The sequence below is a fragment of the Conger conger genome, chromosome 2 (genome assembly GCF_963514075.1).
Source record: "Conger conger chromosome 2, fConCon1.1, whole genome shotgun sequence".
Lineage (NCBI taxonomy): Eukaryota > Metazoa > Chordata > Actinopteri > Anguilliformes > Congridae > Conger > Conger conger.
The window spans coordinates 42,089,720-42,203,843 of record NC_083761.1 but is presented as its reverse complement, the minus strand read 5'-3'; the positions used below and the strand labels follow the sequence as shown (position 1 = coordinate 42,203,843).

The 114,124-nt window shown below is 41.1% G+C and overlaps 2 protein-coding genes across 7 annotated transcripts; both read right to left on the bottom strand.

Annotated features, from left to right (window-relative positions):
* Positions 1 to 9,763: 9,763 nt before the first annotated feature.
* On the bottom strand, positions 9,764 to 65,330 carry LOC133122021 (rho GTPase-activating protein 27-like). 5 transcript variants are annotated; one of them, XM_061231675.1, is made up of 19 exons: positions 65,114 to 65,330; positions 53,655 to 54,564; positions 29,462 to 29,914; positions 27,434 to 27,640; positions 26,286 to 26,366; positions 25,767 to 25,889; positions 25,009 to 25,089; positions 24,795 to 24,857; positions 23,389 to 23,456; positions 23,086 to 23,173; positions 22,578 to 22,679; positions 22,236 to 22,334; positions 21,439 to 21,517; positions 19,593 to 19,721; positions 19,399 to 19,497; positions 16,299 to 16,376; positions 12,391 to 12,522; positions 11,732 to 11,837; positions 9,764 to 11,137 (listed from the first exon to the last, which is right to left on the bottom strand). In XM_061231675.1, the coding sequence occupies exons 2-19, from the start codon at positions 54,504 to 54,506 to the stop codon at positions 10,960 to 10,962; spliced, it is 3,018 nt and encodes a 1,005-aa protein (XP_061087659.1). In that variant the 5' UTR covers positions 54,507 to 54,564; positions 65,114 to 65,330; the 3' UTR covers positions 9,764 to 10,959. The 5 variants fall into 5 exon arrangements, with proteins under 5 accessions (XP_061087659.1, XP_061087660.1, XP_061087662.1 ...); XM_061231676.1 differs by having other exon boundaries at positions 25,009 to 25,086; XM_061231678.1 differs by lacking the exon at positions 24,795 to 24,857.
* A 19,946-nt stretch (positions 65,331 to 85,276) lies between these two features.
* plekhm1 (pleckstrin homology domain containing, family M (with RUN domain) member 1) lies at positions 85,277 to 106,178 on the bottom strand. Of its 2 annotated transcripts, XM_061232147.1 has the most exons (12): positions 105,889 to 106,178; positions 102,285 to 102,372; positions 101,068 to 101,315; positions 99,960 to 100,595; positions 97,358 to 98,096; positions 96,554 to 96,728; positions 91,831 to 92,757; positions 91,309 to 91,454; positions 90,434 to 90,627; positions 89,668 to 89,731; positions 89,321 to 89,478; positions 85,277 to 88,881 (listed from the first exon to the last, which is right to left on the bottom strand). In XM_061232147.1, the coding sequence occupies exons 2-12, from the start codon at positions 102,336 to 102,338 to the stop codon at positions 88,773 to 88,775; spliced, it is 3,450 nt and encodes a 1,149-aa protein (XP_061088131.1). In that variant the 5' UTR covers positions 102,339 to 102,372; positions 105,889 to 106,178; the 3' UTR covers positions 85,277 to 88,772. The 2 variants fall into 2 exon arrangements, 1 of the variants encoding a protein (XP_061088131.1); XR_009708082.1 differs by lacking the exon at positions 85,277 to 88,881 and having other exon boundaries at positions 89,339 to 89,478; positions 89,668 to 90,627; positions 97,358 to 98,093.
* Positions 106,179 to 114,124: the final 7,946 nt, after the last annotated feature.

Genomic DNA, 114,124 nt, shown 5'->3' with positions numbered 1-114,124 from the left:
CCCCACACTAGAAACACAGCAACAATTGCTCGGAACAGGATTTCGCAGAAAGGACTGTAGAATATTAAAGATATGGGTCCAGCTAACAAATATATATCCCCTTTCATTTTGAAACAATTTATAGTTTTTGAGTTATGAGCTATGCAAATGAGCTGGGTGGCAATTGACAGTCTATGGCAACGTATGGCCTCCCCACACTAGAAACACAGCAACAATTGCTCGGAACAGGATTTTGCAGAAAGGACTGTAGAATATTAAAGATATGGGTCCAACTAACAAATGTATACCCCCTTTCATTTAGAAACAATTTATAGTTTTTGAGTTATGAGCTATGCAAATGAGCTGGGTGGCAATTGACAGTCTATGGCAACGTATGGCCACCCCACACTAGAAACACAGCAACAATTGCTCGGAACAGGATTTCACAGAAAGGACTATAGAATATTAAAGATATGGGTCCAGCTAACAAATGTATACCCCCTTTCATTTTGAAACAATTTCTAGTTTTTGAGTTATGAGCTATGCAAATGAGCTGGGTGGCAATTGACAGTCTATGGCAACGTATGGCCTCCCCACACTAGAAACACAGCAACAATTGCTCGGAACAGGATTTCACAGAAAGGACAGTAGAATATTAAAGATAAGGGTCCAGCTAACAAATGTATACCCCCTTTCATTTTGAAACAATTTATAGTTTTTGAGTTATCAGCTATGCAAATGAGCTGCTTGTGAATTGACAGTCAATAGCAACGTATGGCCACCCCACACTAGAAACACAGCAACAATTGCTCGGAACAGGATTTCACAGAAAGGACTGTTAGTCCTTGGGCCAAACCCCAAAATTGGACGATTTGGTACCATCTGGGTGGGCAAATTCTAGATGTGATTTTTTTAGTCCTATACATCCCTAGATTATGTTTTGATATGATAGACCTTTTGGTTTGGCAGCTTATTAGTGGTTATCACCTCCTAAAGGTATGGACTGCTTTTGTTCAAAACCGGAGTTTTGCCAAAAAAAGTCCCCTGCCATATTTTGCTCCCCTTCGCATGATTCGCTTGTAGGTCGGGCTGTGGTCTGAGTCTCCTGAATATGTAGAGATCAACCCCGAGTCGATCAGACCTTCCTAGGCTGAGCTTTTGGTCACTTTTCCGCACCTACCCCCTACCGGTGAATGCCTCATTTTTGCGGTTTTCCAGAGGTATTGTGCGGTAGGTGCGGGAAAGTTACCATAGCTCAGCGTAGGAAGCTCTGATCGACTCGGGGTTGGTCTCTACGTGTTCAGGAGACTCAGTCGCATAAAGAACATGTCTCTATCAACCACAGCCCAACCACAGCCCGAGCTACGAGCAAATAACGCGAAGGGGAGCAAAATATAGCAGGGGACTTTTTTTGGCTCCACCAGAAAAGTTAAAAAGGGTAAAACATTTTACCTAATAGATATCACCATGAAACTTCCTCAGTTGGTTACTTACATAAAGACTATTATTTTTTGTATTAAAAGTTTTCTGAATTTTTATATTTAAATATGCAAATGATGCATTATCTACTTAAAATATGTGTTAATTTGCATATCTTTCCAGAATAGAAATCTAAAAAAAAAAATCTAAAAGTAATCTAAGCAAGCCCCCCTGTACAAACCTTTAGAATATGGATAATAACACATACAATACATAAACCCTTTTTGAAGGTTTTGTTTATGTCCAGGTTTCAGTTCAGTGAGTGAGTCTAGTGGCTGGTGACCATAGGCAGATGCCTTGCCTTGTTGGTAAGTAATTTGTTTAAAGTACTTAAAACAAATAAAGTGTGTGTTTACCCCCTCAAATGAATTAATTTATCTCCAGCCAGATCCATATTTAGAGGTAAGTTACCTTAGGTAACTTTAGCTAGCAAGCTAGTTTAGAGTTAGCGGTAATGTATAGCTAGCTAGTTAGCTGGCTAGTTCATAACGGGGTCATTCCTATGTTCCCCGGGTCCTATGTTCCCCTGTTTCCCGAAAAAGGGTCCTATGTTCCCTGGTTTCCTGAAAAAGGGTCCTATGTTCCCCTGTTTCCCCGGGAAAGACTGCCATCCTAGGTTTGGGAAATTTGCACGCAGCTGAACCGCTGGATTTCCTAATCCTAGGATGGCAGGGGAAAGACTGCCGCCGTGGACTACCATGTATGTCGTGATAAAATCATCCAGTCTGATAAAGTTCTTGGTTGAGGAATGGAAAGGACCCAATCACAGAAATAAACTACAAGACAAGACCCTATATGTTACCTGTGAAGAAGTCTGCTTCAAAATCAGCAAGACCCAGTGGAAGGAGGTAACACAGCTCAAATCCTCTCAGGAAGAAGCTCACACCCGCATGCAATTGCATGCTCTCCATGCAGCAGAGTCTGGCTACAAGGCGGTGATCATCACGGCTGACGACACAGATGTTCTGGTGTTGACTCTGGGTTTGAGCAAGGACATCCCATGCAGAGTGTACCAAAAATGTGGCACACAGAACAGGACAAAATTCCTGGACATCACAAAACTATGCCAATCGCTTGGCGATAGTGTTGCTGGTGCCTTGATTGGCATGCACGCATTCACTGGCTGTGACACTGTCAGCGCGTTTGCAGGACGTGGGAAAGTGGGCACCCTCAAACAGTTGAAGTCAGACAGGACATACCAAGACGCCTTCTTCGGTACCAACTTTTCTGCACCAGACGTGGAGAGGTCGAGTCCAGCCAGCTTCCACCTTGTGAGGATCAACATGTAGAGATCAACCCTGAGTCGATCAGACCTTCCTAGGCCGAGCTATGGTCACTTTTCCGCACCTACCCCCTACCGGTGAATGCCTCATTTTTGCGGTTTTCCGGAGGTATTGTGCGGTAGGTGCGGGAAAGTTACCATAGCTCAGCGTACTTACATAAAGACTTTTTTTTTTTTTTTATTAAAAGTTTTCTGAATTTTTATGTTTAAATATGCAAATGATGCATTATCTATCAGACTGGATGATTTTATCACGACATACATGGTAGTCCACGGCGGCAGTCTTTCCCCTGCCATCCTAGGATTAGGAAATCCAGCGGTTCAGCTGCGTGCAAATTTCCCAAACCTAGGATGGCAGTCTTTCCCGGGGAAACAGGGGAACATAGGACCCTTTTTCAGGAAACCAGGGAACATAGGACCCTTTTTCGGGAAACAGGGGAACATAGGACCCGGGGAACATAGGAATGACCCCGTTATGAACTAGCCAGCTAACTAGCTAGCTATACATTACCGCTAACTCTAAACTAGCTTGCTAGCTAAAGTTACCTAAGGTAACTTACCTCTAAATATGGATCTGGCTGGAGATAAATTAATTCATTTGAGGGGGTAAACACACACTTTATTTGTTTTAAGTACTTTGAACAAATTACTTACCAACAAGGCAAGGCATCTGCCTATGGTCACCAGCCACTAGACTCACTCACTGAACTGAAACCTGGACATAAACAAAACCTTCAAAAAGGGTTTATGTATTGTATGTGTTATTATCCATATTCTAAAGGTTTGTACAGGGGGGCTTGCTTAGATTACTTTTAGATTTTTTTTTTTTAGATTTCTATTCTGGAAAGATATGCAAATTAACACATATTTTAAGTAGATAATGCATCATTTGCATATTTAAATATAAAAATTCAGAAAACTTTGAATACAGAAAATAATAGTCTTTATGTAAGTAACCAACTGAGGAAGTTTCATGGTGATATCTATTAGGTAAAATGTTTTACCCTTTTTAACTTTTCTGGTGGACCCAAAAAAAGTCCCCTGCTATATTTTGCTCCCCTTCGCGTTATTTGCTCGTAGCTCGGGCTGTGATTGGGCTGTGGTTAATAGAGACATGTTCTTTATGCGACTGAGTCTCCTGAACACGTAGAGACCAACCCCGAGTCGGGAACTTTCCCGCACCTACCGCACAATACCTCTGGAAAACCGCAAAAATGAGGCATTCACCGGTAGGGGGTAGGTGCGGAAAAGTGACCAAAAGCTCGGCCTAGGAAGGTCTGATCGACTCGGGGTTGATCTCTACATATTCAGGAGACTCAGGCACATAACAATAACCACAGGCTCAAGTCTCTAGCACCCCCACAGCCCGACCTACAAGCGAATCATGCGAGGGGAGCAAAATATGGCAGGGGACTTTTTTTGGCAAAACTCCGGTTTTGAACAAAAGCAGTCCATACCTTTAGGAGGTGATAACCACTAATAAGCTGCCAAACCAAAAGGTCTATCACATCAAAACATAATCTAGGGATGTATAGGACTAAAAAAATCACATCTAGAATTTGCCCACCCAGATGGTACTGAAAAATGGTTTAGCCCAAGGACTATGTAGAATATTAAAGATATGGGTATATAGAGTAAATATATAACCCCTTTCATTTGGTAACAATTTATAGTTTTTGAGTTATGTGTACCGATTACGAGACTGCCTTCTCCCTCGGTACTGCGCTTTGGTTTTTTGACTACGCTCTCTGGATTTCCCCTGAATAAAGCCCTGATGGGACTTAACTACATCATTGTTTCTGAGTCGTGCATTTTGGGTCCAAACCAAATAATGTTTGTTCGGAAAAGTGAGTTCACTTAGCCAGCTACAACTGTTCTACTGCCTAGATAACTGCCTAGCTATACAGCTCGATAGCTAGCCTAGCTTCTGACTGTAATTCAGTCTTGTTAGCTGGCTTACGAGCTATATAGCTAATTCAGCCCAAAAACTATGTGTAAGGGCCATTATGCATGTGATAGGCAACAGTGTTAAAATACGTATGGTTCTCTTTTCTTTTTAAATTGTAAAATACAAATTATATTCGTCATTAATAGTTATCATAGATATCATTGGTCAGGGCAACCACTGTAGATCTAGACTAGATTACCTTCCTGTAAACAAAATCTGGACATTTTTAACTTTTCCAGAATTCCAGTTAGCATTACATTAGCTAGCTAGACCACATCGTATAAATCATATAAATAAAACAATTTTCAGTTTTCACAAATGATTGATATATTCCAACATTGACTTTACATGTTTAATGTTACCATGGTTAAATGACATGGAAAAAAAACACCGCCATTCACATTCCTCAATGTCAGTAGGCAGCAGAGCCGCTAAATTATTTGCTGTTGTGACTTTATATTTCCGTGTGTCGCATGGCTTGCAGTTGCATCATGTCTTACATTATAGAGTCACTGGTTAACAGACCGACTAACTTTTCACTGTTCATTTTCAATGATGCCTTGTTTCTGAAAATATCAATTTTAATAACAACCATAGCATATGAAAACCCACTTTTTGGAAAAGGCACTCGTCCTTTAAAAGTAGGATGTGTTCTAATTAGGTGAGAAACTGTACACTGCTGTAAAGTTTGTAGAATAGCAAAAAAAAGTCTTAGGAAAATGCAAAAAATTGTCACTAATCTTTTTTATAAAAACAATCAGATTTTAATAACATTTTCAGGATTCATTTGAATAGCGTGTTTGCTTTACCAAAATTTTTTGTGAATATTGGTCCCAGAATGACGAAACGACAAGACTGGTGATTTTTGTGACATACTCTGGAAAGGGGACACTGTCTCCAGTTATATAGATAAACATTGAGCACTTTATTAGGCATTTATTAGACTTATTATGATGCGTTGTGTGTTCAGAGATGCTCTTCTGCATACCACATAATGTGTGGTTATTTGCGTTACTGTCACATTCCTGTCAGCTTTGACCAGTCTGGCCATTCACCTCACCTCATTTTTTCAGCATTCTTTGTAAAAGAGACTAGAGACTAGTGTGTGTGAGAAAATCCCAGGAGATCAGCAGTTTCTGAGATACTCAAACCACCCTGTCTGCCACCAACAATCCCTCCACAGTTAAAGTCACTTAGATCACATTTTTTCCCAATTCTGATGGTTGATGTGAACATTAACTGAAGCTCCTGGCCCGTATCTACATGATTGTATGCATTGCCCTTATGCCACACAATTGGCTGATTAGATATTCACATGAATAAGCAGTAAAAATGTTCCTAATAAAGTGCTTGGTGAGTGTATATCTCGATGGGTGCATCCATAGGGAGGTAATTGGAAGTCCCGCTGAATGGCATTTCCGGTATACTGCTAACTAGTATGCTAGCGGATTTCATCATAGACGGCAACAACAACAACTTCATATAAGCAAGTGAAACATTAAATCGTTCTACAAACTACAAACACAAAATTACAAGGCCCAGATCATGCGCAAAAAAATAATAGTAGTTACAAGTGTACGGTCAGATGTGTGTAACAAAGATTACGTTATCTATCCTGGGATGACCAGTCTGACGGGATGTACCAACACATTCGCGGCCATGGTTTTTTCCCCCCAATTGCGCTTGACTTCGGTTGCAGGTTGGCATCGATAGGCTACTGATTACACAAATGTATCCTATGTGTAATCAAGTTTATGCGTCAAGTTTAATCGAGACGATAAATGAATACAGACACACCTGAGAGTGGCATTAGGATGGCACAATTGTGGAAATTATGAAAGGGAAGCATAATGGGAACATGACTTTTTAAACTAAAATCCCATCTTATTCTGTATCCAGACTTCAATGTTACATTATGATGTTTACTTATATTTAACTTTTGCTCTATTTCATAGGGAGCGGTACAGTCCCGGCCAAAAGTTTTGTCGCATGAGTGGACAAAAGTGACAATTGCTAATTACCCAACTCTTAATTAGCTAATAAAGTTAGGAAACAACACAAATTAATCATAAGTGTCTAAAGTTTATTCGAAGCTAGCAAAATGACATTTCAAAATTGTTACTAAATGTTACGGCTTGATAATGATCAACAGGCCAGTTTTGGCCGGACAAAAGTCTTGTCGCAATGGCCAACCTAAGGGGCTTGATTAGTTAGCTGTAGGTAACTTTGAGTTATAAAAGCAGAAATTTGACACTTTAAGCCATCAAGTTCATGCTCAACATTGCTTCTGTCAACATGCCCAATATCAAACCAGAAACCAAAGTGCTGATCATCAAGAATCTCAAATCCAAGTCTCCTGCTGAAGTTGCAGACATCTTCAATGTGTCTAAACGGCAGGTGGAGAGGATTCGCAAGCGCTGCCAAGAGACTGGCGACGTCCATGAAAGACCCAGGTCGGGCAGACCGTGCAAGACAACTGCTTGAGACGACAGCTTGCTGGTCCGACTGTCAAAAGCCAGCCCCATGTCAACCGCCTCACAGCTCCAGGAGGAGTGGATGCCAGCAACACCTGTTTTGTCAAGAACTGTACGTCGGATTCTTGCTCTCAATGGTCTCCACGGTCGTATTGCTGCCCAGAAACCAGCGCTAAACAAGAGACAGCTAAGAAACCGTGTTGCGTACGCCATGGCCCACAGCCTGACGGAAGGTTGGACAGCAGAAAAGTGGCGAAAAATGGATTTTTCAGATGAATCGTCAGTTGAGCTCCATCCCAAGCACCGCCAATATTGTCGACGACCCTCTGGGGCCCGTCTGGACCCACGGTTCACCCAGAAGACAGTCAAATTTGGAGGTGGAAAGATTATGGTTTGGGGTTACATCCAATACGGAGGTGCCAGGGAGATCTGTAAGGTGGATGGTAACATTGAGAGTTCCAAATATCAACAGATTCTTGCCTCCCAGTACATTCCCAACTACAAGAGGTGTCAGATTTGTCAACAGGATGGAGCTCCTTGCCATACCTCAGGGGGGAAGAAGATCAAGGTCCTTCAGGGATGGCCAGCACAGTCTCCAGATATGAATATTATTGAGCATATCTGGGGAAGAACTTGGAGGAATCTTGGAGGACCAAGCCGAAGAACTTGGAGGAGCTTTGGGATGCCTGCAAGGTGGCGTTCCATGCCATCCCTGATGACTTGATCAACAAGCTCTACGACTCTCTGCCAAACCGGATGGCAACTGTTCTGCAGGCCAAAGGAACCCATAAAAGATATTAATTTCTTAACTTATAGTCCATGATGAAATACTAGACTGATTTTTCATTTGGTATTTTATTTACTTTTTGAGAAAGATAAAATGTATTGATTATAATTTGATTTGCGACAAGACTTTGTCCAGGTTGAAACTGGCTTGTTCATCATTATCAAGCAATAAACCTTATAAGCATCTATGAAATTTTAGTTTTGCTAGTATCTAAATAAACTTTAGACACTTATGATTAATTGTGTTGTTTCCTAACTGTATTAGCTAATTAAGAGTTGGGTAATTAGCAATTGTCACTTTTGTTCACTCATGCGACAAAACTTTTGGCTGGGATTGTATACCGGAATTATCGTTCCCAATACATCTGCTTTACCTCCCTATTGGGACACACCCTGACCATTTACCCGTAATTGACAAAATACGTCATCATAAAATTGTTTTTGCCAAATGACATGGTGAGTTAAATATCTCAAAATGTTATTTTGAAATACAATGCTCATTCTGAATGTTGCTCAACCAAATAAGCCTCTTGTGCACCATGCATTTGAAGTACCCCCTTAGCCGTCTGCCTCTTGCATAGTATGTATTGAATTCTGGGTTCTAAGTCTGTGTTTCATGGTTTAAATGCATAGCTATATGCTGAATACAATGCGTTTTCAATTCGTAAAAACTAATTCACTATGCTTTCCCTTTCATAGTGACAAAATTGCCAAAATTGGACTAATGCCACCAACAGTGGTGTCTGTATCCATTTATCGTCCAGTCTCATGCAATGTAAAAATCCAACTTAACCGGCATGATTTTATCTTATACACTTGATTACAATTAGGATACATTTGTGTAATAACAGGGTGGCCTGGGGTGGCCTGTAGCGTAGTGGTTAAGGTAATTGACTGGGACACGCAAGGTCGGTGGTTCTAATCCTGGTGTAGCCACAATAAGATCTGTACGGCTGTTGGGCTCTTAACCCTGCATTGCTTCAGGGGAGGATTATCTCCTGCTTAGTCTAATCAACTGTACATTGCTCTGGATTAGAGTGTCTGCCAAATGCCAATAATGGCTGTGTGGAACTTATTGTGGCTACACAGGGGATCGAACCACCGACCTTGCATGTCCCAGTCATTGACCTTAACCACTACACTACGGCCCACCTCATGGACAGCAACCACTGCAGAAGGAATATTTCAATGAGATTGCCTTTTGATCCACAGCATAGACCTCTCCCAAGCCAAAGTCATTCAGGGAGTGTGCTAAGTCCTTTGCTGATGATACGGAGCCATCTAATTTTTTTGGTTGTAGAATGATTTCATGCTTAATTTGTTTATTTATATTGATGTTAAAACATGTTGCCAATGTTATTAGTTTGCTGGTTAGGGCAATTTATTTCTGAAAGTTATTTTCTCTGCAAAAAAGATATTTGGGAAAATGTAAACAATACCAAGAAATGTGAAAACATTCGGAAATATTCCATTTACTGACTGACCAATGTAGCTAGATGTAAGCACAGTTAACCAGTGGTATATTTCTGCTGTGGTATATTTCTAGTGTACTAGGCTGCTGAAAATAAACAACTACTTGTGATATTTGAAGATGCCGAAGTAAACGTTAGTGAGAACAAATTACACTGGGTTAAGATTTAAATATAAAAACATATAACCAATTCCAATATTGTTTTGACTAAATAATTCACAAAGTAATTTAGAGGTTGGCTGATTAAATAAAAGTAGCACATACGGATGAGCACTGCTTTGCAAGCTTGAGGTGACAATTTGACAGTAATATCCCTAGGAAAGCAATATACAAGCCCAATAATATCAAATTAAGTTATTTTATTAAAAGGAAAAATGCATTCTTTGTAATTTACAAACTAAATTGTGCTCTTTTGTGCAATAGCAAAACCCACACATTGAATTCCATTCTTGACACATGCTTACAGTATTGGTCTTGACTTTTTTCCATGAAAAATAATAATGCTAATAAAGTAATACAAAACAACTGTACAGCTGTATTTCCTTAATATTTCCTAAGTATGTTATATAGTATATGGACCATATCTTACAACCAAGACGTGTAACAGTCTAAAACCGTGCCAATAACACACATAGCCTTGTTACTGTAATTCTTACTTTTTAAAACTCTATAGGCAATTCTCTTTCATATGGCTATGTTGGTATTATTTCATTTGTACATCCCTTTCTCTGGTAAGTTTGCAGAAGTGAAACAAAGTATCATTACAGTATATCAACATTATACACACTGTACAAAAACTATACAGAAGCCTTCAATTCAGAAATCATTCATTTTTTCTTTAAATTGTAATGTCTTGTTATGTAAAGATCACATAACCCAAAACACATTAAGAAAAGAAAACCTCAAGAAAAGTTGAATAATAAGGTTAAGCATCAGTGAGACTCACCAGTCTCATATCATCTGCCTTTAGCAAGGTGGCCCTAAAATGGCAATTCTAATGTCATTTATTATTTATGACTAATGGTTTGCTACATATATAGCCACATAAGTCTCCCAAACTAACACAATATGGACATCCTATTCAGAATTGCACAGCCCAAGCAAGTTTGGAACAGAGTTAAGGGTTAGTTGATATGTACTGAGTGGAGACAGCAAATGATAATTGTGCACTATGGTGACCGACTACTGAATGTTCTTTTAATTCAGCAAGAATCCCCCCTCTGTGGTGTGAAAGGTATCTCAGAGAGTTACAAATGGAAAAAAGAGGTTGTTTTCATTAACACAACATTGTTTGCTTGTACTTTTGAAATTTGTGAAGCTCATTCCTTCCCCCAAAAAAGAGAGATAGTGAGGTAGGGGCTGCAGCAATTGACTGTACTGCTCACAATGGTAGGAAATTTAGTCTAAAAATTAAATAAAAGGTGAATATTTTGTATGGGAGAGCCCAAGCATCACTTTTCCTTTGCTTTGAAACCAGCTACAGTGCATGGTGTTTGATTTGTTCAGACAGTCAGTGTAGCCCTGGTGAAAGGCTACTGGTTCAGCTGCCATGGAATATCTTCTCATACTCGTTTAGGATGAACTCGACGATCTGGTTTTGGAAGACCATGTGCATGGTAATGTTGCCGGTCTCCATCTCGGGCCTCAGCAATGTGGGGCCAAAGACAATGGCCACATTCTGCACCGACATGCGATTGCTCTCACCGCACGCAATCACCCTAAGGGAAGAGACAGGAGGGGCATGAGTGTCAGAATTAGCAACAAAAATTCAACTGGGGAGTAGGGTTACATTAACATCAAGGGAGTCTATGAAACTATATCCAAAAAGGAATCGGGTAAGAGAATGCGGATATTTTCACATCAGTCTCAGAGGAGTGTTGAAATGATTTTCCACAGCTTCATGACCCGTATCTTGTACTGCACTCCTTTTTACAGTAGTTGTTGTGGGATAAAATCTGCTGACTAAAACCCTCCCTCCCTGTGCATCACAACACAGGATTCCAGGCCAAAGTTGACAATGGCACAGTCAGGACTTGATTGTCAGAGGTAGAAAATTCAGCCGGGATGTAGAACTAATTGAAATCAGTTGGCTGAGCTCATGCGTGAGAGAAACACAGGGCTTTTACTTTCTGACCAATGGACTTTCCACCTCTGTTCATTGTCTTTGAGCTGAGGGTGACTTTGAGCTTGACAACTGGCAAGCCTGATATTTGTTTATATGAAGAGATTTGGGATGATGATCAATACAAAACAACTTCCACATTGAGTGATTGTAATTGTACCATATAGAATAGAATAGAAGTACAACTGACTTGCGCAAATGTCTAAAGAGGAGTTCCATGGTGTCATGGTTGGGTTGAGGGATCGCCTTCACCAGCTTACGCATTTGGTTCACCTTAATTGTGACATCAGGGATTTCTAGGAAAGAAAGAAGGAAATCGACAGAAATGAAAGTCATGATCATGATCTGTGACCTGCTTGGGTGCCAGCCAGTCAAAAACATGATGGGTTCTGATGCGGAGTTTCTGCACAGGTCACATGGCAGTCAGAGGAGTACAGAGGAGTACAGAGAGTACGTATATACATTAATATATGTTTTTATGTGGTGTCTCGGTGGCGCAGCCTGTAGAGCACTGACCGCATGCTCATTGCGAGCCGCGACGTCGGCGGTTCGAATCCGACCGCCCGACATTTGTCGCATGTCTTCCCCTCTCTCTCGCTCCCATTCTTCCTGTCTCTCTATACTATATACTGTCCAATAAAGCTGAAAAAGGCCTAAAAAATATCTTTAAAAAAAAAATATATATATATATATGCTTTTATGTTTGGCTATATGTATTTTTCATTACCGGATATAACTGTATTGTGATTTCATGTTGACACGTATTGCTCCAAAATGCAATAAAACAACTAAAAAGAACACAAGCTCATAGGAGCATTAATGATGGAATGAGGAGGGGGGGGTACACACTGATGGCTGCAAGGAAGCTGTTGAAGTGACTGAAGGGGAAGAGCGGCTCAGGAAGCTCTCTGAAGAAGAGCTTGAGAGCTCCGGTGATGACGTGAATGTCCTCCCACTGTCCGTCCTCTAGGTCCAGTTCATCTGAGGAACAGAAGGACACTCAGTACAGTGGTGGTGTAACTGGCCCATGTCCCCTTTCGTACATACCCATTTCTCTTGAAGTACAAAAACTAGCAGTCCTGTCCAGCCATTTCAGCCAACACTGTGCTATTCAGTGTTCTCCCAGGCCCATACAGCAGTAGGTCTAGCTGCAGGTCTATTTTATTCAACCCCAAGGAGAGGCTCATACAGGTCCAACAACAGATGAGGCAGCCTGTGTTGAAACTGATCCAGGAGGTAGAGACACACTGGAAAAATAGCCAGTAGCAATAGCATTTCTTCACACTGATGTTCCCCCACTAACGGCTGAGGAGTATAAGAGCATTGTTGAGTGTCTGGATGTATTACAACCGTTAAATTCTCAGTGGAGAAGAGAGTTTCCAGCTTCCAAGTTATATGAAAATGACAGACCTGAAAATGATAGACCACTCAGTGTGTGAGGACATCAGTAGCAAAACAGTGCAACACAGTGATGGCAGGCCAACTGGGCCAAAATCATATTTGTCTGCTTTGAGAAAAACTGTCTCAGCCCTAATAAAGCAAATTAAGCCATAAAACTCACTCACATCTGAGTGTGCAAATATCATAAAGGCATCAGATCCCTCAGCATCATCATCATCATCATCATCATCATCATCATCATCATCACAACCACAGCCGTCAACTTCAGAAGCGGATTTTTCTTAATTCTTTTGTTCAACAATATTTTGTTGACGTAATTATTACATCCACTAACAAAACCTGTAAATGTCTCCTAGGTAACCTTTGCCGCCATTTAGATGCAAATGTGTTACAGACCTGGAGGACACAAAATGTAACTGCAGACACCATGGTGGAGATACATAGCATAGCAGTAGTACATAGCAGAGCCAAAGCTCCCAAGATCAGAGGACCCGCTTCAGTACTGGTCAAGACACAAAACTGTGCATCCAAATTTGTATCAGCTGGCATTGAGGTTCTTGTGTACCCCCGCCTCATCAATTCCCTGTGAGCATATATTTTCAAAGGCGGGAGAGATTCTTTCAAAGAAAAGGAACCGACTCAGCCCTCATACAGTTGAGCAGCTCCTTTTTCAAAATAAAAATCAATAATAAGATTTACCCAGTTACACGAGCACATGCAGTCAACCAACTACCTAACTAGCACAACTGATGCTATCATGATCTGCTATATCATATGGATGGGATTCGAATCTACTACCCCATGCAACACTGCCAAAAACCACACACCTGCTGGATTAACAAGGGTGGAGTTGAATATTTGTATGTCACTACTGAACTGCAATCAGCTACACTCTCTAAATCCAATTGTAGATTTATATGGGATTAAATATATGTCTGCAATCATTTATTATAATTTGTGTTCTTAACACTATTGCCTGAGTAACTCACTGCCACACAAACCATAATAAGATTCACACCTCAGGGGTGCGTCATTATGACAGCCTTGATTCCTTTAAATTATTTTCACCAGCAGATGGCTCTAGCGGGTAAAAATAGTAAATGATTGGCATTTATATAGCGCCTTCATCCAAAGCGCTGTACAATTGATGCTTCTCCTTCACCCATTCACCCATTAATAGTAATTGGTGCCATGCAAGGCACCAACCAGCTTGTCAGAAGCATTCATGGGTGAGGTGTCTTGCTCAGGGACACTTTGACACACCCAAGGTGGGATCGAACCGGCAACCCTCTGATTGCCAGACGACTGCTCTTACCGCCTGAGCCAATGTCGCCCCTAATTGGGTAATTGAAACTTTGAGAAATGAATCCATTTCCAACGCATTGGCTGGAAAGCTTCAACAGTTCATCATCTCGCCATCACTAGTACTCAGACCCTAAATTTTGTACTTTGTAGAAGCCCCATCAGCAATTGCAGCTTTGAGTCTTCTTGGGTAAGCCTCCTGAAATTCAGCACACCTGAATTTTGGCAGTTTATCCCATTCTTCCTGGCAGATCCTCACAAGCTGTGTAAGATTGGATGGGAAGCATCTGTGAACTACCATCTTCAGGTCTCTCCACAGATATTCTAAGGGGTCTAAGTCTGGGCTTTGGCTGGGCCACTCAAGGACAGTCAGAGACTTGTCCTGAAGCCACTCCATTGTTGTCTTGGCTGTAAGCTTTGGGTTCTTATCGTGCTGAAAGGTGAACCATCACCCCAGTCTGAGGTTGTATGCTCTCTGGAGCAGGTTCTCTTCAAGGACGTCTCTGTATCTGGCTTCATTCTTCCTTCCCTCAAATCTGACCCAATCTCAGTCTCCCTGTCTCTAAGACGCACCCCCATTACCATAGGGCTGGTATTAGCCAGGTGATGAGTAGTGTTCACCAGATATAGTGCTTTGAGTTCTGCCCAAATAGTCAAATGTTTGTTCATCAGACCAGAGAATCTTTTTCCTCATGCGGTCAGAATCCTTTAAATTCTGTTTGGCAAACTCCAAGCAGGCGGTCATATGCTTTTTACTCAGGAGTGGCTTCTACCTAGCCACTCCACCATAAAGGCATAATTGATGGAGTGCTGCTGACATGGTCGTCCTTCCATCTCTGCAGAGGATTTCCAAAGCACTGTTAGTTCTTGGTAACCTCCCTGACCAAAGCCCTTCTTGCCTGGTTACTCAGTTTGGCCAGGTGGCCAGCTCTTGGAAGAGTCCTGGTGGTTCCAAACTACTTCCATTTCACAATTATTGAGGCCACTGTGCTCCTGTGAACACCCCAAGCTTTAGAAATTATTTTGTCCTGACATGCAGTGTGAATTGTGGGACCTTATATACACAGGTGCGTGCCTTTCTAAACTATGTCAAATCAATTAAATTAGTCACAGGTGGACTCCAGGTTCTAGACACATCTGAAGGATAATTAAAGCAAACAGGATGCATGTAGCAAATTAAACACTTGGACCCTGAAAAGGGACTAATCCTCAAGTATGCAGATTGTCAATTAGTCTCATTAAAAATACACACTGAATACATACACGTGCTATAATATGTTGATTTTGTTTTTGGCATTATCATAATATGAATAAAAAATGTCATTGAGGAAACTAAATTAAAGGTACAATAGGTAAGTTGTGTTAAAACATTGTTACAAGACCATTGTAAATCCCTTCCTATCATTTACAAAGGCTCACTGACGTGATGACTCACCCTCTGTCAGTGTTTATAGTCCTGAAATTCAGGATTCAAAATATACAGTTGATGGCCCGACACTCTGTACCAAAACATTGTATAACTGTACAATAATTCAAGCTCATTGGTAGAAAATTGGTTCTAATTGCCACAGCGTTTCAACGTCAGCGCGTTTACAGAGAACGGGGAGGGATAAACAGTGTTGTGGTTTGAAGGGGTTTGTTGCTGCTATTCCTCTCTTGACCGTTAGAGGTCCGAAATTACGTATTGTACCTTTAAAGTAATTATTTGAAAAATGATACATATGTATCACCGCAACAAAACTATTGTAGACACAAATTAATAGGTTCATGATTAAATGTGAAAACTGAACTTTAAAACGAACAAAATATGTTTCCACTTTGCCTTTGTAGCATTCGCATACTTGCAATATAAGAAATGGCAGTACGTCCTCTTTAGTTAAGCTGGAGGGAAGGCCTCAGGACGTATTACTTATATAACAGTATAATGTTCTGCATTTGGTAGAACATTATGGGTACGTCAACAATTCACAGATTACAGGCTGTGTCAGCAAAAGAAGTGAAGTTCAGCTGGGAGGAGCAACATTAAAATCTGCTGAAGAGGGAGACACCCTTACCTTGGTCTGCCTTGAAGCGCAGTTTCTGAATGACTGCAAGGTTCCCACTAACTCTGTAGATCCCATCAATATCCACACCTGTTTTAAAAAATAAATTGCTTAATAAAAATGCACTTGCATAGACAGTTTTAAAAAAAACATTTTTAGGGATTTGGATTGTCTGCCTTTTGATTGGTGGGTGCAGAAGAGCGCTCACTCTCCTCTAAGCTCATTCAGCTAACTACTACTTCTTTTCACATGAAGAAGTATGCTGAGGGTCCAGAACATTCCCCCTCTTTCTCCTCACTCTTCTATCACTCTGGCAAAGGTTTATCTTTGTCTCATCTGTCCTTAAGACATGTTTCTAAACCCATCCAACTGATCTTTTGTATTTTTTTTAGCAAATTCAATTTATTCCTTGATTTTCCCAACCCCTAAACTTAATCTCCTGCCAGAAGTGGTTCCTGCTGACACATATTCTAACTATTTTCCATACTGCAGATGCACCACTAGTTGTTAGTTTCTTATTTAGGACATTTCATACTATACTTAAACAAGCATTACGCAGTAGCCATAATAATTTTTTTTCTTCATCCACCCAATAACTTTCATGGTTATCATATACAGTTATTTAGCCCTCATCTTCAGTTTTCTTGTCTTGCATGTTCTAGCTTATAAAGTAGATTCCAAAGTTGTACCAAGGCTTCCAAAGGATATAACCCATGCCCTGACAGCTTTCCACATATAATTCATAAGAGTAATATGGTAAACCTGTGAAATTTGACAGTTGATAGTTAAAATTGCCCCAATACTTCTGGTGACTTTGAATATGGGGACTTGACTCTTTGAATGACATTGGTGTATTATATTTCAATGTCTGCTTTTGAAAAACCACATGAAATAGCATTTGCAGCCATTGTGAATTTTGACTGATAGGCATTATTTGATTTGAATTCCAAATTTGATAAGCACAGAGAAAACAACCGATTTGAACTGTCCCAGTACTTGTATTTAACCCTACTAATATTAAAATAATGACCCATCTTCTCTACAATAGAGTTTTATGATAACTTGGGTCAAATGTTCCAGATAGCCTTCCACAAGCTTCCACAAGAAGTGGCTGGAATTTTCCATTCCTCCTGACTTAACTGGTGTAACTGAGTCAGGTTTGTAGGCCTCCTTGCTTGCACATGCCTTTTCAGTTCTGCCCACAAATCTTTGATTGGATTGAGGTCAGGACTTTGTGATGGCCACTCCAATACCTTGACTTTGCTGTCCTTAAGCCATTTTGCCACAACTTTGGAAGTATGCTTTGGGTCATTGTCTATTTGGAAAGCCATTTGCGTCGAATCTTTAACTTCCGGCCTATATCTTGAGATGTTGCTTCAATATATCCACACAATTTCCTTCCTCATGATGCCATCTATTTTATGAGGTGCACCAGTCTCTCCTGCAGCAAAGTACCCCCACAACATCATGCTGCCACCCCTGTGCTTCATGGTTGAGATGGTGTTCTTTGGCTTGTACGCATCATCCTTTTTCCTCCAAACATAATGATGGTCATTACGGCCAAACAGTGCAATTTGTGTTTCATCAGACCAGAGGATATTTCTATAAAAAGTAAGATCTTTGTCCCCATGTGCAGTTGCAGACTGTATTTGGCGTAGTACTGGCTTCTTCTTTGCTGAGCCACCTTTCAGGTTATGTTGATATAGGACTTGTTTTACTGTGGATATAGAAACTTTTGTATCTGTTCCCTCCAGCATCTCCACAAAGTCCTTTGCTGTTGTTCTGGGGTTGATTTGCACGTTTTGCACCAAAGCACGTTCATCAGAACATGTCTCCTTCCTGAGCGGTATGACAGCTGCGTGGTCCCGTGGTGTTTATACTTGTATGCTATTGTTTCTACAGATGAACCTGGTACCTTCAGGCATTTGAAAATTGCTCCCATGGATGAACCAAGGAAGACTTGTGGAGGACTGATTTCTTTTGATTTTCCCATGACGTCAAGCAAAGAGGCACTGAGACCTTAAAATACATCCACAGGTACACCTCCAACTGACTCAAATAATGTCAATTAGCCCATCAGAAGTTTTTTAAACCATGACATAATTTTCTGGAATTTTCCAAGCTATTTAAAGGCACAGTCAACTTAGTGTATGTAGACTTCTGACCCAGAGGAATTGTGAATGAAAAGTGAAATAATCTGTCTGTAAACAATTATTGGAAAAATTACATGTTTGTCATGTACAAATTAGATTTGCCAACACTATAGTTTGCTAAAATGAAATCTGTAAAATTCTGACTTCAACTGTATTTGTATTTTCTTTTTGTTGAGCATGTCTACAACAGTATGTAACCTGGTAGAGACAGTGCTAATCTGGGTGGCAGGTTTGCGTAGTGCTATAACTGCTGACTAGCAGATGACTGAAGATACAGTGCATGTATGAAGGGGTAATATACACTCATATACACTCATATACTTCATTACACCTAACACCTACTTATTAATGCGGTTATCTAATCAGTCAATTGTGTGGCAGCAGTGCAATCCATACAATCATGTGGATACGGGTCAGGAGCTTCAGTTAATGTTGACACCAACCATCAGAACGGGGAAAAAATATGATCTAAGTGACTTTGACCGTGGAATGATTGTTGGTGGCAGACAGAATGGTTTGCGTATATCAGAAACTGCTGATCTGGGATTTTCACGCATATTAGTCTCTAGAGTTTGCAAAGGATGGTACAAAAAAATCCAGGAGCAGCAGTTCTGCAGACAGAAACGCCTTTTTCATGAGAAACATCAGAGGAGAGACTGGTCACAGCTGACAGGAAGCTGACAGTAACGCAAATAACCACACAAGTGGTATGCAGAAGAGCATCTCTGAACACACGCATCATAACTCTAAGTGGATAGGCTACAGCAGTAGAAGTAAAAAAAAAAAGTCTAATAAATACCAAGTAAAGTGCTCGGTGAGTGTATATATGTGTGTATCTAGGAGTAATACAGAGTCCTCCCCACACAAAAGTACTAAATTGTCTGTGGTATGTACATCGGTACAGTTCTTTCAAGCGCAGCATGCAATAGCGATAGTGCTGTAAGCAGTAAGCCGTGTACCTCTTCTCTCCACGGCTCTGATGCACTTCTCTACAAAGCCGGGGACGTTAGTCTTCTCCTGGGCGCACAGTGTGGTCAAGTGACAACCGAACACATTGTCTGAGGAGATGAACAATACACCATTAGACAGAGTCATGTAATAAGAGCATGCAGAGCAGAAAGCAGAAAGCTCTGGAGTAGGGAGGTGGGCCTACCTCGGATGTAGCCCTTCTCCTTGAGGGACTGCAGAGTGGGCCGCTTCTGAAGGAACTTCTGGAGAAACTTGGTGCGTACCTTCTTCTGTTCCAAGTCTGCGCTGGAGCCTGATGCACTCTGCTTGACGGCTGGGGGCGATAGAGACAGGGGATTGGAGGTGATTAAACCTGTGGGCCATCCTCTATAGGGATGGGCAACTCCAGTTCTGGAGGGCAGGTGTGTGTGTGGGAGTTTGCTGATACCAGCTACCCTGGCTCAGTCAGCTAATAAGCCAAATGCACCATGACCGATTCACTCGTAAATTATACCACAATTAAATGCTACAAGACAAGAACATTCATCAGCTTCTGTTTATATTACGGGATGTGGCTAAAAATGATAGATCATGTAAATGGTTGGACTAAATAAATAATTATTGGAGTTGGTCTGAAATCCAGAACAGATACAACCCTCCTTGCTCCTCCCTGATCTAGAGCATGTCTAGAGGCTAGAGACCCACCATTGCTCTTTTACCATTGAGGTAAAGAAAATAGTAATATTATATTAAGATGAATATTTCCAGATCAGTGTCACAAAACATATTGGTGCTATAGATAAGTATAATCACTCATTTTTTCATGTTAACATTGACTGCAGTAAAATGTTATTTTATTGGGTACTGTTTTATTTCTCCATCAGATTTTACATGTTCTAAAATGTATTTACACAACAAACAAAAACAAAGTATTGATTCTTCACTTAGAATGTGAAACAATAGCTATACATAGTTAGTTACATCTGGACATAGTTACATATGCAAAGAAAATATTCCACATTGGTCATCATATCCACAAATGCATATGTTGTTCTATAAATATAAAGTTCACTCGCCTGTCATTTATTTTAAAAGATCCCTGATCTAGAGGGCAGTACAAGCACAGAACAGTGTGGTGCACTAGTGGGTAGTGCTCTAGTCATGTGACTAGAAAGTTATCCCATGCAAGGTGGCTGCGGCACAGCCCAGTCACAATCAACAAGTTTCTGATCTGCCCATCAACTGCCAATCAAGCAACACCTTGTGAGGTTGCACTCAACACAACAACGTATTATGGTTCCGAAATTGTAAAACAGAACATTGTGAATTAATCTTGGAGTACTAGTGAGCTGTTTTCTGAGTGAGATAGTCACAGATGACACAGCACACAAGTTTCATGCTGTGTCACTATATCAGGACTTGGGAACGATTTAGGAGCTATACAGTGTTATCTGTCATGCACTGATGTTACCCAATAATATAATACAAGTATTCTACACATAGTTACCAATTGTTTCTTTAGTATTGCTCTGCCATCTCATTCCACTTATACTTCTATCAATTGTATGGGAAGCAGTTTGTTGACAGAGCACATCTCAATAACTGCCACAACTCAATAACTTCCTCAAGTTCTGCCTCGTATGTATTTTCTGAATTTCTCTTTCTGCTTTTTGCTGAGATTCAATTGAAAAAAAAAAGCTTACAGAACTAAGTGGTTCCTTGTTGCCACATCATTTAAAAATGGTTCCGTTTCATTGACTGTTGGCACAAAATGATGACTGCTGATTTTCACTGAGAATCACACAATAATCATAACAAAACACACAAGGATAGTTAATGAACTGAGGTCAAGTCTGAATTTGTGATATGTTTGCTAGACATACTTGCTATGATATGTAATCTCAGTGAACAGGATTTCACTCTGCATGCCTACTTATCTAGAGTCTCTTCCTGCCTGTATTCCTAATAGAAACTAATGGACTCAAAGCAGTCACAGACAGACTCCATACAGTACTGTATTATTTCAGGCCCAAGCTGCTAACAGTACTTACAGATCCTCTTTTTGTCCTCAGTGCCCAGTGACTTTTCACTGCCCTCTCCATCCTCCTCCTCAGAGTGGTGTTCCAGCTCCTGAGATAGGTACACGGGCCATGACATTAGCCAATCAAAGCCCTGAATGAGCAAACTAAATCACATAATAATAATAATAATAATAATAATAATAATAGAAATGAAATAGTAATAGTAATGGTAATGGTAATAATAATATGCTGTTGATGATGGTGATGATGATGATGATGATTATTACTATTATTATTATTATTATTATTATTATTATTATTACTGTTACTAATATTATTATATTCTACTTCTACCTCAATTAATACTACAGCATTATTGCCAGAACTATTCATTTGTAGCATACACCATAACATAAGTGTGACTTCAACTGCATGACAATTACAACACGGAAGTGAACAAAATCAAGAACACTATTAATTGTACTAAAGGACCAATATACAACATGCTACAAGAAAGTCACAATTTTTATTTTAAACTTGCAAACAGACATTGAAATCTGGTGTGTGAAACCCTCCATCTTCAGCACAAAAGCCCTGATACGGCACATTGTGCCCCTACGTCATGGCACATAATGGGCCACTTAGATTAATTGGCCTTTCCATTGAATATTTAACAAGTGATAAAGTGAATGGTACAGAAAAAGCAGTCGGTACCCGTGCCAAAACCTGTTCTACTGTGTAATTGTATTGTTGAAGAAATAATGACATTCACAAAGGCCAAACCAGGAACTATCCAGAATGCTGTACCCCTTGTTCCCATAGCTCACCAGCTGTCGTATGGTATCCACAATCACTTTGTGCCAGTCGGTGATGATGCTTTCAGTGTCATATTGTATCAGGAATTCAGCTCCACTTCGTGTTTTCAACTGAAAACAGATAGAAAACAAGTCAAATTTAAGGGCACAATATAATGCAAAATTATAAAAAACACTTCAGTTAAAAACAACTGGTTCACAACGTAACAATGGGCTATTAATTACAAATGAGCTCAGCTGATGCCTTCTTTTCCAATGCATATCTTTGAAGGAATAAATTGATACCAGCAACCATGTCATTTGGCATTCATATTTCACCAGAGGCTGACAATACAGAAGACAAGGACCTCATACCTCTAGAACATTCTTCTTGCTGGATTTATCTTTGGAGGCCCAGCCAATGACTGCCCCCCGTAGCTCAAGTGTGAATTCTGGGACAATCTGATTAGTCTTGTTCTGTGGACGTAAAGACTGCCTTTCAAACAACTGACCACACAAATTTCCGCATATTCCAAAAGCCAGAAAAAAGTTTAAGTATGGTTTAATGTTCTCCCAAAGATTTTTTACTATATATGTGTTAGTTTTGTGAGTGGAAATGTGAGTCACATTCATGAGCTTCATTAAAACATAACATTCTTTTTTACACATACATTAACAGATGTGAGACTGACAGGCCTTCAGGGTGTCAACCCGAGTTAGCACAGGAATGAAGAAATGCATTCCGAGACCAAGAGTGATGCAATGCCTGAGAATGTGAGCAAGGCTACTCTAGCAAGGTAGATTTCCCACACTGCACAGTCCCACCAAGCATGAGCCACCGTAGTTATTTAGGACATGTTTATCAGGTGTGTTCAGTTCTTACCGAGTTTCCTGCTGGTGCAGACTTTGGATCTTTGTGAAATATCAGAACTCCACCATGGAGCACTGTCCACGACTGGGCCCAATTTTTCCTACATTAAAAAATGTAGGAAAGGAAAGAGTGTATATGAAAGGTCTGTCTAAAAGCAGACACTGAAATTCACTTCTTCCTAATTTTATAGAATATCATGAAGATTGTATGATTTAGTTTGGCTTTTATTGGTCAAACTTTCCAGGAAGGATTTCCTTCTAACCAGAATAGCTCTATACATTTAAGCAGCATTGCCACTTGAATAGTCACAAGTACCTGACTCTTTTCCCATTCTCACAGATCTTCGTTTTGTTTAGAATTCCGGCTTTTTCTAAAGTCTGAGTCTGAAAGAAAAAATCAGATGTGGAGATGGTTTCTATGTGCTCCATTTAGATACATTTTTTTTAGTTTAGCATGCACTGAAAAAAGAAAAAGAAAGACAGGAAGAAAGAAAGAAAAAGTAGAGACTTCATGCACCTGAACAGTTCTATGTTAATTTAAGACAGTCAGGCAAAGCAATCGTTAATCTCAAAACAATTTGACTCAATTGGTTAGAATTTATCCATAGTGCTTCTGGCTGTCTCACTCACACTTTTAGCTCTCCAGGTAATCCCACAATAATGGTTTATCAGAATAGTGGTATTTACAGAATAGTATATCAGCAGTCTGCTTTGTATGCATTCAGTTTAAGAACAAGGACTGCAATTTGCATAGGCGGACACAAGGGTGTAGTACAGAGCATGTTTCAGGAGTTGCAACTGCTGCACTCTGTCTCATTTATGTCTTTTGATTGACACTACAGCTTCAAAACAATGATAACAAATTATTAACGACATTAAAACAAACCACAAGCTCTTAAATCCTAAAGCTGCCATCGTGAAAAAACTGCAATTAGAGTTGTGTGCTCAGCTGCATTCTACTTCCTCCTTCTAGTATGCTGTCTATGAGTTGTAGTGAAGTGCTCTGGTTGTAGGGCGCTGGGCTGGGAGTTGTCAGATAACAGTGGAGTTAGTTTCTACTCTCTGTGTGCAGTCAGTCACGTGACTAACATAGTTCTGTTTGTTTAGCCTGAATAACACTGCCTGAATAACACTATACCATATTTACACATATCCTGAATAACACTAAATATACCATATTTACACATACACATAGCCTGAATAACACTGAATAGACCATATTTACACATACACATAGCCTGAATAACACTGAATATACCATATTTACACATACACATAGCCTGAATAACACAGAATATACCGTATTTACACATACACATAGCCTGAATAGCACTGCATATACCATATTTACATATAGCCTGAATATCACTGCATATATCATAATTATGTATAGCCTGAATATCATAGCATATACTGTATTTACACATAGCCTGGATATCAATGCATATAACGTATTTAACATGTTAATTGAATCAAATTGCACAAATTAAGAGAGGGTTAAAACAAGGATGGACAAGCTAAAGAACAAGGAAGCGCCAAACCCTCTAAACACCTAGCAGCCAGTAATCATTGCAAAGTGTGACCAGATTCATCAAGACTGGGTGACATCATTTGGGTTAGTAAACAAGTCACTTGTAGGCATAGCTTGAATGCAAAATGAAATAGCAAGAGCCCATATTTTCCTGGTACACAGCTATTAGACCCAAGACCTCTAAGACCCACATTGTGGTGCTGAGACTCTGAGCTCTGATTGGAGGGGTTCCTTTGGCGTTTGAACCGATCTGCCTTCAAGGGAGAAACAAAAAAACAAACAGAGCGGTGTCATTTTGTACTCTGTGCAATTTCAGAGACACGATTGGCCCAAGTTCACAGATATGAACATTTTGGTATCTGACATTGTGTGTACCTGTGTCTTGCAGGATAGAAATGGACTTACTTGGTGTTGCAGCTCGGGAGAGCTGGATGCATCACTGCCATAGTCCGAGAAGTTCCTCCTGTGAGTTGGGAGAAACCTCTGCTAAAAAATGGAAATGCAGGAATTGTAACATCTTTACCAAAAAGACAATAAAAGTGCTGAAAAAAGCCACTGGAGTGTGAGCAGAATCCAGTATTGTGTTAAGTCTTACACGTTTGCATGTCACCTGTGGCTTATTTGCATGGGTATGCTGGGTTTAATAAAGAGAGGTGAATGAAGCCAGAAACATAATACCATCAGAGAGACTTCACAGAATACAATATAATTTGTATTACCCTTAAAAATGTACACAGTGTGTCCTGCACATACTACGTAAGGACAGATGACAGTTCAGTATGATTAATAGCATAATTTGAGCAGAAATTGTGTATTGTGTTCGGTCTTACACATTTGCATGTTACCCCCACGGCTCCTTTGCATATGTGATCTAATAATAAATTGCACAGGTGTTTCCTGTTCAGGAAAAGTTGCCATCAGCCCTGGAGGTGAGAGGGGGTGTCAGTGTGCAGTGGGGCTCAGCTGTTCACACTGAGCACTCTGGTCCACACTGATTAATGCAGTGGAATGTAAGCTCTAGTGACATGAGGCCGATGGTCTTTAAAGACTGTACATGGTGTTCACCGCACAGCTCAGACGCAAAGCCTGGCTCTCCTTCCTTCCTTCATGTCATTTCAGAGGAAATTTGGGGAAACCCCTCGTAAGTTGCTGTGGATACTCACTGCTTCGTCTTGGCACGCGGTTATCTGCGTTGGGCCCATGGTATGCCTCCAATTCTTGATAACTGATGCTCCATCTGGTTCAACTCCATTCCCTACCCTTGGCTGGCTTGAAGTTACAGAAATCTGAAGATGTACAATAATAAATGAATACATTTACGCCAAAATCAGGCTTTAGGCCCTTTAGCTTTTGAATAGAGATCCACCTTTGAACAGGAACAAGCTGTGCTATTTCTCCCAATTGCCTCACTGAGCACCATGTGGAGTAGTAGAAACATTATAAACATTTACACAGTAGACATTAAGTAGTTGAGATCACACTCAATGGCTCTGTCACTAGCGTAGACCACTTAATCCCAAATAACTTTTCATTGACACTTAATTATTAATGTAAGATTACTCTTCTTCAGTAAGTTTTTTTGTCACACACTGTATTTCAAATACTTTGCATACATTTGTCACAAGTCAAATAGCCAGTTCCCTATTCCCCTGACTACACAAGCACGGAAGACTCGACTCTACCTCAGGTAAGGTCCACTGGGATCTGGATCCATCTCTCAAATAATAGTAAGCCTGTCCCCTTTCATCCAGAGATTTGATCCACTGACGCAATATGCAAAAAGGGATGAGAGTTACATATACTGTATGTACAATTTAAGGGGCAAATTGTTTGTAGTCTAATGGATTTACCTGGAGAGCATGAAACATTAGAAAAATTAGAAACAACTATTCACAGAAATCACATTAATAATAATAAGCCTTCAAAATGACAATGATTTTTATTGTGAACATATAAACTGGAATTGAAATTGAAGTTTTACAACAGACAATGAGGCAATGTGAATTTTCAAACTTAATTTAACCTTTCAGAAGAAAAAATCCTGAGGGAAGTTAATCATTAAACTGAAATGAGATTTTGAATACCTCTTTTTCTCAGTACTGGAATGAATGCTAAATGCATCTGTTGTGCACATTATCACATCACAAAAGACCACACACATATTCTGAAAGGTAAATGTCAAAACATCAAATATACTTACTCCACAGTTGATGGAACACATCTCAAAGCAGGTAAAACCAGACCTGGGTCAAATATGTAATTGTTTTCGACTGAAATACTTTTCTACGCTTTACTGAGCTTGTCCGGTGTATTGGAACCTATGAAATACTCCCAGAAAGTGTACACCCTGCCTTCTGATCCTCTTGTTGTGTTTAGACTGATTTGCTCTTGTGTATTAGGGTCCGTGATGTCACAGTTTCATGTCATCTCCCACCTCCTCCCCTCACTCCTCCCACCGTTTTCACAAGAATTGTATTTTACCAATTTACACGGAAACCTTAAGGACGGCGTTTTCAAATAATTCCACTCTGGAACCCGTTTTCAAAAGTTTACGTTTTCAGCCCTCCAAAACACGGTGTCATGTAAACGAAAGGCCAAAACGCAACAAAAGTGTGCCGTTCTCGGCAGGCACCGTTGTCGTGTAAACGGGGCCTTAGTTGGCTTAATTGCACCAGGTAAGGTCAATCGAGCACAGAAACCTATTTGAATCCAAAACAATGACATATTTGACCTAGGTCTGGATAAAACTGAGAGACTACCAAGACTGAAGATACAGGTGCTTGCTATTAACAGGTTAAATTCATTCACATTTGCTGGATGGTTGCTTTACCTGCTCCTGTGTGCTCTCGCATGTGTACACCCACTGGCCATCCAGATCAACCGAACGCGTCCATCCTGCCGGAGCGCTGGTGTCTAAGCTGGCCCGAGGGATCGCTGTCCGTTTCAGATGGGAGAACGAGTAGTCTTTTTGGAAGGTTGGCAAAGTCCCAGGCTCCTCTTGGCTGTCAGAGGGGTAGTCCTCCTCAGGGAGGGGGGGCTGTTTAAGCAATAGGAAGCACAGTGCATATTAATGAGGTTCCTCTGAATCTACAGAGACAACAGTTCAGTTAAAATAAGGTTGCATTTCATCAAAGATGTTCCACTGCAACACAAGGCAATCACTCTCCTGTGTTTACAGATATAGCTGATGGAGTGTATTACCATTTTAATAAAGAGTATTGGGTGAAGCCAGAAACTTTGTACCATCAGTGAGACTTTATAGAATGCAACAGAATAGAAAATATTTTTATTACCCTTAGAAAAATGACAGATGGCAATTCAGTATGATTAATTGCATAACATAGCACTACCAACATTACAGCATGTGATATCAAATTTATTTTTTATTTTTTAAGATTGCCTTTAAGTGGATATTCAAAGCTGTTAAGAAACATCAAATAGCAGTGATCAGAGTGAATGGCAGTGGTCTAATGGACATGGGTGTAAGGTTTGAAAAAAATATAACCGAGACCATAATGCTATGACTGATAGTTCTATGTAGTTTGTTTTGGTTCTGAACAGAATTACTACTTATACACTTATACATTGGTCTGAGCAAATAGTTGCTGTCTGAATGCTTAGTAGAAACTAAGTTGCTGCTGGAAGTGGTGTCGGTGGGCCATTAGGTGGTGATCTTCCCTCTGATCAAATAAATCGCAATGCCGCAGGGCAGTGGTGGGGACACTGTGCTGTGGGAGACGCCATCTTTCGGATGAGACGTTAAAACGAGGCGCTGACTTGCTGTGCTCATTAAAGATTCCATGACACACTTCGCAAGAGCACGGGATTCCCTATTGTCCTGGATACATTCCCAACCTGGCTCTTTCAACCTGCCACCTAATCATCCCCTGATTTAATTGTCTAAAAAAAGTCAAATATTTCTTTTTACAAATCTGTGTTTTAAGTCATTGAATGCCTCCCCATGTGCCGATTTTCTAATTTCTTGTGTTAATTGGACAATACAGCAATACTTTGTGGACGAATCAGGGACAGATTACGTCACTCTCACACGCTTAGTGGAGGAGCCACATCAGCTTCCTTACTGTGCGGTCTCTGGCTTCATATCGTACAACATGGCAGTGCCGGTAAACTGAACTTCCCGGGCTTCAAAACTGAGCCATTTGTATTACGTGTGTGTCTTTGTGAATCCAGTCTGCGCTTTCATGCATTCACTTGTTATGGTTTAATTGCATTTTCATGTTTCTCACCTGATGTATATTTGTTAGATCCTCCTCACTCCTAAGCCTAGTTTGTCTTATCCTTCAATGCATTGAAACCCCTTTCTCAGTTGTTTTCTTGTCAGAACGTTGATCTATATTTCAGAGCCGATTATTTGTAAGCCTGTCATACTACAGATTCCTGAGACGCCTTTTTGCCTGATTCTGAGATTGCCTTACCCCTTCTGTTTTATTTGCCTTTCTGATCTTTGGTTTTTTTTTTCTCCCTTTTTGACTACGCCCTTGCCCTGCCCTTTTTGTACCTTGCATTTCTGACCATCTGGATTTTTGACCTGGACTGTTTACTCACTATTTTTTTCCATCTCGATTTTGGCATTGTTTGTTCTGGATTACTGGCTTTGATATTGGACTGAAAATAAACCATGATTTCTGATTATCCCCTGGTCTGCGTTTGGGTCTCCTGAACATACATAACAGGTCATCAAGGGTCCAAGGTTACAAATGAGCCTGCACTTCGACCACATATGAATGGTTTGATTACAAACAGAGAAAATAAAATATGAAATCAGAAAAAGCTGAAGAAAAACATGGCGACCCAAACTTTTGAACGGTAGTGTACATATTTAATCTTGGTCTCTTACCGGACCATCGCCCGGGGGGGTCTGCAGGCCCATCGACTCCATGCAAGCAGGGGGGGAGTAGAGCTGCTCTGGAGCGTCCCAGGACGTCTCCCCTGACACTGAGTTGTAGAAGTAGTGCAGCCCACTGGTTTCATCCAATAACTGCTCCCAGTCGGAGCTCCCGACAGCACTCGTTGGCGGTGACGGGGCAGGGGGCCGCACGGGTAAGGGAGAAGGTGGCGTCTCCTGGGGCACCTCGCAGTCCAGAAGGGCTTCGAAAGGGTTGTCCCAGGTTGTCTGTCCTGTGTCAGGGTGATAGTAAAACTCCTGCCCGCTCTCTTGGTCAGTGTGAACCTCCCATCCCTCATCTGAGGGTAGGCGGCAGGACGTCCGCGGGGAGGGAGACTGGCCGATGCTCCTCCGCAGCTCAGCTACGTTTACATAGACCGCGGTGGCGGAGCTCTCACACTCAACCTGCAGATTACCAGAAGAGAGACAGCCAATCAGGGAAAGGCTCCAAAGCCCAGGTGTCCAAAGCCCAGGCACAAATCACAGACAGTATCATTATCGTCATCACCAAACAGACAGCTTATTGATCAGACCTTCCTGACCTAAAAATGGCCTTTAAACCATGAGCAGGCCATGCACACAGGGATAACCTATATGAGTAATTAAATTATGAATCAATGTGGTGTCTCACTGCTGAGATAAATAGATTTGTTGATATTTAGCTTAATACATTCTTAGGAAAGCAATCGGAATGCCAAAATAGCAGCACTTAGAAGAGTAAACAGAAGTAGATGCTATTATCTAACAAAAAAAGCTTGCATCTCTTGTGTTGCTCAAGTTGGCTGAAAAACCACAGAAGCAACTAGGGAGTGTCTCTCTCAATGGCTGCAACTGAAACCCAAAAATAACTGTTGTCAATTTCAACCCTAGCTTCCGCCGCATATTACCGCTTAATCTAATATGTTGTAGAGCTCAGTGAAAGAGCAAAGGAATCCTATCATTCGAGGAATTGCATCTTTTCTGCTGGAGTCCTCTGAAAGGTAACCATGACCATCAGTATATTGCATGAATATTTTAATTTTATAGAAATATACTGGATGTTAATCTTCAAAATGATTATAAGATTTACAACAGTAAGATACATTAGCCTGCTCAATTATGTAGATATAAACTAACACATATTAATCACAAAACATTTTTAGGTGAAAAGACAGGAAATGAAATTCATCAGCCCTAACCAGCCTGCTCTTCGACAACAAAGTATCAGATCTTTGACAACAGCTACAGCCCTGTATACAATGCAGTCCGCAAGTATTTGGACAGTGACAATTTTTTTAGTTTTGTTCACTCTGTACTCCAGCTATTTGTTTTGTTTTATTCACTCTGTACTTTCAGCTTAAATTTGAGTTTTTTGGGCGAACCATTTAATTGCAAATCCTTTGCAATCAATGACTGCATGAAGTCTACGACCCATTGACATCACCAGAGGCTGGGTATCTTCCCTAGTGATGCTCTGCCTGGCCTGTACTGCAGCCCTCTTCAGCTCCTGCTTGTTTCAGGGGCTATTTGCCAAAATACTTTCTGACCAAAAAAACTGTTTTGGATCATTGTCCTGCAGCTTGCATCTTATGGTGAACACTTTTGAGGCAGTGGCCACAGCTAGTTAGGATGGGCCGGTGCAATATTTTTTTATGGGCCCTTCCTCCGATTAAAAATGCTAACCAAGATGCAGGCACGCGCATGCAAACGCATATAACCTATGCACACACACACACACACACACACACACACACACACACACACACACACAGCACCATTAGACAGATATTTGACATTTTATTTGACAGAATACTTTTATTTGGCTCATGAGTAAATTTGGTTATTGGGACACAGGCTACATCGTTTGCGATACTTAAGAACAATCAATCAAGTCAGAACCATGGACCAAGGAGGATGGTCATAGAATCAAATAAACAAGTCAACAAATCAACTAACAATAGTTGGGATGTTTACATAACTAAAGCTTAGGCCTATGCTACTCATGTGTCAGTATCAGAATAAAAGCACAACACAATAAATTCAGTGAATGTATTGTTCCCTGTGTTCTTACGCCTAATTCACTGAATGCATTTTTTACAATAAAATATGAATGAATGTATGAAAATCAGTTACTTTCTTAGCTTTTGTTTAATCTTTTATTATAAAAAAAAAAGTACAGTATATTTCTATTTATTGCAGGTACATATTCTTATTATGAACATAACTCCTCCAGTTGATAAAACTAAATGGACCTATTTGGTCGCTTCCTCTTTGTTAAGTGATACAATCTATACTTTCTATGTCATAAGGTTTTTAAAAACAGCCCCCTGACTTAACATTGGTGGAACACTCAGTTCATAGCAGAAAACCAGTCCAGCAATTGAACAAACAAATGTAATTCACAGTAACTGCTGAGAGATTTAGCAGCTTCCTTGGCTAATTCAATGCGAGTGAAGTACATTTACAGACTTTGATTAATGTTAATGAATGATTACCAGATTGAGCAATGTAAGAATGAAGTTAGCTCACATTAACGTTACTGCGTTGAGCAAAACTGGAATCTAGATGTCTAGGGGTGGCAATATAGGTTGAGAGACGTTTTGACATACAGACGGACTAGGTTAACCCCAATACAGCTCAGGGTTTACCTGGATATAGCATGGCTATGACCTAGTTCACTTTTTTGCCAAATTTTCTCCTGAAAAAGTACAGTAGGCTAACGTTATCTCGAGCTTGCTATTCTACCTGCAAGGTTTCGCCACCATCAGGTGCAGTGATTGCAATGGGCACCTGCTACTGGGAACAGGGTAGCAGTTCAGCGATTATTTTTCCAAAAAATCGTCCAGTTTAGGTAGTTTTGCTACCTTTTCCTCCTGGTCCTTTTTATTCTTTCTTTTCTGCAACCCACTTTTGTGCTTCAAAGGCATTTTCACAGCAGGCAGCTAAATGGCGCTCACTATTTACGCATTAGACTAGCTAATATCAACACATGATCAAGGCAGTTCACAGTGGAAAACAGAAAACATATTTCCTGGCAGCACTCTTGGCATATCAGAAAATAACACCAACACCAAATGAAGCCTAATATAAAGATTAGAAAAAAAAAAACGGACGTACTGATATAAGACATGGAGAGACATGCGCCCCCCTAAACCAGGGGCCCCGTTGCCCATGGGCCCTCCAAAACCAAGGGCCCCGGGGCCGCTGAACCGCCTATATGACCGCCACTGCTCTGAGGTTATGCTGGCGTAGTGACCTCGTGATGACCATCTTTGACACATCTACATCCTGGAGCGTGTTTTGATCTTTTGAACAGTTAGAAAAAATTTTTACTTCATCATTCAAAGGATTCTTCTGTCATCCACTACACTAGTTTTACGTGGTCTACCAGGTCAGTTTCCACTACTGAGCTCACCAGTGCTTTCTTGCTTCTAAACAATGTACCAAACAGTAAATTTTCACGTGCCATTTTTTGGCTATGCCACAGATTTATTCTGATTTGTTACTTTTACTCTTTTATGCATGAAACTAACATAAAACTGTCCAAGAAACATTTGAGTAGCCAATTGTCCAATTAACTATGTATAACAAAGTATACAATTCCTATACCCAATATGCATGTAAAAACATAAAGCTAAAAGTCTGCACTTTAGCCATATAGTAATTATGTTTAAATTGTTTGTTTTTCTGGAGAACAGAGCAGTCTAAAAAATTCAACATCAGCGCTTTCACAGAGAAGGGGGGGGGATAAACAATGTTGTGGATTGAGGGTGTTTGTTGCTGCAATTCCTCTCTTGACTGTTAGAAGTCCAAAATGACCTATTGTACCTTTAAGCTGAAAAACCACTACACCCTATAGCTTTCCAAGAGGGCAAGTGTGAATATGCGTTTGATGATTCACTTTAGCTCAATGAGTGCAAATTTTCTGGGTTTTATTATCAATCCTGCTGAGTGGTGTGATACCCACCCACTTGATACAACCATACTCTTTAAAAACCTTTGTGAGAAGTTAAGAAATTAAATTTAAGGTACAACAGGTAAAGAGAGGGATAGCAGCAACAACCACCTTAAAACCACAACACTGTTTATCCCTCCCGTAAACACACTGATGTTGAAACGGCATTGGCTGTGGCAAATAGAACCAATTTTCAACCAATGAGCTTTAATTATTGTACAGCTATACAACGTTTTGGTACAGAGTGTCGGCCCATCAACAGTATATTTTGAAACCCTAATTTAAAGACTATAAACACTGGCAGAGGGTGAGTCAACATGTCAGTGAGCCTTTTTCAATGATAGGAAGGGACACAAATCTTACCTATTGTACCTTTAATGTAAAGTAACAGAGGTATTATAATAGGGTCAGAATTGGTCTTCCTGTGCTCAGCCTGTTCAGGAAGTAGACGTCAGAGCAGAAAGCTCCAAACCACAACAGAGCTTTTAACAGATCTTAAAACAACTGCCTCACAAATGCTGCAGTGGCCACACTTCACACAGTGGTAACCATGCTCAGGACCAGCACACACACACACCTGCACGCACACGTGCATACTGCATATATACAGACACACACACACACATTACCGCACCATCAGTTCATTTGGAAACGGGGGAATTTTCTTGTTCCCTGGCCTTTCAAAACCACAAAATCAGAGAACGGGTTTTGCACACATGCACCAACTGTGAAGAAGTGAGCAGGACATAACAGTGGAGGAGGAGAGGCAGTAGAGCTGACTTTAGTAAGCCCTGTTTATATATTGCCACAAGCATAGACATAGTGTCACTGTATTCACTCGAGGCCACATTTCCTCCACATAGTGGCACATGAGGAACATGTATGTACATGAGGAAATGTATCTTCAGAAAATACAGTATATCCTCTGATGACAACAATATACAACAGAAAACAAGCAACATATGCACTTCACACTATATTACTAACTAATGTGTATTTCCTGTAAAATAATTGCTCTAATATATTTGCCAATATAAAAATAATTATGGAAGTGCCAACTAAAATACTTTTGTATGCTTTTGTACCTTATACTGTAACCTAGAGAATAGCACATTTCTTGCATTGCTAATATTGAATAATAGTTTATCCCATTCCCATTCAGTGATGGAAGCAGAAGCAGAAATCCAAGTTGACAACAATCACAATACTTTCATTCAATGGCAATCCCACAGCTGCAATGGTGTTAGGGTATTCAAAGATCAGGAAGAGATGCATCCTCATGTAGGTTAACCTAACCCTCAGAAACAAAATACGGGTAACAGGGTAACTACACTCTCACGTCCATCACAACAAAGTATTTTAGAGATGGTCAGCAAAGTCAGCGTGGAGGAACCATCCAGGTGTGACCATCAAGCATTTCCTGGAGCCATGAGCGAACCACGAGATATGTCTGCCCTCACTCTGCACGTTACCCCTCTCTTGCTCACCTCACCTGACGACTGCTCTATATTTACGACCGCTCTCTTCTCATCTCCTCTGCCAGCCAGGCTATTTGAAGACATAACAGTGCATTTCTACGCAGGCACAGCCAGGCAACTGAAACCAAAACCACCAAGAAACGGTTAAAGTTCTGAGAAGGTGACATTCAGGACCGCGGTAATGGGCTGACAACATAGCCCATTGTTCTCCCGGGGAAAACAAAGAGGCGATTTGCCTCAAATAATCTACGCACGGCTGGTTGTTATGCTCTGATAAGGATCCCATGGAACTTCAGAAACCTCTAGGTCCTCCATTGTTATTTGTTTGTCATTCATCATAGATTTTCTTAAGATGATTAGCTTTAATCAGAAGTCATAGTCAATACAGTCTAAAGATCACATTCATCCAAAAATAAAGCAAACAAACTGTGTCTTGTGGTTCTGTTTCTGGCCTTTTATGATATAGTGGAAATGAGGAATATACCCTGTCAGGACATATCTCCAGTGATGCACATTTATTTTCTGCCGTGAAAGACAGTGTAGCTCAGTACATAAGGATTCTGCATTAAGCAGCATGGAGCCTTCACTCAACTAGCCACATTCGTTAGCAAAGAAAGGAGAAAGTTCTTCCCAATCTGCACAAATTGGAAAACTACAATTCACAGTGTAGCCTGCAGGCCAGCCATGATTGTTGTCACTCATTTTTGAGTTCCCAGCAGGTCAATTTCTTAGTGACAGAAACAGAACAGGAAGCAAACATAAAATGTGTTGCTGTTCATGAGAAAACAGATTGTTTTGAACAGGATATGTGTAATGCAGCTGATGATCTGAACAATACATAAAGACAGTTGTACACAAACTGATGAATAGCAGTACAGACTAGCTCAGGCACGAGCAGATAATTCACAACTGTTCAGACAATACACAAACAAGGTACAACAGATGCCTGCATACCAACCAGCCTCTTTATACTGACAGTGTATTATATAACTAAGGGGCCAAATATCCCTGAGATGGAAAATAAATCTTGAGAGAGAGAAATTGAGAGGGAGAAACAGAAACAGAAAGAGGGAAGGAAAGGAAGAGAGAGAAATGAGGTTTAGACTTACTTCGGTAGGCACCGGGAGGGTCAGTGCTTCGGGCCTGAAGCCCCGGCGAGTTTTACAGATCACATCGACCATAGTGGGACAGTTCCAGAGAGTCCCAGTCAGATGCAGAGCAAGCAGTACCACCCCAGCACACAGGCACTGGCTGAGCTTACTAACTGTGAGACACACACATACACTCACACACACACACACCCAATCAGCCGTGCCTGTTCTGCGACCAATCACAGCATACGCTTGCATAAACAGAAAAAGAGAACTGTCTACTCTGAGAGCAGAGAGGGGAGAGAAAGACAGAGAGAAAGAGAGAGAGGACATTTCAACTACACATACTTCCTGCTAGCTTTAAAAAAGGAAGTGTTGGCATGGAAACCACTCTTTATAGGGTGCACATTCTATTAACCCATTAATTCCATATTAGAAGCAGGACACTAATATAAAAACTTTAAAAAAAAACTTTTTGCCATCTACTTCAGTAAAAGTATACATCAGATACCAACTATGCACTGGCCCAGGGCTGTTGCAATTTGATAATAGTCAAAAGCTACTTTTCTTTTAATTTGTAACACAAGCTTCCTTTTGACATTGTCCTCGGGGGTTTCTCAGGGAGTGGAGCAAACATTTGAGGCGATACTGATCCATACTATTTTCCTTATCGAATGAGTCAGCAATACAAACAACCTCAGTGATGTCAGGCCCAGTCATAAAACTTAAAAAGATGGAGAGATTTATAATAAGGAACTACTATGCCATATCCTTATAAAACGAAATAGTTTGTTGTTCACTTTAGAGTCTTTATCAGTCAGGAGAGGAGAAGCCAAATAGTTTCACTGGTTGAAGGGAGAATTATTCACCTGTCACTTATTTTCATTAGGTGTGATGTTGAATGTGCAATGAAGTAGCACATAGAAGCAAATAGAAATGCATGCCTAGTGACACACTCATCCTCAGACACACAAGTTCTCCTGCATAACCATTTCAATACACCTTTTTCTAGGGCTTGGCGTTCTAAAAAGGGACTAGGACAGTACAATGGGCCTCATTTATCGAACGTGAGCCAAACAAAATTGACCGTAAATCCTTGGAAATGCATTTACACAAATAATGTGGGATTTATCAAAATTCTAAACGAGTGATCTCGTTAAGTGATCAATATTATTTGAATGAGCCAAATTATAATAATTACTATAATATAAAAAGGCAACAGGATTCAGCATTCAAATGGGTGACGCTTCATTCCGGTAATCCTGATTAATTAATGCTTAAGAGGAGTTCAATATAAATTCCATAAAATATGTAGATACAGTTAGCTATGAATAGGGCATAAATCATAGCATAGACCTTTGTGTCTATGGCTGACCCCTCTTTACATTACATTTACATTTATTGCTTTATTAATAAGATTTGTTGCATGGCGTAGCCTACTTTGGAAAGAGCGCATATTCAAAGGCCGAGTCTATTTCTGTGGTGACACCACCAGTCGGTTCTGACCATACACTGTATAAAAATGGTTCCGATTGCTCAGACACCTCCTTCTGAGTTTGTGCAACACACTGGAGCCAGAACTCCACAAAGAAAATCCACACGCCGTTCCTGTCCAATTCCACACCGTGTTCAGGTGCTCATTCAAGACCACGTTTCCGTCCTCAGCTTCTTAGGGACTGGCACAAGACAGTGAAAACTTATCTCTGTCTCCCTCCTGGTTAATTCCAGACAACATCTCTCCTCAAATTTCATATCCTTGCCTCCAGTTTAATGTCAAACTCTTTTTGTTTTACCGGTTCCATAGTACATGGAACTCGAGACAGAGCAATATCCTCCCAGGCTTTAGTCTTCCCTGACCCTCACGTTCCACTGCTAACCCCCTATTTACTCTGGAATGTGTAGCTATCTAGGACACCGCACAACATTTTACACTGTGGCACATACGTAGTGTAGTCTATGTAGCCTTTATAAACAAAATTAGGCTAATTAGCAACCAACTATGTTTACATGTTAATTTGGCACATTAGTTTGCCACATCTCTGGTGTTTCTAGACCAGGACAATTAGCTTTTCCCCATCCATTTTTTAACAGAATAAACAATGAAAAAAATGCAAGAAGTTCAAGTTCAATTTACACCTGCAAACATCATGCCATAGAAGTGGCATGGTATGTGGTCGATGCGCTGCCTTTGTTTACAAGTTTTCTTTTTTGCCTCTCTTCATCTCTCTAACATGGAAACTGTCTTTATGTATCGTTCAGATCATCAGCTGCATGACACATATCACATGTCTGTTTTCTCATGAACTGCAACACATTTTATGTTTGCTTCCTGTTCCTGTACCTGTCACTAAGAAATTGAACTGCTGGGAACTCAATAATGAGTGAAAACAATCATGGCTGGCCTGCAGGCTACACTGTGAATTGTACTTTTCTGAGTTGTGCAGATTGGGAAGAACTTTCTCAGTTCTTTGCTAACAAATGTGGCCAGTTGAGTGAAGGTGGCGCAACAGGTTAAGATGCACCGGACTTGCGGTTGCAGTTCATTGCACAGTTTGATTCCCGGTCCTGCCAAAAGTCAAGTTTGGCCGGCTCTCGTGGAATGGCATAATTAGCTCGCTGCTCCAGAGGGAGGGACTTCGCAGGGCTAGTGGATCGCTGCGCACAACAGCACCCCGGGCGCCTCGGAATCATGGTCACGAGCATGAGACAAGAAGAAGGCGTGTTGCTCTCCTTCGGGCCGCAGAGGGACGGGGTATGGCCGGTGTATCCCCCAGCTAACACTAATTGGATTAGACGGGGTACAATTGGCTACCAAATTAGGAGGAAAAGGGAAAAATCTATGAAAATAAATGAAAATAAAAAAGATCCGCTGCACCTAAATCACAAAAATATACTATTTTTTTTGCTTAGCATAAAGCCTATTGGAGTCAGTAGCCTTCCTCCTTCAAAGTGAAGAAATACACCTTACAGAAACTCTGAAGCTCTTATTTACACAAGGTATCATGTGTATTTGAAATATAAGTGTGGGAAAAAAACTGTACAAACTAGAGACTGTTGTTTTCTGGGACGTTCTACCTTTTAAAACTACCTTCAGAAAGTGCGCAGTTCACCGAGCTCAACCAGTGGAAGATGGAAGAGGATACATGTGTATTCAGCAACAGTATTCCAAGTCTAACTTCTCCGAAAACAACGTCTGTGCATTTCAAATACACATGATAAGACAGCTTCAGACTAGCTGTAAGGTGTATGGCTTTAGGCTTCAAGTCTTAATGCTAACCTAACATGTTTTGCTATCATGGAAATTGAGTCTGGGTAAGTTGGAAAAAAGGTATATTTCCCAAAATGTTGGTGTTTTCCTAAAAGCTACCATCATAGAAAAATCTGTTCTGCAAACGAATTGATGTCAAAATATGATGCCAATATTATGGATAGGGCAAATGATCTCTGAAAGTTATTTTCTCTGCACAAAACTTATTTGGGAAAATGTAAAAACTAGCAAAAACATGTTTGCAGCCAATATAGCTAGACCGGAAGCAGATTTAACGAGTTGTATTTTCTGCGGTTGGGTCAGTGCATGTTGTTATACACTTGCCACATAAACACCACTAGTTTTTCATGGTCAGTCATGTCCTTTGTTTACGTTACGAGTCGTGCACCTGGAAAAATTGAAGGGTCGAAAGTTGGACATTTCAACTGGGAAATTCCGACCTCCGACTGCGAATTGAACACATTAGGCATTAGGCTTCATTGCTATGGCTGACCTCTCTTTACATTGGCAATGGTAATGGTAATGGCACATTACATTGCATTATTAGAAGATTTGGCATATGGCCACGTAACCACTTGTTTGAGGCTTGTGACACCTCCTTCTGGCTCTGTGGCAAGGACAGGGAAAACGTAGCTATAGGCTATTGCCAACACCCTCCGGTGGGATTCCAGGCAGTGACGTCTCTCCAATAATTTGGCCAATGCATTCCTCCAGACCAAGATACTTTCCTTCCTTTAGTGAAGCCTGGAAGCAGCAGCTTGTAGAACTAGTAAACTAATCACGATGGATTTAGCAAACTAACTAGCTCAGTAACATAGATACATACAGATACATAAAAATACATACAGAAAAGCTGCCTGTGAAGCAATATGTACACATAATGTGTACATGGGGGATGCTTTGACTTGTGGTAGAACCTATGCACTTGTAAATCGCTTTGGATTAAAAGCGTCTGCCAAATGACGAAAATGTAAATGTAATGTAATAATCTGTGGTTGGCAGAGCTGAACCTACTAGGGAAGGAAAGTACCACATTTTTCGCTTCCCGTTTGATATCAAACCATTTTATTTTTACCTGTTGCAAAGTGTGTGGAACTTTTAGAGTTTACAACAGCTAGGCTATACCTTGCCAGGCTTTAGTCATCCCCAGCTCTGACAATTGACTGCTGATACTACAGAATAAAATATGTTTTTGGCTTGCACTTCCATTAACAGAACTTCAATCTCCACTTTCAGCTATCTCTTTAAATAGCTGAAATTGCAAGCTCCTTATATGGTATTTTGGGGGTGTTAATGTATGCTAATCACAAATTTTGTGAATGAGCCTTTGATGTATGATTACTTGGTATTTACCAACATACACAAATGTGCATACAAAAAAAGCTGTGTGTAGTCATGTTTGATAAATTCGCCAGAAATTGGTTCGGTTCCGACACAGATTTCCACATTTTTTAAATAAATGAGGCCCAATGTGTTCACCCTTTGTAACTAGAGTGCCACCAAAAGTAAGCATGCCAATTACAGGAGGCACTGTCAACACATAAATGTACTGTGGCTGCAATGTTACAGACAGGTCAGACTATCGCTTGCAGTCATTAGCTCTGCGAAATGACTAGAGCAAAGGTGGCTACAAGGACGTTTCCGCACTATGGTGGAGAGAGGCCCAGGCAACGTGAGTTCCTGAACATCAGAAAGACACCATCTTTATTCAGCACCCACCAATAAGGCAATTTTTGTTATTCGAGTATTCTTTCTTTCACCTGGCAAATGGGCAATTGCCGAATCACAAGAACATAATGGCTGACTGACAGCGTACGTCACCGCGCCATCACATTCTGACGGCTTTAACACATTAAGTAATATCGATTTATGAATGTGGCGTGCAGATGGTGGGAGCCACAGAAAACATTTGAGGAAACACAGCCTTCTATCAGTGTCTATTTAAAAAATCAGTGAAGGTTAACCACTTAAGAATGGAGGATGGTTCAAAAACAGAGGTAGCAGCCTCGCTATCATTGAAATCACTTCTTACTTGCCTGCTGAGAGAATCAGGCACACTAAAAATTTATGTCAGCTAGTTACATATCCATGAACTTCATCTGACCTCATCGAATGTGAGTTTCATCTGCTCCAGTTTTTTTTTTTGATTTTCTGACTGTATCCTAATTCTCCCAGTTGAGAGCAAGCTGAAGCATTGACCAAAAGAAGGAAAGACTGTCAGGAAATGTTTTCACTTGAAATGAGACTGCAACCGGAGAGGGAAACTATTCTACTAAGCACCAAATAGCGACCTACAATGGGAAGTGAAGATGTACACATGATATGCATTTTAAAATAGATGTGCTAGCCAGACATTGATTCATTCGTTTTATCCAGGGTTTCTCTTCGCCCATTCAAAAAAGCATTGCAGCAAAACTGTTGGCAGTTTGCTCCTGGTTTTTGGGTAAGCTGGGTGCCTAATTACGTAACTGTATTAGCAACCACCCAATCAAACAATGGCAGAACTACTTGGGGCCCAAATCACGCCACGGAGTGGATAGTCAGCCCTTTGAATGGTCTTAAGACCGCCTCGTATTACATCATCCCCCATGGCTCAGAATCCTGGATTACCTCATGGAATGCTGATTGTCAAGAACCCTACTTTTCCCATCTGCAAAACTTTTTTGCCTCTGGCTAATTTTGTACATGCTGTTTAATTGACTCTTCCCTCCGTCGTGTGATCTCTGCCAGCAGAGAGAGACCAGGAGAAAACTATGAACTTTACATGACCCAAAAACTCTTCTTCGTAAAAATGTCATCTCTGTCCTCCCAACACATAAAACATACAGGCCTTGTGTCTGCACACATCTATGTGCTATTTTATGTTATATCAGTGACCACATGTAGCACGCATCAGTCAACAATTTTAGAGCAGCAAAACACTTCCCAAAACACCACAGTGGGCGAGAGCTGTGCAGAAGCTGTTACCGCACACTTCCACACACTGCCATTACAAAGCACATGTATTCTTTTCTTTGCACTCATTCTTTTATTTGGCTAGGAATTTTTTATTTATTTATTTTTACATAATTTGGCAAGTTAATTGTCACATTTGCATTATTTGGCTGATGTCAAATTTAGTACAAATGAGCGCCATTGACTCACTGGAGCCTTTGTGTTTGCAAGTGAACTCACATTACTTTCTTGCACTGATCATGTTAGAATAGATATGCAACATCTTGTGTCAAAAGGTGAAGACTACCCACTAATACAGAAAGGGAACAATCATACACAGTACTATACAGAAGTTTTAGGCACCCTAGACTTTATTATATTTTTGTGTGTGTTAGTATAAAAGAACACATTTGAGATTTTCCAAAAGATTTAATTTTTAAAAGTAACATATTACTGTAAGCAATTGACTACTTTTTACATAAAAACTTGATCAAGGCTGTCTGAGATCAGAAGCAAGGAGCCAATCAAAGTCTGCAAAAGAACTGTGGCAAGTTCTCCCACATGCTTGGAACAACCTCCCTGCTGATTGTCTTATAGAACTGCAGGACAGCGTTGGCTATCTATATCTTGATGCAATTTTAACGCTGAAGGGTGGTCACAAAAAATATTGATTTGATTCAGTTTTTAACTATTCTGCCAAATTACTAAAATGTAATGTAAAATGTATTGTATGTTTATTTAGGACCTTTCATTGAATGATTTTTTAAAGAATCTTATCTGTACAGAATGTTACACAGGTGCCTAAGACTTTTGCACAGTACTGTACATTATGAAACAAGGTCTGAATCAGGAAGGGGAAAACAGCCTGTCAAGCAAAAAATGACGCACCCATTGTAACAAACTGCATGTAGGAGCCCTGTCATTTTCTAGTGACTATGCTAGAACATACTTACATTTTCAGCATAAGCTCTGGGGCAAATAATACACTGTATAGTACAGGTGTACAAAAAATGCTGTGTTTCCACCCTGCCAGACTGCAGCTGTGTGCCTTGAAGCAGTTAATCAGTTGATCTGAATGGAGATTATGGAGTCAGTTCAACTTTGGGATGTTTGACTTGTCTGTTTATAGCTAATGTGCTAGGACTATATGTTCCTTCATCAGTTGAGTTAAAATCATTTAAACAGTGTCCTTTTGTCCTTTTCAAGTGGTGAAGTCAAAGCTATGTTGCGTGCATGGGGAGAATTTGCTTAACAAATTCTGACGTGCCTTCCTACAGCACAAACTTAGTGACAGATCTGTGTTACAGTCTCCATCTAAAGGCAAGCAAAGTACAGATTCCAAGTGTAAACAATATCTACCCATCAGCATGACCTTGTGTATATAAATACACTGGAGGTGAAACCAAAGAGTGGTCTTTTTCTGAGCTTCTATGAGAGTGCAGTCTATAAAGCCTTGACAACATCTACTGTAACCTTGGCTCACCGCTTCCAATTTAATGGGTGAACAACAGCCATGGAGAAATGACTGGCAGGAATAATCATGCCTTATATCTGCACCGGGGGTGGGGTGAGGGACCTTGCTGTGATGAACACAATCATTCAAATAAAGCCCAACTGAAGGGCCACTGGGAAAAGAGGAATGCTGAAATGTTCTAGCGTGGGTCCACGGAAGGAAAAAAAAAAGAACAATGTGGAGTCTCACCTGTTCTTCCCCCTGAACCTCAGCTGGCTCCCAGATTCACTCAGATCAGGAACAGCCAGGCTCAGAGCTGTGCCTGCTACACTACCTGTTTGTGCAGTTTCATGGTATTTAGTTTTTTTCTCAGAGGCTGGCTGATACGTAAAGAAGATACGGGCTCCGTATGACAGGTTCACAGTCAAAAAGGGGCTGAGGGGCCCTTTATTATGACAAAACATGGGTGGGTTCAGTTTCGCTTGCCCCCAGCAGAAATGAAAGCAAGAACTTTGTTTTCTGAAAACTCTGTTACTAGCTAGGGCCTTTTTTAAATCCAAAAGGGGTTGTTTTTGCGGACCACACAGCTTGGAAAACCCCCAAAATATCCAACAACCATACATAAAAGTGACAGGCCAAGACATTTGTCTGCATTACAGGGGGGTAATATAAATAATGCAAAGTGAAATTGATACAACAGAATACTGAAATCATTCCAAGAGAATCATATGAAGAACCAAATAAACTAGCCTACTTCAGCTTGCACATGCCACACAAGCAACTGTACGATTCATAAACAACTAAGGGCAGCAGCGGTCCAGATTGCACAGCACAGCTGCCACATGTGGGTCATTCAATTGCCTGATTGCCTGGCCAATCATCCCAAATGAGGGAAATTAACTTATTTACCTGGGTGCAATAATGGACCCACTGAGTTGAAAAATGTGGTTGCTTTGCCACAGAATGGCCTATATATTGCACATAATCATGATCTCTGGGGTGGCATGCAGTTATACTATGTAGGCTCTGGCACCAATGGCAGCCATTGTTATTTGTGAAACTCTAGTAGGAAATATTTTAATTAATCCCTGTATCAGTATAAAAATGTACTGACTCATGGAACGTATACATGTACATTCAGAAATTCTGTTTAAAACTCATTTAGAATATAACTGAGTGAATATACAAATTATTCTGAAATGATTTTAAAAATGATATTCATTATCAAGATGTCTGACAATGCACGGCCATATGGCCATATCCGTGGTTATGACAATACCCATAAGTGGTCCAAACCTATACTTTAAGCAGATGCTTTAAGATCGCCATAGGGAACTCGACGTCATCGATATCAGCATGAGTCAAAAGCACCCCCACTGGAGGAGCCTGCACCGCATGATGCGCTGCTCCACCTCTTAAACAAGTAGCTGAATGGTCCTATTTGCAGGACTGTCACGACTGTCGTTACATTAAAGATTATTTACGCATATTGTTATATGTAATACCCAGTATACGTCATACATAAATGAGCATATTCCTGCACTCATATTTGCTCGGTTCAGCCTTCTCAGTAAAAGGCTACACGTCGTCGTTACTCCAATTACAATCCCATACAGTGTTTTCATTGCTAAACTGCATTCTCATAAACTAATATTAATTTAAAAGAAAATTGTATCAAAAGATCAACATTAAACCGCATGTGTCAAGACTCACGATTTTGTTAAACGTGAGTTTTCATATTGCTTAAACGCAGTGATTAATGTAATATTATTTATTTCTTAAACTTTCTTTTAGAGTACACTGAGATTGCTTTTAGACTGGAACTAGAGAACAATTATTCAAACGATGAAATAGCTTTTCAAACTACAAATGCCAGCTTTATAAATTAAAAGTGGCGATTAGGTCATCAGACAAACTCAACCAACAAATCAGTCTTGTGTAAATTCATTTACATTTTGAATATTACAGAGTTAATGAGACGCAACATAACCGTACCTTTATGAAACAGCCGAACAGACCGCTTTCTGAATATGAATCGTTGTTCTGAATGAGTTTCTGTTAGCTCCTGTAATTAACGCCTACGCGAGAGGTGTATTCCAAGTTTTCGAAGTTTTCACCTCTGAGCACAACACCAAGTCTTCCGGTCTCTGGCAACCAGGTAGTCACTCAGAGCTAACCTTTTGGGAGTGGTTGTGGAGCCAACAGTCTTTTAACCCATTCCTTCCTGGCCACTCGTCGTGATTTAATAAGTAGACTGCAGAATGAACCTGTTTGCCTACATGCTCTTTTTAAACGATATTCATAGGAACCGGTTTAAATTCAGCGGTGCATCCACCTCTATTTTCTTTGTCCGTCTAAATATATGTGTCTGAGATCTACCCATCCAGCGGGCATAAACCTCAATGAATCTGCACAGCTTGTGTTCTGCACTGATGCCCATGAATAGGGGAAAACGGGGTTGGTTGGCACATGGGCTTTTTGGCACACAGCTCCTTTGAAGGTCATAGAAAACGTTTTCTTGAACTGCACTCATCTATCATGTTAAAACATTTGGAAAAGTAACTCACTTTTTACTGAGGGGAACATTTCAGTTTTGTAGGATCTAAAGTCCAAAAATTTTCTCACACTAAACATATCATTAAATTGTGTTTGTGATATTACTCCTTACTTCAAGGAGTTATGAATCAGCTTTTTGATATAAGATTTGAAAGTATGTGATGAGTGATGTTAGCAGGGTCATATTTTCAAAGAGGTGGGCCCCAATGTGAGTGGGGTTGGTTGTCACACACAGATACAAAAATGCACATGGGCCCACAGTCCATAGGTCTGATCCACATGCACACAGGTTTACACAAACATGCACATGCACACACACACACACACATTCACTCATGAGAGGAAAGAGAAAGGGAGAAAGATAAAAGGAGATAAAAGTAGGCTTATAGGCATGGCATTTCTATTAATGAACTGGTTAAACATACTGCTTGTTTCAACTCTATTTTACATTATATTTATTATACGTTTTATATTGTATGTATATACAGTATTTATTATATTTATATTCTCTCTTTGAGTATTTGTGCTTTCTAGCTGTTATTTGAATTATATGGTGAAAATTGTTTCTGTTGGTTGTTTCATTATTTGTAACTATACCATTTTTACATTGTGCCAACCAACCCCATAATGTGTGCCAACCAACCCCTGTGTTGCACAACATGAATTTAATAATTAGTCGCATAATTGTAGAAAACATGCGTTGACATTCATGTATATTTATACATTACTGATACATTGCCTTTCATTTTCTACTGGTTAAAATATTCTAACACACATTATGCCAGAGAAATATAGAAAAGAGTAAAAAGTATGCCAACTATCCCCGCTCTCCCCTACCTAGTTTGTTCTCAGAACAGCATTCCCACAATCCAACCACACTTTAACACTAAAATTAAATCCAATGCCATCACAATATTTTCACCAGTCAGTGAGCACATGCTACAGTTGTGGTAGTGTTGGTAGTAACACAAACATTATATTACGAATGTATTCCTTTTAACATGTCCAAACACAACCTATTTCATATCGACAAAGATGCAGAAAACCTACAGTGCGGTCCGTAAGTATTTGGACAGTGACACATTTTTTGTTGTTTTCGCATGGTACTCCAGCAAACAAACAGTTTAAATAAGATAAGAAGTGCAGATTTTCAACTTTAATTTGAAGGTTTCTACATCAATATAGGGTCAACCATGTAGGAATTACAGCCTTTTTTATACATAGACTGTTTAATTTGGGGGACCAAAACTAATTGGACAAACGAACACAAACTGAAATAAAGTAATCATATGTTGGAAATACTTTGCAACCAATGACTGCCTGTAGTCCCATACACCCATAGACATCACCAGATGCTGGGTATCTCTCCTGGTATTTTTCCTGGTGATGCTCTAACAGGCCTGTACTGCAGCCCCTACTCAGCTCCTCCTTGCTTTGGGGGCTATTTGCCTTCAGTCTGGTCTTCAGCAAGCATGTTCAATTGGATTGAGGTAAGGTGATTGACTTAGCCAGTCAAGAACATTCCATTTTTGGCCCGAAAAAACATTGGCTACTTTGGCTGTATGTTTTGGATTGTTGTTCTGCTGCATGATGAAGCGTCATCCAATCTGTTTTGAGGCATTTGAAATTTAAAAATTGGGGGAGGATATGTATAAACACTGCTACAATTCCTGCACTGCTCACCCAATATTAATGTAAAAACCCTCAAATTAAGGTGAAAAGTCTACACTTCATGTCACAGACATTGTTTTATTTCATTGTTCAATGTGTCACTGTCAAAATACTTACAGACTGCACTGTAGTTCCGCAAGTGGACTGGCACCCCACAGGAATTTGGGCCCCATTATTTGTAAAAACAGAAGTTTAACTGTGTCTTTGTATTGAAAAAGGAAAGGACCTAAATCAGTATAGGCAGGCCTTGGTCTCACTTTGCCTCTTTTCTGACAGACAAACAACAATTAACAACACGCCTTCAGTAAGAAACCTCACAGAGGTTCTTGCAAGCTCTCAGGCCTCTCACACTTGACAAGCCCAATTTCCTCTTCAGCAAAAATAGTGCAGCATCATCATCACAGGAAGTGCATAACAGGAAGTAATTTCTATACATGCTGCACGACACTGGTCTTTTAGGAATCCAGGCTATCTTAATTATAGCCGGGTGATACAATGTACTCCCTGTTTTAATTATAACAAAGCAAATATATTAAATCTATTACAATAGACTGTGTAAGTTAGAATTAAATTTAAGAAATTCATTTTACCTCTTTTACACAGTTTCAGGCCGGATTCCTTCAAAGACAGCTAGATTGTCTACATTGTTCTAGCATGTGATGCAGGGTGCAATCCCATACCTAGGTGTTCCTATTCTTAGATGGAGATTTATTTATTTATTTGCTGTCTAATCAATAATTGTTTTTATGACAACAATTCACCTACTTTACAATGGGCTCACCCCCTTTGTAAGGCTTGATATATTTGCTTCACCATTCCTCACAGATCTGCATTTTATGTTTGAAGAAGCAGCACTAATGGGAACACACTATTCATAAATAGGAAAGGCTAGGGTGGGAAGCTATAGCTGTAATCTTGCCAAGAATATACAGTACTGTGCAAAAATCTCAGGCACCTGTATAACATTTTGTACAGATAAGATAAAAAAATAATTCAATGAAAGGTCCTAAATAAACATACTATAAATTTTACATTACATTTTAGTAATTTGGCAGAATAGTTAAGAACTTCTCTGAGATAGCCAACGCTGTCCTGCAGTTCTATTACACAGGAGGGAGGTTGTTCCAAGCATGTTGGAGCACTTGCCACAGTTCTTCTGCAGACTTTGGTTGGCTCCTTGCTTCTGATCTTAGACAGCCTTGATCAAGTTTTTATGTAAAAAGTAGTCAATTGCTTACAGTAATATGTTACTTTTAAAAATTAAATACAAAAATGTCTCTTTTGGAAAATTAATATTTGGAAATCTCAAATGTGTTCTTTTTTACTAACACACACAAAAAAAATCAACAAATATATAATAAAATCTAGGGTCCCTCAGACATCTGCACAGTACTGTATCCTGAATTATTGACTTGTATTGCTCCTACAAGGTGCTCTAAAAAATCAGCCTGTATTCAATCAACATTCACGTTAACTTCAAAGTAAAGGCAAGTGTTTGTCTACACATTTTCTTAGAGGTTCAGTTCTTCAGAAGTTTGAATGATTTCTGAACTTTCCGAATTGTGTTTGTGAAGTAAAAAACATACTTGTAATTGTTAGTGAAATTCCAATAATTAATATAGCATGACAATTGCAATAAAGCACATCAGTTATTGCAAAACAAAAATAAATTGTAAAGAAACTGTCAAATGAAGATAGTCAATCAGTTCCATGCACCAGTCAATACCTACCTTGTATCAGTCATTAATACCAATCACAACTCCAGCTAGAAACTTTATGTGCAATTTATAACTCAAAGAAAATAACCTGCGATGGGTTTTTAGGATGTGACACGTCCACCCCATCAAAAAGTCAAGTCAACCACAGTGCACAACCCCTTGTCCAAATCTGCATGCTGATTCACAAGTGCCTCTAGTTTTTCACATTAATTACATTAATGGCATTTGGCAGACGATCTTATCCAGAGTAACATACAGTTGATTAGACTAAGTAGGAGACAATCCTCCCCTCGAGCAATGCAGGGTTAAGGGCCTTGCTCAAGGGCCCAATGGCTGTGCAGATCTTATTGTGGCCAGGTCGAACCAGCGACCGTGCATGTGCCAGTCATGTACCTTAACCACTACGCTACAGGCCACCCTAGATTGGACACTTGAATTCTCTAAGTGCTGCCCTTCATAAATGAATTGTTCAGTAAACATAATGAAGCACGCCTCCCTCGCCCTGTAGTCCAAACGTTTCCCGATCCCCAAGTGTGATAAGAACTGTTGATTATGCCGACAGCAGATTCTTTGAGGAGATATAAATCGTGAAAATGGGCTTTTACATGACTCTTCATTTTAAACAAGTCTGTGAAAAATATCATACAAATATGATGTGTGTTTCAATTCAATATGGAACCAAAGAAGTGTAAGGCAGAATGGTCAGAATTTAAACAGTAACAACCTATCCCTCATGTGCTTCATTCCATCTAATATTTACTTGACCACTGAATTCCTCAGCATAGACAGAGTGCTTTGAAGGAGTTTCTTGGTAGTACCAAGCCGGAGTGTGCCTGACATAAATGGCCTTTTATTTGGGAATCAGCTCAAAGGAAACAGGAAGGTTTGTTTGCTTTCATTGGAGATTAAGTGAACTACTGTAATTAACTAGTGACTATGTGTTTAACACCACAATTTATTGAGCACCTACAATTTGTATCATTAACTACTCCACACTTTTGAACACTACAAGTGAAGTTTGTTTCATCAAGTTTAATCTTACTTGTTTTATCATGCAGTTATCCTGTAGTGCCCCCTATCTGCTCAAACTTAAATCACATCATTGCTGTTATTTTCATAGCATAATTTATCCCTTTTACCGCTCACTTAATCTACTACTTTGTTCATCTCTGCTCTTTCTGCTTGATACTGTACTAGTAATAATAATGGTTAATAATGTATTATACAAACTATACAGCGATGTTCATTAATTCAGTATGACTAATACAATCATAGTTATTATTATTTATCAAGGTCATATTTTCATACATTTTTGTCCAAGGTAGGCTATGTGCATTATTTCCAAGAACTGTAAATAAAGAACTTGTAACTATGCACCTGCTGGATGTTATAATTCCACTCAAATCACATTCATGACAGAGTATTATATGGTAAGAGATCATATCACTTATTTGTCCATCATATGTTCATATTGTATATCACCTATGATAAAAATGTATCCATCCTCATGGTGTTAAGTCTGTTTTAAACTATAAACAAGGAAATAGTGCCCCCCTGTGTTATAAACACAGAAAATGTTTGCATATCTTGTAAGTTTCTATCTGTAAGAATATTGAAACTGAACTATACATTTACCTTAATTTGACCTATTCCCCATCTGGCATAGTTTATGTTTAAGAACACTCAAGTTGCTCAAGTTCTGGTGTCCAAGCTTCATGAATGCAGCAAGTGACCATTACTACAGCTGTAGTATTTGGACAGTGACACAATTTTTACTGGACTCCAGCACATTGGATTCAAAATTAAACTATGAGGAACTAAAGTGCAGACTGTCATCTTTAGTTTGATTTTAGTTTGACTTTAGTTATCCATATTAAGCAATCCATGTAGGAATTACAGCCCGGTTCCATTTGAGGGGGCCAAAAGTAAAGGCAAGAATGGTAAAGGCAAGACGGCTGTTTCTTGACCAAATGTGTGCTATTGCATCGTTACTTCACTACAAGAAAGCTAGGGGAATATTGAGTTGATTATAGGTGTGGCATTTACATTTTCTATTTCTGTTTTCTCTCAACATGAGAACCGAAATGGCAATGCCAGTAAAGCATGCCATCACAAGGCTTAATAATAGTCACAACCAATATTTTGAATAAATTGATCAGAGACACAGCAAAAATATTGGGTGTGTTAAAATCTACTTGGAGCAAGAAGCAAGAATTCATGAGACCACTGTAGTTGATGACTGTAGAATACTTTCCATTGTGAAGAAAAATACACTTTTCAAACGTCAGATTTAAAAAAAGCTCTCCATGTAAAAGGCATAGATGTGTCTAAGACTACCACAAAGAGAAGGCTGCAGCAGCATAACCACAGAGGGTTCATCGCAAGATGCAACTCACTGACAAGCCGAACGACCAAAGGTTAGAGACTGCAGAAAGGAAGGAACTGCTCCAAATGAGCATGTGTTTCACTTGCTGAAGACAAGACAAACAGGAACTGAAGATGGCTGCAGTATAGGCATTGCAGAGCATCACCAGCAAAGATGCCTAGCATCCGGTGGTATCTATGGGTCTTCATACTTCAGAATGCTGTTATGTTCCTGTTATCTGTCTGTTAGTTTATCTTAGTTTATCATTGTTTATCATTGTTATTCTTGTGATTTGTTATTTTTCATTATATTATCTGGTTATTGTTCCCATTATAGTTTAACATTCGTTATCCCCTGTTATGTCTGTGTCAGAATGTTTCTGAGCCCGAGTCACTCCCCTGTCTGCGTGCTTGACTATTTGGGTGGTTTCGGTAGTTTCCAGGTTTTCAACATTTCTTCCAGCCTCGAATTCCTTACTTCTGATTTCTCTTGATAGTTAAATGTTGTAAAGCACTATTCTTACTAATTACTACTAATTTAGATATTGTACAGTACTACTCCAATTAATACACTTACTGTCTGTCTAAGTAACAAACTAACAGTCACTTTACTTGGGTAGTTTAGATTAATCACGTAACTAACTCACGAACATAATCTCCTAGATTTTCATGCTGTTCTCTAACTCCGCCTTCCTATGCTATCCCTGATTACTTGCTTAGTTTCAGTGAAGTATTCGCACCTGTCTCGTACTATCACTACGTCTTCACTCTATGCAAATGTCTACTCCCTAATCTGGAGCCGTACATTTTACATGAGTGTTACGTGCATCCAGTCTGCGTTTTCGTCTCCCCCTGTTATTGTATCATTACCCTATTATGTCCCCCACCTGTTGTCTATTTGTTTAGCCCACCTTCTCCTGAGCCCCACCTAGATTGTCACCTTCTCTCATGTATTTAAACCTCAGTCTCCGCAGTAACCTTTGTCAGAACGTTGATCATCATTGCAGTTTCTAGTAAGACTGTAAGAGATTCCTTAGACACTCTTTGCCCGACCTCAAGTTTGCCTTTGCCCTTTTGAGTCTTGATTTTTGACATTCGTTTTTGTACTTTTGACTTCCCGCCTGCCTTATCCTGTAGTACCTCTGCACTTCTGATTTTTGGACTGTCTGGACTGTTTATCACTATTCTTATGGCTACTCAATTTGGAACTGTTATTTATTGGATCTCCTGGCTTTGACTTCTGGACTGTAATAAACCGCGTTTCTGATTATCCCTTGGTCTGCGCTTGCGTACGTAACAACTGCATTGAATGAATGCAAGGGATTAGCATTCAAGGACTAACTGTGATGATTTATTTAAAATTATGTTAATTTGTGCAATTACATTTGGTCCCCTAAACTGGAGGGACTATGTATACAAAGGCTGTCATTTCTATCACCCAGTATGGAAGTAAATACCCTCAAATTAAAGCTTACACCTCATATTGTTTCACTTCAAATCCAATGTGCTGGAATGCTGAGCCTAAACAACAAAAATTGCGTAACTGTCCAAATACTTAGGGACTGCACTGTAAAACCTGTTTGTGCTTTTTCTGCCACATTGCTGATTATATATACAGTATATCCTATGTAGAGAAAAATGTGTTCACAAAGAATTCAGGACAGATTTCCAACTTTACCTGGATAGCAGGAGGAGGGGGTTGGACTGGAGTAGGAGCAACAGGTGGAGCTTCAGCCATGGAAGGGAGAGGAACAGAGGGGGGAACAGGGGTGGGCACCCTGTCCATCTCTGAGGAGGCTTGAGCATTCTGCGTGTCTCGGATAGTCTCATAAATGTTCTCAGTGTCCTGAGTAGAGTCAGCCTCCTGCCTGAGTTTTAAAGTTACTGGCGGTTCTGGTAGTTCCATTGACTGTCTGAGTTTCGCCTCCTTGATAACCGGCGGCTCCAGTAACCTTGAATGAGTTGATTGTGTTCCTGAATCAGCAGGGCTGAAGGCGCCAGGGGCTATGTTATACCTTTTTGTGTGTTGTAGGATGTTTTTTGAGAAAGATAAGGGTACAGGGCCGTCACTGGGGTGTGTTTGCTGTGCATTGACAGAATCCACAGGTCCATAATGCTTTAAGTCCTGAAGGTCTTGAGGGGTACCAAACGTTGACATTCTTTCTTCAGCTCTCTTGCCACTGCTCGATAGTGAACGGAGCCTGAACATGACTTCATTGGGCTTCTCACAGGACAAATCCATGGGACCTTTGTCGATCAAAGGCTCTGAGGTCCTCAGGCCATTGGGCCTAGTGAAGTCCAAAGGGGAGGGAAAATCCACTGGGAGCTCTTTCACATATTTGGCAGGGATGTAGAATGGTTTGGTTTGCTCATCCTTGCGGACATGCCACCAGTGATCATTGGTCCTGTTCACAAGAATGTACTTTTCGTTGGGTTTGATGGACACAAAGCCGCCGTCTCTGGCAGTGTACTCAAACTCAAACTCCACCAACACCTGCTCCTTATTGGCCACAGCAGTCACCTCAGTCATTTTCCCAAGGAACTTTGTACAGCAAAATGATCAGGACTGGAAAGGGGTAATCTTGGAGCTGTGAATCAAAAGTGACAAAAGAATGAATTATGTTCAGACAGTGGTCAACAACAACAAATTAAATAGGCTTCTACATTGTAGTATAAAGTCAATAGTTACAGCCAACTGCAGTTATACAGTGAGCTCCATAATGTTTGGTACAAATACATACATATATTTTTTTATTTTTTTATTTGGCTCTGTACTCCACAATTTTAGATTTATAATCAAACTATTAACATGGGGATGAAGTGCAGCTTTTATGAAGTGTTTTTTTTTCATTCATTCCTTTTTACACCGAGCAATTTTACATCACTATGGTAATGGGATATACCATTTGAAAGCATTAAAACTTCTACTTGTATAACCTATTTTAAGATGCCATTGCTTTAGCAACAACAGTTCCTTATTTTGTAACATCTGTGGTAAAACAAGCGTGGGGGGACCTGACCTCTGCAGTTTGGAAGCCACAGGAAATATGGTAATGTCAGTGTCTTAAACACATCCGTGTGCAAGAAAATTCAGTATAAATTCAGCTCATGAAAGAACCGATGTTCTTCAAAGACTTCAATGTTATTGAAGTGACGACTTTGTGATGCCTACATCTAAATAGAGGACTTTCTCTGCAGGACTTCCAGGGAATCTTTTGTCTGAGTGAATATTTCTGAGGAAGACACTTGAACACTGTTGACTCCACAATAGAGGGCATTTTCAGTGACGTGATATTGGTGAACATCTATATATATTCTCAAAATATTGTATTATTATTCAGTTTGCTTATAAATAAAAATCCATTCTGCTTTTGAATAATACATAGCATGTGAAATTGTGGAATGTGTTCGACTTGTTGATGGGGGTTGGGTATTTTGACAAAAACCTCAGTGGTCTTCAATGAATATATTAGTATACAAGATGGTATTATTCTGATTATTGTACTTATTTTTTATGATCTTCTCGACCTGTAGCTGTCTGAGGAGAGATGCAAGGAGAGGGATGTTGGAACAGAGAGGGAGGTTGTTTCTTCCCCATTCTGAAATTTGGTCTGAAAAACAGCTCAAACTCTTGACCATGACTGCATGCTTTTATGCATTTAGTTGCTGCCACATGATTGGCTGATGAAATATTTGTATTTACAAGCTGGGTGTGGCACGGATGGTGCAGTGGGTAGCACTGCTGCTTCACAGCAAGGAGGTCCTGGGTTTGAATCCCCGTCGGCCGGGGCCTCTCTGTGTGGAATTTGCATGTTCTCCCTGTGTCGTGTGGGTTTCCTCCAGGTATTCCAGTTTCCTCCCACAGTCCAAAGACATGCAGGTTAGGCTGATTGGAGAGTCTAAATTGCCTATAGGCATGAGTTTGTGAGTGAATGGTGTGTGTGCCCTGCAATGGACTGGCAACCTGCCCAGGGTGTATTCCGGCCTTTCTCCCAATGTATGCTGGGATAGGCTCCAGCCTAAGTGGTCACTGAGTGTATTTCCAGTTTGGTAGAACTATAAGTTTGTTGTGCAAATCATTGATGCAGGCATATTTATGGAAGCAAATGTCCCACCTGGTCAAGGTATGACTGAAGGTTTTCTGACTGAAGTTTGTTTGTCTGTTTTTGAGAAAACTATATATATACTATAGGACTGAGTTGGAACCACTAGTATAGATAAAAAAATGTGTTTCACTTTTCAACATTACTGTACAAACTGGTTCAACAAAATCAAATCCAATCGTATTGCATATTGTCAGCAGCACCCATTACTAAGCAGCAGTGTGAAGGTGTTTATCTGACTTTCCAAAACACTCGCTGTGTCTGTGTGCAATCCCACACTGGCAATAAAACCTCAGGAATGCCACAAAGCCAGGAGCTAAGCAGTTAGAGTGGAGTGTGGTGTGGCTGAGGTGGTGGTGTCTCCTGTTGGGTAGGTCTGATGTCAGAACCCAACCAACAGAAGGCAGACTGTGGAATCTTTCTGTGTACCTGAGGGCAGGTGGTTTTTTGAGCTGTCAGACGCACACTGTCCTGTTTTTAAGAATTATACTTGCACATATCAGGTGGTGCATAGTTATCACAGTTCTGTTAATTTTTTTACTAATATTTTTTGAGAACACTATTAAATTACTCAATAGTAATAGTAGTACCCCCTGTGAGAATCCCATTGTGAAAAGTAACACACAAAACAGAGTTTGTTTAATTTTGGTGATGAGGATTAATATTTCACCCCTCTGATTTTTTGCCTACTGAAAGTTTCTTAAGAGTTTTTTAAGAATGTAGATGCTTGTTCAGTTCTATATTTTGGCCATGAAAATAAACACATGCTCTCTCACAGAACCTTTAAAAGCAAATAAGAGCACAATCCATATTTTTCTCCTTGTGTTGGTTTTTCAAATTTTGTATAATGTGCCTTGAATAGTCAGTCAGTTATTGTCTTTGTCTTGTAATTTACAATAGCAACTTTGAGAGCCCTGTAATGACTGATAATGTAATAACGACACATAATTTAACGCCACGTAATGTAACGACTGTGCATAATGTAACACATTTTTTAATACAAACTGATCATATAATAACCAGTCAATAATGTAATAAAACTGTTGAGCGGATAACATAATAACTTTTTGCACATATCGTAATAACTTTATATGAATTATTACATTATGAATCTAGTAAAATCTTTTTGGATTAATAGTGTAATAACATACTATATTACACTATATTACAACATTATGAAGCAAGTAAAAACTTAAGGAGTAATTGCTTCAAAGTACAGTTTAACATTATAAAATCAAGTAGATTCTCAGGACAATGGGCATCTTACCCCAAATCTCAAGTTGGCCTTAGTGTTTAAGCAATATAATTACTCTAGAAACTATAAAAATTGGTTGCTCTTCATATTACTGTACTAACACTGTCCTAAAGTGCTAACAATGTGGATGAACCCTATGAATTCAATAACTCAATACGGACGTCAGGTCTTTAACTGCATTAAGAATATGCAGACATTTGGTACTCAAATATTGAATATAGAGGGTTGATAAGGGTTGATGTAATAAATGGTAAATGGACATCAATGGACATTTATATAGCACTCGCTATATAGCAGTCACTATTCAGCTAATGTCACTAATGTCTAATGTCTGGCCATTTTACCCCCTTTTAATGGATCTTGCCATGCTGCAGGTGGCACATTTGGGATCAATAGGCTTTAACTGCTTGGCTGGGTTCTGGCAAACCAAATACAGATTGGTTCCTCCCTAATATGACGCAAAACTGGTGAGCAAATAGTATTATAATATGTTATGCCTTTAATCTGTTGATCATCAGTTACTAAGAAAGACTCTATGCTACAGGTACATTTTCTGACCGGTAGTATGGATTTTTTTATTTTGTTTCGGCTATGTTTTATCCTCCACAATATGAACATTATTTTTGTGATACACTTAACTACTCAAATACAACATTCACTAAAAAGGATTGAAAGGAAAACTGAATGACAAAATCTGCAATTCATATATTTATATTATTTTAATCCACACAGCTTTTTAAGAATGATAAAGCAGTATGATCCCCTTACCTGTCCTGTTCAACTATTGAATCAAATAACAATACCATATGGGGGAAAAAATATCTGCTGTGTCTCTCAATAAAAGGTACTTTTATTGTTGCCTTTCCAGTGCTACGTGGTATGTTTAACCATTTATGTATTTTTTATACCCATTTCCCTTTATTTACAAATATGGGTGCCAATAATTCTGACACATATGGTTTTCTGAAATAATGAGATTAGTTAATAAAAACATAGAAGAAACATGATAGGAAATGTACTGACACAATTATAGTTTTTATATATATGTATAGTATACAGAACTCACTCCAATAAAGGTCTGTTAAAAATCAGGCAGGTTAAACAGGCAAAGGTTGGTTGCTGGCAAACAGGAATAAAGAAGGCAAAGCAGTTCATAATCAATGATCCAGAAAAGGGTTCAGCAACAGGGCTAACAGGACTACCATGAAATCCAAAACGTTGATAACAAGAAGGCAGTCCAAAAAGGCAGATAAACAAAAACGAAATCCAAAAACACAAACCAGGAATCCAAACAAAGTCAAAGAACAGTGGGTCAAACAGGAACAGAAGGAGAATCCAAAAGGCATTGGTAGAGGTACACAAAATGGGTCGAAGCACAGGCAGCTCAGACAGGGAATCCGCTGGAGAGAATGGCAGGAGCCCATTACAATCTGGCAAAGAACAGACAGATTTAAATAGAACAGACAATGAAGGAAACGAGAATCAGGTGTGCACGATAATCAGGAAGTGAGAGACAGGTGAAACGAATGAATGAAATGAATGAACAGAAAACAGAACTACGGTGGTCACAGAGGGAAATAAAAAGTGAAACACTGGGGACATAGACAGGAAAGAGAGACTGAAAATACAGATCATGACAAAACCAACAGTGCAGTGCTTATTAATAATTTTAAAACAAAATACCACATTGGCACTCTCAGTCACCAGTGTATGAAGCCATTCAAGGTTGAGTTTAAAAGACTGATTTTATTCTATTCTTACACTCTACATTGAATCAATTACTCTGTTAACCTCTTTTCTTAACACAAGCCTGAAAATGACATACCCAAAATACAATGTTTACTATTCATGAACCCTTGAACACTACAGGCATAATCAACTACAGGGGTTTGTTTTCCAAGAGTCAGAATTACTCTAATTTCTATTAAATCTAAGTTACAGAAGAGTTTTTTTTCTCACTGAAAAGATTTTCCATCTTTGATTTTCAATCTTGCATACTAATATATTAATTGAGGTCCATTGATTGACGTTTTTGTCAAATACCCAACCTCAAGTCATTCCTCAATTCTACAATTTTACTTGCTAATTATTATTCAAAAACAGGCTTCCTCCTAATTTATGAGCAAACTGATCTTCCTTCTGGTCTTCAGAAGAAATATTAACTTGAGAATACTCAAGATGCTAGAGAGACGAGCGATTCCTTGGAAGTCTCCCAGAGGTCTACTTAGACGTAGACATCGCAAATTTGTTGTAAAATGTCAATCTTTTTGGCCATAAAATGAAATCTCAAGAACCTTTTTTCCAAAAGCGTAACAGTCTCAGTGTGCGTATTGAAAATGCTAATCTTTTGTCATGCAGGCAAAAAAATGTTTTATGAGAGCCTAACAAAATATATACAATTGGAACCATAATGTCATTAGCTAAAATGCTTTACAGACATTACTTCAATACCATACCACTAGCCGGTTCTAGATTCAGCTGTTATACTGTATTATTTGCTCACCAATGGGGATCACGCCTTTACTGTGCAACAGAATTATTTGTGCTGGTCAGAGAAGTTCATAAGTACTTTTGTAGAAGTATGCAGTGGTGAAACGGACAGGCAGAGTAATTCTGGTGCCAGACAGGGTGATTTGAGTATTTCAAAAACTGCTGGTCTCCTGGGATTTAATATACAATATATAAATATCCCATATCAGCCAGTCACCTAGCCATCAAGGCAGATCCAAACTAGTCTACTTTTAAAAGCCTAACTATAGGCTGGCTATTTGGATAACTAGCTTTTACAATGTCACTGCCATTTTTTAGTGTAGATAGAGCTGGTGGTGTTTATGACTGGCCTAATAAAGTATTTTTTTGGCTGCCCTTACTTTACTGTATCTTTACTGTATCTGACACATTTTCACAGTGCTTGCTTGCCACTTTGGACAGTGACTGAGATTGGCTGCTCCTACTGTGGGTGTGTCATGTGGCTATTAACTTTACCTGCACCTGATACATAGAACATATACAAACAATACATATAAACATGGCTGAACATAACAGTCCATTTAAAATTTCAGATTAGCCTGCCCTTAGCATTGTCTTGCCATGTTAAGTCTATTCTTTGTCGAAATGTAGAATAATGAAGTTCAAATGTAATTAAATGTACAGTCATGAAATTAGAAAATGCACTTAATGAGTGTTGGGAAGCATTCGATTTAAATGGGGTTATTTTTGCGGCAAAGAAACGTAATGGTTAATGCACATTTTTAAAGGTATAACACATAACACAGAAATGGCGCAGCGGAGCAATACCAAAATCAGTAGTTGGCGAGCCTGTTGTCATTGTAGCAGTCCTGTGAAATGGCATCAAGATTGTTTTGAAATGGGTGATGTTTTGAATGGAGGTGCTAACCAACACAAACATATACCACGCTCACTATAATGTAATAAGTTGTTACTGTACGCACACATTTTTTTTACATTGTCTGGTCAGCAGTTCTATTGCAATATCGACTGGTCATTACATTATGAGTCTTTAAGCACATTTATTATCTTGCATAGTTGTTAGATTATGTGTCAGTGTTACATTAGCCTGTGCAAACATGTATAATACATTCCAGAATATTGTATCACAACACAAATGGGAAACACTGGATAACCCTGTGAGAACAAGCCTTCTGTTGAGCTGGTTAATCTACCTATCCTGATAAGCTGAATGTGTTTGCTGTAGTTATGCACCTGCATGACTGATATATTCAGAATTTCAGTAAACTGCAAGCCACCAATTTACCACTTGTTCATTTTTTGTTTACTTGGCTCTGTTTCAGTTTTTTGTATTGCTCTCAGGGTCTGTCAGTATGCAATGGCAGAGACAGGAAGTTGCTGCCGTTTGCAACCACATGCCCCAAAAGCCCCAACCCAGTCAACATAGGAGACTGACACAGAAATACTGCACGGAACAAGAAGCCTCTATTATCCATACGTCATTCAATCACTCTGCATCTCCATATATGGCTCTCTAAGGCTTAAACAGCTGAATGTAGCAAAACAGGGCTTACTTCTCCTGCCTCACCACAAAATGCATTGAATGCAAAGTTTGTATAAGTGGACTAAATCCAGACACTAATAGAGTACTGAGTGTTGGATGTCTCCAATATGGCACTTCATAACATCTTGGAGGATGTGTGTTCATTTTACTGAAAATTAAAGTGTGAAAATTAAGGAAGCATTGTTCAGGCATTTTGAAGATAATGATTTATCATTTTTATGTAACTAAATATTATTTGAAGTCTTTGCCTAGCGTAAATGAAGAACTCATGTTGATTGGCTGTATCTAAAACCATAAGGGGAATTTCCAGTTTCCAATTTCCATTTTAAAAATAGACAGGAAATATAGTAGGATGGGCTGATTTTCCTACTACCCTTTATGTAATCGCATCCTCCTTATACAAACAGATTGGCGAAAAATTACTGTAATTATAGCCAAAAGAAGCTTTTTACATAGAATGGCGGTCAGATCCAGCTCTGTAGTCTGAAATAGCTTTCTTCTATGAACATAATAATTGACAGTGAGATGATCATCTTTTCTTTTTGATCTTTTAATCATTTTTATTTAAGCTTTTGGAGCCATTGATTAGTCATTGACTTGAATTGTCTGTTGTATCAGATAAGAATCAGCCTATGGTTGAAAGGAATATAAATATCTTAAACTGGATGTGTCCAATCTTATCTGAAATGGGCTGGTTTTTGTTCTTGACAATACATTTTATATTTGTCCACCTTGACTCCAGCTGTTCCAGCTAGCTGTAGCTGATTACCAGCTGCCAGCTGTTGTCACAAATCCAGCTCTAGCTATGGGGGATGGAAAGTGCCAAAACCACTGCCTAACTAAGCACTAAACATAGGACCTGATGTGTGCATAATCATCACATAGCATGCGTCGCATGATAGCAATTCCAAGCAAACGGCAATGCTCAGAATTGCAATCACGCGTTGTCTGACATCTGCCCTGGGTAGTTGGTAAAGAAAGAGTCGGGAGACTGGAATGTTTTTAAAATTAAAAGGATTCCAGGGACTTCCTTAGTTAGGGCTGATGCAGATTTTGGGGAACCCGTTTAGGGGTTTCTAGTTTAGGGTCTCGCTGTTTGATATCTCTCTCTGAAATTTCCTCTCGTCTGGGTTTTCAGCTCGTTTAGTTAGCAGAGCTGAAGGCGAGATGGCTTGTGAATGTAGTTTGTGGCACTCTTTAGTTACGCAATATGCAAGGTATACGGTAGTGGAAATACAGGAATGTTTCAAAGTAAAATTAATCCAGGTCCTTCCTGTGGCTAGGTGACCCAGTTTATGGAGTGGCATTCTTTGCCACGTTTGCCAGCCGTTTCCCTTCAGGGTTCGCTGGAGGCGGAGTCTGCCTCGCGCATTTACTTTTGTTTTCACGACTTATCTTTTCATTTACCCATAGAAAGTACAACTCCGTCAGAGAACTGTTTTATTCAAATGCCCTTTAATTTGGACCAGAGTTTTCTCCCTGGGCTGCAGTTATTTCTCCTGACTGTCACTGTGCTGAATACTGCAGCTATGTGTGTACTTTAGATGATCACCTTGTTGAGTTGCTCTGTCATAATAAGAACGAGAGGCAAAAGCTTTATTCAGTTTAAGTTTGCAGTCACTTTTAGGTTATTCACAAAGCCACAAATAGGATTAGCCGTTCTATCATGATTAGTAGAGTGGGTTAACCTTTTCCACAACGGTAGTAGTACGGCACATCTTAAATCACAGTGAACACGGTGCAGTGTGCCACAATAAACACTGCACTGTGGGTGGAGCTATCAGGTAGTCTGAACACCTTACAGTTCCCTGCGCTATGTTTGGGACTGTGTGTGCCTCTGAACATACTACTATACAGACTGCTGAGCGTAGTGCTGCAGCCACTCAGCTGAGTAAGTTAGAACATCCTACTTACTCAGTGCTGTGTGTAGGATTGTAAGCCACACAGCGTTACACGGAATGTAGTGCTGTATGCCATATGGTTAGCGGTGTAGGAGCGGCCCGTAGCTTTGGACTTGGATAGGGGGTTGTACCTATTCCCTTCTCACCTCGTTTTGGAAGCTCTCTTACTGCTAGTAGGGCTACAGGCGGAGTTTACTGGGTGTACATATTTTATCATGACCTGCCACGTCACCAAGCTAGGTAGATGTTAGCTGGAGGTCTGGTTTCCGCTCCAGGACAGGCTGCCCTTGAATAGGCAGTTGTGTTATCTACCTGTTGTTACTCGCCTCGTATGTGCCTGGGAGCACAAGGGTTATTTGGTTGATCTTGGTCGTGTGTCGGAAGTCCCCATTGTTTTAGGGTAGCTTTATGTTGGTAGTTTGCCGGGGAACCTTTTCCTTATTTTTATTGCACTTTAATACTAGTGGTTACCTCACGTTCTGTGAGTAACTTAAGGATTCCCTTCACAGTCTCACTTGTCCTTGGACTGCACTCTTATACGTTTCACAAAAGCTCCCCTCACAGTCATACTTGGTCCTCCAAACCCACACCCTCACAGAAATACAGAGAAATTACTACCATGGGCCTCATGCAAGAACATTTCCGTATTTTCAAATGAAGGGCTCATACGAGTGTGCCACATCAGGCAACTGTCCTAAATTAATATGTCCATTATAATACAGTATATATGGTTACTGTATGTGGGTTCCATCAGATGGATGGACAATGGGATTAATAAGAACAATGGACGATTGATGCCTGATTGGGTAAACTGCGGTTCCTTCATTTTTGGCAAAACATTATAATATGGCAGATCTTTGATAAACTTTGTCTTTTTTCTCATATAAAATCTACGGAAATATGTTTCTGAAAACATTTGATGTGAGAAATAAGCAATGCAGTGCTGAATCTTGAATGATATTTGATCTGCAACGCCTAGTTTAAAAGTTTGATCCAAGTGTGGTGTGCCAGGTAGCTGTGCTGACATGCACTGTGACAATCTTGTTTACATAACTCATGACCACTTGTTGTTTCTACATAAGGAAAAATTCTAAATGAGAGAAAATAGCTGAATGCGCCAAGTTCTCTTAAATCACTTGTTTTAAGAGATATAAGCCGGTTGAGAACAAATCTGTTCGTACAAGTGGTTCTTGCATGGGGCTCAATGTCTGCTAAAGGTATTTGCATAATGGCATGCAATTGCCTCCAAACTACCTATAACTGTACTACCATACTTTGTGACCAGTGATTTATTATTGAGGTATTCCAATGGGTGGTGCCCCAGTTATCAATAATAACTAAACTGACATGAGCTGGAAAAAAATCTCCTTTAAATTTCCTTTTTATCTCTACTGTATATACTGGTTGGTGTCTCCACCATGTCTATTTGGTGTGGACAGTGCAACTCTGAACCTGGGGTGATAAGAGTGAAGAAACTTGTACACTTCAACTTCTCACATATTCTTTATATGTATATATAATACACTGTAAGAACAGCAACTCTACAATAAGCAAAAAATTGTTTAAAGAGAAGTCCCCCCCCATCTTAAAAAATAGAATACATCAAAGTACAGGAGATAACTACTTTGATAAAATACTGAATTTCTACACTCATAATACCAAATAGAGCTAAGTTGTAACAGTAATAAACAGAACTGTAATAAACAGAAAATTCTGGAGCACTATTCACTTTATTAAAGACCATTTTAGCTGTAGTTTCAGGACACAACAAACAAAAAAGTCTGTGTATCTGTTGAGCATGACTGTTAAACATGTCTGGCATGAAGAGCAATCACGACACTGTACCTTGATAGAGAGAGGGCTGTTGGATCATCCCAGCTTTTGCTCCCAGTTGGTCTCAGTGAGAGTTCATTCCATCTCTTTTTTCCCATTGCTGGCCTCTTTTCATTTCTATTCTCATTGTTTCGTTCTATTTCATTTTTCTCACCTGGAGCAAAGAGCACTGGCTCTGGTTTGAGGATCCCTGAGCCAGTGTGGGTGTGTGCCTTCAATGTTCATGAGTTTCAACTTGCCTGCCTCAGTGTGTGATCATTTCCTGTTTCTGTGTTTAGAGAGTGGCTACAGAGAAGTGAGGTACAGGAAGAGAAGCACAGAGTCTCACACGACCAGCACAGTTCAATTTTAAACAATGCATTTTTCATTTTATTCTGTGTGTGTGTGGTGAACTGTTTTGTTATAATGATCTGTTTATGACCACAGTCTGCTTAAGTTTTTCTTCTGTAGAAAATTAATCTCACCCCCCAAAAAAACTTAATCCGTACATATTCTTCTAAGCTTTCGAGGTTCAGCTAAGGTTTTCACACAAACCAAACTTCTAAGCTTGGTTATTGTAACTGGGACATGTGGCAATGTGATAATAAAAGACAACTGGACAATCTAGTGAACAGTATTGTTTCTGACAAATAATGGAAAAACTCAAGGGTGCTACATTTATGGAAAATGATGCCAGTTTTTCCACTGTGACACAAAGAAACAAGCATTGAGATTATTTACACTTGTCATCTGTTTCTTCCATTGCTGATGTGTACATCTTGTGCCAAAATATTAACAGTTTCCAGGGGTGACAACCTCTGTTAATAATCATTCTGACTGTGTCACCCATTGTGTTTCTGACATTCATAACCTTATGACCTTTAGCCTTTGATTTTCATCTTGCGAAAGGGTTTCCCCTTAATCCTTGTAAATTGATACTGCATGTGAGGCAGGTCTCCAAGACTCCAAGCCAGTGTGAATCACATCTTATGTGATTGCCTCATGGGTTTTTAACAAACTATGTGATGTTTATTCATTCTCCCCTTTAGCAAGTGAATTATATACTTGATTGAATTAAATTTAGGTGACTGACTTGACCAGTCCAAAACTTTCCACTTTTCTCCCATTGATAAATGCTTTGGTTGTATAGGCAGCGTGTTTGGGAATTTTCTTGCTCCCAGACCAGGTGGTCAAGCATTTCACAGACAAGAAAAGAATGACATTGTGATGATTTGATTGTTAAGCAATAAAATCTTTTTTTCTGGGTGCCAATAGACTGTGCAGCTCAAAAAACACATGAAAGAGGTCCCTTAGAGAGCACCCTGAGAAAATGGAAATTGGATGGCCAAGAGTATGATGACCAGTATATTAGTGCTGGAAAGAAAACTGCTAATGCTAGGTTTTGAAACAGCTGGTAGCTGGTTGGACTGTTCAGATCAGCCCCTAGCTAAACATGGTTTACCTGGTCGACCAATTCAGCTCCCAGCTTGATATTGTTTGATAAGCCCAAGCTATGTTTTGAAACAGCTGATAGCTGGTTGACCAGCTACTAGGTCAGACAAAATACCAGGCGGTAATAAACTAGCTGGATGACCAACTGATACCTAGCTAGACCAGCTTTATGTCGAGCTTGGCCATGCTGGTTGACGAGGTCATACCCAGCTAGACCATCTTATGACCACCTTAATTTTCAAGCTGGTCAAGATGGCATAGCTGGATTTTAAAGCAGGAATAAAATCCTCCTCAACTCCTAATTTAGAATTCAAGGAGGTATTTGGACACATAGGATTTTTAGCAATCTCATGGAGATTCCTGCAAAGTGAACCTGACTGAGGAACTTTTGTGCAGTAATGTAGTGATGTAGTGTTGTGATGTGCCTTGAATCCAGATTGCACCAGTTTTGATTTATAACTAGGACCTTCCCTTGTTTTCTCACATTGTTGTACTTCAGTCCTCCACCAGCTAGAGGTTGTGATAGCCTCTTTGTCACACCAGCCCTTTTTGGATAAGATTGGACACACCTGCTAGATTGTAGTAGTTGTGCTTCAGGTGAAAGTCTTGGCTTTACAATGTACTTTACTGAAAATCGCAATGTAGTACAGAGGGACTGTTTAACCGACACCACTTCCGGGTTACATCACGCCCACGTCTGGGTTAAGTCACACCCACCTCTGAGTGGATAATTTAGTTGGTTGAATGGATACAGAGACAGATATGGATAATGCTGTATGTACTCGCTGACCCCTACAACAGAGCATCACCATGGCCTAATTCCTACACACCAGCCTGCGCAGACTCAGCCATATCAGCTGATATATCAACATCTTCAGTGATGTGTCAGAGAATGCCTACGGGTCTGTAGTCAATGCAGGAACCCCCCACAGCTTGGACTTGGATAGGAGGTTGTACCTATTCCCTTTTCACCTCATTTCGATAGCTCTCTCACTGCTAGTAGGGCCACAGGCGGAGTTCACCTGGGTGTACATCTGCGGGTGACGTGGCTCAGGCAGTAAGAGCAGTCGCCTGGCAGTCGGAGGGTTGCCGGTTTGATCCCCTGCCCGGGCTGTGTCGAAGTGTCCCTGAGCAAGACACCTAACCCCCAAATGCTCCTGATGAGCTGGTCGGGGCCTTGTATGGCAGCCAATCGCCGTCGGTGTGTGAGTGTGTGTATGAATGGGTGAATGGAGAAGCATCAATTGTACAACGCTTTAGATAAAGGTGCTATATAAATGCCTGCCATTTACCATTGCCATTTACATCTTTCGTCATTACCTGCCACATCACCAAGCTAGGTAGATGTTCGCCGGGGTTCTGGTTTCTGATCCAGGATGGGCTGCCCTTGAGTTAGGGACTCGTGTTGTCTACCTGTTGTTCCTCACCTCAGATGCACGATTACTAGAGGTACGCGAGGCGGTCACGTGTAGGAATATTTCTGTTTCTTATTCTTGCGCAGTGCACACAAAACTCAAATAAATGTCTCTCACTTATACAATTACATTTATAATGAGGTGTTGTAGATAAAATATGAATCAAAATTCACGACTGCTTATTTCTCAGCTCAAATGTTTTCAGAAACATATTTTAGCAGTCTGTTTGGGAGGAATAGGAGAATAGATTTATCAACTGTATGCCATATTGTCATATTTTACCAAAACCAATGAATGCAGTGTACCCAATCAGGCGCCGACAGTGATCCATGGTAGACTACATCCCTTCTTCTTTTTGATCTGATTGAGCCATCTATGCAACCCACATAGGGGTTCAATTACATTTTTATGAATGAATCTTCTGGAAACGCCTAGCCTTATATGGCATTTGGGGCTTCAATTATGCTGTTTATATTTCTGTGGTCATTTAGGTCAGTTTTCTGAAGTTAGGAGCATTTGTTGAATACAACATGGTTCACTCATACAAGCCTTTTGTGGGAAAAATAGTGAGAGAAATGTATGATAAGAATACAAAAATGTTTTTTCATGAGGCCCAATGTTACAGCAGAGGCAACCAGTCCAGTATCAGTCCAGCCCAGATATTCCACCCATAATTCTTGGAGGATAGCAATAAGACTCCATGTTCTTTGTGGTATTCTGAATAAACTGAAGAGACTGACAAACCAAACCAAATCTTCCTCTTTAGACATTGAACATAAAGACTTTATCCTGCTTTTTTGGCACGTCAGCCTTTCTCACACATGGTACCGTATTTCATTGCAAGTGTTAGCACAGTGCTAATGCAGTGAACTCCATAACATTTGGGACAAAGACATATTTTTTCCTTGATTTTGCCCTGCATTCACAATTTTAGATTTACAGTCTAATCAAACAATTCACATGTGGTTAGTACACAAGTAGAGATTCCCAGCTTTCATTAACCCTTTTGCACAAGCCCCCTAGCAGCCACAATGCAGGTGTCATGTGACTGCTTGACTCAGACATTGAGTGTTCCTGCAACCACACGATGAAAGGAAACAAATTAATTTTGTTCCAAATCATTACTAAGCAACTCAGGGAAAGGGTTAAAAATATGGGTTTCCTAAGTGCCACTGCTGTCCCCTAGTTCGCCGGTCAAACAGCCCCCCCCATAGCCCAGTCTCATGTGCGACTAAAGTGACCCACTAGAGAAGAAAGTACATGTGGAGGCATGAACATGGGGACACAAGCCTATATTTAACAGCCAAAAATGTGTATTCCATCATAGCAACAGGATAAAGCCAAGAAAGCATTAATAATTTTGAATTGCAGTGGTGAAAAACGCTTCTAATAATTAGATTAATTATTGTGTAATTACACCACATCATTCTACCATCAATATCTGCAACTAAATATGGAATACATGTAACATCTTGCCATTGGTTTTACATGTTAAGATTTCCTTTTTAAGATTCGATGGTCATTTATGGTCTTGGACAATCCAATTCGGAAAAACATGCTCAATTGAAAAGGATATATCATATTCAGCTTCTATAGAGCTTTTTAGAAGTTGTACACAACTGTTAAGTATTAACATTACTGTTTGCACTATTTGAATTATAGCTTTTTTCTGCGTTGCCTTTGCCACATTTTGATCAATAACTGATAGCCTTTTCTAACTAAACAGAGCATATGTAGTTACATTACAGACTGATTATACACTCACTGAGAACTTTATTACAAAAAAGGAACTGGGTCGGACTCCCTCAAAACAGCCTCAATTCTTTGTGGCATGGATTCCACAAGATGTTGAAAACATTCCTTTGAGATTCTGTTCCATGTTAACATGATTGCATCACACAATTTCTGCAGATTTGTGAGCTGCACATTCTTGCTGCGAATCTCATTGTGGTAGAATCCCATTCTACCACATCCCAAAGCTGTTCTATTGGATTCAGATCTGGTGACCGGGAAGGTCACTGAAAAACATTGAACGCATTTCATTGTCATGTTTATGAAACCAGTTTGAGACAACTTTTGCTTTGTGACATGGTGCATTATCGTGCTGGAAGTCGCAATTAAGAGATGCTGCTCACTGTATTTTTTATTTTATTTTTTGGTTTACAGGAATACTCAAACCTCCCTGTCTGGCACCAAAAATCATGCCACAATGACATCATTGAGATCACATTTTGATGGTTGATGTGAACATTAACTGAAACTCCTGACCTGTATCTGCATAATTTTATGCATTGCACTGCTGCCATACGATTGGCTGATTCAATAATCACATGAATAAGTAGGTGCACAGGTGTTCTTAATGAAGTGCTCAGTGAATGTATATGGCAACAATTGTGAAACAAAGACAGAGGAATGTGATCCCAGGGCACACAATAAAATATTAGATTAATTGAAGTACGGAACAAAAGTGGTGTTTTATTGAAGTACTGGAATGCATGATTGCATATTTTGGTGTGTGTACCAAGGTGTGTTATGCTTTTTTAATAATGTTTGTTCATTATTATGTTTGTTCATTAGCAGGGGGAATATGAGGAGGTAGCAACGGTGTAGTTCTTGTGGTGTCCCTCTCTGCAGTGTGGCAGACTGCATCTGCTACACAGAGTGGCATGACCTTCAGAGGAGACAGTCACTGTGAATGCAGCCCAGTGTCTTATTTTTCACCATTTTAGAGTTTATTTTTCTCCTTTCACTCTTAATTCTATTTTTCTTGTCCACGCCATAGGAGGTGGTAACAGCACATTGTCTTCTTTGTTAACCTCAAATACTTAATGTGATGAGTAACTGTGCTTGCTAACTGTGCTCTGGTGAAAAACACGTGTATATGTCATAAAATAATCCCCAAACAAATATAAATGCTTTTCTTCTTTGGGGAGATTTTAGGTAGGTCAAAACAAATGTTTTTCATAAAATATGTTTATTTTATGATTTACCGCAGTACACAATTTATACATTTGCTCCCATTTTGCTTCATAAATCTTTAGTAGATCCCTCTATCACCCTAATATTTTGCACACTCAAGGATATATTATAATTATATATAATGTATAAGTTTACCTCCTCCCTGTTTCTGATTCTTTGTATTTCATTGCAGAATAAAGGAGAACAATTAGTCTTGTATTTGTAGCATTATATTCATAACTACATTGAGTTGGTATTGTAAATAGAAGCTTGCTTCACTTAAAGGTACAATAGGTAAGATTTTTGTGTTGAAACATTGTTACAAGACCATTGTAAATCCCTTGCTATCATTGAAAAAGGCTCACTGACATGCTGACTCACCCTAATCCTTAAATTCTGGTTTCAAAATATATCGTTGATGGCCCGACACTCTGTACCAAATCATGTATAACTGTACAATAATTCAAAGCTGTGGCAATTGGTTTTAATTGTGTTGTGGTTTGAAGGCGTCTGTTGCTTATTCCTCTATTGTACCTTTTGAGTCTCTGTGATACTCATCTCTCGGGTTTTAAAGCCTCAATGTAGAACAGGATGAGGGTTGCCGGATATTGAGGGTTGCGTGAAGGGGTTAAATTGTATTTTGGTTTTACCATCTATTAATGACTGTACTTTTTATACATGTCCCCCATTTCAGGGTGCCATAAAGTTTAGGACATATTAATGTTATATAAGTGACATGTTATTTAGCTGATGCTTGTATACAAAGCTACTTACAGTTGATTAGACTAAGCAGGGGACAATGTAGGGTTAAGGGCCTTGCTCAAGGGCCCAACACCACTACGCTACAGGCATTGTGGCACAAAGGCATTAACCAGGTGCTGAGTATCTTCTCTGGTGATGAACATAACACTCCCCCCCCCATTACAGTATGTTTCATAGATGAGGGGGCTCCTTTTGGCTTTGGCCTCATCTGTCTCTTTTTTTTCCAGAACTCTCCAGGCTCCTAGGTACCTCTTAGCAAACTGTAACCTCATCATCCTGTTTTTATGGCTAACTAGTTTGCATCTTTTAGTGTAGCCTCTGTAGTTCGTCCACAACTTAGTTTCTGGTGAAAATAAAAAAACACTGAAAATATTGTTTCGATTTTAGATTCGTTTCAAAATATATATAAAATGAAATAATATTCATAATATAATATTAGAAAAATTAAATAAATATAGTCAGTTGTATATTTACAGTCATAGGAATTGTGCAAATTAAATGAACAACATACAAACATTGTAAATATTCACTCAGTGAGCACCTTATTAGGTATTTATTAGACTATTAGACTTCTACTGCTGTAGCCTATCCACTTAGAATTATGATGCCCAGAGATGCTCTTCTGCATACCACTGTTGTAATGTGTGGTTATTTCCGTTACTGTCACCTTCCTGTCAGCTTCCTTACCAGTCTGGCCATTCTCCTCTGACGTCTCTCATTAACAAGTCGTTTCTGTCTGCAGAACTGCTGCTCACTGAATTTTTTTATTTATTTTTTTACATGATTCTTTGTAAACTATGGAGACTAGTGTGTGTGAAAATCCCAGGAGATCAGCAGTATCCGAGATACTCAAACCACTCTGTCTGCCACCAACAATCATTCCACGGTCAAAATAACTTTTTTTTCCCCATTCTAATGGTTGATGTGAACATTAACATGAACATACATGATTGTATGCATTGCACTGCTGCCACACAATTGGCTGATTAGATAATCACATGAATATGTAGGTGCAATAAAGTGAGAGTATATATGTGATGTTTACACACCATTAAGTTAATCAGAACTACAGCAGGAATGTGTATTTCACAAGCTGAGGGTAGAGAAGAGTTCTGATTATTTTTGGGTTAAAGCACACAAACCGCTATATTTCCTCTTTTTAACGGTGTATCAACACACCAGAGTCTGGTAATGAGTCATCGTTCACACAGTCATCAGATGCAATAAACATATACAGAGCAGTCTATAAGTATTTGAACAGTGGTACAGTTTCTGTTCTTTTGGCTCTGTATTCCAGCACATAAGACTTGAAATGATGAATAGGAGGTTCAAGTGTAGACTGTCATCTTTAACCCCTTAAGTATCGCCACTTTTCTTGACACAAGCTCGAAAATGACGTTCCAAAAATAAAATGGTTACTATTTTTGAAGCCTTTTTACTACAGGCATAATCCTAGTCTCTTCTGAAAGGTAACCATTTGGGGTTTGTTTTCAAACAGTCAGCATTAGGCTACATATTACCCAAACACAGAGTTCAGATTAAGTCATTGGTAAATCTATTGTCATCATGAGTGGTTGTTGTGGTGAAATGTCTTTTCACTGAACTGAGCAGGGTGAACCAATAAACAGATCGATCTCATCAATACCACCCAGCCCATACAGCCATTATTAATCACATGACTATATGGATGCTCGGTGGCATCATGCCCATTGATTGAGCGCAGGCACGTCTGGCCAAACTTGGGCAATAAAAAAAAGAGTGTGACCAAAAAAATAAATAAGAAACAAGTACACAAAACATGAATAAACTCAGTTTTCTGATGCAGGAGATTGCCTGGGCCTGCCCAGTTCAGTCCCCCCTCCCCCGCCTCCTCCTTCGTTTCTTACTCTGCAGTCACTCCGCCCATCATGAGCAGTAGCTCACAGTGAATACAGACAGTTACAGCATTGCACAAGTTCAGTTCTGCACAGTTCAGTCAGTTGGGAGGTAAATTGAGGTTTCTATGTTTTACATTAGAGGTCTGTAATATTGAGTTTGTTTAACTATAAAATCACCAGCAATAAGTGATAATGTTAGTGAACTACATTATCTCATTAGCAAACTTAGCCGAAGGACTAATTGTAAACTAGCTCTGAGGAATCATTTTATTGTTACATTCATTAGTTATCCATTCAACCATTTTTAAAAATACACAAGCACCCTTCATTAGCTATCCATTCAACCATTTTTAAAAATACACAAGCACCCTTCATGGTCCCTTCAAAATGTAGCTGCACACTGTCCAGTGTTAATTTGTTTAAACAGGAAGAAACAGCCTGAGGTCATGAAGCAGAACTATAAATACTGCAATGACAAAGGGAGGGGGAAATTGCATGTTTTGCGATGAACAGTGACGGTTGAATCTTGTTGCTAGTAGGGATATGACAAGTTTAGTTTTAGTAAATGGTTTCCATCCCATTTTGTAAATGGTTAACTGTGTAACCAATACTGCTTAAGACCACTAGGGGTCGTCTTTTATAACCCTTTGACGAGAGGCATAATCCTGGTCTCTTCTGAAAGGTAACCCTTTGGGGTTTTTTTCCAAGAGTCAGAATGACTCAATATTACTGAAACAAAGTTACAGAAGCTCAAACACAGTGAAAGTGGAAGTTTCTCTCACTGAAAAGAGTTTCTGTTTTTGACTGGAATAGATTTAGCCACTTCATCTTTCATAACTATACAGTGTTTATAGACTTCCCCGCCTTTCTCATTCCCTCAATGGAGAACACAGGGAATTAATACCATTGCTGATATTTCTGAGTGAAAGGGCCATAGGTTCCAGAATTTTAAATCATAATACAACATACCTGGTACTTCATTGTACTTGTACCTATGTTTGAGTCTGGCATTGAAAACTCTTGGGGTCACAGAGCTTCCTACAAATGCAATATATGCCATGCTGGATAGGATAAATGGAACAAGGGGTTTAATCTAAGCCCTTCACACATTTCTCCTTACAAGCCTCTTACAAGTCCTTTGCAATTCAATCAATTAGTAATGATGAAATTCTTTTGGACACCATTTGTAGCAATCTTTCATGCAAGGGGTGGCCTGTAGCGTAGTGGTTAAGGTAAGACGCGAAGGTCGTGGTTCTAATCCCGGTGTAGGCACAATAAGATCCGCACAGCCGTTGGGCCTTGAGCAAGGCTCTTAACCCTGCATCGATTAGTCTAATCGACTGTACGTCACTCTGGATAAGAGCATCTGCCAAATGGCAATAATATAATGTAATGTATGTGTTTCTAAAAATCCTCACCATCAGCGCAGAACATATGTACATAACACCTAGAAAACGTCACATCATGAAGCTTGGTCGTTCTCTGTATATTCTGTATTTTAAAAAATCTAAATAAAAAACTGCTATCACAGTTTTCTGGATTATTTTCTTTCTCTTTAATCTGGTATCTGTATGAGCTATAATAAACAAAGAAAAACACTCTACTGAGGTAATTGCTGGTCTGTTGGTCTGGTGGGTATCTGATGTGTGTGGGGTAGTGTCTCTCCTCACAGGGTATGCCTTGCCACAGAGACAATGGCCTCAGTGGGGGAGGTGGTATGGACAGAATCAGGCGGAGACCACACAACTTGCAGGGTTTCTGAAAGTGTGATGGGCTCTGCAGCAGGGGTGGGCAAGGTGGGCCGTATCTGCTTCTGAATTTCAGACCAACTTCTGCTCTTAATTATTTAATTAGCCCAATCATTTACGTGATCTGTCATTTATAGCCACATTCTGTGATATGAACAGCAGCTGATAAATGTTCTGGTCTTGTAGCATTTTATTGTGGTCTAATTTACTAGTGAATCAATCATGATACATATGGCTAATCCTGCATATACACCAGCCCTCCAGGACTGAAGTTGCCCATCCCTGCTCTACAGTGTTGTTAACAGGAAGAGACCAACTAGCCACCTGAAACTGAAAAGGACAGGTTGGAATGAATGACAGGGGACAGGAAGGAAGTACATATAAGGAGTGGGAGGTTGAGACACAATATGGAGTACAGGTGAAACAAAAGAATGAGGGAGAATGAAACATAAAACAGACTAAAGGTGAGAGCAGAGGGTAAAAATAAGCCAAAACGGACTTCAAAAATGAACAGAGAAAACACAGATGGCAAAAGGGCACAGATGTGATATTAGATAGCCTCACTCAACTCTGGTCGAATGGTTGTTCAGCATCCAATGATAGCATGACCTCAGGGATTTGAGAGCGAGTGGTGGTACACAAAATATTAAAGAGCCATCAGATATTAGAGAATGAACACCTATTTCTAATAAAGCCTGTTACGGCGGGGAGGACAGAGGAACCAGAAGCAGACACAGGAGTGTGGAAAATGGCAAGTTTACTCACAGGTGATGGGGCAGACAGAGCGTAGTCACAAAACAAGCCAAGGTCAAAATCCAGGGGGTCAGTCCAAACAGGCAGAGGTACAGAATTCCACAAAACACAAAGAATAGTCCAGGGAAGCAAGCAGGGGTCAAAACAGGAAAACCAGATAAGCAGATAGGCAAGGGCAAGGGCAAGGGCAAGGGCAAGGGCAAGGGCAAGGGCAAGGGCAAGGGCAAGGGCAAGGGCAAGGGCAAGGGCAAGGGCAAGGGCAAGGGCAAGGGCAAGGGCAAGGAAACAAGGAGGCTAGAACTTGGGGAAGGAATCAAGGGCTCGGGAACAGAAACAGGACAAGACGAACTAGCAGCGTGCAACTGAAAAGGACAGGTATAAATACACAGGGGAATGAGACAAACTAGGCAGGGCATGGGAGTGAGGGCGGTCTAACAAATAAACATCAGGTGAGACACATGAAAGGGTAATGGGACAATAACGAGGGGGAAACAAAAACGCGGACTGGATTCACAAAGACACACATGTAAAACAAACGGCTCTGGACTAGAGAGTAGACAATGCATAGATTGAAGACGTAATGATAGTTAAAAGACAGGTACGAACACTTTGCTGAAACAAACGAGTAATAAGGGATAGCATAGGAAGGCGGAGTTATAGAACAGCGCAGAAATGCTAAGAGATGCGTTAGTGAGTTAGTAACGTGAATATTTCTAAACTACCCTATAAAAGTGATTGTTAGTTAGTGGGACAGACAGTAAGTGTATTAATCGGATTAGTACTGTACAAAACCTAGATTAGTAGTAGTTAGTAAGAATCGTGCTTTACAACACTTAACTATCAAGAAAAAGCAGGAAGTAAGAATCGCGAGTTTTAGAAAAAATGTTGAAAAACCGAAACTACCGTAACCACCCGAATAGTGGGGCACGCAGACAGGGGAGTGACTCGACTGGAAAACATTCAGACGCAGACATAACAGGGGAGGACGAGTGCAAAGACTAATAAACAGAACCAGACATGAAATATGAAAAATAATAAATTACAAGAATAAATAATACTAAACAATGATACACTAACACACAGAACACAGGAACATAACAAAGCCTGTCTGATCTGGAGAAAGAATGAATGAAAGAAAAGCCTGCTGGGCCAATACTTTATCTACAGTTGTATCGTTCTCAGTTAAGGGGATTTATTTTTCTTTAATAACAGGGAATGGAGGCTAGGCAGAGTGTTTGGGGGAGCTGGCAAAAATCTATATCCTCAAAATATGTTTTCCAGAACAGTTGTACACTTTTCAGAGAATTTCTTAAACTGCTTTCTCACACAAAACCCAGGATATGTACCTACATGAGATATTGAACATGGGTTCGATCTGTGTTTAATCCATTCATGCCACACGATGGTCACAGGAAAGTTCTGGGTCATTGCCATTCACATAAGATCCAGGTCTGCAACTTTACTTCTGTACACGTCATTGAAAGCAGACAGTATGTTCCTGTGAACTCTTCTGTAGGCTATATCATTTTATGGCAATAAAAACGATAAAGAGGACATTTATGGACAGTTTTGTTTATTTTGGAGATTTAATGTGGCGGACAATGTGCATAATCTGGTGTTTGGTCAGGCAATCTAAAATTTGATAGGATTTCTTTCTTTTATTCAGTCACATAATGTAGGCTTAATGCAAATAATTAGAGTAAAAAACCATGTCCAACCATTTTTACGATCAAGAAGAGCAGAATTTATTGCTAAAAGTTGCAACGAACAAGCCTATCTATGGAGGAGAAGAGATTTCTGTTGACCTTGGCATTGTTGACTAAAGAGGAATGACATTTACCGTAAGCTAATGCCCAATCTACTTGTTTGTGAAATACATGTAATGTGTAGAGGACTATGACTCGGGGATAGATGGGAGAGGCTAAGGGGTGAGCAAGAACAGGCACTACTGGTTGCATTCTGCATGTGTATCATGAGAACGGCAAACTAATGTTTGTGTGCAAGTGCTCTGGATGAGGTGTGTGCAAGTGCTCTGGACGAGGTGTTACTGACCAAATACCCAACTCCATTTGCAGAAATGCAGCCCCAAACTTGCAAGGAACCTCCACCATGCTTCACTGTTGCCTGCAGACACTCATTCTTGTACCGCTCTCCAGCCCTTCGGTGAACAAATTGCCTTCTGCTATAGCCAAATGTTTCAATCATCAGTCCAGCTGCCAATTGTCTGCACCCCAGTTCCTGTGTTGTGCATAGTTCAGTCGCTTGGCCTTGTTTCCACGTCGGAGGTATGGCTTTTTGGCCACAATTGTTCCACGAAGACCACTTGTGACCAGACTTCTCCACACAGTAGATGGGTGTACCTGGGTCCCACTGGTTTCTACAAATTCTGAGCTGATGGCACTGCTGGACATCTTGAGATTGCGTAAATAAGCATGATGTGTCTTTCATCTGCTGCACTAAGTTTCCTTGGCCGACCACTGCATCTACGGTCCTCAACGTTGCCCATTCTTGTTGTGGTTCTTCAACAGAGCTTGGACAGCACATCTGGAAACCCCTGTCTGCCTTGAAATTTCTGCCTGGGAGAGACCTTGCTGATGAAGTATAACTACCTTGTGTCTTGTTGCTGTGCTCAGTCTTGCCATGGTGTATGTCTTCTGACATTAAACTGTCTTCAGCAACCTCACATTGGAAGCAGTTTGGCTGTTCCTCACCCAGTTTTAACTCTCCTCCACAGCTGATGGTGTTTCAACCTACATAATAAATTGATGATCATTAGCTCCTGTTTGGTATAATTGGTTAATCACACACCTGACTAAAAGCCTACAAAATTCCTGACTTTGTGCAAGTGTACATAGAAGAATTGATGCTGGTTTGAAGGCAAAGGGTGGTCACACCAAATATTTTTATTTTGTTCACTCACTTTGCATTTTGTTAATTGATAAAAATAAACTATTACCATTTCTATTATTTAATGCATTCTTACTTTGCAGCATTTTTTCACACCTGCCTAAAACTTTTGCCCAGTACTGTACATATTGCACATTACACCATTCCTAGTTGCTCAATTTAGCTCATAATAGCTAGTTAGCTATCAATGATGAACCACAAGGGAACTTCTACCAGTCACTAGGCAAATGAGAATCCACATAATCTTTAACTTTGCCTGTGACCAGGGGCATCAGAGAGGAGGCTAGTTTAACTGAGTACCCAGGGCCCCAAGGAAGGGGAGGGGGGCAGGGCAACCTGATCTAGCTGAGCAATGAGGAATTGTTTAAATTGATGTATTAGGTACATGAATATTAATGGAAACAGGATACACACCCACCCTTTCCTTATCTGCTGAACAGATCATTATAATCTAATTGTATTTATTACATGTTAATGGTTACAATTAGGTTGAAAACTTAAAATAAACATTAATAAGGTAATCACTTTTGGAGAATATAAACACAATTTGAATCTTGATTCCCAGACCTTTAAAAACTCTAATGCAGTGCAGTGTTTAAAAATGCCTGTGTGAGACCAACCCTGCTTGCTTTGATTGATAGGAGGACCATTTACATCCAGCTTGAAAATGAAAATGAAAAATGAAAATGAAAATGAAAATGAAAATGAAAATGAAAAAGAAAATGGAAATGAAGAAGGAAATGAAAAATAAAATAGAAATGAAAATGAAAAAGAAAAAGAAAACTTTTAAATTTTCTGTTTAAATTTTGGTCTAAATAATCCTCAACATCCATCCATCCATCCATTATCTGAACCCGCTTATCCTGAACAGGGTCGCAGGGGGGCTGGAGCCTATCCCAGCATACATTGGGCGAAAGGCAGGAATACACCCTGGACAGGTCGCCAGTCCATCGCAGGGCACACACACCATTCACTCACACACTCATACCTACGGGCAATTTAGACTCTCCAATCAGCCTAACCTGCATGTCTTTGGACTGTGGGAGGAAACCGGAGTACCCGGAGGAAACCCACGCAGACACGGGGAGAACATGCAAACTCCGCACAGAGAGGCCCCGGCCGACGGGGATTCGAACCCAGGACCTCCTTGCTGTGAGGCGGCAGTGCTACCCACTGCACCATCCATGCCGCCCTAATCCTCAACATGTAACAACAAACTTCAACACGTAACAAAAAATTTCAACAGGTGAAAGGTTTCATATTTCAATGAAATATTTCTGATTGCATAATAAAGACACAAACTGTAACTCCATACATTTATACCTTTGCACTTCCACTGGGCCCAAGAGTAATGAGTGCTGCTGCAGTCTGCATAGCCTGTCACTCAACCTGTCATTAACACCTGTCACTGAATGTTTCACAGCACTATGTATGTTATGTTATTTTATTACATTAATACTTTTTAGTGTCAATGCAATAATGGTTACTTAAAATTGAACTTTTTCCATTTCATCATGGTTGTTCATCCTTTTATCTCAACCCCAAATGTCTTCAGTGTATTGCAAGGAATTGGCCATGCTGTTCCAATACTTTTTGAGGGGACTGTATGTCGGCTGGACTTTGAATAAAAGTGAGCTAAGAAAAAAAGAAAACACGGTCTTTATTCAACTTCTGAATAGTATATTCATCCATCCGTTATCTTAACCCGTTTATCCTGAACAGGGTCACAGGGGGGCTGAAGCCTATCCCAGCATATATTGGGCAAAAGGCAGGAATACAGCCTGGACAGGTGAGCAGTCCATCGCAGGGCACACACACCAAACTTCACACAGAGAGGCCCCGGCCGATTGGGATTCAAACCCAGGACCTCCTTGCTGTGAGGCAGCAGTGCTACCATCCATGCTGCTGAATTGTATATTATTGTTCTTATATTGGAATTGATTCTTTAATGTAGCGAAATGGTATCAAGGATTGTTAGATTGTTTATTGTCTGAGTCGGCCAATGTGAGGGATGTAAACCGTGAGTGTGGCTAGGGAAGGCTGAAGTTTTATTGCCCTGCTTCGCAAATAAGAAACTGATAAGCATCTAAACTGCTGCTCTCGCTAGCAGAGAGTCTTTTTTAGCAATCTGGCATCGCCGTTTAGCAGTTTTATTATATCACAGTTTTTTGTGTGATATGAATATAAACTCAACAATAATTTGAGAAGTTGAGGGCTCAACCACAAGAGGACAAAGTGGACTGGGTTAAAAAGTGTTTGGGCAGGACGGTATGGTTCAGTCCCTACGGCAGCTCTCAATCTGTATGCGATTCCACCCACGTGGGTGGGTGTTCGATCCTCGCCATGGCACTTTCTTAGTTGTGATCCCGTTCTTCCTTGTCTGTTGGTTACCTTCTCTGTTAGCTACCTGTCTGAATAAAGCAAGAAATACAAGAGACTGTCCTGCTGCCCTTTTAGAAAAAATCAACAATTTCTCATTTGAACATTTCTTCTAGAACTTAAGTTCATAGCAGGTCTACCACTTACACCTTCTAGCAGGTATACACTTGTTACCAAAATAAGACACATTTGCAATCACATTACATCACTGCTGTTATAAAGGCAAAGATCACATTGAGGAAATAATACGAGAAAAAACTATAGAAAAAAGAAGTTGTACATATCCCACTTTTCACTTTAAGAGAAAAAGAGGCTTGTCTCATGATGATTAGGACATTGGAAAAAGATGTTGAAAGAGTGAGACTGAATGTAAGAAAACAATGTCACCAGAAACAGGAATAGACTCAGTTATGAGTATAGTATGTTCCTCATTGTCTGCCCTCTGATATGACATGTGGTTATGCATGACACATCATGTGATTCTGCTCCGGGGAAGGGTGAGAGAGCACTGTGCACTGTGTGCAGGTGAGAGAGTACTGTGCACTGTGTGCAGGTGAGAGAGCACTGCGTGCAGGTGAGAGTTGTGTGCAGGTGAGAGAGCTCTGTGTGCAGGTGAGAGTTGTGTGCAGGTGAGAGAGCACTGCGCACTGTGTGCAGGTGAGAGAGCTCTGTGTGCAGGTGAGAGCTGTGTGCAGGTGAGAGAGCACTGTGCACTGTGTGCAGGTGAGAGAGCACTGTGCTACTATGTGCAGGTGAGAGAGCTCTGTGTGCAGGTGAGAGAGCACTGTGTGCAGGTGAGAGTTGTGTGCAGGTGAGAGAGCACTGTGCACTGTGTGCAGGTGAGAGAGCACTGTGTGCAGGTGAGAGAGCACTGTGTGCAGGTGAGAGTTGTGTGCAGGTGAGAGAGCTCTGTGTGCAGGTGAGAGAGCTCTGTGTGCAGGTGAGAGAGCACTGTGTGCAGGTGAGAGAGCACTGTGTGCAGGTGAGAGAGCTCTGTGTGCAGGTGAGAGAGCACTGTGCACTGTGTGCAGGTGAGAGAGCACTGTGCACTGTGTTCAGGTGAGAGAGCTCTGTGCAGGTGAGAGCTCTGTGTGCAGGTGAGAGCTGTGTGCAGGTGAGAGAGCACTGTGCACTGTGTGCAGGTGAGAGCTGTGTGCAGGTGAGAGAGCACTGTGCACTGTGTGCAGGTGAGAGAGCACTGTGCACTGTGTTCAGGTGAGAGAGCTCTGTGCAGGTGAGAGCTCTGTGTGCAGGTGAGAGCTGTGTGCAGGTGAGAGAGCTCTGTGTGCAGGTGAGAGAGCTCTGTGTGCAGGTGAGAGAGCACTGTGCACTGTGTGCAGGTGAGAGCTGTGTGCAGGTGAGAGAGCACTGTGCACTGTGTGCAGGTGAGAGAGTACTGTGCACTGTGTGCAGGTGAGAGCTGTGTGCAGGTGAGAGAGCTCTATGTGCAGGTGAGAGCTGTGTGCAGGTGAGAGAGCTCTGTGCGCAGGTGAGAGCTGTGTGCAGGTGAGAGAGCACTGTGCACTGTGTGCAGGTGAGAGAGCTCTGTGTGCAGGTGAGAGCTGTGTGCAGGTGAGAGAGCACTGTGCACTGTGTGCAGGTGAGAGCTGTGTGCAGGTGAGAGAGCACTGTGCACTGTGTGCAGGTGAGAGCTGTGTGCAGGTGAGAGAGCACTGTGCACTGTGTGCAGGTGAGAGCTCTGTGTGCAGGTGAGAGAGCTCTGTGTGCAGGTGAGAGCTGTGTGCAGGTGAGAGAGCACTGTGTGCACCCCAGGCTGGGGTGGTCAGCTTTTACACTGGAATGCCAAGGGAATCACACCCCAAGGTCCACTGAACATGGCCTGGCTCTGGTATTAATTCAATGCTCCAAATAATTATTGTGGTTGTTTCAGAAATACCCTACCTGTTCTCTTGCATACATATTCTGATTTCCTTTTTGCCTAAAATTGACAATTATATGCAAGTATTTCATTAATAGAATATGAGATGGAGCGGTCTGCCATTTCTGTAGGCAAATCAATGGATCCATCCATCCATCCATTATCTGAACCCGCTTATCCTCAACAGGGTCGCAGGGGGGGTGGAGCCTATCCCAGCATACATTGGGCGAAAGGCAGGAATACACCCTGGACAGGTCGCCAGTCCATCGCAGGGCACACACACCATTCACTCACACACTCACACACTCACACACTCACACACTCACACCTACGGGCAATTTAGACTCTCCAATCAGCCTAACCTGCATGTCTTTGGACTGTGGGAGGAAACCGGAGTACCCGGAGGAAACCCACGCAGACACGGGGAGAACATGCAAACTCCGCACAGAGAGGCCCCAGCCGACGGGGATTCGAACCCAGGACCTCCTTGCTGTGAGGCAGCAGTGCTACCCACTGCACCATCCGTGCCACCTCAAATCAATGGATGAGAAATTTAAATTTGTGATATCAAATTTGTGTGCTTTTTTGGATGGTTGGAATTGGTAAAAAGGCACACTTTTGTGACATAATGCCGCAATTAGATTTTCAGTTCTGAAGAAAACCATTGTGGTAGAAACTGTAACCATCCATGTGGTACAGGGGGCAGCCTGTAGCGTAGTGGTTAAAGTAAACGACTGGGGCACACAAGGTCGGTGGTTTTAATCCCAGTGTAGCCACAATAAGATCCGCACAGTCGTTGGGCCCTTGAGCAAGGCCCTTAACCCTGCAGTGCTCCAGGAGAGGATTGTCTCCTGCTTAGTCTAATCAACTGTACATCACTCTGGATAAGAACATCTGCCAAATGCCAATAATGTAATGTAATGTACAATAACTACCATTATTTGTTTTTGTGTGTCTTTCTTTGTTGTTATGAGGCCAGCAATCCATTTGAAAGTGCAATTCAGAAAATGTTCATCAAAAATACACTACAGACACAACTGCAGGCTTTCAGTTTTTACATCCCCATCCCCCAAATTTATGGGACAAACGTGTCACTGTTCAAATACTTACAATTTAATTTTAGACATTTAGCATAAATTCTTATCCATCTACCATTTCATTTTTATTTCATGTTCCTTTGAAGTATGGATATACGTTTTTAATTGTTTTGTGTGAGCATGTGTGTAGGTGGTTGTATTTGTAACGTTTCTTTAGAAACGTTCATTTTGGGATAGTGTCATAAATGAAAGCTTGATAGCAGCAGTGTGAAAACAGGGCGAGGCTCAATGTATACACAGCGGCCTATGCAAACACAGCACTCGTCAGCAGGCTCATCACAGAAACTTTCTTCCACACAGGACTGTCCTTCAGTGCAATGACAGCGAGTGTGCATATGTGACAGAGCGCACTTCTTCAAATGGGTGTGCTGCATAGGAAATACTGCAGTCGGCCTGACCACAAAACAAGATTCTGTTATACTGCACTGCCGACTTCGTGATTATTTCAAATGATTCAGGTTTTTGGTGGAACCCATCCACTTCCAAAATGCTTCATATTGGCCAGTATATTGACTACATGTCAATGACCTTTAGTTCTTTACAGCAGTAGTTGCTGTAATTGTGTCTGAAGTGTGTATAAAGCTGGGTATGCACTGTAGTATCGTATTTAGGAACATCCTGCTTCTATTAATCAATATAGGATTTTTTCATAATTAACCTATTTTACACTCATTAGTGTCTGTGGTGTTACCATTGCATATGATCCAACATAATCCTATATAAGGAGTAAAAACTGAGAAATTTAAGGAAAAAAATACTTTTTATAGAGAATCTCTGAACACACACATGAAACATCTAAGTGGACAGGCTACAGTAGCAGAAGGCCAATAAGTCTAAAAAATAAGTCTAATAAAAACCTAATAAAATGCTCACTGCGTGTATGTGTATATTATACGTATATTCCTTCTAAATTGAACATATAAAATAATGTGGTGGTGGGGGGAAAAAAATCATAAGCTAATTCACAAGTAGATGATAAATACCTTGTAATTTAATTACAATATAAAAATCCTTACAAAATTCAAATGTTATACAATCAGATGTTATCCTGCTAACAGTCAGATGAAATCCGTCACACAGTGTAGCCAAGCCCCTCCCCACCCATGCAGTCTCATTAACTGTCCAGGCAATTAGCAGCACAAGAATGGTTGCAGCCAAACAATGTGTAGTACAAAGTAAGCCTCCAGGCCTGTTCCTACTGGTGCCTACTCTAAAGGGACTGGTCTCAGAAGCACCAACAGTACACCTGGTACACCCTACCCTTACAGGAAGGGCACTTTCAGAACAAGATCCTGTGCATAGACTGTAGTAAAAATGCAGCACTCCCTATGCCAGTGGTCCTCACTCCTGGTCTTGGAGAGCCACATGGAGTGCTAGTTTTTGTTTTTGCCTTAATATCAGACCCAAGAAACCAGACGAGACTTAACAGTGTAATTAACTGCTTTAATTGCTCAATTAAGTGTGGAGCTACAACAAAAGCAAGCACACACTGCGGCTATCCAGGACCAGGAGTGAGGGCCACTGTCTTTTGCAGTCAATTCAGTGCTTCCCCCTAGTGGGCTAAAATGATCTCAACTGAGAAGTTAATCACAAGATGCACCTGTGTTGCTCTAGTACTGGTTTTGACACTGCATTATTTGAAAAAAACTAGTGGAAATAATCATTCATTTGAATGTTTTCTATAAACTATAGACCCTCAAAGACCCTCAAAAATATAGTAGGCTTTCAAAGGATTAACAAACCTAAACTTAAACCTGTATCCTATGGAAACTGATCTCAAAATTTTAAAAATGCACAATTAAGCCTGATCCAACCATCTGAGAAGCAGACTAGCTTTTAAAAATATGTTGGAAATTTCGAATTTTTTTAAAAACCACACTGAAATTTCTGTTGAACATATACAACCGGGGCAAAAGAAACCCCCCCCGAAACCCCAAGGATAAAGTGACGCATTTGTAAAAGATAGTAATGAAAAGGAATAAATAAAAAAGAAATCAGAACCAAGCATTCTGCTCTTCTAGTGGACTGGCAGTTACCAGACGTGCACTCAAGACGTTCACGGAGAACCATGTTTGCAGCAAACGGCTACTATTGAAATATGTTAAATGAACATTCCATTTAGATCGCCACCAATAACTTTTTAATAAAAATGTATGTAGCTGAGTCATTTCTTACCTGTGATTTCTTTTTTAAGGTAAGAACAAATATTACATTAAACATTACAAGTGTATAATTACAGCCAAATAAATGTCTCTTTTGTTTGCCGCACACTACCTTTTCAAACTGTTAGCTAATGTTTGCCATCTTGAACGCACATCAGGTGCAACCATGATTATTACATTATATAATGCTTTTATTAACCTTATTTCACAAGGTTCTTCATTTTCAAACAAAGTCTACCAGAGTTAAGGGAACGGCTCTGGTTTCTTCCCTTCCAACATCCCTGGTCAGTGACCAAGATAGTGCTTTGGGCTTTGTTGCGTCTATGGCAGAAACAGCAAGGGTCTTCAATTTGTTACATTGGGCCAGTGGTCGACCTCCCAGCCCTCAGACCACAGACAAAAAAAACATGCTTCACAAGGTCTTGAGGATTTGTGTGTTTTTCATGCGAGAACCCTGACGTTTCTCCTGTGTCCACTGTGTATTGACCAGAGGCAGCTTCAGCGAAATGGACCGATTACTGTGCCCCCCACAAGCTTGTGGCTTGCTTTGGTAAATGGTCAATGGCTTTCTCAGTCAAACCTTGCAATCGATAATTTGGCAAAGTGCATGCCCTTGCACCTGGTAAAGACGTTAACTGCTCTGAGAAGCAAAGAAGTGAGGACCATAGTGTTACTTTTAAATCCAACATTCAGGGCTAATAATCTATTAATGGTCTGAATGCAAGGCAAAAAGCAATTTCAAGCTTTTATGCCTTGGTGAGGTCACCAAGTAGAAGGATGTGGTTTAAACATTCAAAACAACAGGCTCTGCTCACAAACAGAGTTTCTCTTCATGGAAGCGCTCTTTTTGAAGCCAGCCATTTTGAGGGCAGATGCCAGAGCAGGTAAGGCAGGTGTAGTGTCCCAGCAGAATCGGCCACCCAATGAACAGGAACATAAAGCTTTTGGCCCTGCTGGCTGGACAAGTGAAAGTGGCACGCTGCTGCTGGCCAGTCAAGAGAATTTTAAGCCAATCGTGTTCATTGCTACAGTCCCATGTTTTCAGGATTAGGCAGTTGACAATCAACAATTAAAAATAATAATAATAATAAAAAAATATAAAAAAACTGTGATCACCCAAAGACATTCAATGCATTCTCTGAAATTGCATAATTTAAAAAAACTTCTGGGGACTGAAACAGAGTGAAGTAAGACAAAAATGTGAGACATATTAACTATGTAACCAGACAGTGAGAGGACACCTCTGCCTCGGTTCCTTTTTGGCACAAACGTCAGTGAGGTTGCATGCGGCAAAGCTATACAATCGATACACAGCACAGCAAATGCTGAAGTACAAAGCCAAAGTGAGTGTGGATTTTCTTTTCTTTTTTTTAAAGGTTATTTAACTTCTCCTGACACAACCGAGTGACTATCCCTGAAGAAATGGTAAAATGTATCACACTTGATTTTGAGTAATGAATTTAGGGAATTTTTTTACACAGTAATGATCACTGAGGGTCAAAGTGCGCTGCAGTTGACTCAAGATCCTGTAAACAACTCACAAAAAACAGGAAGTTATACAAAGCCAAAAACAATTTTTGCCCTTTAAGACCAAGACAGAAACTGCATATTGGTGAGAAACATGGGCCATCTATAAAACAGTGATAATGGAAAATGGAAATAAAAAAGAAATTCCTTGATGTAATTCCACCTTTCACCAAAGCACTTCACCAAAGGACCCAGTGCCAGAACTCGAAGCAAGTGTGACACACAGGCCAGCTTGGACAGCTTGGCCTTCCACCTACAACAGTCCTGCCATGTTAAACCCCTTCCCATGACTGTTCTTTGATCGTAGTTAAACTTGCATAATATTCATACATAGATATAGATGATAGCGGCTGCCCGCCAGGTCTGCACAGGTGAGGGTGGTTGTTGTTCCAGGTGGAAGTGGATAAACTACAACCTGTGAAGAAGGGTCACCGTTAGGAAGTCCCGATGCTTTGTTGAACACGTAGCCACACTGCTCTTTATCTGCTCTACGTGAAAAGCAGAACTGGTGACATCCTCTTCCTGGTGGAATCAATGGACAGTCCACAGACGCTCTGCACATCCCGAGCAAGCGGCGGCTTCAAGCTCCCGCCACACCTGTGTTCCTGGGTGTTTTTTTTCGCAGGGCGCGTACCTGCATGACGTCCGTTAAGGGCACTTGTGGAGGCTAGTTTCCGTAAAAAAAGATGCTACCGGCTCAGCCCCTCTCGCCGTAGAAGCCGGCTCAGCATGAAGGCTGATCGCCCCGGGGGCGTGGAGAGGGCGCGGTGCGGCCGTCAGTCCTGCAGCTCCCGCTCCAGGTACTTCTGCAGGCGAAGGCAGCGAGGGCACGAGGGAGATTGCGCCTTGCAGGCCGAGTGGAAAACCGTCTTACACACTTCACACCTGCGGAGCGAAGGGAGGGGGTGAGGGCGTAGGCGGGGAAGCAGGCTCGGACCACGCCTTCGGTATTTAAATAAATAAACAGATGTACAATAACAACACTCCACTGTTTATCTGACTTCTACGGTGTAAATAAACCCCACCCAGGTGGACACCAGAGGCAAAACATTTACTGGGCAGTCTGCCTGCCACAGCTTACAGTAGACCAAAATCAGGCCCATACGTTCAACCATAGTTTCATTTCATGTCACTAAGCAAAGAGCTTTACTGACTGCACCTATAGCTCTCCCTGTTTGGTGTGTATGTGCTTTAGTGACATGAATAATGTCCATTGTGAAATGGAACACTATTGACAATGCTTAGTCAGATCCAGGTCAGGCCTGTTCACTCCCCGAGCCTGCGGCCGTGGATAATGCCCAGCTGGGCTTCATGTTGGCTGTACCTGGTGGTGGTCTCAAACTGAAAGGGGAAGATGATGCCGTCAGCATTGCAGATCTGGCAGATGAAGCCCCTCTGGGTGCACAGGTCACAGTGGTAGACGTGGCTGGACGCAAACTGGATCAGGTTCTGCAGGAAGGACTCGTGCTGTCCATCTGCGATCTGTGGCAGGAGAGAGGAGGCGTTGGGTCACTGTGCTGCAGTGTTTACCCTGTACATTCAGGACACTCCATCTGTGCTGATTAGCATGGCAGGAAGGACAGTGTTATCAAGGTGACTGCAAGAACAGTATTAACTCTAATCCCAGTCAATTCAGAAGGACCAAATTCACAATGGAAACGGCTAACGTACCTCTCGTAAGTCGGTCACACTGTACAGGTTGTAGCTTTCCAGCAAATAATTCCTCTGGTCTAACCTAGAAAACACAGCCGGTCAGGATCGACCATTACTGAATACTAATAATGAATAAAATCTTTCAGCACAACAATAAACTACTCCGCCCTATATTCCCAAATTTGACATATTTGACATCATTTATTAATATTTAAAAGTTTTTTTTAAACAAGTATTCTCATTTCACTGCTTCAAAAATTGATTCAAAATACAGCTAAACCATAATGTTTTGTTGCAACTCAGAAGGTCGTTTTTGGAGGCCTGAGGATTTCCCACGACACTACTGCCGTATAATGAAACATAAAGATACTGAGGAATTTGAACAGGGGAATCTTTTCTCCTTGCCAAAAAAATTATGGTACATTACTCTCATGGACTCTTTCCTGTTCGGAAAAACAATGACAATTTACAATGCATCCCTGCTAAGTGCCTACATGTCACGAGTCTCAGCCTACACATTAACCTCAGTGTCACTTCCTCAGCTCCCTTCCCAAGCAGAACAATATATGGCATTTTTTTTTATACTCGTCTGTGTCTGTCTAGGTATAAAGATGGGTGAAAACATAATAGTTTCAGAGAACTACAAACACTTGCACTTCTCTCCCCGATCATGTACTAAAGCTTGACCAAGACTGAAGTCTGCACAGTCCTGAATCTTTCTGGACTGAATTATTCCTCCACCATAGACGAGGCTGTGGGGCCCTGCTCTGACTCAGAGACTCGCCTGTCCTGGATCTTCTTGCGGACGCCGCTGCGGCAGGCCAGCACGTAGTCGCCCAGCAGACGCAGTCTCTGGCGGAGGCTGTGGGTCAGCGCCATGGGCTCGGCGTGCTCACATAGGCCCGGGTTCAGAGTCTCCACGCTCAGCAGGGGCTCCCGCGCGATGTGGGAGAGCAGCCTCAGCGCCGGCAGAGACACCTGGAGACACGCGGAGACACACGGAGACACGCGGAGACACGCGGAGACACGCGGAGACACACGGAGACACACGGAGACACACGGAGACACACGGAGACACACGGAGACACACGGAGACACACAGAGACACACAGAGACACACAGAGACACGTCAGGGAACCTCCCTCCCGCTTTAATGGCCACTTTATTGGGCAATTAAAGGACACACAAAAAGTTTGCTGGTACACTGTGTTTATCAGCCATCTGCTTCAAGGCGGAAAAAGAAGTCGAATTTGCTGATGGTAATCTCGGCACTGTCATCAGTTTTGTTTGTTGTCATTAATAGTTTGTTCTTGGGTATGTGTGTGCAAAACGTACTGAAGTTCTGTGGGATAGAGATGATGTCACAGTGGTGTTCAAACTGCAAAAGTCCAGAAATGAAATGCCACCGCCGAAGTACTGAATATCATCAAAAACACCAAAAAGAGGCTGAGAATACCTTTAACCATGTGACCAGGTAATTACGTGGATGCCTGAAAACTACATAGAAAGGTGTACTTGCACTATTTTGCGTTGCATAGTAACAGTAATCCTGCCAAACTGGTTACAGAGGGCAAACTAGAGTGCAGAATATTTTTTCACTGTTTGGAACGTCATTAAGGTTTTTGAAAAGCTTCGATGGAGTCTAATAAAACACATCACCTCTCGAGGCACCAGGTCCCAGTTGTGCACCATGCGGGATGGGATGACAATGGTGTTGCCATGGTGACAGGTGTCACAGTAGAACAGCCCTGAGAACTCACATAGCCTTGCCTTCCCCAAGGAGACGCCTATTTGCCTGGGACAACCTGCACAGAGCACAACATAATCGAGATATGTAAATATCTCCTGAACTCACATAGAATTTTGCTGCCGAGACTACCTATCAAATAACAAAAAATAAATAAAAAAAGAGAACCAGCCGTTGTAAAATTATACTTAAAGGAAAATAAAACTCACCCAACTGCACTTGATAATACAGACATTACAGGATTTTTGTGCGAATTCTGAGGAATATACCAGGAAGCAATTCCCCAAAAACATAAAATTACATAAGAGGCCATTAACGAATAGTAACTATACTGAAAGGCCTGCTTTTATTACAATACAACTTTATTTACCATGAACTTTAGACGAGGGCACAATCACAAGTTACATGTCTCGACTGTGAGAATCGCCGCCTACCTGCACATTTGAAGTTCTGTGCGTCCAGCCCTTTCTCGGTGGGCAGGGTGCAGAGGTGTGGCAGCAGCACACCATCTCCCTTCAGGCTGTGCTGCACCAGCCTGTGGATGTTCCCGCCCTCGGCCCCGCCAGCTTCGGCGCATCCATCCTCACAGGTGTCTAGGTAGGAGTTGAGCGCCCCCCGGATGAGACCCCTCCAGGCGCGGGCCTCCCCCTCGTCCTGCGCCCGGAGCTTGAGCGTGTCCCTGGAGGTCAGCACCTTGAAGAACGCGGGGCTCCCCAGCGTGGCGTCCGGCACCACGTCGCGGATGGACTCTATGGGGTAGGCGTGACGCTGCACCTTCCGCCCGTCCTGCATCCGGAAGGCCCTCAGGGCCTCCAGGGAGAGGGAGAAGACCAGAGGGGTCCAGGTGCGCTCGTCCTGGGAGAGGTAGAGCACGGCCTCCTTGATGGCATCCGGTTCGGGCTCCGACGGCCGGGTCCACTCCAGCTTGGGCGGCTCCCCCCGTTCCGGGGCCGCGCACTCCGGGCTGGAGGGCGCGGAGGTGGGTGGTGACGGGGCGTCGGCCTCGCCCCCGTCCGAAGGCTTCAGCACCTCCCACTGGTCGTCCGGGGGGGGCGGCCGGCACTTGTTGACGGCCTCGATGATGCGGTCCACCCAGTCCTCGGCCTCGTCGCAGGAGGGCGCCCGCAGGTAGAGCCGCTTGCCCGGAAAGATGATCTCGAAGCGGCCGTCGGCCGCGGCCGGCCGCACGTCCTCGCAGCGCAGCAGGAAGCAGTTGTCACAGCAGGTGCGCTCCTCGGCATTGAGGTAGAGGCGGAACTCAAAGGGCGAGAGCTCGCAGTAGCACTCCCGCCACATGCCCACCGGCCCCCGCCTCTCCAGGTGGCCAAGCTTCAGGAGCCCCCGGAAAGGGTTGGACAGACCTGCGGAGAATTCAACTTTGTTAAAGTTAAAGGGGGGGGACGAGCTGAGAAAGATCATAAACAACTGGTTTGACAAATAAATCAATACTAGGACAGATAGTACAAAGAGTAAACACCCCCAGTAAAACCACAAACACAGCAAACACACACAAACTTTACATAACTATATACAGTTCACCCTACCACATGTACAAGAATGGTACCAACATGGTCAAACAGCTGATTTCGCAAAGGGTTCCTATTCTTATCAATCTAACCAGTTCAAGAACTTTTCAAGGTCCAATCCACAAAATCTCTGCGAGTAAAAGGTATGGGTTGTCCAGTAACATATTTATGGAGTTAATGCACACAACATATGATAACTCTAGTGACTCACGGCAACCACACCTTATTGACGAACAGACTGTGCTTTTCTCTTCTGAATGAGCACACAAACAAAACTAGCACACAGACTGATCATTTAGGCAGCACTAGGGAATATGATTTTGTAATCTCTCGCATGCAATAACTAAGACAGCCAACTAACTACAGCCAATTAACTACTAACTAAATGTAATGTAACTACCTCAGAAAAGGCACTTGGCAAGCTAACCAACTTACAGCATGATGAACTTGTTGCAATACTAATGTGCAAACAGGAAAATGTGCTCTCATCCATTCCATAAATTTTCAAGGCATGACAGCCAATGTTAGCTAAAATGGCTACAACTAGCAGTTAGCTAAAGTGGCTACATTTAGCAGTTCATAAACTTGCATTTAAAGATCCATCCATCCATCCATTATCTGATCCCGCTTATCCTGATCAGGGTCGCAGGGGGGCTGGAGCCTATCCCAGCATACATTGGGCGAAAGGCAGGAATACACCCTGGACAGGTCGCCAGTCCATCGCAGGGCACACACACCATTCACTCACACACTCATACCTACGGGCAATTTAGACTCTCCAATCAGCCTAACGTGCATGTCTTTGGACTGTGGGAGGAAACCGGAGTACCCGGAGGAAACCCACGCAGACACGGGGAGAACATGCAAACTCCACACAGAGAGGCCCCGGCCAACGGGGATTCGAACCCAGGACCTCCTTGCTGTGAGGCAGCAGTGCTACCCACTGCACCATCCGTGCTGCCCCCGCATTTAAAGATAACAAACTAATCGGTTTTATAAATGAATCTGTAATTGTAAACAAAGGCATGTTTGAACTTTAAAATGTACAATATAACAGTCCTTAGTTGGTTAACCACTATTATGCGTTTTCAAGCCACTGGTGATTACTCAACTTCATGCTTAAAAACTCTTTGATGAACCATGCTATGCACCAATGGCCAATATAGAAATTTTGAAATTATTTAGATTTTTTAAAGTTTTGAAAATAAACATAAAGAAAAAAATAAGATAGTTAAAGAAAAATATGAAATAAGACTGATAAAGCGCAGACAGTACATAGCCAACATATGAGTCACATACACAGCATATGCGAGAACAGTGCTACTCAACTCCACGTCCTGAGTGTCTGCAGGCATTTGCTTCAACCGTGCACTACACCACCTGATATCACTAATTAGTTTATTATATTAACCAAACAGGTTAAATAATTAGTAAAATGAGGTAGTGTAGCGGTCTAGCGGAGTGGTCTAGTCAAAGTCCTAACTTCACTTGAATAGGGATGCTGTGGGAGAATCTGAAAAGAACAGTTCACGCTCAAATACCTACCAATTCGGTAGGTTAAAATTCCTCCACAGGTACCAAGAGTGGGTTAAAAATTCCTCCACAGGTACCAAGAGTGGGTTAAAATTCCTCCACAGTGATGTGAAAGAGGAGATGTTTGCAATTATTGCTGCTAAAGGTGACGAAACCAGTTTTTTTTTTTAAGGGGGCAATTACTTTTTCACAGGGGTGACATGAATCTTGGTTACCTTTTTTCATGAAATCAATTAAACGATAATTTAATAAAGTAAATTGTGATTACATTTTGTCTAGAGATTTAAAACCATTCAGCGTAAATATCCAATAATAGAGGAAATCATGGCACGGTATGCAAGAACTAACATAGCTAAAGACTATTTTGTAAACAGTAGCTAGTAATGTCATGTTAACCTGCAGAAAAAATGTGTATAACCACAATGCCAACCTTTCAAGGGGGAAAAAATGTTTTTTTTTTTTAAGTATTGAAAATAGGAAGCAGGGCCTACTCTGCTAAAGACAGTTCCAGAATCATTTCAAGAAAATAGTACTACAGGAGGTTCATGAATTAATGGTTATTTTACAATTTAAAAACGAAATTCCAAAAACATAATAAAATTAAAAAATTAAAAAAAGTACTGTCAAAGAATTTTAAGGGCCCTGGTCCTTATCTAGCTATCTAATCTATCATTTTCAGCTTCTCCATTTTCAGATGCTAGTGAAAATTGTCAAATGAGCACCAGTCTAGAATTTGAAAATGTATTTTGTCCTCAAAGGGAATGTTTAAACTTATCAATACTAAGAAAGGCAAATTGTAGCATCATGTGCCTACCGAGAGCAAATCAGTCTCATAAGACGTAACGCACAAAGAAAGTGAAACCGGCAGACGGAAAATCTCCCTTCCCCAGACAGGGTCCCTTTTGTACAACTATTGCATCAACATGAACAGTTGTAGCAAGAAAAGCCAGAAACTGCTAACCGAGAGGAAAGAAAATTTGTGTTTCACTGACAGAAAAAGAAAATGAAATGTCACTAAGTTTCTGTAGGTAAGTGAGATAAGTGTCGTGTCAACAGGTTGACCAAAGAAAACAACAGCAGTTGATGACAGAAACATTGTGAGAGCTGTGAAGAAAAACCCCAAAACATCAGTCAGTGAAATCACAAACAATCTTCACAGGGCAGGGGAGAAGGTATCGCAATCAACCGGTTGACTTTGAGAACAGCAATTTAGAGGCTATACTACAAAATACAAACCACTCATCAGTAGTAGGAATCGGAAGGCGAGATTACAATTTTCAAAGTACAGATGGCCCACAAAAGTTCTGGAACAAAGTTTTATGGACTGATGAGACCAAGATAAACCTCTACCAAAGTGACGGAAAGGCCAAATGTGAAGAATGAAGGGATCTGCTCATGATATAAAATATACAGGTGTGAAGCATGGTGGAGGAATGGTCATGGCTTCATTAGGGAGAAAAAGTGAAAGGTTTTAGACTGGCCAAGTCAATCACCAGACCTTAACCCAATTGATTGCAGGGAACCGAAGGGGACTGTATCTGTTGGTGCATTTCTGCAGCTGGGTCTGAGGTCTAAAAAAAAGTCTCAAAATCATGATTTCGGCCACATGTGGAAATAGCCCGTGGTATTTCTTACTTCCTCCTGAGAATATGGGTGCAAAATGAATAAGAGCAGCTTCTGTATGCATCTTTAACTCATTTCATAGTGGAGAGCTGATCTAAGTCATACCATTCAGCACATGAGACGAAAAGCTTTTTTTTTTTTTTTGACTGCGCAAGCGTGATTTGGCTACGGGCAGTGATCTCTGCACGATTATAAAGAAAACCCCAGTAAACACAGGTGGTCCAGGTTACAATTCTTTTGAGAGCAGATCAGAATTAAGTCAAAGAAAAAAACAAAAACATCTTCATAAAGTTTCAATAAGCTTCATAAAGTTTTTTATGCTTCACAAAGTTACCCATTTGCAATGTGGGTTTATGGATAAAGAAAATCTAACAGGAAAGCACCCAACACAAAAAGCATAGTTCATACTGAGTATTAGCACAGACCAAGAACTTGGTTCTTTTGTTCTAGTACTGCATGTGCAATGACAGCTCACCGATTTGTCTGCGATGTACTACACTTGGAGGAGACTGCGGAGACTCGGGTTCTGTGATGGGTGAGGTTGTTCCATTCACAAGTGCATCATTGACACACAGCGCTTCCTCTGGCTTGGAGGTCTCCTCTGTGCATGGCTTGGAGAAGTCGTCCTCAGAAATCCAGGACCGGCATTTCTGAAAAGTGCAAATGCGTGCCTGCTTTTGGGTTTGATCAACTTTAGGTCTGCTCTACCATGTCACCAAAACGGAGTGGACTGATGAATACAAGCTACACTGAGTAATTAATTTAGCAACTTTCATCATACCCAACACCTGTTGCACAAACAGCTATGGACTGCAGTGAAAGGCAGTTGAACAGAACCCAAATACCTCTGAGCATCCCATGACCACTTAAAATGTTTACAAAGGGATGTTGCTGCACTTAATGGACACAGGACAACTTCAGTGCATGTCTTGGTGCTTTCAGAAATAACCATATGCAGCATGTGCTGTACTCCAAAAGGGTCTCCATCTTACAGTGGACAATGTTACTTATAATGCACTGTGTCAGAATGCATGATGATGAATGACGATACAGAAAAAGCTTACAGCTGTTTGGAACCACATATCTTACACTTACTATACTTTCAGCCAGCTGACATTAGACTATCGTGATGGTATGTTCAAATGATTGAATCGGTGTCCTCACTGCACTGTGATTGGTACAATCAAAGATAATGGAGACATAGTTGAAACAGGAAAGATGACAGCGATTGCCAGCTCTACCCACAATATGCCACAGGTAACACTGAAGCGGTACTTACAGGGAGCCCGGTGGTGGGGGAGTGCAGGGAGTCTGCAGACGTCCTCCTACTGAGGACGCTCATGGACCGCTGGGGTTTTGCAGGCTCTGTGAGACACAGGGTAGCTGGTGGGGGGGTGGAGCTCTGGGCCTCTGCGATCGGCAGGTACAGGGAAAGAGGCCAGTCTGACGGTTGGCAGGGCTCGGGGGGGGCGGCCGTCTCCTCGATAGGAGTGGCCGGAGCGGGATCGCAGGGCTCCAAATTGGGGCCTGGCAGGGTGAGGTTGCAGGGCACCAAGGTGGGGTCTAGCGGAGCGGGGTCACAGGCTGTGGAGACGGGGCCTAACAGGGTGGGGACGCAGGGCTCTGAGGTGGGGCCTAGTGGGGTGGGGACACAGGGCTCCGAGGTGGGGCCTAGTGGAGTGGGGACACAGGGCTCCGAGGTGGGGCCTAGTGGAGTGGGGAGACAGGGCTCCGAGGTGGGGCTTAGTGGAGTGGGGAGACAGGGCTCCGAGGTGAGGCCTAATGGGGTGGAAAGACAGGGCTCCGAGGTGGGGCCTAATGGGGTCGGGAGACAGGGCTCCGAGGTGGGGCCTAGTGCAGCAGGGTCACAGGGCTCAGAGGCAGGGGCGTCCGTGAGGGTGCAGGGAGCCTCGCTGTCTGACCCGCTGGATGCCGGGGCCAGGCTGGACACAAAGGAGTCCTCATGCATAGAGTCCTGACTAGACTGAGTGCTCTCCCCAAAACCAATCAGCATGCTGCTGGAAATGAAAGGGCAAACATTTTAGAAAAGAAATCAAAGGTTTAATGGGATTGAGAGAATAATGTTTGGCCACTCTTATGATTTTGAAATTTGTGCCAACCTAAAACAATAAAGCAGTACCCCCTTCTTATACATCTAGTAACACAGTTAAACAGCTACGTTTCTTCCAGAACAACTCAAAGTAACTTGACTGGGTTACTAAATAATATAAAATAGCACAACAAAGGAATTACAGTGGATTGCAAAAGTAATCACGATGTATTACTACAAATTTACTAAGACAGTAAATCTAAATTTACTTGGGATTCGTATTGATTTAAGATGCATTCAAGTCCACTATTTCATCACAGTTAAATGAAAGTTTTGCAAATGTGATATTATAAATTGTATGTAACCAGGAAATGTGAACTTCAAAATTATTCATCCTCTTGTTTTCCCAAAAACATTTTTTGACATTTTATCAATCCAGCACCCAAACCCGATTGAAGTAGGCTTTCTTGAAAGGACGAGAAATATTGCTGCACATCCATCAGCCTCAACATGAGATCTAGGTATTATGCATAACAAATGTTGAGAGAATGTTATCCCCTGAGGTAGTCTATCCCTTATGAAAAAGGAGGAGGTGAATACAAAATCCCAAATGCTGCAAACGCATTTTGGAAATATTTCTGTTGCATAGTAAAAATGGGTCATTCTGTGAAAGGGTGTGTTGGGGGTGCACCACTCCAATTTCGCTCAAACTTTGAGTAAATGTTCTGTATATATTCAATAGAGAACTTGCAGAAAATGAGCCTCATTAGATTTTTTGTGCTAGAAATATTGCCTCTTAAAAAGGGTTAAGAACAGCCACAAGTAAAATGAAGTCAAAATGAACATCTATTCAGAAATTATACAATGGCAAATGTGGGTCTAGCAAGAAAATGACCAAAAGGGGCTATATTCAACCAAGTAGATGGTAAGGTACATGTTTTTAGCCACTATCTCCAATGAAATTTTTTTTAATGTTCTCTATTGAATATATACTCAGTGAGCACTTTATTATGGATTCATTAGACTTATTTTTTTGGCTTATTGGTCCTCTGCTGCTGTAGCCTATCCACTTAGAGGTTTGATGCATTGTGTGACAGAAATGCTCTTCTGCATACCACTGTTGTAATGCATGGTTATTTGCGTTACTGTCACCTTCGACCAATCTGGCCCTTCTCCTCTGACCTCTCTCGTTAGCAATGTGGTTTTTCCTGCATAACTGCTGCCCACTAGATACTTTTTGTTTTTCACACCATTTTCTGCAAACTCTAGAGACTGTTGTGCGTGAACAATAGCTGAACCTCTTTACCACGTCTGCATGCTTTTATGGATTTAGTTGCTGCCACATGATAGGCTGATTAACTATTTGCATTAACAAGCTGCTGTACGGCTCTACCTAATAAATTGCTCCATGAGTGTATAAAGACAATTTACACTAAGTGTGAAAGATGGAGTGGTCACCCCCTACAGCTTTTTACGGAATGATTCAAATGTATAGATTCAGAAGGGGTGAATACTTTTACAGTCCACTGTATCAAAGATGGCAGTCCCAGAGGTATTAAATGCAAGTCAATCAAGTACTCAAATCAAATTATTTAAACAATTCCAATGTTAAATTGGGTTTACAGTTATTTACAGGCAAAGGCTGCAAAACAAACCACACCAACAAGTGCAACCCCTAACCATTATACCAGAAAATGAGTGGATGTGCCTTCCTGGATCAATAGAAAGCTTATTTCCTGTTCACACAGTGGAAATCATACAACCCACGACACACATGTACTTCACTTCAAGTTACACACTCATGCACAGAAGGAAGGACTGAGTGACTCACTCTGTCAGGCCCTTCTTTGGGTCGTCTGTGACGTGAGGGATGTCCAGGTCACAGGGCCAGGGCTCTTTGTCGGGGCTCTTGAGCCCGTTTCCCTGCAGCAGGCTGTCTGAGCTCAGGCTGGAGGAGAGCTGGGAGGAGCCCGTGGTGTCCAGGCTGAGGTTGGAGGAAGTCAGGCCACTTTTTCCGCACACCCCCCTGCCCTGCCCTGGGCCCCGCTGCACCTCCATGGTGTCCGAGCCGCCGGAGGACTGCGACATCGTGTCCCAGGATTCCTTGCGCTTGGGCGTCCCGCCGTGCCCCGCCCCCAGGGGGAGGTCCAGGGAGTCGGCAGCGGGACAGAGGCCGGCCAGCGCCAGCGGGGTGACAGTCCACTCGTTCAGCACAGCTGACTTGTAGGACAGCTGGAAGGACAGGGAGGCCAGGCCCTGCAGGTAGCTGAGCAGAACCTCACGCTCCTCGGGGTCCAGGAGAAGGGCGGCGGGCTGGTAGTAAGCCGCCAGCTTGGAGGCCTCACGCAGCAGCGAGGCCAGGTAGCACTCCACCAGGCCGTCGTTCAGTGCCAGCCTCACCCAGGCCCGGCAGCGGCCCACGTCCGTGCTGATGAAGCTGAGACGCTCCAGCTCCGTGATCACGTCCCTGCGGGGGGGGGGGGGGGGGGGAGGGTGGTCTCGTGAAGCTGACACACTGACAACTCACCGTGTCACACTCACACAATAATGCACTGAGGTATTGTGTGCTGGTATTAGTCATGAGGACAGAACAGCGACAGAGAGAGGCTGACTGGCCAGCGCGGTGATAACTGAGGAATTTGTTGGAGAAAATTGGACATAATTTATTACCACATCACAAAAAACTGATCTTGGGCCAATTGCACTACTTTTCAACTGAATGAAGACAAAGTATGAGTATATGAAAATATTGTGGACATTTACATTCCAAAAGAATACGCCTTCAGAAGTATATTATTATCATTACGAATTGCAAGTGCCCAGGACCAGATGCACATTCTGTCAGCCACTTCCTGGGTTCGGTTATGCAAGAAACCTGTTTGATGGGCAGAACTTTGCAAAGCATGCCACTTCATAGCTGAGCCTCTGCTGTAACTCACCGGTGAGTGACAGTCTTAAGCAGGGCCCAGAAGACCGGCTGGGGGATTGGTCCCCGTGGGCCAGCTTTCCTGCCCCGGCCTCCGGCCTCCACCCGGATATACTTGCTCTTGAGACCATGGACAAAGACAGCCTCCAGGGCGCAGCAGAGGAGGTTTGCGTCCCCATCTTCACTAGTCACCACGGCATCCGTTGTCACATAGCGTTTCTGCAGGGCTTTGAGCGAAAGTGCCAACTTGCTCTTTATCCACTAGTGACAAAAAGAAAAAACAAATTAAGAGCTGCAGGGGAGGCCGGCATACAAATTAGTACTCCTCTCTCGTTGCTCACTGGAGGCCGGTCTCCAGTTCCTCAACTGGTAACAAAACTAAGCGGAATGGTACAGTCATTTAATCATAGTTGTTCATTTCCTTTTAGTTAGCGGTTTGGCTTGAACATCATTGCAGAAGTTATTGTGGAGAACAGCAACAAGGTGGTCCTCTGGTTTATGGTGTTGGGCAAATGACTGTGACTGGTCATGATGGCAAGCTCATGACTTGATTCCAGCTGACAACAGGTTATGCAAGGTCATGCAAAAATAGCTGATAAATTTCACAGATCTACAAGGGTGGTTTTATTTCCTTAATTTGAATTGCAAGAGTCACTTAAAACACATTCATTTTCTAACACAGGGGTGTCAAACTAAATTCCTAGCAGTCCGCAGAGGCCACAGGTTTTTGAGGTTTCCTATCAGTCAGCTTCCAATTAAGGCCTTGACAAGGTGTGTGGATTCTTTAGCCAATCAATGACTTAAATTAACCACTGGTGCACCTTGAAAACCAGAAGACACTACAGAACTGGTGCTGGACACCCGTGTTAAAAAATAACTTGGCAGAAAGCTATTTTAATAAAAAAATGTACAAAGTGATAAATGAATACTACATTTAGTACCATGAGGGTGAGAGTTGCCAATCTCAGGACAATCAATAGCGCTGCAAGATGGCTGCAAACTTAACTTAATTCATAGGCGTTAACTAATAATTCTGGTGAGATTCATATGTGCATCTCTAATACGTCCTCCAAAGTGTGACATTTTTCCTGTACCTGTCATTGTGGTTATTCAGGTTATGCAAGTATGTGATGCTCACGCAGGCACTTAATATATATAAGAATTTCTCAAACGAATGCAACAGGAAGAATCGCTGTTTCCACTGAGGTGCTACTCTACCAAGTTCTTTACCTGCTTCACTTCTTTTTGCTCTGGCCCATTCTCAGGTGTCTGGGTGGAAAGCATCGCACTTCCTTCACTTCTCTAGTCACATGACACACTGAAACACACAGCAACTCAGTTAAAAACCAAGACATCAATGTGCCGCAAAAATGACACCAACAGCTCAATAATACTATCACTACTATGAAATAGTAATAATAATAGTAATAATAATAGTAATATAAAAGCGTTTTGAGGAATTAACCGTGGCATTACAGCCACAAACTGTAATCACGTTGGTCAGTTATTTCAGGACAGTTGTAGCATCCAGTTTGTTTTATTTGACACTCATTCTTAAAAAAAACTTTCCGTAGTTTTCGTTTCTACCAAAATAATGTTTTTTTGCAGACCAGCCTATGTAGTTGCATTATATTAACGATGGTTGGTTTCTTAAAGGTCCACAAATATGAGATGGCACAGATACTTTCCATTAGACGAGCGCCCTTGTTTCTCCAAGTACCCACATGGAAATATCACACATTTCTGCCAATTTGAGCAAATGGAAAGGATGCTTTTTAACAATTTTACTCCTTTTGTACTTTTTACCAGTCTCAATAGATCACATGGTAGGGCTACCAAGACTTGTTTTTCATGGTCATACAATACAATGATTGCATTATTAGGAAACACCAGACTGCCGCTGCCATTATGCGACAGCTTTCATTTACACTGATCAGACGGTCATAAGTTTGTCAAGCACAATCTTTTATCAGATGACATGGACAGAGAAGGGAAGTCGAGTCACACTTTTCAAACACTGGAAAAGTTTGCTAGTAGTTTGCAACTTCCCAATTCTCAAAGTCATGAAAACCATCACACAGAAACAGAAATGTAGGTGAAGCATTTAGGAGCAAATAATGTGCACAGTAGAGGGTATAGCCCAAGTCAGTGGAGGGAGGGGGAGAGAGAGAGAGAGAGAGAGAGAGAGAGAGAGAGAGAGAGAGAGAGAGAGAGAGAGAGAGAGAGAGAGAGAGAGAGAGAGAGAGAGAGAGAGAGAGAGAGAGAGAGAGAGAGAGAGAGAGAGAGAGAGAGAGAGAGAGAGAGAGAGAGAGAGAGAGAATCAAAATCAAGGTGGGTTTAGTCCCATAGCAAACGAAGCCTAATGTTAACTCCATTACGTTTGTTAACACTTGTTCAGTCAGGCTTTATTTATAGAGCACATTTGCAACACAATGTGCTCATTATAGGTGCATATAGGGCAGGGGTGCACAACTGCATGCAGGTTTTCGTTCCAAACAATCACCTTTGTTTTATTTCTCACAATTCTATAAACTATGCTGGGTCACTCTTGCACTTGACCACTGTAAATTTTTAGGATACACTTGGCTATAGCCGGTGTTCATGCAAATGTCAGAGCAAGACATGACTGAGCTAATTAAGTCATTAAGAGCAGAAGTCATTAATCTGCACCTCTGATATAGAGAAAATAGCTTACTTAGTTACTACGTCAGAGGTGTCCAATCTTATCCTAAAAGGGCCGGCGTGGTGCAGGTTTTTGTTTTAACCCAGCAGTAACACACCTGATTATACTAATGAACTAATCGTGGTCTACGTCTGTACTACGTCATGGCACTAGCACTGAGAACTTGCTTTACAGTTATGAAGTATTAAAATAGACGTAACTATTTTAAAAAAAAAACCTTTGTTATTGTGAGCTATTCGCATTCAAAGTTGCGCTATATCACTGCTACAAAAAGAGCGATACACAATCCATGTGTTTTTAGGAACCAGACAGATTTCCTTGCACATGAGGATGAGTCCATGCCATTATCCAGAGCCAACCTGTCAAAGCTTGCCAAATAAGATATTTCGTTTCGCTGGATACAATACTACTGATGGGACCAAATAAAAGTTGTGCTCCTGCACCTCCGGTATGATAATTGATGGCGTTCACTCGGTGGAGGTGAAAAGTGCGTTCACGTCAGCACACTTCGCGGATATTTATGATTCATAAATAAAAATGTGTGATGTGTATCTGTACGCCCATTTTATGAATCATGTGGACGCACGATTTAGTAACTTGTCGTACAATAAAAATTAATGAAATCAAAACCAATTCCATGCATGGACCGAGTTTGGGAACCACTGGTCTAAGTCAGAGGTCACCAACCCTGGTCCTGGAGAGCTACTGGGTCTGCTGGTTTTCGCTGTTACTCTGCACTTAATTGATCAATTAGAGCAGATGATTACACAGCTAACTCACCTCACCTGGTTACCTGGTACTCAGCAGGGTGCTGATTTTAAGGTGAAAACAAAAACCAGCAGAACCAGTAGCTCTCCAGGACCAGGGTTGGTGACCTCTGAGTCTAAGTCAGGGGTCGGCAACCCTGGTCCTGGAGAGCCGCAGGGTGTGCTGGCTTTCGTTGTTACTTGGCATTAATTGATCAATGAAAGCCGTTGATTACACAGTTAATTCACCTCACCTGGTTTCTTGGGTCTGAATCGGTCGCTTATTTTAAGGTGGAGACGAAAGCCAGCACACCCTGCGGCTCTCCAGGACCAGGGTTGCCGACCCCTGGTCTAAGTCATCATAGAAGCATGTTCATGTCAAATAAGGCGCCGCTTCACATGCTGCGTTCAAGCAACGCCCATCGATATCGTCTCTGGTTCAAGTGTGGTTATGATCTATTCCAGTATTTAAGCGAGAATAATATTTTCTTTATCAAAGCAAGAAAAATAACCCACAAAAATAATCGATAGCATTCTGCTTTACTGTATAGCGTTAATGAAACGGATACGGAGTATCAGACAAAGTATATTGATACAAATCCAATACAAGCCATTGCTAACCATTTCATGAATATACGCTTGCACAGCCTATAGCATTATGATAGCTACACTATGCAGCCAACGCGTGACTCGTAGCCTACTGTAGGCTACATATTGAATGCACATAGCTAACAAGCTAGCGTTAGTCCTTTTCGAAAGGAGCGGATGAATTGCTTTCAAATGTCTTTGCGAGAATGTTTTATTTTATTTTATTTTTTTTATCAGGAACCCACAAAATCTCAATCAGGAAAGCGTTTGCGGCATCGATAACAACAATGTATCATTCGATTCACAAAGGACTGATAGAACACCGTAGTGGATATCACAAGCTAGTTAACATTAGGTAATGTTGTCGTAAGCAAAGCCAGTGTAGCGCGGTCCTAAAAATGTCCCATTAAAAAGGGCATTATTGAATGCCTGACCCACAAGCGTAAGAATGTGTTACCACGACGGCATAATTTTATCGAGAAATACCATATTTTCGGCCAATACTTTGTGTCGAAAGTGCTGCGACAGTAATACCAATAGATTTCGCTCGCATGCACATCTGTTCAGAATATAAACAAGTCAGCGATTCTTAACCAAAAGAAGAAATGTTATGACAACCACTAGCTAGCTAAATTCAGAATGCTCAAAAACTCGCTTTCCTTGCTGGTTAGCGATGGTACTAGGTACCTTAGACCAAGCTAACACATTAGCGTGAAATGAAAGCTTGCTCAACAGCTAGCTGCCTAAATCGTAAAGTAGCCTAGTTTATTCAACAAATGGCGACTGAATCTGAAGCTGTCAAGAAACGTGTTCTTACCAAACAAACGCCGAGTACAGTTTAAAAAAAAAAAAACTTAAGGAATTCCCATCGCACCAGTTGTGGTTTTCGGGTTGCTAGAGGCCGAAAATCTTCGAAACACAAAGCAAAGGATTTGTGACAGCTACCCGTCTTGGACTGGCAACGAAGGCAATCGGAAACACCTTTTTTGTCTTCCCCTCTTTGTAGCTACCTATCTAAATTGCGACCAAAAAGGCGACCGGGCAAAGAAACACCTGACAAGTAGCTAACCCAAACAACTATCAGCTTATCTCTTCCCCGTCAGCTGTTTTCGGACTGTTCGACTGTAAGGTGTGGTGCATCATGGGATTGTGACGTTCTACACTAGAACTGCATACAACTTCTGCTTACCAATTACATGCTGCTCGATGGCGCATGAAGCCAGTTCATGGAGGCTGCCATGTTTAACGATGGGGCTTTTTTGGCACCACAGTACGTGCACCTGCAGCCTGTTGGACCAGTATAACGTCTGTTTGATCGCAAGTTACGGTGTAAAGTCCACATTCAATGTCACGTTGTAACGAGTTAGTTTAAAACGAAAGTTTTGTATTTGTTCGGTTGCACAATTCATACGTATGCTACATTTAGCTTAATTCACCGTAAGCGCAAATATTGCAAATATTGACTAATAACGCACGTTTAAAAAGCAATCGCAATTCGCATCTCGTTCCCTTTATAAATTAATTATTATTCTATTCTTTTTGTGTTCAAATGATTATTTGTGATTAATTGAAAGTGTTCTTAAAAAAAGTTAATATAAAAAATAGAAAATATAAAAAACAATAAAGCCACCTTCTAAAGTAAAGTGTGAAGTAATATGTAATATGATCGCAAAAATATTAAATCTCATACGGCTGTAGGCTACTACCTATTCTAGCTGGCGACTTGTTATGGACAAATGACTTTGTATGAAATAAAGTACCTGGTTATGGTCGGTTATGTTCTGCGTCTCCGCTTGCTGAAAATTAAAACACGAGTGCATGTCAATCTCATCATACAAATTAAAGGGGTGATCTATCGCATAGTGCACTGCTACCTTATACCGCGCTGAATTTCTCCTCTTAACAAGTTTCCCAATCTTTCAAAGCGCTACGTCAACGGCTGTTTTAGGAATTACTTTAGACCTAGCAGGAAGAACATGTACATTTGAAGTTGTATCTTAACTCTATGCCAGATTTAAATCAGTTGGTGCAACTGGTTTAAATACAGTTATGGCGTAACTCTTTTAGGCCTTTTTCAGCTTTATTGGACAGTATAAAGTATAGGGAGACAGGAAGAATGGGAGCGAGAGAGAGGGGAAGACATGCGACAAACATCGGACGGTCGGATTCGAACCTGCCGACGTCGCGGCTCGCAATGAGCATGCGGTCAGTGCTCTACAGGCTGCGCCAGTGTAATGGTTGCTGGGCTCTTCTGAAAGGTAAACCTTTGAGGTTTGTTTTCCAAGAGTCAGAATTGCTCCAAATATTACAACAACAAACTTTCTTTGACTGGATACAGATTATTGTTGCTGTGGCTGGTGTGGAAACAAAATGGAGCTGCAGCCACAACACTGGACAAATTCCCTTTCAAATTTGATGATCACCAAAAATGAGCATTCTGCATTGTTTTTTCTAAGATGAACTTCCCTCCGCCTGTCACCCTCCCCCTATCTCTGTCTCAGCCTTCCTCTCCTTGCAGCTCTCATCAGACACCAAACGGTCAAGAAGATCATAACAAATATGTACAATAATCACAATAATACCATCTTGTATACTAATATATTCATAGAGGTCCATTGATTTTTTTGTCAAATACCCAGCCACCAACAATAAGTCAAACACATTCCACAATTTCATATGCTATTTATTATTCACAATCAGGCTGGCTCCTCATTTATAAGCATACTGAATAATAATAACATATTTTGAGAATTTATTTTGATGCCCTCAACAGTGTTTTCACTGTCTTTCTCAGAAATAATTCTCTTAGACGAGAGATTCCTTGGAATTCCTCCAAAGGAAGTCCTCTATTTAGATGTATGCATAGCAAAATAAATTATTAGTTGTAAAACACCAACCTTTTTTAGTATGAAACCTTTTAGTATGAAGTCTCAGCCTGCGTATTGAAAATGCTACAGTTTCGTGAAAAATGCTGTGTTGTTTTATACAAGCCTAACAAACTATACACCCATGGAAACTAAACTTAATTTTTAGTTTGTCACTTCAATAACATGCCTGTAGTCGGTTCTATATACTGAATTTTCTTACTCATGGATGGGGGTAATGCATTTTCTCTTTAACTACATTACCGATACTGGTTAGAGACACTTGTGCCTAGGCTCATCATGTCCCAAAGAGAGCCTATACAAAACATAGATAATAACATTCCTATATATTCTACTTTTCTAGAAGCATACAATGGCAAAACGGACAACAATGCTAATTCCTCCAGAGAAATTTGAAGTAAACAATGGACATTCTATCAACATTTCTCAGAGTTAGCACATTTTTAGAATTATAAACTATTATGTATTTGGTTCACTGGACTCTTGTCGGGAAAAGGACACTGACATGACCTTATTTCTTGTAGTATGTGGATTGACGTAGGCTCAGGCAGTAAGAGCTGTCGTCTGGAAGTTGGAGGGTTGCCGGTTGCCGGCCCTGGGTGTCCCTGAGCAAGATGCCCAACTCCCAAAGCTCCCGACAAGCTGGTTGGTGCCTTGCATAGCAGCCAATCACAGTTGGTGTGTGTGTATGTGTATGACTGGGTGAATGAGAAGCATCAATTGTACAGCGCTTTAGATAAAGGCGCTATATAAATGCTAACCATTTACCATTTACTAGTTCCAAAATGCAAAGAAGGTGAGTTGCCATTGTGATGGAAAATTGCACCATGAATTCATTTTAATTAAAAGGTTAAGTAATTGATATTCACGTATTGAAGACACGTATAGATAATCAATCTGACCTGAGCAGGTCAAATTGCTGAGGCTTGCTAGCTAACTGGTTATTGTGCTATAATAAAGCATTATATGATTTCAACTTACGTGGCTACGTGGCTGTTTAGATCACATTCACAGCATATTAGCTTGTCAAAGGTGGCTACAAATGCAAATGAAATATTTCACTCTTCACGTTGTAGGCCTATTTCATTGCATTGGCTATATAGGTAGCTGTGTGACATGAAATAGATGGAGTGTTAGCCAGCTAATTACAATGCATTTGTGTACCACAGCCAATGCAAGTGGCAGTTTATAAGTAATTTAGGTTTACCATGTTAAAAGTACTGTCCAGAATTTTGCCCAGTACTGTCCAGAAAGTCATACTTTTGAATGTATGTCAACAGGGAATTTTTGCCTTTTGATACCAGAGCCTTAATAAACTACAATACATCCGGTAACCACTACAGTTTGCAAGCTTCTGGGGGAAGTCAATCCCTGGTCCTTGGGACTAATGTCAAGGCTAACACTAACAATGAAATAATAGTAGTATGTTCAGCTGCCCCCGGATCTTTGGAAACTGGCACATGACATGTCCTTTTTTTGTGTGTGTCATATGGTAAACAGTTTAGCAGTTTGACATTCTCTTCATACTGAACTCTGGAAAAACTAATAATACTGAATCTTATTTTACTGACAATAAAGAACAACAGCGTTTCAATTCAACAGTTAAGACTGCATATAGTACAGCCAGAGTCTAAATTTCTTCAGAGGGATCATATCCCACGTTACACACATTTTTAGCTGGCAGAATTTGGAATGTCACAAACAGGCCTGTCTGCTTGTTCTGACTGATCTGATTGCTCAAGGTGGGTTGCATGAAATGAGAGAAAGGCCAAACATTAAAAGTCAACTTTGATTGGAGAACAGAGTGTTATGTTCCTGTGTTCTGTCTGTTAGTTTATCATTGTTTATTATCGTTATTCTTGTAATGTATTATTTTTCATATTCATGTCTGGTGTTCTGTTTAAATTCATTAGTCTTTGCAGTCGTCTTCCATTACATTACATTACATTACATGGCATTTAGCAGACGCTCTTATCCAGAGCGACGTACAACAAAGTGCAAATTAAACACAAGAACAAGTGCAAAGAGGACCTGAGAGGACAGTATAGTTCCGAGTCCTAGTGTAAACATTCAGAAAATCAGAACCCTTTAAGAGTACAATCAACTTTCAAACTAGCATACCACAATTGCAGCTAGAATACAAAAAATAACAATACCTATATAAGTAACAATATCTATACAATCTATACATAAGTGCCATTACAGTTTAAGGCTAATCATGGTGGTGAGTTGGGGAGGGAAAGGTGTAGCCTGAAGAGATGGGTCTTCAGTCTGCGCTTGAAGGAGGTCAGAGACTCTGCCGTTCTGACATCCACCGGAAGGTCATTCCACCACCATGGCACCAGGACAGACAGCAGTCGTGAGCGACGGCACAAAGTGGCAGAACGGAGGGGTCTTGTTGGTGTATAAGTCTTGATAAGGGATTGAATATATACAGGGGCTGATCGTTTAACTGCCTGGTATGCGAGCACCAAAGTTTTAAATTTGATGCGAGCCATAACAGGCAGCCAGTGGAGGTTGCAGAGCAGGGGGGTGACATGTGAATGTCTGGGAACATTGAATACCAGACAGGCTGCAGCATTCAGGATCAGTTGTAGGGGTCTGATGGCAGATGCTGAAAGGCCAGCCAGCAGAGAATTGCAATAGTCCAGGCGGGAAAGGACCATTGCTTGAACTAGGAGCTGAGTGGAGTAGGTGGTGAGAAAGGGTCGGATTCTCCGGATGTTGTACAGGAAGAACCTGCATGCCCGGGACACCGTAGCGATGTTCTCAGAGACAGATAGCCTGTTGTCCATCACCACTCCAAGGTTTCTTGCACTAGGGGATGAGGTCACTGTGGTATCCCCTAGTGCAGAGGTCACCAACCCTGGTCCTGGAGAGCTACTGGGTCTGCTGGTTTTTGTTTTCACCTTAGAAACAGCACCCTGTTAAGACCCAGGTAACCAGGTGAGGTGAGTTAGCTGTGAAATCATCTGCTCTAATTGATTCATTAAGTGCAGAGTAGCAGCAAAAACCAGCAGACCCAGTAGCTCCCCAGGACCAGGGTTGGTGACCTCTGCCCTAGTGAGATGGAGAAATCAGAGAAGGGAGAGGTTAAAGCAGGGATGAAGATGACCTCCGTTTTACCTGGGTTGAGCTTTAGATGGTGGTTGCCCATCCAACACTGGAAACAATTGCAAACTATTCCACTGTTATATAGCGTCGCTCTGAGCACGCCTATATAAACTGCTAATTACTAATGCAAACTAGCGATCTAATAATTATCCTAACAATTGCAGCGTCCAAAGTATCTAACTGATTCTGATCACCTAATCAGAATAACAGAACCGAGCAAAACTGCCGGCGGCTGGTGAAAAACACACTAGATTCGATAACTAATAACAAAAATGCAACACACCTGGTCTAACTAACGCAGCAATTTGACAACAAGTCTACAACAGCTGATAGACTAACAGGGTTTCCTTTTTACCTACTGCTCACACGCAAAAAACACAGAAACAATACTTAAGTTCCCTAGAGGTCTTCAACTACACACAGCTAGTGGAAAAAATGCACTTCACTGTGATGTATGAGTCTGAATGTTTACGAGCCCAGTCTGTGAGCCCCACTATTCGGGTGTTTACGGTAGTTCCGGGGTTCAACCTTCCTTCCAATCTTGCATTCCTTACTTCCTGCTTCCCTCCATTTCATTACATTACATTATTGGCATTTGGCAGACGCTCTTATCCAGAGCGCCGTACAACAAAGTGCATACCCATAACCAGGGATAAGTTCGCTGAAAGACCCTAGAGGGAAGTACAATTTCAACTGCTACCTGTACAACAAAGATAATACAAACAAACAAACAGAGCAAAAGTGACCAAAGTGAACTATCCAAACACTGCTTACCTAGCCAACTAAAAATACCGATACACAAAGCACATCACAGAGACAACAATTAAGGTTCACAGGGAGGTAGGGAGGGACGGGGAGAGGTGCTGCTTGAAGAGGTGTGTCTTCAGCTTGCGCTTGAAGGTGGGGAGAGATTCTACAGTTCTGACCTCAACAGGGAGTTCGTTCCACCACCGTGGAGCCAGAACAGACAGTAGTCGTGAGCGTGAGGTGGAGGTTCGGAGAGGGGGAGGTGCCAAGCGGCCTGTGGAGGCTGAACGAAGAGGTCTGGCAGGGGTGTAGGGTCTGATGATTTTTTGTAGATAAGCTGGGGAAGACCCTTTAACTGCTTGGAAGGCTAGCACCAATGTTTTGAATTTGATGCGAGCCATGACAGGCAGCCAGTGGCTGCAGGGGGGTGATGTGTGAGTATTTGGGAAGGTTGAAGACCAGACAAGCTGCAGCATTCTGGATGAGTTGGAGGGGTCTGATGGCGGACGCTGGGAGGCCAGCCAAGAGGGAATTGCAGTAGTCCAGGCGGGACAGAACCATCGCTTGGACCAGGAGCTGGGTCGAGTAGGGGGTGAGAAAGGGGCGGATTCTCCGTATGTTGTATAGGAAGAACCTGCAAGACCGGGTCACCGCTGCAATGTTCTCGGAAAGGGACAGTCTGCTGTCCATCACCACGCCGAGGTTCCCTGCACTGGGTGACGGCGTGAGTGTGGTATCCCCGAGGGAAATGGAGAGATCCAGATGGGGAGAGGTTTTAGCAGGTAGGTCTAATATATTAATCCCAACTAACATAGTATAATGAGTACTGTACAATGTCTAACACACTAATATATTTGTCAAACTAACAAACTAACATTCACTAGTTTTGGGTATTTGTAATTTAAATCACTTATCTAACTTACTAACGCATCTCCAGTTTCAATTCTGTTCTGTAACTCCGCCTCCCTATTCTATCACTGATTACTTGCTTAGTTTCAGCGAAGTATTCGCACCTGTCTCTCCATATCTCTGCATCTCCTGATTCTCTGTAATTGTCTACTCCCTAGTCCGGAGCCGTTTGTATTACATGTGTGTCTTTGTGAATCCAGTCCGCGTTTTCGTTTCCCCCTCGTTATTGTCCTATTACCCTTTCATGTGTCTCACCGGATGTTTATTTGTTAGACTGCCCTCACTCCCATGCCCCGCCTAGTTTGTCTCATTCCCCTTTGTATTTATACCTGTCCTTTTCAGTTGCACCTAGTTCGTCTTGTCCTGTTTTTTGAGTCCCGAGCCCTTTATTCCTTCCCCCAGTTCTAGCCTCCTTGTTCCCGAGCCCTTGTTCCTGAGTACTTGCCCTTGTTTATCTGGATTTCCTGTTTTGACCCCTGCCTGCTTCCCTGGACTCTTCTTTGGTTGTTGTGGATATCTGTACCTCTGCCTTGTAGGACTGACCCCCTGGTTTTTGACCTTGGCCTGTTTTTGACTTCGCTCTGTCTGCCCCTGCTTTTGCAATTAAACCTGCCATTTTTTCTGCACCCCTGTCTGCTTTTGGTTCTTCTGTTCCCCCCGGCATAACACAGAGATTTCCTTAAAATATTCACATTGTAGGATTCCCATTTTAATGCTCTGACTCAAGCCTTTTCTGCAAGAAAAAAACAACACAAGTAATCAATAAGCAAATTCCAGGTACTGCCCACCAATGCCACTTAATGCCACAGTATCATTGATTTCTGATATCAACCACAAATTACAGAAAAAATTAAGCTAAGCTAATACATATTTTGCCTACAGAACACAGAATTTGTCACACATTGTAAACTCATAATATTAATAGGCGTATGCCTCATAATATAAATAAAAAAATCGTTAAACTAATATTCTTGTATTCTGCCCAGTCATAAATGCAAATTTGTATGCAGTATATTAAACATTTGGCAAATTAAACTAATTTGTAAAGATCATTGGGAAATTGACAAGTAGGCTAGACATTATTCAAAGGTGGAACCATTTACACAACACACAGATATAAAGAGGTGTAAGATGCCGACTAGATTTCAACAAATTATACTTATTTACAGTACATCAAATTGTTTATTCTAAACAAAAAACGAAATGAAGTTGTGCATTTGTAAGACACACAATCATGATTCAACTGGTCAACTTACCTACAATGTCTTTTTCCCCTTTGGTCAAAACGACATGAAACAAACTCTCATGAAAAATGAAAATGTGATGGCAAGCTCCTTATCAACCAAATTGTTATGAAGCTTCTCAGTGATGGAAGCTAGTTACGATGGGCTCCTGTAC

What these genes read in the sequence shown, in the direction of transcription:
- LOC133122021 (XM_061231675.1), bottom strand. Translation starts at nt 54,506, where the DNA reads ATGACTGAGGTGACTGCTGTGGCCAATAAGGAGCAGGTGTTGGTGGAG. An exon ending in CAGAGTCTCAGCACCACAAT is followed by an intron (nt 23,457 to 24,794) that starts GTGGGTCTTAGA and finishes TTTTTCTTTCAG; the next exon opens with ACTCAGACTTTAGAAAAAGC. An exon ending in GGAGAAGGGCTACATCCGAG is followed by an intron (nt 19,498 to 19,592) that starts GTAGGCCCACCT and finishes TCATCTCCTCAG; the next exon opens with ACAATGTGTTCGGTTGTCAC.
- plekhm1 (XM_061232147.1), bottom strand. Translation starts at nt 102,338, where the DNA reads ATGCTTTCCACCCAGACACCTGAGAATGGGCCAGAGCAAAAAGAAGTG. An exon ending in AGTACATCGCAGACAAATCG is followed by an intron (nt 92,758 to 96,553) that starts GTGAGCTGTCAT and finishes AATTCTCCGCAG; the next exon opens with GTCTGTCCAACCCTTTCCGG. An exon ending in CAGTTTGAGACCACCACCAG is followed by an intron (nt 88,882 to 89,320) that starts GTACAGCCAACA and finishes TTCGCTCCGCAG; the next exon opens with GTGTGAAGTGTGTAAGACGG.